General features: G+C 35.0%; 2 long non-coding RNA genes across 2 annotated transcripts; one reads left to right on the top strand and one right to left on the bottom strand.

The window, feature by feature from the left end:
- The first annotated feature begins 35,566 nt into the window (after window positions 1–35,566).
- LOC136843221 (uncharacterized) lies at window positions 35,567–57,652 on the top strand. Its single transcript, XR_010854490.1, has 4 exons — window positions 35,567–35,689; window positions 42,745–42,939; window positions 50,224–50,308; window positions 50,926–57,652. It is a non-coding gene; the product is annotated as an uncharacterized lncRNA (long non-coding RNA).
- Window positions 57,653–65,919: 8,267 nt separating this feature from the next.
- On the bottom strand, window positions 65,920–78,473 carry LOC136843220 (uncharacterized). Its single transcript, XR_010854489.1, has 5 exons — window positions 77,857–78,473; window positions 75,377–75,451; window positions 71,940–72,185; window positions 71,080–71,167; window positions 65,920–70,162 (listed from the first exon to the last, which is right to left on the bottom strand). It is a non-coding gene; the product is annotated as an uncharacterized lncRNA (long non-coding RNA).
- Between the last annotated feature and the right edge of the window lie 65,706 nt (window positions 78,474–144,179).

The following is a 144,179-nucleotide window of genomic DNA, read 5'->3' as shown; positions in this document are numbered from 1 at the left end:
CGATCGACAGTCTACAAGGGCCACGTGTTAGGCTCCTTCGTATCAAACTCTTTGAAGGGCTGTAGCCTTCTCAGATTTCATTATTTGCTAACTGTAGTTATAGTTTTTATGGCACATTGCATGTGCCTTGATTGCTGAACTGCCAGCTTGCCCATATCAATTACTAGTTGCAAATCTGTAGATAAATTAATTTAATCTAACCGACTGGTTTGAAAGGCAACCTTCCCATTTTCTTTGAATAAATGCAATTTCAAACTAAGTCATACTATTAATTACATTTATTGCTTATGTTCTGAGATCTTGGTGTTGGCCCCTAAGGCAAAATTACTTTCAGAATTCAATTTAACTCTTCCAACCGGACTCAGAACATAACAATATATATGCGTGTGTGTGTGTATTTATGTACCGTATACATATATGCGTAGGTGTTTGTGCGTGTGTCTTATTCGGCCTCTACCAAGGCCTAAATATTTTCCAAGCGTAAGTAATTTCAAGCGCAAACACTTCCTCTTTTCGAAAGTACTTTTTTTATCTGCTACGCTTTTAAAGCTGTTATTGAAGTTTTCCTTTGTGTTTCTTTTCTTCTCCTTTCAATACACTTTGTGGGACAGTGAGAAGACACTCCCTCCCTTCCTTTTACAAAGATTAACTTGAAATGAAAAGTTGACTGTGATTGGCTCAACAGCTATCCGATTCCGCATCTCCCTCAAGGGTATCGCAAATAATCCTCCAACACACTCCTGGGTAATGGAACCTTCCAGCGAGAGAAAGCTCTGTCTCTCTCTCTCTCGTTTCTCTCTTCTTTTTCCAGGACAATAGAAACGAGGCCCTGGAATGTAATCAGCATTCTCGTGTTGATGATTTGTTCTGTTTGTTTGTTTTCATTGTGTGCAACAGAAACTAGAAATTTTCTATTGTAGCATTTCGAACAGAAAATAAGGGCTGATTTGAAATGATGAAATAAAGAAAATGAAGATAATTAAATTAACTGCGCTCGTGAATGTTTTCAGTATGTTTATTGTAGTAAACTCCTATTGTTTTCATAAAGAAAGCGTTCAGTTATTATAAAAACAGAAGATTTTATAAATCAGTAATGTTTCATGGCTGATAATATTCCGCGCTATTTCCTCGGTGAAGGAAACTGCATGACGCTGTCCTTTGTAATTATATATTAAGTAATGGCAATAAGATTACACATTAAATGTTTTTCTGCTGTTGTATTCAATCTTCGATTTTAAGTGCGATAACCATTTAAAATAAAATAAAAACGCTCAGCTGTTGAGTATTTTAGCTATCATTCGAACTCTGTAGGACTGCTTTATTTGGCATTGTGTGCATACTTCATTCAGTTACATAGAAAGTAAAACACGAGTTAAATCTAATGATCATCCACAAACTCACGGGAAACACAGGAAATACTACTTGAAGTTCTGCCTATAATTTAATGAAAGCATTTTAAGTGATCTCTCGATGAGACAAATTTCGTAAATCACGCACAAACTCCAATAATGCCATACACTGTATTTATAAGAAAATATAAAAAAAAAAGCTATAAAACTTGATGCAACAGCAATTCCAGGTTTTGTATAAAAAAAAAAAAATCTGGGTTGGTGAGAATAGGCTGTTCTCTCTTTTCTGTTTCGTTCTCTTTTGGCAAACCATTTTTGCAGGGAAGAGGTGAAGGCACGCAAAATACACCACGAGGGTCCGGTTAAATCTGCCTGTGCATGAAGATACCGGCCTACAGGTACATCTGGGTTTATTCTCGATCACCTGTAATCCAAACGAATCAAATCAAGACACGGCTGCCATCCTACAAACAATCATATTTACCTGTTGGGGAATTTGCAGTCGGAATCCAGACAGAAAGATATAGTTTGAGGTGAGAGAAAAAGCAATACATCGTACATCTGTCATCATTTTATTATCGGAGAAATTAGAGGCAAAGAAATGAAATCTGAATAAACAGATTTCCACTTATAATAAAAGAGCATTATAATTCCATAGATGTATAGCAACTTTTAGGGCCTTGTGGGAAAAACTGTACTATTAGGAAATATATGAGTAGTGATTCACTGACTAATGATAGACATATATATATATATATATATATATATATATATATATATATATATATATATATATATATATATATATATATATATATACTGTATATATATATATATATATATATATATATATATATATATATATATATATATATATATATATACATATATATATATATATATATATATATATATATATATATATATATATATATATATATATATATATATATATATATATATATACTGTATATACATAGCCTTGAGCGTACAACACTAAAATTTATAACTCACTAGCGTAAGTAATTTCAAGTGCAATCAGGATAATATAAGCTATAGCTTAGATTAAAAAACATTAGGACAATACTCGTATGCCGAATAATGATTGAAGTGCAGAATATGACAATGATATTTAGGAATATCACTGAGGAGCTTTGAACTAAATTCAGTGAAGATGAAACTGGACGATGTGAGTCTTTGATTCTTAGTTTTGACATGCAATGTCTTCCAGCAGTACTGCACATTACTACGGGGGAAGATGGCATTTGCACTGTGAGTACATTTTTGTCTTTTTTCTTGGGATTTATTAAATTCTTTTTGAATAGCATTGACTACGAACTGAATACAAAATGGAGGAGGCCACTTGCTTCGCATAGTAAAGATGATGTATATTTTAGGTGGTAAAAGATAGACTTATGATCAGAAAAAAAAGTGGCCGTAATTCATTATGCTTACCAGTAATCCGGATGAAAGAAGAATTAACAACTAGTAATATTGTTGACAGTATTAAGAAAAGCAGGGGATGCATAAAGACGATATATGTATGGCTTTTATATGTATACATGTATATATATATATAATATATATATATATATATATATATATATATATATATATATATATATATATATATATATATATATATATGTGTGTGTGTGTGTGTGTGTGTGTGTGTGTGTGCTTGTGTGTGTGTGAGTGTTTCAAGTAAAACAAGCTATTCTAGAACGGTAACAGCTTAATACGATTATAGCTGAGGATAATTAACACTCATAGTGCAGCAGATTGCTGTAAAAAATCGTTCAGATAGTGAAACAAGCATGAAATTTGGCACAAACATTCCTAAGACTACGCTCTCTTAGAAAAGGGCGCTGGCCACCTGAAAATCCAAGATGGCGGCTATTTTTTCAAAATGGCCGCCATCTATGTTGAGATTCACTGGTTTGGGAGCATCTATTGGATGGAATATGCCAGTTTTTTTAAACCTCGACTTTTAGGTTATAAAAATGTTCCATACCACACATTTTATTGAAAACCCTTACTAAATGAATTGTAACCAAGATGGCGTACAAAAATGGTTGCCATAAAAGTTTTTTTTCTATCCACAGCGCTAGCAGACATAGAGACCAACTGTTTTATTTAATGGTATATTCATGTGATCAGACAGTTTAACTAATATGCTATTTTCAACTGAAATAGTAATGGTATGGTCACATACAACATTGTGTCTAAGACTGTAACCATAAAAGAAAAGAAGAGAAATACGGACTAAACGCAACCAATCTATGTATAGGTCTCTCAACCTACACCTTTGAAAAATTCGAGGATAAGAAGGTAGGCATAGCATGACACGTTGGATGCTCAAGCTAGATTATCTACTGAAGAGAGGGCAATATTTATCTAGACTTCACATTTGCAAGTGCACAGAGCTGTGCAGGGAAGACCCAGCTTGTAGCACTTGCACCTTTCCCGACAGCCTGCTTTGCATCCACATTTGGTAAGCTGTTGGCAACTCTTGGCTAAGGGCGAGTTGGTTGTCCAGAGGACTTGCCATGCTTCACCAGACTTTGCCATCCCCACTCAGCAGGGTTCTCTGGCTGTGGCTGACACTGGGTGGCCTGCCCCACACACAACCAGCCTGGTACGCAGCACGCTTGGTGTGTTGGAGGAGAGCTCCCTGGTTGGTGGAATGGCCTCATATGCCCTTTGTTTTCTGGCAAACATATCAAGTCTAGCCTCATCCACAGTGCCAGCAGTGCTGGATCTTTCATACATAAGTATGACAAACCTCTCCAGGACCTTTCAGGTCACTCTCTTCCACTCTGAGAGGGTAGTGACTCAGTTTGAGAACACAGTGGAGGCCTCTGGAAAGATGTTCCATGTCTGCCAGGCGGTCTTCTTGCCCTTGCTCCGGAAGGCTGACACTGTATCACAGCCTGTGAACGCATGGAAGAAGAGCATGCCATTCACCTTCTCCTGGCCCAGAGAGTTGCACAGGTCATGCACAGCAATCCAGCGCAGGCTCTGGCCTTGGCCAAATGCCACCCATAGCTTCTCTAGCCCTAGATTGTGGAGAGTGGGAGAAAGCACTGACTGCAACGACAAGAACATCTGTGTCATTTGCTTTAACCGTGATGGTCTTGGCTCCATGTTCTGTGGCATATTTGGCATGGAGAAAGATGCGGTGTCAGCTTCCTCATGAGAGCACTTTTCAGTCCCTGAAGACTAGCCTCATGAGTGCTGAGGACAGCAGACCCTTTCGTTAATGACAACATTTGTGGCAGACATCTGGGCAACTTTGTCTGCCAGGAACTGGAACAACTCTGTCTTGTTGGCATCATGTCTTAGGAAATTGCGCCAGTTGGATGGAATTGTGTTCTTGTCTGTCACCTTGCGCCTTCCTCCTTGACCACGTTGGAGCCTGGTCTCAGCTTTGAGGCTGGATGTATTGTATACATCAAATACAAGATGTGATGATGTGTACTTGCTGCTATAGGATTGTATCACAGGCAGAAGTCGCAAAGTGCATAGCCCTCAAAGGTCTTTCCTTTCTTTGGTGGCAAGGCATGGACCAAAGCTGATCCATCTACAATGAGGACATCAGTCTTTGGTTCTTTGTCTTCTAGTGTAACATGACTCTCCAGGACCGAGGTCAGCTGAGACTTCTGACATGTGTACAGCCTACCACCCTCACTAAGGGAAGCTGGGAATGTTTGATTCTCGTGCTGGAAGAATTCCTGCAGATCACATTCACGGCTCTGACAGGATATAAATAGCTTTGAGAAAAGCTGGCAATCCTCCTTCAGAAGTTTCTGCTTTGACTGTTCTACAGGAGCAGCTTCTTGCCTGAAGAAGTCAGTTCTGTTCTTCTTTATCGGCTCATAGAAGGAGACTGCATTGTTTGCCAAAGAGTCTGAAAACTTCTGAAATTTAGTGCGGCCTCTGTCAAGGTGTGTCTGTAGAAGTTCTGCTGAGCTGGGGTGGGCAATGTCTTTGTTGTCAATGGAATACAGATCCTGGCTCTCTTCCTGAAAAGGACTTCCCAAGTGTTGCAAAGCCAATGACAGCTTGCTGACTCTCTCCAAGAATGTCTTCTGCGCATGAGGTGTTTGTTCATGGTGTGTTGTCTGCTCATTAGACTCCTTACTTTGAACCTCTGTTTCGTATGCAGACACCAGCGGATGATCTCTGGGCCAGCCACCATCCATCTTCTGAGTGCTGATGGATCTTCAGTCAGCCCAATGGCTCCGCCATCAGCCTTTATAAAGGCATTGGTCTGCTCATGAGCTTGGTCAAGAGCCATTGCTGAGAACTGGCGACTGGTCTTGTGCACAACAAAGTTGCCAGCCTTGAACTCCTTGTGCAACTCTGGGTGTGAACTCTCTAGGTAAGCATGTCCCTGAGGTGAATAGGCAGCCAACGAGCATAGTTTGTATTATTGTTGGAAAGAAGTAGGGTATCAGCTCATGCAATGCCTGGCAGTAGAGGACAAAATTGGCCTCACGGAAGGACCTGATCAGTAGGAATATCACAAGTTCCATAGACAACACCATGTGCCAGAAGTGGAACTGTGGACTCTGCTGTCTTCGAAGGTCACACCACTCCTCAAACTCTAATGCCTGCTCATTGTTGTTTGCTTTCTCAGCACAGTAGTCAGTGTATGCTGTCCTCAGGAGTTTGTACAAACTAGAGGCTGTAACCTGGTGCATCTGCCGTGTCCTGGTTACACTTGCAGCTGACAGGAAGGATTCTGCAGTTCCAGATGAAGCAACTCCTGCCTCCACCAGAGCTCCTGTCCAACCACTGCCATGAAGAAGAGTACCAAGAGATGTCATTGCTGCCATCTCAATGTGCAGACCACCAAACATTACCAGATACTTGTCTTCGCCATACTGATCAGGCCACTGCCACTGCACCTGCTTTGCTACGGCATAGATTGGCTGATCAGCTGTGATTATGGGGTATCTGGCCAGGGTTCAGAAAATCAGTGACATCCTGCACTTTCTGCATCACGTGTTTGATCGTAGCAACAGAATGAGCCTGATCACGCAGGAGAGGAAGCAATGAAGTTATGATTACTTCAAATTCTGGGCTTCTCTTCATTGAAGCGTGATGAGCTGACCACGTCAGATTCACTGCATCATCTATTTCCTGGGTGACTATGACCTTGTCTAGCCACTGATACTCCAGTGCAAGCTGTGGCCCCAAGATATCTGTGGGTGGCTTTGGTATTGCAGTGTTTGGTGGCACAGGGTTCTTTGTCAAGTGCTCACCTGTTTTTGTCCTTCTGACAAAGACAACACAAACTCCAGTTTGTTTTTCTACTGCTCAATATTGGATTGGCATCACATTCTGCCATGATTTCACTTTTGATTAAGGCCGAGGGGTTATCCTTTTACCACCTTAAACAAAGCACACATTCCTGTATGGGATTCAACTAGGTTCAGTCTCCCTACACCTAGCCCGATCATTCATCCAGTGCCATTTAAGTCCCGTGTGATCTGTACACCATCCGGGTAAGTACATGAACCATCATGTACAGCCCCCATACCTTGGCTCGGCTCTCCCGGGCTGGCACATCCTGTCTATTCAGGTGCGGCTATCTAACTATAGCTGGTCTGGGGCTGTTAGAAAGCATTTGGGACACTAAACTAAACTATACTACAACTACTAGTCTAAGACTACAGGATTAGTAAAGCTGGATTAGCTGGCACTGAACCCCATGCTGAGTTACACAGCAGTGATGTCACCAGTGTGCCCTGGTTGTGTGCAGACATACACTCTTTTACATTTATTAATTTTCCTTCAAAATTGATGAGTTATTCGAAAGAGATGGCCTCATTAGGATCTAAAACCACAGAAACCAAGATCCATGCTTAAAACGATAATTGTTGAACGGGCATTATTTCTCATTATAATTATTGTTTCTACCTTTTCTTGGCAGCCATATAGCCCCCATATTTAAAGGTAAACTGTACTGGGAAGCTACAGAAACATAATATTCACAAGAAATAGTATGGAAGAGCTTTACCATATTGCTAGAAGCAAATACATGCCATTCTAGTGAAAAATTAGTCAAAATCTGTCGATACTGGCTGCCATCTTGGAATTTGGCCGCCATATTAAATTTTTGCGTGGCCAGCGTTGTTTTCTGATAGAGGAACTTTAAAGAGCACTTGTGCAAAATTTCATGCTTGGTTCACTATCTGAACGATTCATGAAATATGCAATTATCTGCTGCACTATCAGCAGATGTCTTAGCGAGGCTCTCAAAACAACGATGTCTGAAAACATTGTTTCTCGGAATCCTCATCAAAGGATCGAGTAGGCGGGCAGCGTCTCGTCAGCTCTTCCTGGAATCTGTCTTTCTGAGGAAGATGTCTGAGAACCAGGGACGCCAGACGCAAAACCTCTCTCAAAACCAACGTTTGATTGATTTCCCTCATTTCAGTGGAGTTTGAAATTTTCTTATGGTGGAAAGGACTATAAAATTTAGGACAGATGCCAAGCGCTGGGACCTGTGAGGTCATTCAGCGCTGAAATGGAAATTGAGAGTAAAATAGTTATAAATATGTAACAGGAGGAAAACCTCGCATTTACATATGAAACAATTGTTAGGAGAGTGTTGGCGGTAAGATTGAAGAAAGAGTTTATTTGCATAAGCCGTGTTACACCCTTATATATACTGTATATATATATATATATATATATATATATATATATATTATATATATATATATATATATATATATATATATATATATTATAGATATATATTTATTTAGAGAGAGAGAGAGAGAGAGAGGCAACCACATACTTTTTCGGACTTCATATTTTAAGGCTAAGTCAGAAACCCAATTTCGCTCAGAATCCTCTGGTTTTACACGTCAGTATTTTCTTTTTTATTTCACTGTCCCTCGAAACATCAGTCCTCTGCATCTCGTATTTTCTCCATATTGGATCTCCCAATCTGACCCTCAAATTCCGCCCTCCCCTGCCTTACATTCTCCCCTCCTTCCCCTATGACGAATTGCAAGTGCAGCGCAGTCAATTAACCAAGTTTTTATTTCGAGTACGTGGGCTGTTCATGGTTATATGTGTTTTATATGTGATAAAATAGATACTTGATATAAAGTTAAATATTCATGGTTTTCTGTTGTTACCAAACTTGAGTGTACGTACTGTATCCTGACGACAAGTAATACGTTTAATGTTTCACTTCGTTATTATTATTATTATTATTATTATTATTATTATTATTATTATTATTATTATTATTATTATTACCTAGGTTAATATTTCATTTTCTATCACGTTTTATTATTACTGATGACTATTACCTGATGGATTCTTCGAGAATGTCTGCGCAGAATAAGAACTTACAAGAATTCAAATGCCAATTTCATTATTTAGTCATAACAAGAATTCAAATGCCAATTTCATTATTTAGTCATAACGAGCAAGTAGTAATATTTATTGATACTTTGTTTATCGGAAACGTCATTATTACACAAAGATATATTTTATGTCTTTCATCGACAGACAGAAAACTGGCATACAGTAGTGTGCCTGTATATATTCTGTTTTATGAACTTAGAACAACCTTTCCTTAAAATGAGCATTTAAAGTGCTGGAGAATTTAAGCAAAATTTGGTGTTATTCTCAGGTTCTTTACTCCTACGGGGCTAACAGCTTTCCCTGATGAAGCTTAGAGAAACCAAAGTTCTCTTAAACAGAACAGGCAATATTAAATTCTTTACTGTTGTCTAAAGGTTCAATGCCCTGTAATATCCTAGCCATTGAAATTTTGGAAAAAAAATAATGACTTCTTTTTTATTTGTTTACCAGTAAGATGTCTTCGATGAATTATGAAAAAAATGAAAAGAAAATGTAAATTTAATTTTTTCTCGATTTATTTGGAATTCACATCCCACAGAATTGGGATTAAGAAAAATCAACTATTTCCTTTCTTTTCACATAACAAAAATGATACGTCTTTCAAGAACATCCTCAGAATACTTTGGTTATGGTTCATTTGAGCAGATTCCTAACTGCCTAGAAAATCAAGACTTTGACATATGAGATGTCCTTGAAAAGAATTTATGATCAGAATGTGTGTGTATTTATATACGTAATATATCTGAGTGCAATTTACAGAAGAATACCGAATGTGCTTTCCTTATATCCATTTCTGAAACATTTAAAAGTATTAGCCCAAAACGAATGACTCGGAAACAGAACTGCATCCGGCAATATCATAAATTATTTGAGATGGTAGAGGAGGAAAGTCTTTCATAGTGCTAAAAACATTTGCCATTATTGAAGAGATCTACTTTTAGGAGGCTGAAGACTTTTTTTTTTTTTTTTTTTTTTACAAAAATATGCGTTGGAGTAAAGTGACAGCATAATATAGTTGGTACGATAAAAATAATGATGAGGGTTGGAGGGACTCACGACAGCAGAATAGGTCAATGAAAAGGAGAGAAAGAGCCCGCCCTGAGTAATTAAAAGGGATGAGGACGGAATGGAAAAATTAATCACTTTGTGAGACAGAAAAGAGTGGGCTCATGAGAAAATGAAATGCGTAAAGTCAAAGAAAGCTTTCATTTCCCGTTTTTAAAATCTGCAGAGATGAAAGTAAATAGAAAACTGAACCCGATGTAAGTTCCTTAGACTCTTTAGTGAAACATTTTAAAAACGTTTTTGTTTGTTTCACTCTGCAATGCTGCAGCTTCCGGAGAGCAAAGGAAAAGTTATGTTTGAATGTTTTTATGATTATTCATCATACGTTCTGATGTTTGAATTTTACTGAAGTTTTCCTTCAAGATTGTTTCCACTTCATAGTAAAAATGTATTGCTGAAAGTACTTATAATCGCATGACTAATTTCCACCATTCTATGTTTTGGTGAACTATAGAGCCAGCCGTACTTCTTATTTCTTGGACTAAAACTTCTAAAGATATTTACAGAACTATTGGTGCAAGTATGTGTGTGTGTGTGTGTGTGTATATATATATATATATATATATATATATATATATATATATATATATATATATATATATATATACATATTATATATATATGTATATGTATGTATTAGAATATAATATCAAATATTACTCAATTATACTAAACCAAAAGGTCTGTTTGCTTTGTGTTGATACCTGTGAGAGGCTTTGAATATGCATATTTAAAAGCGTATTCAGTTAGGACAGAGCAGTATTATTCGTTCATATTATTGCAATGGACGTTCAGTATACACTTTCTCTTGTCAAAAATTAGTAAAAAGTGGTAAAACTTAATTACGCAATTAAAGTTTTAACAAAAAATGCCTGATATGAAATAGTTATTTTGCAAGACATTATTTGTAAATGAGCTCATCACCATTGGTGGATACTATTTTTCTTTTTCGTATTTATTTACATAAGTTCAGAAAATAAAAAAAAATGCATTGCTGTGCCTGTTGCGATGAAACCACCCCACTTCAGTTTTTTTTTCGTATTTATTTACATAAGTTCAGAAAATATAAACTGCATTGCTTTGCCTTTTACGATGTAGGTAACCTACTTCAGTTCTTGCTTCTTTATGACGGGAGGTTTGGTGCATTATTTATCAGGCAGTTTCTTGTCCGTCGACCTTCAGAGGTGTGGCAAAACTTGCTATTTACCAATTAAACTTGTTTTTCTCTTGGTTTGCATCCATCTATGGGGGTAGGAAAGGCTAACGTGAAAGTGGAAACCAGTGAAAAGGAATATATCTTTTTTGTAGTCAATGGTTATGGCTAACGCGGGAGCGTTATACCTTGAATCACTGGTTATAAACCTCCCATCCAATATCCTCGACTCCCTCTCCACCCGTTGTATGTATCAATAAAGGGATCCCCTCCTCAAGATCTGCATCTTGCCTCATCTCTCTCTCTCTCTCTCTCTCTCTCTCTCTCTCTCTCTCTCTCTCCATTTATATATTTTTTACCACCGTGATTGACTCATATTCTGATTTTTAAGTATTTCTTACTTTTACAGATATCTTCCACAAAATTAGTCACTTTAGACACCTATACAAAACGCTCACGAACAACTAGTCTGTTCCCTACACACATATTCACCCCTATCTCACATGCAGTCTCCTACTGCCTAGATATTGCACTTTCCTTTCTAACGTCTGTTTCACGCCATTTGTACAGTTCTTTCTATAGTCTAAACTTACCATGTGCTGGAAACTGACTAACATGCGATTTCATTTTATACAGGTATATATCTTTAAAGACATACAGTCCCCTAAACCATGTACATAATGACACGAAGGGAGCCATAGAGTCCATTATGTCACGCTTCACATTAAGAAAATTCCCCGTATTTTGGGGGGGGGGCGGTTAATGTCGCCAGTGCACCTCACACGGTGCTGTAGGCATTCTTAAAGGTTCTTTGCCGTGGCCCTTCGGCCCCTAGCTTCAATCCATTTCATTCCATTTACTGTACCTCCGTTAATATTCTCTTCCTTCCATCTTACTGCCCACTCTCTCCTAGCAATTGTTTCTTAGTACAACTGCGAGGTTTTCCTCCTGTTATATATTTATAACCTTTTTACTCTCAATTTCCATTTCAGCGCTGAATGACCTCACAGGTCCCAGCGCTTAGCATTTGTCCTAAATTTCATAGTCCTTTCCACCATAGGAAAATTTCAAACTCCACTGAAATGAGGGAAATCAATCAAACGTTGGGTTTGAGAGAGGTTTTGCTTCTGGCGTCCCTGATTCTCGAGACATCTTCCTCAGAAAGACAGATTCCGGGAAGAGCTGAAGAGACGCTGCCCGCCTACGCGATCCTTTGATGAGGATTCCGAGAAACAATGTTTTCAGACATCGTTGTTTTGAGAGCCTAGCTAAGACATCTGCTGAGTGTTAATTATCCTCAGCTATAATCGTATTGAGCTATTGCCGTTCCAGAATAGCTTGTTTTACTTGAAACACACACACACACACACACGCACACACAGACGTATATATATATATATATATATATATATATATATATATATATATATATATATGTTAGGGTCTTGGCTGATATATTATCAATTTACGTAATTTTTACGGCCCTGCAAACCAAGATTATAACCTATGAAGCCAAAAGTTAACCTCAAAGACAGTCGTTAATTAGCCAAAGGTCGCCAGTTAAGGGTAATTAATAACAAGAATATTTGAGATGAATTTGATTCGACGGTTCTTCCAAACATTGATGTGAGTCGAGATTTAAATTTTGATTTCTAGGTATTTTCCATACAATATAATAATTTGTGTTGTAAATTATATACCTATGGTTGAAGGAAGAAAACAAAGAAAAAATTACATTCAGAAGGGACAAGAATCGGACTTATGAAATGCTGTCAACTGGAGTCATTGTCTTCCCAATTCACTAATTAAGAGTCAGGGTAAAAGTTGGGAAAACGTTCGTGGCACACGCTGGTATGTTCAGTGAGGAGTTCTGCCCGAGCTTGCCAGATGAGGTAATTCCTTGACAAAGGCATCGGAATGCATAGAATTGCCCTCAGGGGTTCCAACCCTCTCTGAGGCTTTTATGCCCTATCATATTTTGTTTATAAACTTTCCAGCCTATGCAGCGCCATTTGTCTACTGCCGGTGATTGTTATTTTTGAATTTGAAAGACTCTGTCGAGGTTCGATTCCTACACCTAAATACATGTGAGTCAGATAATTTATTTCTGTCTTTCATTAATTAACACTAGACTCGAGTTTGTGTGGTTGATTCATAAAATGGGAATTATTTATACTAAATCTTTTATTATATATATATACATATATATATATATATATATATATATATATATATATATATATATATATATATATTTTTATATTGTTATTCTGTATTCCCTGCCTTTCTTAATGCTTCCATCATTTTTTTTCTTGTAGTCGGATCACTGGTTAAACAACGAGCTAAGGCTTTGGCGTTATAGCCAGTATATTTTTACCGATCATATGTATTAAGTGAGCCCAGTGGCCTTCATGCTGAATTCAGTTCATTGTCATTGCTGTTAAGAAAAAGATATCTAGATTAAATCCCAAGAGCAAGGACGGAAATGTATTCAGGCAACAAATGCTGTCTGCCCTTGCAGTAATGCCCAAATATTTTGGAAGATATTGCATAAATAACCTAAATCAGAGGTTCAGTTGATCCACTTTCATCTTTATTATTTTATATAATTGAGTTAAAGACTCAGGGTGATATTGCTTAATATTACTGTCATATTACGAACTTTATTCACTATTCGGCCTGCTGTAATGTCACCATATATTTTGATCCAAGCAGTTATTATTCTTCTTTACTATACTTGGAACTACGTACATTAAAGATTTATAAATTTCAGTGTCCAACACTCCAGGCCATATTTATGCGTATCATTAGCCAGCGATTCCATATTCATATTGTTTCCAGAAAGATGAGTTTTTTCTTAAAAAGTTCCGAAAATTTTAATATTTCCGTGGAATTATAATTCAATTTTATTTTGAGGGAAATCTGTTTATTTTCTCATTTATTCAGTGTTCATTTCTTTGCCTCTAATTTCCCTGATAATAAAATGATGACAGATGTACGATGTATTGCTTTTTCTCTCACCTGACACAGTATCTTTCCACCTGGATTCCGACTGCAAATTCCCCAACAAGTCAAGATGACTGTTTGCAGGATGGCAGTCGTGTCTTTATTTGATTTGTTTGGATTACAGGTGATCAAGAAGAAACCCAGATGTACCGGTAGGCCGGTATCTTCATGCAAAGGCAGATTTAACCGGACCCTCGTGGTGTATTTTGCGTGCGTTCACCTCTTCCCTGCAAAAATGGTTTGCCAAAAGAGAACGAAATAGAAAAGAGACAACAGCCTATTCTCCCCATCCCTGATTTTTTTTTTTTTTTTTTACAAAGAGTAGGACTCTTGCTGCATCAACTTTTACAGTTTATCAGTTTATCATTAGTTTCTTATAAATGCAGTATAAGCCATTATTGGATTTTGTTTGCGATTTGCGAAATTTATCTCGTCGAGAGACGTCTAAACATGATTCTCTTGAATCATTGGTACATCTTCAAATCGTAATTCCTGTCTTGCCTGTAGGTCATTGGTAACCAATCAAACTTACCTCAGTGTAAAGTTTTCTCCATAAATGAGTAAACCAAGTTTATCTTAAAAGATATATACGGCACTGAAAGAATATTGTTCTTACTTAGTAAAGATAAAAGTTGTTTGCGAAAGTCTTATTACAAAGGGCACAACGTTATGCAGCTTTCTTTGCCTAGAGAATAATGCGAAATAATATTAGGCAGGAAACATTAATTTATAAAATCTTTGTTTTTCAATATCTGTTGAGCACTTATTTAGGAAAACAATGAGAGTCTACTACATTACACCCACTGACATTATTCGTGGTATATTAAACAGACACACGCACTTAATTACCTCAGTTTTCTTTATTTCATCATTTCAAATCACTCTTTTTTTTCTGTTCGAAATGCTGCAATAGAAAATTTCTAATTTCTGTTGCACACAGTGAAAACAAACAAACAGAGCAAAGCATCAGCACGAGAATGCTGTTTACATTCCAGGGCCTCGCCTTTATTGTCCTGTAAAAAGAAAAAAGGAACGAGAGAAAAACTGAGCTTTCTCTTACTGGAAGGTTCCATTACCCAGGAGTGTGTTGGAGGATTATTTGCGATACCCTTGAGGGAGATGCGGAGTCGGACAGCTGTTGAGTCAATCACGGTCAACTTTTCATCTCAAGTTAATCTTTGTAAAAGGAAGGTTGGGGGGTTGGGTGTCTTCTCATTGTCCCACAAAGCGTATTGAAAGAAAAAGAATGGAAACATAAAGGAAAACTTCAATAACAGCTTTAAAAGCGTAGCAGAGAAAAAAGTACTCTCGAAAAGAAGAAATGTTTGCACAAAACTACGCTTAGAAAATCTTTGGACCTTAGTAGAAGCCGAATAAGACACAAGCACAAACACCTACGCATATATACATACATATATATACACACATAAATATACATAATACTTACACGATATATATATATATATATATATATATATATATATATATATATATATATATATATATATATATATATATATATATATATATATATATATATATAGGATAAAGACTTTTCCTTTACTACGAGTGGGTCCATAGAGAAATCAACAATACGGTCAGTGCTTCACATTAATTTTGCTGCTGAATACTAGATGATCCCCACATGCAGTAAAATATTCACTGTACCAATTACTTCGTACCCCTAAATAATAATCTCAACAGCAGCATGTCAAACCCCTTACTCACGCATTGTGTCATTCATCACTGTCTTATCCATAATCTCGTTCTACCCGGACGCCATGGTCCTTATTTTTCAACACTTCTTTCCCGCCATCTGTCCAGCCTTTTATAGACCATATCTTCTCTTCAGTGCTCTTTATGGCGCTTGCATTGAGCAAACAGTTCATCTCTGTAGAACCAACTTCTTTTCTTTCATTCGTACTCAAAGATTCACACGTCAGTTTTATAAAGGGGAAGTGGCTCAACAATCACTTCCCTCATTCCTACTTTGTCTTCCATAAACACTTCATTCTCTACCTGGTCTTTTGCACTAATTCATGCGTTATATGTTTTGTGATTCACCTACCATCGTCTATCACATTTACTCACAAAACCTTGTGTGGATCGACCTCTACCGTTCTTCTCCCATCTGTACTAACATTCAGTAATCCTTCTTGAAGGTTTTATTTTCCACTTAGTCATATTCTTGCTTATGTTTGCTCTCGACATTTCTCTTCTAATCACTTCTAAACTGTTATTATTAATTTCAGCGGTTTCTCTTCACCATCCCTTACCAGTACTGCAATATCTGCAAACATCAGCCCTTCCACAATTCCATTCATGGTATATCCCAAAACTGTGCACTCATAGTGTACTCAAGATTATGCAGGATCCTTAAATAAGGGGTTGAAACTGCGGAAAAAACCATAATGGTCACTGCTCAACTCATACTTTAACTGATGGGTTGCAGATTAACCCTCTGCAACATTAAACATATCATACAACTACACAGATGTCATACCATTAACCTCCTACTTGTATAGTCTCATTCTCCTTTAATTTGCTTCCTCTCTCACTTCTTGGATAATAAGGCCACCTCAACTCCCTATCCAGAACCTCCAAGGTCTCTCTCTACTCTATCTCCTAAACACTTCCAGATGATACATTGTTTTCACTAAAGTGTCATCTTGCATTGTTTCCACATGACTGAACAATCTCCAAACACTCTTGTCCATCCATTGATATATGTTAACTTCGTTTCCTATTTCTGTGTATCTAATACAGTACATACCTATACAAATTTTCATCTTAAAAGCTTCAGTCTTCATTCACATTCAGTATTAGCATTTCACTTCTATGAACGAAAATAGATGCAGCAACCCCTTCATATATTCCAACCTTGATTTCCATAATCACTTTAAGCCTCTCTCCAATCTTTCTCACACGCCCTCAATATCTAATGCAAATCAACCGCTTCCATTTATTCGCCATTCATATTAACATTCTTTCTTGATTCCCAATTACACTTTACGCTCAACTTTCTCTTCTTACGAACTTTCCCCCTCCCACTATTTTCCGTATTTTCATTTTCCAATCCCAAACCAATGGTCTCACCATTTTCTTTTTTCCTAAGATACTGGTGAGAATTCTTTGACAACCTGATAATCAAGTTTCTTTACAAATATTTTAATTTTTACAAAGCATTCTACATTCTCGTTTACTTCACGAATGACATGTCTACCAATAATGACGTCTCTCGTATTACCAATTAATTTAACTTTAAAATCACCAAGAACGACACCCGCCAGCCCCCCACCCCCTCTCTTTTATTCTTTAAACCCAGCTAGGCAGACTTAGATCCTCCAAAAATACCCCTTTTCACTTACATTCTCTTCCTTTCCTGGATCATGTGCATTCAATATCACAGCTTTTTATCTTGTAAGTCTAATTCTACTCTCAAAGGGACACATTTATGGTTTTTCATCTGTCTTCATAGTTTCCTATGGGTATTCATAGTTTATGAATACCCAATGTAAATATTGGAAATAAAGTATTATTATTATTATTATTATCCTTCACACTATCAATACTAAGACTTGAAGGGCTGAACTTCTTTCAGCTATTCCAAGCGTAATATTTCTTTGTCTTTCCCACTCCATGGCATATTTTCTTTTCACTTTTGTCTCGCAACATAAAAAAAAAAAAAAACACCCACCTTTCTCTCCTAACAGATAAAATGTTTTACAGTTCTTCTCTTGTGTACCGCCAACACGAATATTCAGAACCCAATACTTGATAAATTAGGATTTTTCTCTTGTTTGTGGATATTTGAAGAGTGTGGAGCAGAAACCTTCACACCAAGTAGAGCAAGGAGAATAATATTAATTTTTATTTTAGCATCCAACAGCAGTGAAAACAATGACTCCGTTAGCCCCCGAAGAGGCTCTCCTGCCGTGAAGGGGACATTCTTATCATCAAGTGGGCCATACCTCTTTGCTAGGCGCTTCTCTGCCTTGGGACATACGAGTATTAGATAATCATTCCAAATAATTGGCACCTAATAAGTCTGGGGTATCCATGTTGTTCAGCTTAATACCACCCTCTAAGCATTCATATATATATATATATATATATATATATATATATATATATATATATATATATATATATATATATATATATATATATATATATATATATTATATATATATATATATTATATATATATATATATATATATATATATATATATATATATATATATATATTATATACATATGTATTTATATACTCACATAAAATCATATGCACATACATTAATTAGTCTTTATTGATAATTCAATTAGGGAAGAGGATTAATATCCATGAAAACATTAGTGTAAAATAAATGGGAACGCTGGCCCCTTATTCGGTAACCGCTGATTAATATTCGCTATTATTACGTACAATTGGGAATATTAGGGATATATTGTAATCGCGGAACATACCAAATCATTTCATATTGAATTTACGGAATTATTCTTTATCATTATTGGATATCGAATTAAACCGGCTTTGGCTGAATGGAAAATTGCCATTTTAACATTTTACTCTCGCTTACGAGCAAAGAATTACACACACACACACACACACACACATGTATATATTATATATATATATATATATATATATATATATATATATATATATATATATATATATTTATATATATATATATATATATATATATATATATATATATATATATATATATATATATATATATATATGTGTGTGTGTGTGTGTGTGTGTGTGTGTGTGTGTGTGTGTGTGTGTTACAGGCAGATAGTGAAACCAGGCATTTCACGAACTGCTTGAAATTTCAGGATTTTAGGAAGATAGCGAAATGCACTTAGGGACATTAAACAGGAATCAATAACCAGAAAATTTGGAACGGTAATTTTTTTTTTTTTTTTTTTTTTTTTTGTAGCAAACGGCAGTTCATTCAAAATGGTAGCTTTTTTTTTTTTTTAGCAATATACCTGCGTGCGTGTTTATGTTTGCATTGTAATGATATTTCCGGAACCAATGTCTGAAATTAAGTGCCGGTGGCTGAAAGCACTTGAATCATTAACATTTGAGGACGCGCAAATCTGTCATTTATCATCAAGTAACGCATTTCCTTAATTCTGTCGTTTAAATGATTGCAATCTTTTAAAGAATCAAAATCGTCAGCAGCAAAATTCAACAACAATAAGTAATAGTAATAAGAGGGAAGTAAATGTTGTTGCCTCATCAGCTGCATCCATTTTGCGTAGTCTTATCTGTCTTTGTTAAATTGCTTTTCCTCCGTTACCCCGTTACTTTAGTAGCGCATAACATATTTGTCAGTCTTTCATTAATGAAGAGGTATTCGTTTAATAGTGGGAATTCTTTCAGCAAAAAGAACGTAATATATCCATGTCGCAATAATAATCCCTGTGTTTACGAGAAAGTCATAAGCAGGTACCCAAATAACATAACTCTTAATTACGACCATCTTTATCTATTGAATTTCATTAAGGGGTGCTCTATGAGCAAGAGGCCTTGCTGGCATAAAGTCAGTTTAATCTCCAACAACAAGCAACATAACGGTGCCAGATCAGTTTTACTCTGTTGTTTTTCCTCCGTGATCGTGCCCAGTAGAGCCTTCGCGACATGCGGCTTAGAAACTCAGGAAACTATTTACCCAAGGAACTCCTAAAGGAAAAATTGAAAGAAAAATCCCAGACGCCTTACTTCGATACCTGCTCGAGACTTCCTTGTAAACATCGGAGTTACCTTGCAACTTGTATGTATTTATATTCTTTTTATTATGAGAACTCCCACCAACAAGTGTTTACATCTCCATTTCAGAAGGAACGACAAATCAAGAGTGTTAGTGGTGGAATCCAGTAACGGGAGAGAACAATCGTTAGAAAAACTGAAATGACTTTAAAAAAACCCGAATACTGGTGATGCCAGTCAAATTCCATTTAGCTTGTCTGAAAGAGGGTCCTCTACCTACTTATAATTTGCTTCAACTACACACCTGAAAAAATTACATTGAAGGTTTAAAGTTTCACCAAATTTATCATTTGCTTTTCAAGTTCTACTGTTCATTCCAGTAGTTGAGGTCTGCTGATGGCACATTCATTCACTTAAATGGTCGCGTTTTTCTGGAGTATCTACCCTAACACCATTACAAATGAAACGTGGACTCATAGTATTTGAGGAAAGACGTGATGCCAGTCAATTCATACTACTATTTGATCTTTGAATTGTCATAAAAACGAACGTGAAGCCTCAAAATTAAGGAACCTTCACAAGTCTTAAAAACAGGCTGAATATTGGCGTCCTTCAACTTGAATTAAACTTTTTACGAAATACTCTGATATCTTCGTGGAATAGAGATTTCTGAGTGAAGTTCTGCTTTATAATGTTTCAAGAATTGTGAATAAACAATGAGAGAAAATCCGATTCCTATTTTATCTTTGATATATATATATATAGTTACAGCATTTTCTTATAAATAATTCTCTGTCTTTTAGAAGGTAAGGAAAGCAATATATATATATATATATATATATATAATATATATATATATATATATATATATATATATATATATATATATATATATATATTTTATATATATATATATATATATATTTTCATACACACACACACACATAAGGAAAAAAAACACAGGGTTTAAGATATATATATATATATATATATATATATGGAGACGATATCGACAAGAGAGAGAGAGAGAGAGAGAGAGAGAGAGAGAGAGAGAGAGATAGAGGTTTCTCGGATATACCAACTTGGGCGTCATAATAGTAAAAACTTTCTGTTAAGTCTCTGAATAATAACAAACGACCCCATTCCTAAAATGCCGGAAACAAGTGCGGGGGCCAAGAGACGTGAAGCCTCCTCGTGCTTCAGCAGCGTTGAGCGAAAGTTTGACAGACAAACAATAAATGTGCGGAGTTTCTTGAATGAAAAATGGACCGCGGAAAATGATGAACGATCAATCAGGGCCTGGGAATAGATGTGACTGGGGTACTCTCACCTGGGAAGGGAAGATGGATGCTTTGCTGAATTAAAGTATGTCGAAACTTAGAACTACGTCTTGAGAGAGAGAGGGAAGAATGCTTCGTACAAACACAGCCTAAAAAAAAAACTTCAAGCGATGGACGCTGAACATAAGAAAAATTCATTAAAATTTATTAACACTAAAGATAAATTTCTCTGTCTCCCTCTGCAGAGCCAATGTCGTCGTATGTTACGAACAAAAGCTATGCATAAAAACGAGCAAAAAATATACACAATAACCCACATTGAGGACCAAGAGATCGATGAGGCCAGAATGATGCAGACATTAGGAAATGGACAGGAATTCCTCTTAAGTACAGTCGATATAAAAACTCGAGCCAATCTCAAAACGGCGGTAGCGATGTCCCAGATAAAAAGTAAAGCTCTTAATGGGAAGTATGGTGTAATGGCCTTAAAGTGGCGTTACTGGCAGATATCTGGCATTCTCGTCTCAGTAATTGTAAGGTAGGATAACAGTAGAGGTTACACTGAGAAGAGAGAATATACAATAAAAAGAATTCTGGCTTAAATAAATATTTGTATTGAGAATGTTTGCTCTGATTATCATTACTTTATACCTAGTAGTTCTGTTAACACTGCTACTACTGCGGATAATAATGATAACAGTGGGTATATGAAAACTTATCAGAGTCAAATAAGAAGAGCAGGATGTGAATACTTTGTAGAAATAATATTTCATTTTCAGGTTATTTGATTTTATAGTTTGATGCTTTCGAAGACTATATTTGTTTATCAGACTGTCTTAAAATGCTTTTGCCTTGGATTATCTTCATGCCATATAAGCCTTGATTTTTCACGTGTAGAATAATTGTACATGTTTATAATGTAATATCTGTTATCTACTATTCAGGTTTTTACATTTACTGCTTTCTTTACTGAATTCACATACAGTGTTTATGCTTTCTAATTTATATATTCAGAACTTCTCTTTGTGTTCAAATTTACTACTGTAATCATTCTAATCTTTCTTTCCTATCCCAGTAATTCTTACGCTTTATTTTCTACGTAATATATTGTTCCTTGTGCAACATAATTCTTTTGTAATCAGAAGTAAACTATTCACCGAGAAAATGTAAGACCTTAAACCTGAATATTAATCTCCAAGATAGGACACTTTCAACTTTCCCAAATATTCGGTCTCCTAGGTCGATGGACTGGTGAATGAGGACATTGGGAAGTTAGACATGAATGACGATCCTATAACTGTGAATCGATGTCCCATTAATTTGCTCTCCAAATGTTTGCCGTCATTTCACCCCACTCCGCTAATAACCTCATCATATGAGTACGTTGTCGTATTTAAACGTAAACTGTTCTTGCGTTAGATAACTTACTGAAATATATCAGCCTAATAGCATGGAATAATTTTCGTTTTTCATTAGTTCATGTATTTTCAAATTGATATATCATTTCGATTATTTATATTTTTCACGTGTAGTTAAGGATTTTGTGTTACCTAAGCTCATTTATATCCCAAAATTTTCATTAGAGCACAAGAATCTTTAGCATTTGTTCACGTATAACCATATTCAAGTTTTCAAAGGGATTATTGAGTGAAATCAACTGCTTGTGTGTAAACAGCGGAGTTATTACCATTCTACACTGCTGTTTGCACAGCCTCCCTATCTGGCTGGGAATCTGTTCCCCTTTTATGCGACTGTTATCAGTGGAATACAGCAGCGTTAATAACCGTCGCTTTTCATAACACTATATTCATTGTAATCCAGTTTATTATTTTTTAATTTCCTGCAATACACAGAAACTTCAAATTCCATTACGAGTAAAGTATATGATTTTCACCTTCATCTCTTTGAGAATTTTCACTAGCTTCTGCAGCCTTCTGATTATGTCTAAGTTCAAAACCATACAAACATGTTAATGGGTAATATCTGTCAACGGGTTGTAAGAGACTATATATTTCATTTCTAAAAGAATAATAATGCAACATCACCAGTTTGTTAGAACTATAGTTACGTCTTTTCTAAAGTTGTTAACCTTGACGAGTTTTTTTTTAAAATCTGAAGTTGATCATTAATTATAGAAAATCGTATAACCTGAAAGGACAGAAAAATAGTAGGACCAATGGATTTCTATTTCTTTTATGATCAATTTCAAACACTAACTGTAAAAGAAAGTCAAAAGAAGTTTACCGACTATATGATTAAATATGTATGCTAACTCTATCAATTTTTATAGGGCCGCGTTTTTCATTTTTCCTCATGTATGATTTATTACTGTTTTAGAAAAGGAAATGTGCAATGATCAAATGGAATTACCCTAATTTTATCAACTATTTTCCCCTAATTTGAAGACATTACAACTTAGCTTTGATAGCTGGGCAAATCACTGTATGAGAAGGAACACAGTAGGTCAACGCATCCTTACCTAGTTTGTGACAAGGCATTTTTATTTTGCACAGGAGATAAACCCAAGGAAAAATTATTAAGGGAAACTTTTATCATTATCTAAGCACCACAAGTTTAGTTAAATTTCAGATGACAAACTGTACGCCATTAGTGAAGGACTCCTAATAACTATGCAGTAGATTAAATATCGTGCTATACAAGATTAAATATCGTGCCATACAAGATTAAATATCGTGCCATACAAGATTAAATATCGTGCCATACAAGATTAAATATCGTGCCATACAAGATTAAACATCGTGCCATACAAGATTAAATATCGTGCCATACAGTCATTTGCTTATGCTCATAAGATCACCGGGGCAACTGACATCCGACATCACAAGTCACCCCTGAACAGAGTAAAGCTCTTTCATCGTCTTATGTGCTAAGGTTCAAGTGAAATTCCGGGAAGCACCAAAGTCGATAGGACGTCTTGGAGAAGACCTTCTACCAAGACGATGTAGGTGCTCCCAAGTCGTTCTTATTTGGACTTCCCAAGATTAATTCAGATGCAAATTGTATGCGCTGATTCATTAGTAGATCTCCTCTCGAGAAGAATGCTCATGGAAAAGGTAAAAAAATGTGATCCTAATCCAAATGGTAGAAAAATACAATATGGCAGTACTGTAGATTATTTTACTTAAGGTAGGCTAATGCGAATGCTGTAAAATTACATTGCAGTGTCGGGATTTTTTTTTTTTTTTTTTTGTTAAAACTAAGAGAAAACAAGAAATTGTCTTGCATTTTTCGAGCAAATCGTTCTTTCCTATCTATTTGACAGTATGCAGGATATTGTTTGGAAAATTTACTCATACTCTTTAAGATGTAGGAATCTAAGAGATATTTTTGTTAATGAGGGAATGAGGGCTGCATTTCATATCCTGTTAAAATGTATTTACATAAATATTTGCAGTTTTTGTGGGAGAAAATTTGAGAATAGGCTCATATTAGTATTTTTAGTTCAATGTAAGTCATTAAGTAAAGGTCAGTATTGTACGAAAGCTCATTATAAACATAGAAAAAAAAATAACACGTCAACTGTAGAAAACTAATTACTTCTCTCAGAAAAAAGAAAATAAAACACATTCTGACAAATGAGCCTTCTAGAGTGCGTTTCAGAGCTATCGCTTGTCTCATCTCGTCCAATTGCTCGTTTCGCTCGCTTTCGAAGCACAGGTCTTATTGGACCCAGATTAGGCGCGAGAATGATACACCTCTTCCTCTCTCCTTTGCAGTCCTGCTCCAGCTAACACTTTAAATCACAATTTTCTTCCGTTTTGATTGTTCATGTATTTCCGGCATCGCAGGATACCCTGTGTGTTGCAGTCTCATTTCCTCACGAATAAGAAGCTGTGTATTTACATTAACTGATTTGAAAGAAGCGCTGTGGTTTTAATTCTCATGCGCATACATAAATTTTGCTTCAATTCTGAAATGGTATAAAAACATTGAAGTTTGAATACATTCACGATTTTAATTTTTTAATTGTATAACGTACCGGGAATATTCGGCAACTTGCGTATCTATTTCATCTATATAAATTTCTTTTCAGTATAGGTATAATTTCCACTCAATCTCCATGCATGTGAAGTATTCCATTTAATAAACGATGAAAACTGAAATAAAAGCGTTACGAAACTCGCATGGAAAAATCCAAATAGAATTACATTTGAATGAATACAAATGGTCTCGTCAAAACATACAAGGGGCAACAGATTACTGAGGGGCATATTCTTAATTTAAGTGGGGTAATAATTTCATGAACTGTTCTAGTAAGAGAATGAAGTTCCCAGACTGTAACAGAAAGAAGTGGCACTGAACTGTCATGGCGAAACCCAAGTTCCTGTTTGGCCTTCGTCCTTGGCCCTTACCTTACTTTGCACGTCGAGATTGGTAGTAGGTTATACATATCAGATACAAAGTCTCTGTCTTGTGAAGTTCAAAAGTTATTTTCAGGTTAAATTCTTGGTCTTTGAAGTTTACTATGAGAATTATCCAGCCTAACCTTGATCAAGCACTGTATCGTTATCAGTCTTAACTTTTAACCACCACCGAGCACTGTGGTAATATATATATATAATATATATATATATATATATATATATATATATATATAATATATATATATATATATATATATATATATATATATATATATATATATATATATATATATATATATATATATTATGTATAAGGACATCGGGGAAGGGAAGACGTTTTTCAGGTGACCAAATCAGTCGTGAAAGTTTGAGCAGAAGTTCTTAGAAGATAGATGTAATTATTTGAAATCCTTATTCATTGCTAAAAGTGATATCAATACAACTGACATAGATAGCAGGTTTGGAATTAGCGGAAATAAAAACTCTTTTACAGCAATCCTTTACAGCTTAGCAAGAAAGACTCCCGAGGGAGAAGAATGTTTCTGCCATTAAAATGGCGGAATAGCATACCTTTGCGTGACGTTAAAGGCACTTCTATTGTGCTGAAAAACAAAATTTTTTTAAGACTCTCTGACACATGTTCGTGAGTTCAGCATCTTATCTATACCACGATTGTCTTCAGGCATCAAATACTCTGGTTAAAAGATCCTTTCTCATCCAGGAAGCTCCCCAGACTGAGGGAAGTCAAAACGCCACATTCAGGGCCCAATTTGACCTTAGCGAAATTCTGACTTATCATCCCGCTGACAAATCAGTGATCATCAGTTTTAGGCGTCATTCATAAGCCTAATTACGAGTTATCTTTTTCATTGTTCCCACGTATAGTCGCAGGCAACAGCCACATGTATGTTGATCCCAGTTATGAGACGTCAGTTTTTAATACACCTTTAATTAATTTTTACAAAAATTAGATTTTATGTTATTCATTAAGTCTCTATGCCGATCGGTGGTCACAAATTTCATTATTATTTATATCTTCTACAGGTTCCTTCTTTTGTATGAAAAAGGAATCAAGTTAAATTTCACTGTGAATAGGGTTCAGATTATATGATCGTATTTCCGGTTTTCATTTCTTCCCTCAGGATGAATCACTTTCATTTCTATTATCAATTAAAAACTAACAGATATACTCGTACAGTCTATTTCGTTTCCTATCATCAGTGGTTGTATCTTCCCTTCTGGGTTCCGATTGCAAATGCCACAAAAGATAAAGCTGCCGACGTTGCAGGATCGCAGTCGTGTCTTGATTTGATCTGCCTGGACTATAAGTGATCAGGAATAAATCCAGATGAATCGTTGGGCCCGTATCTGCATGCACAGACGGTTTTAGGCAACCGTAAGGGGGAATTTTGCTTTCAGTTTTTCCCCAGTGAAAATGGTGGGCTAGAGAGGAAAGACAAAGCGAATGACGAATTATTTATGAAATTTATTCTGAGTTCAGAGAACAGACAGCAGAATGTGGATTTGCTGTTTCATCCTAATTTATATGTCATTATTTCTCTTCTAAGAGTGAGATTTTCAGTGCTGCTCTTGTTTACGGTTTTCTCTTCTTTTGGAGGTCTCTTGGAATGACCATGGCTTCTTGTGGAATAGTGTTTACACTATTTATAAAATTTCATGTAATAAAAAAAATATCCCTGGGATGGCTATAAACCAAGTCACGGTTGTTAAGGAGACTCATCTCAATACCCTGACAATCAGTAAAGCTAGCTGACCATTCCTTCTGAAACAGTTCTATCCAAAGTTCGACCGTGGATTCACTTTGGATACCTTATGGTTTAATATTTTGATATTTTAAACCTACTTGTAATAGACAGAAAATATACATCATTACAACTTTTTTTTTTAGAAACAAATCAGACTATGTGAATTGTATGTGTTAATTCTGAATTAACACTTAATTTCTCAATGCCGCTTAATTGAAACGCACGCGACTAACGAAGAATAATAGTAGGAATAAAGTATTTTCCATCAGTAAAATCTTTGTTCTTTAGAGTGATTATTTGATAGAAAATACAAGCCTGCTACGTAAAAAATATGATACTATATTTCTGGGCACATAATTGGTGTACATGATTATGAAATTGTCATTGGAGACTCGATGGCTCGGTTGGTAGAAGCAGCAACCTCAGACTTCATAGAAGTCTGTGGCGAGGGTTCAATCCCCGCAGCCGACCAGTCAGAGAAGGCGGACACTTTGCTATTCGTGTAGACACCCCGGGATTACGTATGTGTTTGCTGAAAGCAAATGGGTGTTACAGACTATTACACACATAAACAAAGCCACTCCAACATCTTCTAAAAACACAACAGACACGTCTCGAACTGTCGATACCCGCCCAGTTCTCCTCGCTGCTGGGAGAAAGGGAGAAGGGGATTTGGTAACATGTACACATTCGCTGGCGGGTTCTATGCGATGTCAGGCAGGGCAGCCGATCTAGGCTACGGTCTACCCCACCGCCAAATCAAAGTCCTTCAAAAGAAGGCATCCTGCTTACCCCATATAAAAATGGGAAAAAAAGCACGTTAACAACGAAGAAGAAGATTATGAAATTGTAATTAATTCATCATTATGACCAAGCTCTTACCTATAGCATCCAGAATATTCTAAAATCTGGAGCGATTAAGAGGGAAATTTCTCCCCAGTGAATTAAATAAAAAAAACCCTAGGTCTTGTTCCTGTAAAAGAAGAAGAAGGAAAAGCAGATTCCATTACTGACAGTGAGGCGATATCTCTTTCCCTTCTTTAAACTCTCCACCCTTGAATTTTCGAACACTTCTCCATTTTGTTCGTTAAAAGTTATCATTACCAACGCATTTATTTAAAATACTGAGTCGAATTAATAGAAGTACATTTCACATTAATTAACAAACGTACAGAAGCATGAATATTCATGCAATTCAATTCATTTAAATTCTGTAGTGATACGCGTTAAAACACATATATTTGAAATACTTGTTGTGCACAATAGTAATATATGGAAAATTATGCGTGTCTAGTTTGCTACTGGGTATTTTCATTATTTCCATTTTTAATGTCAAATACATTGTCACTGAATTCTCGTGCATGTAAATTATACCAGTAAATGAACATCAATTTTCGTAAGAATAAAAAAGCTTTATGTAATTTGTATAGAAAAGGTCACATAAATTCCTTTCTTGTGAGCCATATAAACAGTTTTATGGGTTGCGCTCTCTCTCTCTCTCTCTCTCTCTCTCTCTCTCTCTCTCTCTCTCTCTCTCTCTCTCTCCTTATAAACAGGTTTATGGGTTGCTCTCTCTCTCTCTCTCTCTCTCTCTCTCTCTCTCTCTCTCTCTCTCTCTCTCTAAATGACTGATAGATGTCCATCATATAAGCCAAATTTTTCAATAAAAAACATGAATAAAAGCTAGTGGAAGTCCATAGCAAATAAACAAGATTTTACAATTCAGTTTCTGGCTGCTATATATTTTGCTTATCTTTATCAAGATATTCGTATATTGATGCGTGACTTTATATCTATCAGTTAGTTTCTTTATCTCAGAAAACCTGGACATGTCTTTCGTAAATCTTATATATTAATGTTGTGGAAGTAAAATTAACATTTTATACTTTCCATTAATAGACAATGAACGTCATTTGTAATTATGACAGTTTCAGTTGAATTAAGTTTCGTAATGAAACCAGAATAGTTCTAGAGATGACCTCTTAAAGTGCTTGCTGTGATAGAAATTGCCTTGCCATATTACAGGAGGAACTGCATAAACCCACGCAATGCTTTTACAAGGTGTGAGTTGTTTACGACTATATTCTCTCTCTCCTTTATGTGTTGATTTCTTGTGGCTCTCTCTCTCTCTCTCTCTCTCTCTCTCTCTCTCTCTCTCTCTCTCTCTCTCTCTCTCTCTCTCTCCATCAACGCCGCTGAATAGTACATGGATTTGCAGATAAACATTTAAAGTACCTCTAATGAGTGCGTTTGTGTGGCGTCGACCCTGACTCCAGCTTTGCAAAGCGCCTGCCATTCCAAGAATTTGAGAGATAAAAAGGAGTATTGAGAAAAACACATACTTATATTTAAATTAGTAAGAATTACCTGAATGTGAGTTGTTTTTTCCTTCTAATTCTGCCAAATAAACACTTGGGAAAGGAAACGAAGTAAAAAAGAAGGAAAACAGATTCAGAAAACTGGACATTAAAGGCATGAAACTATGATACTGAAATATATATATATATATATATATATATATATATATATATATATATATATATATATATATATATATATATATATATATATATATATGTATATATATATATGTATGTATATATATACTGTATATGTGTGTGTACAAACATTAAGCTACTTATGTTGTATGAAATCCAATTCACTCTACTTCGGGAATATCACGGAAGGGAATATGATTGACAAAATGATTCGGTACCTGAGGGACTCGAACGACTGACAGTAAGTTCAGCGACTTCCAGTCGACGTCGCTGACCTCTTTGCTCTCATGTTACCGACGCCGACTGGAAGTCGTTGATATGTACTGTCGGGCGTTCGAGTCCCCAAGGTATCGAATTATTTATCATTTACAATTCCCCTCAGTGATATTCCCGAAGTAGAGCGAGTTGGATATTAAACATTTGTAACTTGATGTTTGTGTAAAAAAATATCAGTGATGCGATATATATATATATATATATATATATATATATATATATATATATATATATATATATATATATATATATATATATATATATATACCAGTTTACGAATGTGATTGTGAGTACGTTACCTTTTACCCATTTTCCCTGCCTGCCATAAAATTAAAACGCAGCATTTTTCTCTTGAAATTAATGCATCAAGTTAATACACGCCTGGCCTGATATTCATACACAGAAAATAGCATTCTTTTTAAAGCTAGACCCAATGATGCTTCTTTCCAAGGGATTATTAGAATAAATTTGATTGTATGATTGTATTCACCAACACGTGCGAAAATTCCACTGTTCACCTAAGGATATCTTACACATTTTATTCTCTTTTCCTGTGTTTCTCCAGTAGGACCAACAAAAAATTTATCACAAGACTTTCATGGAATTTGAAGATATACACAACTTTTATTATTGCCTTATTGTTCTGAAATGCTACATTAACTCCAAAATTTTAATTGAGGTTATATCTTGTCCTATTTCCGAAATTATCCAATATGCCTTTGTTTACCCATGCAGTTATTTATTACCTTCTTGTTAGTCGAATGTAGTAGGTCATGGCCAGGGCTAAAAAGGGCGTGTGTGTATGTGTGTATGTTTGTAATTATATTTATATCTATCTAGAGAGGTGGGAAGTTCTGGAACGGGAACGGTGACTTTGGAGCGAATACTGACGGAGGAAAAGCACTGGCCCGTATTGAAGAAAGACTGCGGCAGGCAGACACACATACTGTTCCTTGTCAGTCATTGTCGACCATTAGTGTTTAGCGTAAAATGCGCCGCTGTTGACAGCAGCTGACAGTGTTATCAACTGCATGTCAGTTGGTATGGACAGTATCACTACTATTATATTAATTTTTATATTATTATTTCTTTATTTTTTATTTTATAATTTTTATCACTGTCATGCAATAAGAATATTCACCAGCCTTTGAATTGATATGATGATAATTGCCACAACAAAAACTACTTAAACCTATATTAAAAGTGACAAGTAACAAGTGTATTGTAATATTAGTAAAAATTCTTAGCCCCAAAACATCCATCTGCATCTTTTTAATGAAAATTACACTGCCTCCATACACGCTCAATCACCACCTTTGTATTTTATCATTTCTGTTTTTTTTTTTTTTTTTTTTTTTTTAATATACATACAGAGATTGGGACTGCAATCCCTATGCCCCAGCCAGTTGGTTATTTTCTCATCACAGAGAGGAGCAAAGACGATAGTATTTTCTTGTAATGGAATCCCACAGGAGAGAAAAGCTCGAATGCCTCTGCCTTCGGAAGTAGAGGCCCATTTGTCATTTCGGGTGTATTTCCTCCATCATGGGATCAGCAGTCATTCTGGAGGTACTTCTCTGCCTTAGGGTACATAATATTTATATTCCAAATCTTTGGAGGTTCTCCCCTGGGGAGCAATGTTCTGGGTGTACCACTTATTATTGCGCCCTTGTCTCTTCGAGGTGATGGTTCTGGAAGATGTTAGCCTTTCAGTACCTAGCCAGTCTTTTCGAGTGAGATTGTTAGCCTTATACCCACCCCTACCCCCACAAATGTTCTGATGCATCACAATAGTCTTCGAGATGGTACATAACAACCAGACCTATTTTGCTGATTGTATGTATATACATAAGTATGTAAGCATACATTTATGCACAGTTCATGACATTGTGTTATCTAATAATAGTAATAACTTATCTTACTCAAATTTGTATATTATAAAAAGTTGAGTGTTTATGTTTTCTTTTTCAATAATTCTTCCGCTTTGAATTTGTTACCAAAACCTTCGTAGCAGAAATCCTTAGATTACTCACTGCCCAATAGAGTACAGTATTACTGGCAATGCAGATACTATTTAGAAATATAATTTACATAATTATTGTTTTATATAAAAAAATGTAGAGCTTTGCTTCATTTCCGAAAAGAAAAAAGACGGTAGTTTCTTGTGAAATCGACCAGCTGACATCACAAAGTAGACGAAGTTTTTGTAGGGTAACATGCCTAAAACAAAGCTATGACAATTACATGAATCCGAGGAAACTTACAAACGTATATGTTTTCATTGAAATATCGTCACTTCATTACATTTTAGCTTTATTCTATCATTGCTTGAACGACTTTTACTATAAAATTATCTGATATAAAATGTGTCAAGTTATGTAGTTTCGGAAAGTTGCGATAATTTTATTTTGAATAATAATTTTCTGACTAATTTCTGTAATATCCACCAACTATCACTGATAGCTAATGAGTCGTTTGTTTCCTTGATAATAGCAGAGGGAAATTTCTTATAGCACTCATAGGACCTCGTGTAATTGCAAGACATGTCCAGTTATTATGCATATCATTATTTTCCGTAAAGCTTTTAAATGATCTAACTATGATTCTACCAGATTCTTGTAGATTCAGCGAAACACCTTTTTAGAAATGCTGATTTCGATTCATTCCAAAATTACTAAATTTTCTATGTGAGAGGAATTCATTGTTATCGTAATTATGTTTAAGTTCTGTTTCTCATTATAGATAATGTCTACATAGTGTTATACAAAACAACTTAACAAAAACGCCCAAAATGTTAAGTATTTGAGGAAAATATGATGTTGTTTTGATAACTGATATCTATAAATACTATTTTTTCTTTATTATGATGCCTCTCAATTGACTGTTTAACGACTTATTAATCTTAGGTTGTGTTTTACTTTTAGCCTCACATCATCTTTTGAAGTGCGTCTGACCACATGTGTTACCAGACGTCCATAGTAAAATATCTTTTAAGATTTTTAATTTTAATTAAAACACGCCTTTACTTGTACTAGATATTCCTAAATAATATTTTTTAATGAAATTTCTCATTTGTTTCGTTTACTGAATTAATTAAAACATTTCTAAATGCAAAATTTTAAAGCATAGACAGTAGTTATATTGCTTAAAAAGCCCAACTTACTACAGTTGCTATGGAATGCCTTTATTTGGATTTGATTTGGCAGTTTTTGCGAGAGCACTGAACCAATCTTCAAGATGAGATAAAATAAGACTATACTTCTAGAATATATCTTATATTACTTTTGTAAAAAATTTTTTATATCGTACGTAAAATTAAAGATGCAAACAAAGTTTCCAGTTAGTATTTTCAGTTATCTTTATTTTATGGTTACTTTAGCTGTCAATAGATGCCCTTGACGTCGTTCCAAATCGGAGACCTTCCCGTCCAACATGATTTTTTTTTTTAATTCGGTAATATCTAATTATGCTGTTGCTAGATAGTTGCGTATTATTGATTCTGATACAAATATAAGGTTGTTTGATTTTTTTTAAGATCTTTGTTAGGGTGTTAAGATACATCTGCCGTCTCCCGATGTTGCCAAAAATAAGGACATTTCCCTAAACGTAGGGACTTTATTTACTTCAGTTTTAAGATCGTAGGGACAAAGGAACGCCAAGGCAAAGTCCTAGAAAAAGTAGGGATTTTTTCTTGACACTCGCTGAGAATGGTATATTTTAACTAAGGAAATTGCAGATATAAATTCATCTAAGCAAACATTAAGTCCTTCCTTAACTTATTCACACAGTGAGTGCTTTCCTTCCCTTCCTTTCTCTAAAGTGATTCGATTCACAGCGTTCGGAATTTATATTTTTCTCTTATTGGTGAAGGATTTTCAAACTTTTTTGACACTATGCACTCAACAGCTAGGGAATACGATGTCATAGCATATTTGCAACTGAAAGCGTCATGCAAAGTTTGCATTGCAAACAGTTATTTTTTTTGCATAATCATATAGAGCGAAGTAATCGTCTTTTTTCCCCTCATGCAAATAATAATTACACTTCATTAGCATAAATCAGTGGTGGGGCTATACCATTTTTTCAGGGTAAAAAGTTTTCTCTTAACTGAACCAGGAAGTCGTTGCCTCTTTCACTGAAAGAGGTAATGGATGTAATAATGTAAACGGCCAGCATGTCTATGTTTTTTTAGTGTAAGAACGTTTATCGATAGTTTTTTAATTGAAATAATAATGATTGTTGCAAAGACTCTCTCTCTCTCTCTCTCTCTCTCTCTCTCTCTCTCTCTCTCTCTCTCTCTCTCTCTCTCTCTCTCTCTCTCTCTATATATATATATATATATATATATATATATATATATATATATATATATATATATATATATAATATATAAAGTGAAACACTTTGACCCTATGTCATTTAATGACCTTGACAAAGGACTTAAAAGGTTTGGTAAACGAGTTAAGAAGCAACTTTCACTTTTTTAAAGATATTATCTTTAATGTTTCTGAATGATTAAAATACAACGTGCAACATAATTTATGGAAACGAGTATATCAGCAATAAACGATCTTGCATTTTCAAGATTGATATTAAATCTTTGTAATGTACATCATTGAGGGAAATTTCTACAAATTATATAAATATATATGAGTATTTGCTTGATTATGATGTTGAGGTTTAGACCTTAAGGCCATTTAATCTAGCGAGGGTTCTGACTTTATGGTAACTTTTCAGTTACTGAGTTTGCTTACTAGGGCTGTTTGGTTGGACAATTTAGATTAGGTCATTCCACTCTTCTCAGCATTTTCTGAAACGAATGTTAGACAATGGAAAGGGCTGGACCAAGTATACTGCAAACCAGTTTATTTTTAGAAACCGCCTTTTTAGCGAAGCTAGTTCTAATTCTATCGCATTTCATCCGAGAATCTGAGAGGATTTTCTCTTTAATGGCAGATCAAGGGCAAAAAGAGGAAAACGATGGGGCCACAGTTATTAGATTCCTTATTAATCATTCATTCTAACATAAAATCCAAGGAAAAAACCGCCTCGATTTCCCTAAAGATATTGAGAAAGGTACTTGTTGTTACATAATCAACAAATTTATTTCACAAGCACAAGTACTTAATTTTCCTTTCATTCTTTCGATCTGGGAGTTGATTCGTGCACTGTATGCTGTAATCTTTGTATCTATCCGCATATGCTATAAAGTGATGATGTTGAATAAAAATATTTGATGTGCTCACCTGTCATTCCGATTCTTCATCTTCCATTACTGGGTAAATGGCAGAGTGACTGAATGACAGTTCTGAACATAAAATATTCATAGCGCTAGTAATAAACTATTCTGAGCTTTCTTTTTTAATAGCTACTGGAGTAATTGAACAGTTTGCTATACTTCCACTTTATACTGCGTTCATTATTTTGTAATTAATGTATCCTGTCTATGAAGCTTACTAAGTTCATTATTTGCCTGTCTATCTTGAGATTACACTTCATTAAAGAATACATTAGGCTATGCGTATATGTTGCCTAAAAAAAAGAAACTACATTCTTGATCCTGGTTGTTGAAGCATCCCTATAACTCGTGTAGGGACCTTAACTCGGGAGTAGGGACTTTTCAGAATTTCTCTAGGGATATTCGGTTCATCAAAGTTGGCAACACTGCTTTGTCCGCCGGTGCCTGGTTGCGTGAAGTCACGTGACGTGATTTGATAATTCGCGTCCTCAGGTGTCATTACTGGTGATGTTTTGACGTTTATTGTCAGTTCTCCCTATTTACACTGAAGGTGAGTCGCACCCAAGTGCATTAGGAGTTCATTAATACGTAGATTAAATCAGTATATAAACGTAACCCGTAAAAAATATGTTTTGAGCCCAGTAAAGTGTAAGAGATGGTCTGGTTAACCAACCAGAGGGCAGGCTATTTGCTCCCAAGGCTACCATATAAGCCCTTTAAGTTGCCTTTAAAGCGAAACTTCTCCAAATTGAAAGTGCCATGTTGAAAAAACTGCCCATTAAAATTTTAGATTATCCTTGGGTAGCTTAGAGTCAGGCTTGTAGTAGCCTAGAGTTGTAGGCATAAGGCTAGCCTTTTCATTCGGAGGTAAGGCTACCCAAATGATTCTAAGTAGTTGAATCTGGATGCAAGATTGGTGATAAGTCTTAAAGTAAAATTTTACTTTAAACCATTAACACAATTTGGAGTCAAAAATATTTTTCTTCGTTTTCATGTGTGCTATGAATGTTTCTGACGCTCATTTCTTACAATGTAGTGGTTAACTTTAATACCAGCACCACTCCCACGACCGCCTTGTTCAGTACCAACCCCGTTGGAATGAACGGTGAAACATAAAAGACTAAAGGATATTGGTAACAGTAAATTGGAGATAGGTTGACCATGAGTTTCTTATTAATCATGTTTAGGTTACTTTACACCACAAGCATAAAAAGGCCAATATCAAATAGTGGTCTAAAGTAAAATATTACCATGTGTGGTACAGGAGACTGGAAATTCCTGTGAAAGTGTCAAAGCAGAAGGTATTTTTTCACTAAAACTGCATCATGATAGGGTACCCTATTGTTGACTTGCATTCTCTTGTGTCCTTATTTTGCTTCATGCAAAAATCATACTAAAATCAATTGCAAATATACTGTTACTGTGAAATTTACCAACGAGAGTTGTTGCCCACTTGGAATTTTTTTTTTCTTTTTTTTTTTTTAAGTTCATGCAACTGGGGTGCCAGGTTGGATTAATTTTTTTTGCTTTTGTTCCAGTATGTTGTAGGTAAGGATAGCAAGCATATTTAAAACTTTTGATATTATCATTTGTAAATTTGGGCACATGGACAGTGCTGAAACTTAATTGGTGGTAGTTAGTTCCTTATGAGTTTCAGCCATAAGGCTTAAAGTGGATTTTGTATTAGCCATTGCTTGAAAGGTCAGCATCATGGCTCCCTTGGTTCAGACATGTCACTCTTGCAATATTTTCGCCGATTTGGATTTTTGTTTTTAGTGTGTTTTGGGAGGTTTCTGACACTCATTTCAGTAATAGAGTGCAGTATTAGTTGAAAGATACTGGAACCCTGTATATCTTATAATTATGGGGGACCACAGTGGAAACCGGTGTTTTTGGGTTAGGGAAACTACTCGTGTGTTAAATACGAAGGTGCTTTTTAACACATTGATACTTTTGCAAATTCTGATTATTAGCCTATTGAACATTTTTAAAGTGATGTTGGTATTAATACAGAAAAGCACTACAAGGTGCCATGTTTGGTACCAGCCCCTCAGGAATGAACGTTAAAAACTTGAATGAAAGACAGTAAATTTCCCACAATGTCTTACCTGTTTTCTATGTTGTTCAACTAAAAAATTTTTCGCTAAGTGATATCTCTCCATGTGGAGCTCTTTTATAGAATTACCATGACATGTAATAGGTAGGTAAGGGCAAAGGACATGGTGACCTAGATTATGTTAGTAGGTATGTCCAGGTTATGGTAGGTTTGATGTAATTGCAACCATATTCATTGTAATTTACAGTATCATAGGTTAGGTTAGATGGGGTGTCTGGGTTAATTACTATAAATTTCGGGGTAAAAGTTGACTTTTCAAGCGCGAAAAATTTTCCCAAAACTGCGAGTGGAATTGACTTATATGGCATGGTTAAAATGTGACCACTCATAACAATAACTATACAGTACACCACTTCCAGTACCTCTGGCAGGCTGCCACAAATATATCTTGCAAAAATGTGTTTGTTGAACATATTCAGCAAATTGACACAGATTATTATTAAATGATAAAATAGTAATATAAATTCAGTATTCTATTAACATTACAGAATACACCATTTCCAATAGTTGATGCACTGACTAAACTGACCGGAGCTCGTTTAATTCAGGTGGCCAGTCAGAAACTACTCAAGTAAATAAGTAAAGCATGAAGACTAATGGTTTAGTTAGTTGTCATGTTGGTCTGTTCAGTGTAATGGCAGTTAATTAAGAGGAGTATTTTTTAATGTAGATGTTTGAAAGTACGAAAGTGTTTTCATTTTGGGATATGAAAAAAATTTTGTAGTGAAATCATTGTCTGCATTTAGCAGACAAACTTCCTTCAAAATCCAGTGCTTGCCGCTGGGTGTTTGTATTTATCACTGCTGCAAATGCTAGATGACTGCTATTGCTTTTTACAGTAACATACAATACATAATAGTGCTGTTAAGGAAGTATGCATAATTTTTCTAGTATAAAATATTAACATACTACGGTACACCTCATTGTTGATTTTGACTTAAATGTGTTCATCAGGAGACCTAACATATTTTGTTTGTTGTACCATATAAACAGTGTGCGTTATAGAATGTTTGCTATACAATGTATATTGCAAGATGATAGTGGTGTGACCATAATATGTATTTTTGGCACAGGTTATTGTGCAGCATAGCCTACCATATGTTTGGGGGTTGACCCTTACATTAGGTGTAGGACTAGCTCAGAATTTCGAGATAAAATTAGGAGGCTGATTTGTATGCTGCAATTTATGGTCCATTCTTGTATTCCACAGATTTTGTTTCCCCCACCCTAAAACAGTTGCTTTTTTCTGTGGTCCTCTGACAATTACTGTATATGATCTTAAGGGGAGCTAGTATTTCGAAAACTACCAATTTGTTATAAAATGAACATCAGAAATGTTCAAAGTACAAATGAAAACTTAAATCATATTTTCAGCTCCAGAATGTAATTACAGTTTCAAGTAAAATTTTACCTTTTTTTTGTGACTTTTGAACGGTTTGGTAGCAAATTAGTAGTGACAAAAATACAGGACCCCCTTATATCCTACAGTTATGGTGGATCACAGTGGAAAACCAGGTTTTCGAGTTGGAAAAACTAATAACAGTAAATTACGATGATGTATTTTGACCTAACCTAGGTTGGAATGGTGTTTGAAATGAATGGTCAGTAATTCTCAGATCCTTGTTGACTTCTTTCAAATCCAGATGGAAAAACAGTCCAGGGAGCTCATTATAGAAGAATTTTATATTCTAGACAAGGGAGAATTTTGGTCATCAGTTTCAAACTTGTTCTGAATTATTTTGAAAATAATAGGTGAACAGATGCTCCTTTTTGAACTATGATAAGATAACACTATTTGTGTAAGTTATGTAGAAACTCAAAAAATGTCAACAGGACCATGTTCACATGGTTGAAGCCTGTGACTAATATTAATGTTTGGATGTCACGACTAGCCGATTCAGTGAAGTTCATCGGAAGAGGTAAATTTATATATGCTTCTGAATAAAGTGGATTGGTAACAAGATATTCTAGAAGGATGTTTAGTGTAAGTGTACTGGTAATAGGTTATTTTAAAGGGATAGTTGTTATATCTTGGAAGATGTACAAATATAAAAAAAAAAAAGTAACTATCTAGTTATCAAGATTTTATTTCTCAAAGTTTGGCATTTCTGTCCATAGTTTCTCTAATATGAGTATTTGGCTACAGACTCCTTGCATTGTATAAGAGGCATTACAACCTAGGATATATTGATTCCACTCGGTTAACTTAAACCTTAACTCAGCTTTTCAAAGTAGCGGTTTGTTCTGAGGTTGTAGTGCCGTTTGCTCCTTTATCAGTATTCATTTTGTATTTTAATCCTTTTAAGATTTTGCAGCAAGTTTTCCACATTTTTACTACTTTGTCACGAAGGCTTCATAAATGGAATACATTTGCTGATTGGGACATCTTTACTGAATTTGATGTCAGGATTACATTATTGCAGTACTGAATTACATTTGAGGCCCAAGGCATTTTTATTTAAGACTGGTCTGCTACTGATGTGCAGGGCATTTTACATGAATTAATAGTTAGGACTGCTTTATTATTGGACATCCGTTATATCCACGGCATTTTTAGTGAATGAACAGTTGAGAATGTTGTTAGTGGATTGTTTTTTTATATTTATGGAATTTTTTTTTTTTTTTTTACTGAATTCATTATCAAGACTAACTGTATTATTACTGGACTGTCTGTTGTGGTTGGTGGTTTAGAAGTGTCTTCGTGGCCTAGAGGCCTATTGTGGATGGAACTTTTAAGCCTGGTCAACCAGAGTAAATTAAGAGTCAGGACTTCATGATTACTGGCTACTTTTGATGTTCAGGACATATTTACTGAATTAGGTAGGTCTGTTATATAATTACTGAACTGCCATTGATGTTCCAATTAATTGTCTCATTGTTAAAGTTAGGGGTCAGGTTAGGCGTTGGGAAAAATAGCCGAAAAGATTGTGCGCTCATGATATTTAGCTTATTGCTCATTTCTTTCACGTTTATTCTAACATTATATTTATTGGTGAATTTTTGGTGTGAAGTAATAATTACTGATATTAATGATAGATTTTTCACCTTCATGCTGATATGGTTAGATAAGGAATTTAATCAACCTGAGGGTGTATGACTTGGATTAAGCACTTAGTGATCACATGTTCAAGATCAGTTTTTAGTACTGTTGGCAAAAAGCAATAACAGTATATGAGAGTTAAGAGTGAAAAGGTTTTCAATTAATGTAGTGTCCAAATCTTCAAAATATTTGGAAAAAATAATGTATAACACTTTATATCAGACTGAGAGCTGAATTTGAAGTGGAACATCTCCCAGTTCCCCCTTTACTTGTCTGAAATTGAAGGTAAGATTCCTTAGGAATTAAAAGCTTTGATATATGAAAGGTTTGCTTTTTCAAAAAAAGTAATGTAATAATTCCAAAGCATTTCTTTAACAGTATACTTTTCTAGTTCTAGACTTGAAAACTATTAATGTCTATAGAATCAGTTTTGATGTTAATTAGAAACAGATTTCTTTGAGTCTTTAAAAGAGTAAAATTGTTAAGATATACAGTAATGAGATTCAGTTTAGGAGCTCCAGTTTAAACTGTTGGAGGTCACAGACCCATATTACAATAGGATCCATGACATACCCTTAAAATGATGGTACAGTACTTGAAATCTCTCATCCCCAAACCCTAGAGTCTTAGGTTGTTGTAGTGGGTTGTGTATATCAGAGAGGAACTACCTCTGTCTTAAACTTGCATCATGGGAATTTATGCATTTGTTCCATTAAAGCCAAGGCAGTCTCACACTTTCCACTCCATTTTCCCCTTACTGTCGTATGATTAACATATATGATTATGGTATGATTATGGTACCCCAATATGGAGGGTGATATTGGAATTCACACTTCCAGAGCTGATGAACCTGATTCATTACTGCAGCAAGTTTTGAACGGGTTGTGATTCCCTCTGAAGTTTGGGAGAAGAATAACATCAACAGCATCAGAGAAAAAGCTATTAATGACTTAGGTTGTTTGTGTGGTATACTTTACAAATTATGAACATATAAACAGTACAGCCTTTTGAATTTGTTGTAAATTACTGGCTGTGCAGTAAAAATACTGTAGTTCATAGTTCTCATATAATATCATTTTATATCTTGAAATTTATCTGAAATATTCCTGATAATGCATATGTAAGTCCTTTTCATGGTTGTTGAAGTTTGGTAGCTGTTCTACAGCAGGTCTGTATTAAATTACTGTAACTTGATTTTGGTTCTTAGTTCTTGAAACATTTAGAACTATCTTTGAGCCACATGAATACCCATAGGCAAGGGAATACTAAGTCTGCAATTTGAATGGGTTAAGAGTTAGTGTCAAGTTTATGGATGGGTGAGAATAATTGAATAATAGTAATTTTAATGATAATGAGCAGGTAAGGGAGACTCATATGTTCTATCTTAATTTCCTTAGGGCTGTATTTATTATTGAATTGATATAATTGATTTGGGTTATCTAGGTACAGGTTTTTAACTGGCTATTAAATGGGCAATATAATTAATGAGGGTTGAAGTCACAAAGTCTTGCATTCGATTAAATTTCAAAGGCTTGTCCAGTGAAGAAAAACTTACTGTTTTATATATATATATATATATATATATATATATATATATATATATATATATTATATATATATACAGGCAGTCCCCGGTTTACGACGGTTCCGACTTACATTCGTTCGAGGTTACGACGCTTTTCAAATATATTCATCAGAAATTATTATGACGCATGTTCGGGGTTACGACGCGTCATCGCCGATCCGACGGAAGAAATATGGCCCCAAAACGGCAGAATAATCATAATTTGAAAGTTTTTATGATGTAAAACTCAATAATAATGCAGTTTACATCGTTTTCAATGCACCCAGAGCATTAAAAGTAAGGTTTTCTTATGATTTTTGACGATTTTCGACGATTTTCCGGCTTACGACGATTTTCGGGTTCTGATAAAGAACGGAATAATAAAAAGGGGGACGCCTGTATATATATATATATATATATATATATATATATATATATATATATATATATATATATATATATATATATATATATATATATATATATATATATATATATATATATATATATATATATATATATACATACATACATACTGTATATATTTTTTTAATTTAGGTTTCCATGCAATTGTAGCTTGCACTGGTGTGAGAACTGCCTTACTAAAGCTCCCAGATGTGTGGGGCAGGCTTGGCAAAATTTGGGACAATATCAGTTACTGATAGTAAATGAAAATTGTAGCAGGACAGGCATTTATTGAACACCAAGTAAATTTTTTGATAAATATGGAAGTGCAGACATTTTTATGGGTTTTATGTTTTATTATTTTATCAGTCAGTAGTTAAAATTTGCATGGAATATTTTAGAATGGACTTGATGACTTTGAATAGTAATACAGTAATGTTAATACAGGTACTATTATCATTCTACTATTTTTCTTTGCAGAAATTTCTCTTTCTCGCCCAGAATATAAGTGAAAGACTTTCTGCCTGTATAAATCAACTTAGCACAGAAGAAATACCTGTTGGTAGAGAGACAGAAGTACAGAATTATGCAGTTCAATTTACCAGGCACAACTATACTGCAATTGATGGCGTTAGATGGGACTGGAAGTGAATGTTAATGAGAGACTGAAGAAAGGTATTTGTATTTACAGTTTATGGACATATCGCTACCTTTATGTCTTAGAGCAGTCTTTACAGGAAAATCAGTGCTAATAATCAGTTGTCAGGAAAATGATCAAGGAGAAATCTTTTAGTTTTGTATAACTTTGATGAAAAAATAGATTATTCGAAAATCTTGAAGTTTTCTCTAATTTTAGTTTTGTTCATGAAACTTACCTGTCAGATATATATATAGCTGTATTCTCCGAAGGTCCGACAGAATTTCAAATTTCGCGGTACACGCAGTGGCCGGTCAGGTGGTTAGTACCCATTCCCGCTGCTGGAGGCGGTATCAGGAACCATTCCCATTTTCCATTCAGATTTTCTCTGTCGCCGGTGTTGTCAACAACTGTTGTCTGCACCTCCGTCATAGGATTTGAAATTTTTTCTTGAGTATCTCATTGTCTGTTGGTATTTTGACTTTGGATCGGTAGATCGGCATACGCTCTTTTTGACTTTTCTTTGGTTTTGCTTTAGATTATCATTATGTCTGGGTCTAGCTCTGCTAGTTACCGTGCGTGTGTGATGTCTGAATGTAAGGTGAGGTTGCCGAAAGCTGCGGTTGACCCTCACACTGTATGTTCTAACTGTAGGAAGCATATATGCATGTTGAATGATAGGTGTCATGAATGTGCTTCTTTGTCTGAAAATGAATGGAGAGCGTATGATAAATATGTGAGGAAGTTGGAGCGTGATCGACTGAGGAGGTCTTCCTCCAGGAGTGCTTCTCTTTGCGGAAGTGTTGATGTCGGCCCTAACTCCCCTGTACCTTTAGATCCTAACCCTGTGGTTTGTCTCCTGCCCTGAGATCGTGCCAGTGGAGACTAATATGCTTTCGCTATGATGGAATCGATTCGTGCATTAGAATCTAAGGTGTCAGCTCTCCAAGATAAGTGTTGTGAAGTGACTAGTGCCCCCAGTGCAGTGGAGGGGGCGTCAGACCGGCCCCATCATGCCTCTAGGCCTGGACCTCTGCTGGACTCCCAGGACTCAGGGAGAGAGCATGTCGAAAGCCGAAGGAGGGTGACGGGGAACCCCCACCGGTCTGGCGTCCCTTCGGCAGGTCCTGAAGACGTTTCCCAGGCTGCCCAGGCGCGAACTCGTGTTCGGGTCCTGAAGGACTGCTTCTCGTCTTCTGACACGTCCTCCCCACGCAGGGGTTGGAACCGTCAGATAGACTCTCGCCCTCTTAAGAGAAGCTTTAGGGAGGAGGACGCTTCACGGCCTCTCTCTCCTACTCTGTGCTCCTCGCCAGAGTTTGTGGATGCGTTCCCCCCGCAAAAGAAGTACCGGACGTCATCCGAAGAAGACGTTTTTGAGCGCCCTAGAGCTCTCCCTCCGCAAGAGAAGAGGATTAGGACGCCCCCTCGTCCTTCTGCCTCTAGGTTCCGTAATTCTCCAGAGAGAGAGGCGTCACCAACGAGGACCCTTATTGCCTCCATGCAGCAGCAACTCTCCTCTTTCATTGCAGAGAGAGAGTCCAGGTCCCGTCCTCGTCGGAAGGATGTTAGACTTCCAGTGAAGAGATCTAGGCGGTCTCCTTCTCCTGCTCCTCGTTCGTCACCTTCGTCTGCTTCGCCTGCTCGTCGTGGAAGGAACCCTAGACTCTCGTCCCCAGAGGGTGTTGGGGAGGATCGTCGTGACGTCACCCCAGGACGTCCTCCCCTCCCTTCTCGTTCTAGACGTCATGTTCACCTTTTTGTTGATGACGCTCGTCAGGCTCCTGACGTTTGTCATGCTGCCAGACGTGACGCTCTAAGGGACGATCCAGACGTTCGTCATGCTGCCAGACGTGACGCTCGGCTGGACGCTCAAGAAGCTCGTCATGCTGCCAGACGTGACGCCCCGATGGACGTTTTTGACTCCCTTCAAGACGCTCCACCTGCCGTTGCTGTCGGCTCTCGTGTGGTTCCTGGTTCTCCAGCTGCTTTGCACGCCAGTTCCTCTTCCAAGCAGAGGTCCCTGCGGCGTGTTTCCTCTCCAACTTCTCTCTGCTCTTCCCCGCCCGATGTTGGAGATAGACTCAGGGTCTCGGAGTCTGAAGATGAGATTAAGGATCAGTCCTCGTCGTCGGACTACCAGATTCTCGTCAAGCTGTTGAAGGAATTGTTTCCTGACAAGTTTCTGCCGGCAGTACCTCTCTCCCCTCCTTCTCAACTGACTTGACTAAGTCTAGAAAGCTCCTGGTTTTCTGAAGATGACTAAATCGCTCTCCACTAAGCGGGCCTTCAAGAAAGTCCATTTGTGGATGGACTCCCGCAAAGCTCAAGGAAAGTCTTCTTTCGCCCTTCCCCCTTCAAGACTCTCGGGAAAAGCGGCGATGTGGTATGAGACCGGAGAAGACTTAGGGCTTACGCGTCTTCCTTCCTCATCTAAGGGAGACTTCGCCTCTCGTTGATTCGAGTAGGAGGTCTCATCTGTTAGCCAAGATTCCCTGGACTCTTACGGAGATGGACCATCTTTTGAAGGGCCTTTTCAAGATGATAGAAGTTTTCAACTTCCTTGACTGGTGTCTTGGAGCTTTGGACCTTAAGTCTCGGAGTCAGGACTCGATCTCCTTGTCGGACCTTTTGAGCATCTTGTCTTGTATGGACAAGGCGGTCCGAGATGGTTCTGACGAGTTGGCCTCGCACTTTGCGACTGGAGTGCTCAAGAAGAGGTCTCTATTCTGCGGTTTCGCCATGAAGTCCGTCTCCTTGGCACAGAAAGGAGAACTGTTGTTTGCTCCCCTTTCCAGTCATCTTTTCCGGCTTCGATGGTAAAGGACATCGCTGCAAGCTTACAAGAGAAGACCACACAGGACCTGTTGGCTCAGTCATCGAAGCGCCCTAAACTGGTTCCGTGACCTCGACGACGTCAAACCGTCAACATTCACCCAAGATGAAGAAGCCCTTTCGTGCCGGATCATCCTCAAAGCCTTCTTCTCGAGGAAAGAACCTCTCGAGAGGTAAAGCCCTTGCTAGAGGTAGGGGCAAGAAGTGATGTGATTCTCCTCCAGATACCGGTGGGTGCCAGGCTTCTTGCGTTTTCCAAGCCTGGAAAGTGAGAGGGCAGACAGTTGGTCCCTTTCGGTTTTAGAGAAAGGATACAAGATCCCTTTCCTTTCTCCCCCTCCCTTAAGCCTTTCGCCCTTGGACCTCTCCGTCAAATGATCCAGAAAAACAAGAGATCCTGTACAACCTGCTGCGGCAAATGCTCGTCAAGAGAGCAGTAGAACAGGTCTTAGACCTGAATTCCCGGGCTTCTACAACAGGCTGTTCCTGGTCCCGAAACAGTCGGGAAGTTGGAGACCTGTGCTGGATGTCAGCAGCCTGAACCGCTTGTCGCGAAAGAAACTTTCAAGATGGAGACGGGCGCAGTCTGTTCTAGGAGCCTTAAGACCAGGGATTGGATGGTATCCCTCGACCTTCAGGACGCGTACTTCCACGTACCGATACATCCTCAGTCAAGGAAGTTCCTGAGGTTCGTCTTGAGGGGAAAGGTGTATCAATTCAGAGCTCTTTGCTTTGGCCTGTCCACAGCTCCCATGATTTTCACCGTCATCATGCGGAATGTAGCAAGGTGGCTGCATCTGGCAGGCGTGCGTGTGTCGCTCTACTTGGACGACTGGCTGATTCGAGCGTCATCGAGGGAGAGGTGTCTGGAGGATCTTCAAGCAACTTTAAACCTGACGAAGGAACTCGGCCTGCTGGTCAACTTCGAAAAGTCACACCTGACCCCAACTCAGTCCATCGTGTATCTGGGGATTCAGATGGACTCAGTGGCTTTTCGGGCTTTTCCGTCCCCGGAACGTCAACAGCTGTGCTACGGAAAAGTCCTGGCCTTCCTAGGGAAAGAAACGTGTTCGGTGAGGGAGTGGATGAGTCTGCTGGGGACCATTTCCTCACTGGAAAAGTTTGTTTTCCTAGGGAGACTACATCTCAGGCCTCTTCAGTTCTTCCTGCAAGACAACTGGGAAGACAAGGAAAATCTCGAGTTGTCTCTCAAACTTTCCCTCGAAGTGAAGGAGCATCTCAGGTGGTGGTTGGATCCTCGAAGCTTTCAGAGGGCGTGTCTCTCAGCCTTCGAACCCCGACCTAGTGTTGTTCTCCCGACGCGTCAATGTCGGGGTGGGGAGCAACACTGGGCAAGAGAGAAGTGTCAGGCATCTGAGAGAGGGAACAGGTGACCTGGCATATCAATATGAAAGAATTAGGGTGATTTTTCTAGCCCTTCGATTCTTGAAGATCAAGTGTCCGGTCGCACAGTCCAGGTAAACGCGGACAATACCACTGCTCTAGCTTACCTGAAAAAGCAGGGAGGCACTCATTCTCGTTCCCTGTTCGTTCTTGCGAAAGAGATCCTGTTGTGGGCGAGTTCCAGAACGTTCACGATCCTGACGAGGTTTGTAGCAGGCGTTCAGAACGTGAGCGGACCTGCTAAGTCGTCGTCATCAACTGCTCCCGACAGAGTGGACTCTGAACCAGGAGGTGTGCCAAAAACTGTGGGGTTTATGGGGTCGTCCCTTAGTAGACCTGTTTGCAACATCAAAGAACAACAGGCTTCCGCTCTACTGCTCTCCTGTCCTGGATCCAGGAGCAGTGTCAATAGACGCCCTTCTTTGGGACTGGTCTCGTCTGGACCTTTTTACGCTTTCCCTCCCTTCAAGATCCTGGGAGAAGTGGTCAGGAAGTTAGCGTCGTCGCAAGATACGAGGATGACTCTGATCGCCCGTATTGGCCTTACAAGGAGTGGTTCCCGGAGGTAATGTCGCTTCTGGTAGACTTTCCAAGGGTGTTGCCTCTTCGTCCAGATCTACTCAGACAGCCCCACTTCGAACGATACCATCAAAACCTCTCCGCTCTCGGTCTGACTGCGTTCAGACTATCGAAATGCTGGCGAGAGCGAGAGGTTTTTCGAAGCAGGTGGCAAGAGCGATCGCGAGAGCCAGGAGAACATCCTCGATCGCAGTTTACCAGTCGAAGTGGGCCGTATTTCGGCAGTGGTGTACTCGCAGAGGGATTTCCTCTTCCTCGACCACTGTGAGCCAGATTGCAGACTTCCTTCTTTTCCTTAGGGAAGTTCCGAAGCTGGCAGTCTCTACTATTAAGGGGTATAAGAGTATGTTGTCGGCAGTCTTTCGGCACAGAGGATTAGATATCGCCAACAATACGGACCTACATGACCTCATTAGGTCGTTCGAGACGACTAAGGTGCCTCAGTTTTTGGTTCCATCTTGGAATTTGGACGTAGTTCTTAAGTTCCTGATGCAAAGCCCTTTTGAACCCCTTCATGCTGCTTCTTTGAGGGACTTAACAAAGAAGACTTTATTTTTAGTTGCTCTCGCTACTGCAAAGAGAATCAGTGAGATTCATGCGATATCTAAGTCAATTGGTTTTAAAGGAGACGATGCGGTGTGTTCTCTCCAACCGTCATTTCTTGCCAAGAATGAGAACCCGTCTCACCCCTGGCCCAAGTCCTTTGAATTGAAAGGTTTGGCGGGTATTCTGGGTCAGGAACCAGAAAGACTGCTATGCCCTGTTCGGGCTCTAAAGTTCTACTTGGACAAGACAAAAGAGTCGAGAGGTCTTGCGGATAGGTTATGGTGCTCGGTGAGAAGACCTGACGTCCCCATGTCAAAGAATGCGCTGGCTTTCTTCTTGAGGTCCACCATTCAAGAAGCGCATAAGAGTTGTCAGAGTGACTTGAACTTTTGAAAGTTAAAGCACATGAGGTTCGGGCTGTTGCAACGTCAGTAGCCTTTCAAAAGAACATGGCTCTGAACGATATTATGAATGCCACCTTTTGGAGAAGTCATTCTGTGTTCGCCTCTCATTACCTAAAGGACGTAAGAACAGTGTATGAGTCTTGCTGTTCATTGGGACCTTACGTTTTGGCTGGTACGATCTTGGGAGAAGGAGGCAGTACCCATCCTATCCTTTAATGTATGGTTAGGAATAGTTTTTAAAATTTTTTTGGTTGTGTTTTTATGGTTGTGGGTAGACTGTGGGGGCAGTCTTCCCTTTTCTTAGTTTTTAACTAGTCACGATGTTTGGTAGGTCAGGTGGTTATTTTTGTCTCTCTGCTTCCTTCTTGAGGGCTACGATCTGGGCACATAGTGGTCACGTCCCGTTGACAGATCGTCTGGAACTCTCCAACCTTATAGGTCTCTACCTCGTTGGAAACTCCAGTAAAGCAGACGCAGACTTGGGTGACAGTAATCACGAAGTCAGCTATGCTAAAAGGTAAGGAACCAAGATGTGTAATCATCTACATTGTTTTGTTTCTCAATCCTATGCTGTCTCTGCCCACCGCCAATGGTGCGATTCAGCTATATATATATCTGACAGGTAAGTTTCATGAACAAAATGATATTTTAATGATAAAATAAGGTTTGTTCATACTTACCTGGCAGATATATATTCATGTAGTGCCCACCCTCCTCCCCTCAGGAGACAACGGCACTATGAAAATCTGAATGGAAAATGGGAATGGTTCTGATACCGCCTCCCAGCGGCGGGAATGGGTACTAACCACCTGACCGGCCACTGCGTGTGCCGCGAAATTTGAAATTCTGTCGGACCTTCGGAGAATACAGCTATATATATATCTGCCAGGTAAGTATGAACAAACCTTATTTTATCATTAAAATATCATGTTGAAATTCTTAACATGACTGTCTCCAGATTCAAGTAATTCTTGTAGCTTCATAAAATTTTCGAAAATCTTGAAGTTTTCTCTAATTTTAGTGTTGAAATTCTTAACATGACTGTCTTCAGATTCAAGTAATTCTTGTAGCTTCATAAAATTTTCTCTTTAGAGAAGTTGGCTTCCTAGGGTTTTAAACTAACCCCAAGGTTGCTTGTCCCATACTGTTTCTACCCAGGTTTAGATCATTTACAGTCAACTTACAAGTTATCCACTGCTTAGGTTAACTAGGGCACTATGCATTTTTAATTTAACATATACAGTATACAACAATGTTTCTCTTGTGGGATCGAATGTTGGTCTCTAGCTGGTGAGGCGAGGTAGTTAACTTCTGAGGTAAAGATGATGATAATTCCTTTGCCTCGTAGGTCAGATGTTTATAATGTTACAATAACAGTTACTTTTACTGGGACTCAGTGGAATTTCATAATGATATCCGTGATAAAACACCACACCACAGATATCTAAAAAGGCAAAGACCCCATCTTTGCCCATTAAGCTTTGTTTTAGCACATTGTAAGTAAAAAGACCTCAGTTTTCCATGATTTAATGAACCTGTCTCTTGCCCTTTCAGGAGATCTACAGCTTACAAGTTCTTGAAGGAAATGATGTTCGATTTTGTAGTAATCAATCTAAAGTTGTATAGCCTTCTAACAAAGGTAGGTGTTTAACTAACAAGCAAGGTGTCTAAGGAAATGTATTATTTGTGATGGATGGAAATAGTTTTTTCAGATTGAGCCAAAACTGTTAGAGATTTTAGTTTTACAGAAATTTAAAAATGCAGTTTTATGGTTTGGAAAATTATATGAGATAGAAAGAAAATAGTAAAAGTAAGGTTTGTGGACTGTCAGTGCCAGTAGCTCTTTTACTTTAAAATAAAAGTTGATTGAATAAAATTTCCAAAAGAAAATGAGCAAGGGAAGTAAATCATTTAAGTATCCATAATTTTTATATAAGAAATGTGTTGTGTAAGAATAGTTTAGTTTCTCTTCTATTTCCCCAATATTCTTGGGTTAGTTTTAGTGTATTATATGATAGAGTTTGACTTTTCATGAGTATCTTGAGAAAGTAATTGACATTTACTATAGTTGACTAATTATTTCAATAACATTTTCCTGATAAACATTCAGAACCAGTCTAAAAATGATCCTCCCCCATCTGTTCCCTTCTTTGTAAAAGGGCCCTAGGTTTAGGATGGTTACAACTAATCTTTTATCTTGATGCCTTGTAAAGCTGTGTATGACTTTGTATCATTACTTATTCCTCATCTCCACAGGAAAGTGTCTATGCAAACAGCTAGCAAGGATAAGACAAGTTGGATAGACACCAGACTCACCCTCTAATTTGTGCTACTAAAGAAGAACATAGGAGTTCATTTTTATTTTAATGTATACATTGTGCCAGAATGTAGTGGTTATTGACAAATGCAAACTGTTATGATATAGACCAGATAGTTATGTACAGTTGATGATATATAAGGTATGTAAGTAATGTTTATATCATTATTTACATGCTGACATTGCAGGACAGAATATAATTCAGAAGTTTATTAATTTTTATCTCATACTTGATAACATGGAGAAGTTTCCATAATTGTCAAGTGATTAAAATTGCTGTCATAAAATTGTACGAACTGTGCAATGAAAATGTGCCTCTTGCTAAACAGTAAACATAAATTATCATGGGTTCTCTGGATATTTGTATTGTTTACAGTAGTGTTGATAAATCATTTAATGAGAAAAATTGAATTCAAAATTACATTTTAAGGGTAATTTAGCACCATTGAAAGTGGCAGGTCAGTTAAGTAAGTATTCATTGTTTTGATTTTGCTGTTAATTGTGTCTTTAAGTAAATGAATCAAAATGTGACCTTAGATTTAAAGCTTGGCTTTAAAGGAAGTTAGGTATTGTTAACAATGGTGTTAGGCTTTTAGGTTCCTTTTAAGGAGAGTTTGACAGGGATATTTTTGGTAGTATATCAGTGAATAAGCAAACCCAGCTATGACAAGTGTTTGTCTGGATGCAACATTGATAGGTTAACTTTTTTTTTTTTTTTCTAATTCAAATCAGAAAAACTAGTCAATATTTTTCACTAGAACACTAAATGTTTTTTCAAGTTTTATCACAGAAGGGAAGTAGATTTCATAATGGACTTTTTGGCTATTAGGATAATAGCTATTTAATTAACTGCTATTAGTATTAAGCATGTTCACACATCTCTGATCTTGTAAGGTTCCCATGAGGTGATTGATTTTCCATGAAAGATGTAAATTGCAATGAGGTTAAGTTAAAGAAGTTGACAACAAAGTTGGGAAGAGATAGAGGCAATTGATTTAAAGTTAAAAGATGTTTCATAGCCAGGTATACTTATCTTAATGACTCGTTATGAGGCTATACAAGTAGTTATGTAAAGTGTGAGTCATTTTAGGTCACAATTGTCATTATGAATAGTTATCTATGTAAGATTTCAGTAGAGGAGTTCTGTTGTGATGAAACATCCAAGTCAGCTCAGCCAGCCAGAGTTTGTAGTTATATTTTGTCAAAGACATTTGCTTACGGCTTCAAAACTTAAATGCTTTTAGAAATTCCCTTCACTAACTTAAATTAGTAGATGTGAATTTTAAAACTTCAAAGGCTATAGTGTCCTAAAATGTGGAGTTTTCTTTGTTGTTGGTTAAGGTATAAATCCTTTTATTTTGAGTTAACATCATACATTGAATTTCAATAATTTGATTAAATTTCCTTACCCTGAAATTTGATAAAAAAAAAAAAGTATTTGTAAAATTTGAATTATAGGAAACTATTGTAGTACCAAAGTGTACATTGATTTTGTTGTACAGTCTTGCTCAAATCTGAGACGACATGATTCTTTTTGTATCATACAGAATCTCAGACTTATATGGTACATCAAAAGCGAGTAGCGTTAAACTACTGTTTTTTAATTTATTTTTTCATGTCATACATGTCGACAAGATTGCGAATTCACAGCTAGCACTATTTACCCTATGGTTATATAAATATGATCCCATTTATGCACTGGTAAAAATTCGTAACCTGTGTGATTTGAACTGATTTTGTTTATTTATATTGCTTAGCTCAAAGCACAATGTGATAAGGTTAGCAGTGCCTTCAGTGACAGCGCGCTTAACATGCTTGTCGGGCTGGTCTACATACTGCCCCAGCAGCTTTAAAGCAGCAGACCTAATAAGCTCAACAGTCATAACATTTTCAAAATAGGAATATGAATTACAACAAGTTTTCTTTTTTAGGCTATGTTCAAGCTGCCTGTATGTTGCAAAATGATTTATAGGCCTAAAAAAAAATCATCTGAGCCTTCAGACGTAATTTCTGTTACTAAAGAATTTATTTATGGAGGTTACCAGTTCTTTGAGGAATGAAAGATGATGATGATTATAATTATATGAAGAAGATGGCTATTAGTCAAAATATATATTAGTATTAATGTCAAGGCCTATGGAACACTTGTTTTGCAACTGGCTTAAAATATTTTCTTAAAAATCTTTCTGCTCACTGTGGGGTAAAATTTATTCATTCATAGGGTAACTTGAAGTGCAAGAATATATAGATAACTTCATATGCTTTCTGGCCAGAAATTGTTAATATAGAGATGTGAATGCCAAGTGCAATGTATTTATAATAAGTAATCTAAAACACTTAGGCCCAGGAACAAAATCTTGACAGTAACAAAAGAATAATTACATAGATGAATATTTACTAGTAAGCCATAATTTTTGAAGTGGTTAAGAAATATAATTTAAATCATTTTATGGTTATGAAAATGTTGCGCTGCCAATCTAATGGTTGAGTCACACACATTCCGCTCACCCGTTGATATAGGTGGATGCATTCTACATATGTATTTACTTATTTAAATTTTTTCAGCAGTGAGGCATAAAAATAATCAGATTTTATGGTTGCAGTGGAAGCAATATTAATGTTATGACAATTTTTTTTATTTAGCATTTGAACTGAGATTTGATGATGACTTATTTGTCAAATGCATCGGCGATTATTGAACGAAAGTTTTGAAAATGTTTTGTAAGTGTTTTTCCAAAATTTGGCTACACATGATATTTTCTTCTAGTTTTGAAATAAATGACAGATTTTACTCTCATGAAACATATTGTGGCCTTATTATATGCAGTAATCGTGTTTTCGCATTGAAATAGTAGATAAATATAGGGCATGTGAATTTTGAACGAAATTGTATGCAATCATGTCGTATCACTTAAGAGCATGGCTGTACAAGGACTTTTGTATTTGAGTTCACAGTTCTCATCAAGTCTCTTAACTTGATTTAGCTAGTAAAGGTAATAAGGGTCCATTTTAGTAGGCTCGCAGCACAAAGTAAAAATAATAATGGGTTAATCTCTAAGGACACCAAAAGAAAGTAATACAATTGTAATAAGTAATCACTCCTTGGATTATATCAGTATTGTATAGCATTACAAACCAGGTATGGGAATTTTTAATTTGGGGACTAACTATACATTTTGTACCTTTTGGGCATAGTCTGCAGTAGTTTGAAGTAGCAATAATTCTTTGGTAGTATGCTTAGCCACAGAAACAAGGGTTGAGAGATTTTTATAAATCTGTGTATAGTTTAGAAATTGTTTCTGCTTCTCCCCTCACACTTTAATTCAGTACACATCTTATTTGTGAACTTCTAGACACAGATTGCCCTGTCTAAGGCATTTTTTGTCTTTTGTACAAGCTTTAGTGTATAAAGTCTTGCACATCTACTACACAGCTAGGAAACTGCACTGTAGCAGTAACTCTGCTTATCTTCCAGTCTAGGGAAGCAGTGGTGATCAGTTACACTCTTGGCAGCAGAAATCTACGGGCATTATGCTATAATGAAATCCATATTCTCTCTCTCTCTCTCTCTCTCTCTCTCTCTCTCTCTCTCTCTCTCTCTCTCTCTCTCTCTCTCTCTCTCTCTCTCTCTCTCTCCTCTGATGTATCCCTGTACTTCCCTCTTTCCTACAGTTATTCTCTCTCAACGGCTAAAGTTGTAATCTATAATGTATGCTGCATGACGGGCCTTGCAGACCTCTGTGTACGACATTATTTGCCTCTTAGTTAAGATATGCCACTATCATTTTAGATCACGTACAAGACCAAGTCAAAAACCTTTTGGCATTTTCAGTATCCTGTCTCCCTGCATTTTGCTTTCCTGGAATCCATGACTTTCATCCCTTTACTTACCATTATTTGGTTGCTTGTCTGCCAACTCTCTTATTGACATAGTTATCAGTATTCACCAACTTTCCAGTTATTAGTATTCACCAACTTTCCAGTTATTAAAGACTTCGCGTCTAAACCCTCAATGCCTTGTCTCATCTGCTGTTGAGACAATACTGTACCACTTCCATAACTCAAGTTTCTTGTGCTGTTCCCACTCAGTCTTGTTTATTGTACACACAGTGTCAGTTCTCTCTTTCATTACGTATTCATTGACCTTGTTTTAATTTGCTTTTCACTTGAACCTGTTCATCTTATCTCTTGAGTGCAGTCAATAATTTGATTTGACTTTGCTATTTCTGCTTAATTCCCTCTTCCAAACAGCCTTGCTACAACTTCGTTCCTCTTTTTGTATGTTTCCTTCTGACTTTGTCCTTGTGGTAAAACCATCTGCACAAAGGTTGTTTCTGTAATCTTTTACTTTTGCTTTCTGCAATCTTTGATGTACACCAGTTGGTGTCAACATACAGTGACTGTATTGTTTGACTAGCGTGTGCTAAGTTTTCAGGCATCTGCACGCATCCCCTCATGAACTTGACTGATTTTTTGTTTGTATTTTCATAGCATTTACTCTGGGGTACCTTCTACTTTTCATAAAACAAGGCAGATTTTTTTAATCTCTCTCTCTGTCTGTTGTCTTATGATCTATTATGGAACTTCATCCAGTGCTCCATTAACTTAATGCCTCAGGTGTTTCCACATACCCAGCACTCATATCCGCTTATATACTGTAGCTAGGTGAGTTCCTGAATGGCTGCATTGAGCACTAATTCTCATGGTGTGCATGGCAGTCACCCCATCTAATTTCCTCTCCTCTCTGTTGTAATGCGAGGTTATTTTTCCAATCAGTTAGTGTAGCAGGTCCAACATCTCAACCTCTTTACTATGCTGTATTGTCAGGTCATATTTCTTTCCTACTGCAAGTTGGAGTCCAAATCTGTATGTATGACAGTGGTCCTACTATGGCTACATACTCTCTAGCTCCTCAGTCAAGTTTCTCTCTCTCTCTCTCTCTCTCTCTCTCTCTCTCTCTCTCTCTCTCTCTCTCTCTCTCTCTCTCTCTCTCTCTCTCTCTCTCTCTCTCTCTCTCTCTCTATCCTGCAAGGTATAATATCCACCAGAATTCTTAATCAAGTATGCTGTTCCAAATCTTGTGTGAAACCTTTGATGTCCAGACTTTGCAAATGGAATTTTAACAAAATGGCTTACATCTGTTCAATGTTGTTCTAATTTCCATTATTTCTGTCTGAATCTGCTCCTTAGCCATTCTGTTTTACAGACTAGTGTTCCTAATCATTATCTGCTGGTATTTGGCTTTTGACCATTGCTCGTCCTTATATTGCTTTCTTAATATCTTGATATGTGTTTGTCTTTCACACTTAACACTATTTTTTATGTCTTTAACGAGATAGCGTTTGCATGGTACCATGTCCTTTCTTGTAAGATGCAGTGTCTGCTGCGCATTTACATTCGAGTTTCCTCTCTTCAGTAAGATATTTGCAGTCATGAAATATGTTTCTTTCCTGTCTCCTTTTTTTCCTCCACATCTCTTATGATTAGTCTGCACTTCATTCTGAGTCTTCTCAAAAATAGCTTTATCCTCGTCATTGTGCGTTTTCCCCATTCCATCATCGGTCTTTCACATCCTCCCTACTGTATTTATGACCAATTAACAGGTACCCTCAAATTTCTATTGCCATTTACCTATGGTGTTCACGACTCTTGTTTACATAATGTTGCTTGATCAAAAAATTTGACCCAATTCTCGATGGCTTAATACTTATATATACCTCTGTCTTCTTTGAACTAGACAGTTAAAGCACTTGTTAAATGTAGTGTCGAAAATTATGCTGTGCCAGTCACGGGTGGAGTGTTCTGCTAGTGTTTAGGTTAAATATTCATCTTCTATATTTTGTCTTGGGAAATGGTACCCTTTCCCATTGTGTTAGTATCGTATTAAATTCATGCAGAAATTGACAAACGGTAAAAGACTGATTGTGAAAGCTTATAGTTAAAGATGACCTTACACATATGAGTAGGTCTCTTTGGTGCCTGATGATTTTGCTTTTGGGTAAACAGCCAAAAAGTCTCAACAGACCACAAAAATTTTGCTTTGTTGAGATTTTTTGGCTATCTGCCCAAAAGCAAAATCATCAGGCATCAAAGAGACCTATTCATTGAGTATTGACACCTTTAACTAGCTTTCAGAATCACTCTTTTACCATTTGTGAAATAATGGGCTTTCACGTATGTAAGCATTAATTTCCTTGTGTTGAAGTATCATTGGTATGTTCCTTTGCAAAGTGGCATATAAAACTTGAATACTACACAGCGTAAGGGTCGTTTGTGCTTTGAAAATGGTTCAGTAAGACCACATAATGTGGTAGCTGGTAACCAAGGAACTAGTGTAAATAACGAAGAAAAAGTGTTACTAGAATATATGTAGTAGGCAAGCCTATCTGATGACGTGAAATATGTAGTGTAGTGAGTGTGTACAATTTCTCATTGTATTGATGTCAAATGACGAAAGACAGCATAATGAAAGAAAAGTAAAGTCCAATGTATAGCCATAGTAATGGCCTAGTGTAAAACTTGACGTCATAATGTTCATAATGAAATCACGGTTATGATAAGTATTCTTGTATCAAAAATATGTAAAGTAGAGGTAGGGTTTAAAAATAACAAATATTGTATAAAAAATATGTTCAATAAGGTAGGAAATAAAAACCGTCAATTAAGTGGACGCTCTTTTATTTGAATTCCAAAAATACAATTTCAAATTATGTGGTGGCTCCTGTTTAATATAAAAAAAAATTTCCCCCTTGGAGCCAGCAATACAGTACCCCGATGTGGGAGTGTCCTCAGCAGGAGGTATTTATAACCAGTCAGTCATCTACCCCGAGCCATCTCAAAGGGCTGTTTTCTAAGCTGACGATTGATTACCGAAATGGGATAATCCTTAATAGTCTTCCCTTGTGCTATCCCAGATGTATTCCCGTTTTCTCTGTCTGCTGAAGAATGTCACCCTTGCAAATGGAAAGGTTTTATAGAGAATCCAAAGTGTGTGTAGGGTAAGGCTACCATTTAGACAAGCCTCTGATCTCACTCTCATAACTGTGATTCGTACCGAAGGCAAAAGCATAACTTCCTGTGAAACATGTCGTAGAAAAACTCTTAGGGCTTCACAACCAGGAATTCGTTCTAATGGAAGTCGAATGGCCAAAGAAATCTCTAGCTTAGTTATCTTGTGAACAACACGCGAGAAAATCCACGGGATTTTGACGTTCGTTTTCAGTTTTCGTTGGGATTTCGAAACCGGGGAATCTATTCCACGTCTTCTTACAGAAAACGGGTCCTTTATTACATCTCATAGAAAACTGAGAAACCTGATGCATAAAGACACTGCCTGTGATAAACATCTTGGCGAGGTTAGCCATTTTGATACTGATAAATCTACTGACAAATATCTCAACTTGAATAGAATTTATTCGCTGATATGGATTTTAATTTATCCTTGTCTTCAGAGATATTTATGTGGAAAACTGACTAGTCCCTCAACACGTATTTGACTAATAACTAGTATATTTTAGGCGCTAAACATAACCTATTGCTGACATCAAATTCTTTGATTCTTCTTTAGAAAACTATCACCTCATTGAAATTTTGCATTTGATATGATTAATCTTAGCTTAAATCGATTTTCTTTATTTCATTCCTTCAACTGCCTCCTCATGATCGACTTTTGCTCGTGTTTACCAATACATTGCATTTAATTATAACTACTGTAAAACACCAGTTACCAATTTACTTGACCATTAATACTTGCTGACATGAATTTAATGAAACAATGTTTTAGGCATTTACTTACTGACTTTGCGTTAGTTTCATTTTTACCGAAATTAATGCATTTTGCCAATGTTAGCTGGGCTTTGCTGGGAATACAAAAAATTAAGTTGAATTAAGAGCTTTATAAAGTTTTCATGCACACTAATTCTCATGTAGCACTTTTTGATGATGTGCATGGTTAAAAAAAACTTAATATTTTGAGATTTTTCTTTGCAAACTAATTTTAAATCACATGTTAAATTATGAAAAGTTACGTGCTTAATTTAATACATAATTAGTTAACAGCAGTTTACATGACTTTACCTTCAGTTCTGAACAAGAAAATAAAATTTCATATAGGAAATTTACAAGGAAGCCAGAGACAAATTTCGGTCAATTGTACTTTATTTAAAGCAACAAGTTATCCTCCTGTCTGTGTTACAACAAAAGCAATTATTTACACCAAGACACATACCGTACCTCCAAAAGCAGACAAGTGACCCAAACGCCTAGTAAATAGTCTTATGACCAGTCATCTTTCAATGTAAGTGATTGAGTCAGGTAAATGGTCAGAGACGTGCAAAGCTACTATCCTCCTGCCCCAGTCTTCCTCCCCCAGCAGGGCAGCAGGTCGGACTAACGTCAACCTTCACCGTGCACGTGGACCACCAGGCCTTTATAGGTTCCGCGCAATAATACCTTACAAATTCACCCCATTACCAGGTAATTAGGAAGAAATATCCAACACCTAATGGTGACATTTCTTTGGATGTTTGAAGTTCGGATGTTATCTCAAATTTTTCAGCTTCCAGTGTTTTTCAAGACTATAAAATAACATTTGGTATTTCTTATCAATACAGGGTTATAAAAACTACTTTACGTTAAATAACAGAGACGCATCTATGAAAACTATTTTAAAGTGCTCACTCTGGCAAGGTTATAAGTCTAAGAAGATTGTCTATTTAATTGCCTATTTAACATATCTCACTACAACAGGGCTACAGATGAAAGCTACAGGTTCATATACTCACTAGAGCAAGGGTACAAAAACACTAAAGACTGTTCCTTCATGTTGACCATTAGGGCAGAACTACCATTGCTATGCTCATGACCAAAAGCACTGGCCAGGAAAAACTTCATCGAAAGTTTACAACCACAATAACCTGCTTCCTACCAACTTTTTATGAACTGACCCTAACTCTCCCAAACTGACAAACATTCAGGCATGATGCTTTCATAAACTGCAAAAATTTCTAGGAGCAAAGCTTTCACAACTCTCACTTTTATGTACAAAACTCTCCCAAACTGACACTCTTTTCAAGTACAAAACTCTCCTAAGGCTATAAATATTTAGGAAAAAAAAAACCTCTACCAAACTTAAACATTTTTTAGGTATAAAATTTCACAAAAGGATATATATTTTGGGTGCACAACTCTCCCAAAATTTTCGTGTATAAAACTCCCAAACTAACAAAATTCGGGTATAAAACTCTCCCAAAATGAAACACTTTTAGGGTAAGGAAACAAACTTTTCATGAACAAAACAATCCCAAATTTTTTTTAGGTATACAGCTCTCCCAAACTGAGACACTTTTCAGGGGCAAAATTCTTCTAACCTGACATACTCTACGAGCGAAAAAATATCCCAGTCTGACTAACTTTTTTGGAACAAAACTCTCCTAAACTAACACACTTCTCAAGCAAAACCCACCAAACTGGCAGTTTTTACGTACAAAACTTTCCTAAACTGACAGTTTTTGAAAACAAAATTCTCCCAAACTGAAAAAACTTTTCAGGTCTAAAAGCCATCCAAACTAGCAATCTTTTAAGGTAGAGAATTACCTAAAACTGACAATGTTGGGTGAAAAACTTTCCCAAATTCAGACTGGGTACAAAACTCTCAACTGACACGAGTTGGGTAAAACTCTCTAACCGACAATTTTTGGGTGGAAACCTCTCCCAACTGCCACTTATTTGTACAAAATCCCCTAAACTGACGCACTAACATTTTCCAGATATAAAATGTTCCCACTCTGACGAGCTTTTTTTTTTCAGAAGAAACTCTCAAAACCAGCATACTTATAGTACAAAGCTCGCTCTGACTGACACACTTTTCATGTATAAAACCCTCCTACACTGACAATTTCTCTGGTATTAACCTCTCCCAAACTCACAAACTTTTTTAGTACAAAACTTTCTGAAACTGACGCGCTTATTATGAACAAGTCTCCTAAATTAACACTTTTCAGTTATGAAATTCCCCCGACCTCACGCCCTTTTTTTTTTTTTTTTTTTTTTTATTAGAAACTCTCTCATACCAGAACACTTCACTTATTTAGGTACAAAACACTCTCAAACTGACAAACTTTTCAAGTACAAAATTATCCGAAACTGACACTCTGTTTGAACTTACAATTCTTTCAAACTTGCACAATTTATAGGTAAAAGTTTTTGTAAACTAGCACACTTTTATGTATAAAAATACTCCTCCAAACTGACACTGTCTGGGCAAAATACTCTCCCGAAGTTAACAAACTTTTATAGACCAACAAATTAACAGTCTTTCTATAAAAACACACATACCCAAACCGTACACATTTCCTGGGAAATGAAATAAAAAAAAAAATAAAAATGTAATTGAAAAACTATTCTGAAAACTGTTATAAAATCACTAACTTAACTAAAACCTGTGCCGAGACACTTTAAAGACAACAGAACCCTGAAAAAATAAATACATTTCTTGAGAATGAAAACACTTCAGAACCAATTAACTTTCTGCACAAAATTATTAGAAACTTGAAGACTTTCACACCAAAAATTTTATGAACCAACAGAATTTTTGTGCTAACAATATCTTCTAGCATAAAAACTCACTATTTGCGACCTATTTCATTCCAATATTGCATGAATAACACAGAGGCTTATAGGGAGTAGCTAAAATTTCTGACAAACTAACAGACATTCTAGGCAAAAAATGCGCAAATTAACACATTTTTTATGCAAAAACACGCAAACTAACAAACTTTCTAGGCAAAAAATACTCAAAATAACAAACTTTCTAGGTAAAAAACACAAGCTAACAGAACTATATGAAAAAAACTCAGAACTAACAGATATTTTAGCAACAAAGATCACAGATTCTCAGATTTCCTGGGAAAAAACACACATTCAGACGTCTCAAATGCAAAAGTTTCAAAGCTAACAGACATCCTGCTGGTAAAATTTTAATAAACCAACTAACCTGAGGGTAAAAGTTAACCATACAAACGTTGTAAATGAATATGTATCACTAACAAACCTTTTCCTTGTGGACAATATTCCAAACTAGCAGAATTTCTAAACCCAAAACTTCCTGAGTGCAAAAATGCAAAAACAATCTTTCTGAAAGGAAAGTATCATGAAAAAAACCGACTTCCCGAGGGTCTATGTATCACATATTAACTACCATGTTTTTCCAAAATTAAAATGATCACAAAGTTTTTGAATCAAAAGTGCCCTAAATGTAAACTACCTTAATGCAAGATACCATAAGAAACTTCCTGAAATCTCAAGTATCAAGACAAACAGATGTCATAAAATGAGAGTCACAGACTAACAAACTTCCTAATTCTAAAACTGTCGTCAACTGACAGAATATATGCATCTAAATTTAGCAAGAACAAACACTTCTAGGTCCCTTTGTAATCACAAAGATATGCTGTCTAAATCCCAGATCATTCAAAGCCCAAGTTATATATTCTGCACTGAGAACTTAATATTTTGGATTCAAATTATATCAATGACGATGAATCCTGAATTCTATGATTGTGCACTAACATGACAACCCAATATCATGAACAGAGCCAGGAGCTCAAATTACTGTGAAGATCGACACACAAACCTATATCTCAAACTCAAAACTACAAGCTGACACAATGTCGAACTCTACTCTCTTTATGAATTAATACCTGATCCCCTTATTTCACTGTCATCAAACATTTCCTGAATACCAAACTCCACTGTCACCTAATAACACCTGGATACTAAAGAATCACCAACACTTTTTAAATACTAAATACCACTATCACAAACTAGTTCTCACTGAATTCCCTACCTGTCATCATGAACCTACATTTTTTCTGACTCCAAGACCAGATCAGCATGAATGAATGTTCTGGAAATCCCATGTAAGAAAGCAATGCTTACTGAATAAAAAGTTCTATTACGATCTCTCTTATAATCGCAAACTAGATGCTATCCAAATTTCCTGCACACCAAAATTTACTATCAAGAATGTTATTATCAACAATATCAGTGTCAAACTCTGATCTTTACTTTCACTCATTACAGGATTCTACCATCCTAAACTGACACTTCAAATTCTTAAGCATCATAAACAAGGACTTGGTCTAAACCAAAACCACTATCAAGGAAAAGACGTCTCTAACACCAGACGAGATGTCTTCAGTAGGCTACCTGAATGCCATTAATGAGTGAATATTGTAACTTCGACCTTTCTCTACCTTCAGAAGATTAAAACTTGGAAAATATCTGCATAAATCCATCGACATCTTCAAAGAATAACTGTACAATAATGTAAAAGCTAAGAAAATCCACAACGGACACCTTGGCCCCTGCCTTAAATCAAGTTACGCAAGATCATGTATATTACCTGTTAACTAAGTCGACATTACAATGAATTCCAAAGTTACTACGTTGCAGAATCTCAAAATCATCTGAAAAGCTAGAAAATCAAATCTTGTATCGTACGTGCCAGGCAAAGAAATTCCTCGAAATATTACCACCATTACATAAACACATTATATCACATCAGGGACATGTATTTGTAAGTTCAATTAACTATTCTAACACTTTCTTTGGCAATAATCCTTAGAGAAAATCCGCAAACACCTGAAATCGAATGATAATCATAAGCTGAAGTAAACGCCTCCAAAATTAGCATCTAATATTTGAGTAACTTCTGTAAGGAAAGGGCAACTAACTTATTCATAGCTTCCACTTCATCTACATTTGACAAGCTTATCAAGGGAAGTATTTCATATTACTCGAGCCTCTAATCTGTAAGGGTAGTTCCCTATTAAAAACAGGGGAAAAAACCATTGTTTTAAAATTAATCTAAATTCAGTAAAGTCTGGAAATTTAATTGAATTACAAAATTCACAGCATGCCATTTCTTATGGTGTTCATTGAAAGAGCAATAACCTTTCTAACACACTAAGCTTTCAATATTACTCTTTACGTTGGTAACTCGTCAAATCAGTTTGTTTCTGTCCATTCTAGGCTATACACATCCATCAAAAAACCTCCAGGATTTCTGTTCACAAACCCATTTTTCCCTAATTACTGATGATGTTATCAATTTGTAAGGTTTCTCACACATCCTCCTAAATTGATCATTGTGGTATTTATCCCTTCTTTATGTCAAGTACAAGAATGAATCATAATCTAAGACTAGGAGGTGTTTAAGCCCCAAGCTGGTACCCCCTTTTGAAAGGTCAGCATGTGTCCGAAATATATAATTAAAAGTCTTATTGTTGTATGCTCGACTAGAAGGATAACTCGACACTCTTTATGTTGTGATACACCTAACTTATACCAGTAAGACCTCTCGTGAAATATAAATCATATTTAAGACTTAATAATTTTGTGAAACAGTTTCACGTAAACTGCCATTAAAAAACCAGCATGTGTTACAATTAATCAAATCCAGAGTTAGTAAAAATGTTAAATTCTGCCTAAGAAAATAAGCTTTCTAATCTTAGGAAATGTTCAGCAACTTGGAATTTACATGAACTTGGCAAAAGAAATACTTATTTAAAGAACGGAATCTGATAATTAATGTGACAATTAAAAACAAAGATTTCCACGAAAGGACAGTCTTTCTTGAAAATAAAAGAATTTGAGGTCATTCATAAAACATTACTTTTAGACCTAACTATACAAAGCATTTTCAGTCATTTACCCACTGCGAAAATAATCTACAGTAGTCTTAGATATAAAGACCCCTGACGAGAGATCAAATAACCCAGTCTACAAATAATTATCCACAAAGCTTTTTAAGGTAAGAATTCTGTGAACTACAAAACCACTTATACAAGGTTAACAGGTTGCGAAATATATGCATCATAACCAACAGTCTTTTGCTCATGTTTCTCAGTTTCTACCAGATTAAAAACAAGACAAATTCTGTAACAAGACGTGGAAGAAAATCCAGCTTGAAATTTCCAAGAAACCCAAAACAAAATGTCGAAACGCACAAAAACAGTAGATTTTCTGACGGGTTATACACAGAAATAATGAACTAGGATTTCTTTTTAGCCATTAAACATCATTTGATACAGCATTCTGGTAGTAAAAACCTACAGATTCACCACATGAAATGATAAAATACTACGAGATTTTCTACGGTATGTTTCGAAGGACGCCATACTTTTGCCTTCAGTTCAAATCACAGTCATAAGAGTGACATCAGAGGCTTGTCTCAGTGGTAACCTTAACCTACACCCACTCTGGGTTCCATATAAACAGTCTTTTCCTTTTGAAAGGGTCTGACATTCTTTAGCAGACTGAGAAAACAGGAATACATCTGGGGTAGCACATGGGAAGACTATAGGGGATTTCCACACTCGGCAATCAGTTGTCATCTTGGAAAACAGCCCTTTGAGGTGGCTCGAAGCTGATAACTGACTGGTTACATTACCTCCTGCTGAGGACACTCCCCCATCGGGGCACAGCACTGCTGACCCCAAGGAGTCCTTTATTTAAGTCTTTCCATTTACAATACAGTTTTATATTTACACAAATTTATATGTATATAGATATATATTATATATAAGTCTATATATATATATATATATATATATATATATATATATATATATATATATATATATACATATATATATATATATATATATATATATATATATATACATATATACATATATATATACATACATACATATATATATATATATATATATATATATATATATATATATATATATATATATATATATACATACATACATATATATATATATATATATATATATATATATATATATATATATATATATATATATATATATACATATATACATACATACATATATATATATATATATATATATATATATATATATATATATATATATATATATAATTTACAAAAATGACGTTTAAAGACTTCTGTACCTCAACTTACATTCCTTAATTATGAACAATAGATTATATATTTTAATTAAACTGTCCAGCTTTAAAGTTAATGTTTGAAATCACTGCTCAGAAATTAAGACACGATGAAACTTGCAACCTAAATTATGGTTATGGCACAAAATTTATGACACATAGAATTCACTTAAGAATTTGAGGATGAACACAAATAAGTTTACACCCAAAGATTTACTACAATTTCATATCTTGACAACCTAAGATAAAAATATCATGGCCAGCAAAACAAATACGAATGTCAGGAGTGAAAATGTTGAAAGTGAAAATATCAAGAGTAGAGTAATTAGTGCTTATGTACAGTAGGAATGAAGCATCAAAACACCTCAATAGTATCATGCGTGCGCAAGGGGCATCAGCAAACCAAGTAGAGCGTACAACACTCCGTCAGCAAAGTGTGTCAAGGGTGTACCGATGAAATTATACGTGTATACGAAGTATAGGATGGCTTTAGAAGCGTATGAAGCATGGAATGCTGATTCAGAGCAGCATGTAAAATTTCAGCAAAACAAAGCACGTGGAGGGCTACTCAAACAATGCAATATGCAATGCTTCAAATTGTGTTATGAAGGAAGCTCCAAATTGTGTTCATTATGACGCTTCAAAGTATATTAATGATGAAGGAAGCTTGAAACCGAGTTTATGATGAAGGAAGCTTAAAAGTGTCTCAGTTATAAAGGGATGCTTCAGCACTAAAGGAAGTTTTACCAGAGAGAGAGAGAGAGAGAGAGAGAGAGAGAGAGAGAGAGAGAGAGAGAGAGAGAGAGAGAGAGAGAGAGAGAGAGAGCATGTGGACTTCATTAAAGCCTGATGGCTGCACGTGTACTACTGCCGCAAGTGTAATTAATCAAGAGTGCAACTTCCAATTGGAAGATTAGCTTGAATGCTTCTACAATGGAAAAATATGCAAATCTGCAGCTTGCAAGTTGTGTACTGAATCTGCAATTGTTTATATGCTAATGCTTTTACAGGAGATAAGAAATGCTTGAATTTCTAATGAGTGTTCAAAAGTTTACAAGTAGGGATGTTTAGTGAGAATGGAAGGGTGAGAGGGAAAAGCAGAAACAATATCTAAACTGTTCATACTGATTTGTAAACGATCTCTCAACCTTTGTTTTTTATGGCTAAACAACACCAAAAATTGTTACTGCTATTTCAGATTACTGCAGCTTTCCCCAGTGTGGACAATTTGGATGGCTCTATGTCTCTGAAGTGAAAAAACTCCCAACCATACAAAATCATTACAATTTACTGGACTAATTTTTGGTGCCATTAGAATTGATCCCTATTTTATTCTTCTTTTATTGTGCCTCTCCTGGCTAAATTAAGTTTGGTGACTTAATGAAAACTGAACGTTAAGTTGAAATACAGAAGTCCTTTTACAAAAAAATCAATATACTGTACAATTTAATATTACAATAATTTCCTTTTTTAACAGAAAAACATGGTATGGAAATTTTACTATACAACTGAATTCAACGGAGATTGTATAATGTTAACTCAAAAGCATGATTTATACTTTACCCTACAAAAAATCTCCATATGTCAAGCCACTAAAGCAGTGAAGGTTCTAAAATTTACGAAACCTGTAAATTCGAGTTAATGACCATTTACATTTTATAAAACTAAAATCATCTAGAAAATGTCCTGAACATAACTACAAACACTGACTGAAATAACTTTGTTCCTAAGTCAAGATAGAACTCTTCCATTAAAATCTTACTTTAGATACCGCCTATTCGAAATGACACTTGTGACCTGAAGTGACATATAGTTTATATAACTCCTTGTATAGCCTCATACTGAATTATTCCTAGGGTAAGTATATCCATAACAGAAAGCTCTGACTATCAAATATCTTCCATTTACTCTACATAAATTCTTTTTATCTCATACTACTTTGATGCTCAATTTTTTAAAATCTTACATAAATTAAAATTTATGTTTCATGAAAATCAACCCTTTTGTGGGAACTTTACAAGGTACGAGATATATGTGACTTGCGTAAAAATAAAAGTTAATTAAATAGCCAAGAAGTACACTAGGAAATCAGTGAAATCTAGTGACATATACTGGCTAGTTTTCAAGATAATATGAATCTTGAGAAAAGTCTACTTATCAGTGTAGCATTCAGACAAACACTTTTAAAACCGAGTTTGATCATTTATTCATATACTAAAAAATATCCTTGTAAAACTCGCCTTAAAAGAGTTCACAGACCTGAGATACCGTTGCTAACGATAGCTAAGTTCCTTCAAAGTTTACCTATTGGTTCAATTACCTAAAGCACCAATATCAGCAAAACCAAATTAGCATAGAAGTCATGTATTCAAGAAGTGAATAATTCATTTACCTATAATACCATTGTCAATAGTACCAAACTCCCACTCCACTCAAGTAACAATTTGAATTTGAGTTTATTTATGACTTCAGTTACCTCAAGTACCGCTTACTTAACAAAACGTTTATTTACAATAATACTGTCAACCATACAAACCTACTCTTGAAGCTACACATTCGATTTGGAACCTTCAAATGCCAACAGTGTCTTGAAATATGTAGATATACCATGATAATAAAGTCTCTGCCAAGATACACAGCAGTCTCTCGTTTAATAAGTTGATAATTATGACAAGCTCTTCATCTATTATCAGATTTGAGATAAAAATCAATAAACTAAATTCTGAAATATTTCCTGTCCTTCAGGCTGTGAAATTTTTTCCTGTAAAATCAAGGCTTGTATATAACCTAAGTTTTCAAAGAAGTGCCAATGCTTATTGTAAAAAGACAATGATGCAAGACCCAGCGGCAATTAAGAATTTAGATATAATTCAGTTAACTGAAACGAGCTAGGGAACAACAGTGCGAGGAGTATACAAGAAGCTTCACTCCAAGTCCCAACTGTGATGGAAGCTAGTTTAAATATATAAAAGACTTACTGAGCAAAACTATCAAGAGTCATTTTCCTGTTCTCTGAAGGTCAATTTTAACTAAAATGAATACCACAAAGAAATTTCATAAAATCAATCAAACATACCTTTTTTCTTACTAATGAACTACTGTTAATCATATATGAACTTCAGGAGAATCAGTTCTAGGTGAATAGATATTGAAAATTAATAACTTCAGAAGTGATATTAACTAAGTTAAGGAAAAAACAACTCATAAACATACTACACTAGTCAAAATGTACCATAACTCCCTATTAACTGATAACATACGGATAAAAAATTGTCATGAATACCATGTAATCTGAAATCCTGTCCTGCCTGATAACTGACAAATTAAGTTAGCAACCAAGCATCCTGAAACTCAGTGAGTTACCTTATGGATACAATTAATATGACTAAGAAACCTGGGGGATACCTTGTATCCTGAAATTTACCGAATTATCCGACAGCTAAATTAAATCCATATAAACGCCATTTAGACTAACGTCTCATCAACCACATTGAACTGCCTGACATACAGTATTAAAATTGCAGAGGATCTCGGGTAAAAAGCTACGTATCCAGAAACATAGTTACAACTCGACAGTCGATATCAAAATATGAAACTTAAAAACTATGAATCATGATACTGTACACACTCAGCTACCCTATTAATTGAGATCCATGTACAAATTTTGAGTCTAGAAACATACTGAGGAAACAAACTGAAATTAAATGGTTATGAATTTCTGAAAAACTATGTAACCTGAATAATACTGAGCTACTGGATCTAAGAATCCTGGATCATATTAGCTACCAGGTAGCTGATATCAAGCTAGCAGCAAGCTTAGTCAATAAGTAATATATCCTAAACCACAGTGAACTGCCTTTACAAAGATGACTCCTACAGTTCCAACTTGGGAATTACAAGAGGCAAAGCTAAATTCAGCTGAACTTTCTGTCAGCAAGCTCTGTAATGACCCTGGTAAATGAATACTCGCATAATACTGTAAACTTAACACTATGCAGATTTTGTCAAAGGTGCTATGATTACAGTCTATCTACCAAAATATCCCTTTCCAACATTCATGTTAAGGACCTTTTTTACTCCATCCCTGGCACATTGCAAAAATCTGATAAACAAAAATGAAGCCCTCTTTAGGCGCTAACAATCTTCTTTCATTGTAGATTATGGAATTCCACAGCAAGGTTGTGTCTCTTCAACTTGTCCCATTTATTTGCAAGCTCAGGTGTGCACGCTTCACTGAGGAGATGAGGCAGAAGTTAATGACATCATGTCAAAATGAGTTTTTGGATTACATGGTATTAAGATAAAAGGGAATTACTTATAACCATGTCCCAAGTATCCTATACTTAGGCTCCTTCCATTAACATTGCTACAAAAGGGGCAGAGTGATTTTAGACTAGTACTGAACGTCTGTTGTAATTTGCCAAGGATATGTTATTGAAATATTCAGTCACAGCTGCAGGAAATATTAAATACAAAAATTGGATTTAAATACAAATTTTGTTAAAAAGGTGATATAAGCTTCTCAGTGTAGCTACGTTACAAATTACACTAAGCAATTCTACATCTTGATTAAATATTCTTGTTAACCTTACAACCTTTCCTTAGATATAACCTTTATATGACGATTTCAATGCTTTTACACTGTGTTAACATTTTTAACACTAAAAATAACCCCTCTCTCTTTATTCTAAATCCTCCAATTACTCCCATAATTGGCTTTACTGGTAAAGGCCATTTACTGATCTCACGAAGTCATTTTCTCATGGCAGTCATCAAAAGCCACACGACAGAGAAAACTGAACTAGTCTCACAGAACTTGAATATTTCATAATACCTAGATTTTATAAAAAAGTAAAAATACTAAAATAACCTACGTCCCCTGCTCATTTGCTTATTGTAATGTTATCATTTTATCAAGTGAACCTTCATCTAAAATTATTCTGATAGCTACTGGCACTGGCAGCCCACAAGCTTCAATTGTATTATTTCTTCTATCCTAGACCCTAGTCCAAAACTTGATATTATTTGTTAAAATTCATGTAAAACTAAAAAAACTCTAACAGTTTTAGCGCCATAGAACAACTATTTCTATCCAGCCCTAATAATGCATTTACCAGGACACTACAACTTTATGTTCATTCCACACCTACCTTTGCTGGGGGGCTACGCAACTTTGTAGGATTATTTACTTCGAAATCCATCAAAACTTCCTCCATGAACTTGCAGGCTGTAGATCACCTGAAAGGACGAGAAACAGGTTAATTGAATATTAAACAATGGCTTTTTTTTTTGCTGATAATGTATCAAAATAAGGACATAAGTAATCAGGTTTGAGGCATTAACGGGCAGAGAAGGGGTGTTTGCACTTATAGAAATCTGCAGTGCATTACTAAGGAAATCTTTGTGAAATTCCATTCAGTCTTAGTATATAAGTAACTATTAATTAATATTAAATATTTTGTCTGTATACAGAAAAATTATCATCATTATCTTTATCCCAAGGGTTAGCTACCTCGCCTCACCAGCTAGAGCCTAAAGTTCGATCCTACATGAGAAAAGAATCTGTGGATGTTAAGTGAAAAATCTATCGTGTCACCTGTTAACCTAAGCAGTGACTTGTAATTTACGACAAGTTGACTGTGGGTTGTCTAAACTTGGGTAGAAACAGTATGGGACCAGCAGCCTTCTCCCATCATGAAATTCTGAGAAGACAGTGGCTTTGTTTAACATCCTTTGAAGCGAACCATTCTAAGAGGAAAAGGAGTCAAGTTACAAGTGCTACTTAGGCCCGGATATAACCGTGGTGGGACTCTCAGCGCTTACAAGCCAGTAAAAAACTGTTGTTGATAACTGTTACGATTACTTTACACAAAAAATCACCAATAAATATAGTTCTTTAAAATAAACCAAAACGTAATGAGTTTAACTAAATATCATAAGCACAGAATCTTTTCAACTTTATCTCCTAACACCTAACCTAACACCATACTTGAACGATGAGACAATTTACCTTAAACATCCAAGGTAGCCAATAATCATGTACAGCAGTCCTGACTCCTAAGTTAGTAAAAATGTATCGAGCATCAAAGGCAGTCTGTCTCCATTTGTTGGGCAGGGTCCATAGCTCCAAGTCAGGCTTAAGCCCCTTCAGCACCTTACCACACTTATGGGTCGCTTTAGAGTAAGGACCAAAGATGGCATGAAACCTCCAATCACCAAAGGCAGTCCAGTAATAATATAGTTCTGAAAATGCATTCTGTAAAATGAAAAAAAAATCCATGAATATAAAAATAATTAATTTTAATAATATTCTTAACTGCTCACTCAGTAAAAATGCCATGGACATAAAAAAAACTCCTGTTCAGTAATAATTTAGTCCTTGACTTTAATTTCATTAAAAAAAAGCCTTGCTTATCAGAGGTATTCCAGTAATAGCACAGTCCCACTCGTAAATAAGAATGCTTTGCGATTAAAATGTAATCCAGTACTGCAATAATTTAGCCGTGAATCTAATTCCGTAAATATGCCCTGAATATCAAAGGCATTCCATATCTGATGTCTTCAAGACCTGATGCGGGAAAATGCAGCAAAACATACAGTAACACTGTAAAATGAACTAAAATTCAAAATGAGTAATGATAAAGAGCAAGAGGACCTACAGTCCCAAAACAAAGCTCCGCTTTGAAAAGCTTTAAGGTTACGGTTTATGATAACTGGGTGGAATCAATAAATCCTTAGACTCTTAGATTCGCAGAAGTAAATCTTGCAACATATAACAATTAACCCAGTAGCCTGACTATTTGCCGAAAGACAGCTGATCGAAATACAAAAGGGTCGAATGACCATTAGATGGAAAGGACAATTAGTCGAAAAGGCTAATTTTTTTCAACTGGCTCGTTAACTCTATACGCTACCATGATACGGCAATAATGAGTATTTTCGTAGTTCAGCATGCTTTAGTTTAAAAAACTTAAAAATTTAGAGTTTTAAATTCAAAACCATATCCCTTCAGTAAAATGGGGCTCAAGATAGAAATAGGTGCAAGAAAACTCCTCTACGATGGGTTTGCAAACTTGGTTGATAAAACGTGCGGGAGCAAGGTTTATTGATGTGAAAAACGCAGAGTGTAATGCGAGAATGAAGACGACTGATGATGTGATTGATCGTCAGCTTTCTCGACACTCATCCACCCAACGATTCGCGTAATACGGCAATTGATCAAATAAAACAACGGGCTTTTGAAACTGAAGAAGTTATTGGTTGGTTGCATAATAGACAATGCTGTAAGTGCTTTACCTCTAAGCGTTGCAGTAGCACTGCCAAAAAAGTCTTTTCTTTTACGCACAGTAAACGGGACGAGGGCCAAACAAGAAAATGGGGATTTTAATTTCTCGACACGGAGAAAATGTTAAACTTTACGAAGATGACAAAGTGTGAATTTATGGCACTGATAGAAATTTAGATCTCTTAGCTCAGAAAAGCGCTTGGTTTTTCATGCACTGTTAGGCGATAATAAAACATTACCGTTGATACACTGCTTGACAAACCGGAAGGATGAGGAGACGTATGATATATTATTCAGCTTTAAAAGACAAGCTAAAATTCACTGTTTCCTCTATTCATGTCGATTTGGAACTGGGAGCTATAAAGAGTATTAAGAAAAAATTTTCTTTCCATTTGTTTTTATCATAAGCATATTTAATAGTTTTTCGACGACTTGTCGTTAAACCACTTGTCAGTTCGCCAGTTGTCTTTCGACAAACGGCCTGCATACCCTCCAGTGTGTCTCATTACCTAACCTTTAACACTAATCATCCTTCCAGAATACCCAGTTACCAGTCCACATTTCTTTTGACAGAATTTATAAATTCATCTCCCTCCTATGGCCTTGACTGAATCTGTGAGCTTTCAAGTCCAAACCATTTTAGTCACGGATGTCGATCATATGTATGTGGTACAGTTGACATTTTTTGAGTCTCTACATAGCTTACAAAATGGTGTCACTTAAAAAAAAAAAAAAAAAAAAAGAGCCATCTGTTCACCTATTTTTTTTTCAAAATACTTCAGAATTTCACTTTAGAAACTGATACCCAAAATTATCCCTTGTCTAGAAAACAAATTATCTGTATGTTGGGCTATTTGGACTGCACATTTGGTATTACCATATGAATATTTTTTTTCCATTCCAAGTTGAACATTAGTTAAGATAGTCAACAAAGATCCAAGACTAAGTACTGACCATTAATTTTAAACACAATTCAGTTAGGTCAGGTTAAAGTACATTCCAGCATTTCACCGATTTTGTGCTTTTCCCACCCCAAAGCCCGGTATTCCACTGTGGTCCCCCACAATTGCAGGTTAAAAGAGGTTCATAATTTGCTAATTAATGATTTCCTACCAAACCACTCAAAACATACTAAAAAAAAGGTAAATTTTAACTTTAAACAATAATTGAATTCCGGAGTTGAAAATATGATTTTCATATGTTTTATTTTCTGCTTTGAATATTTTTGACAATCTTTTTTTACTAAATTAGTAGTTTTACAGACAGGTTAATGCTCCCTCATATTCTGCAATTGTGAGGGAACCACAAAGGTAAAGTGGGGTTTTCGGGTGGGGGAAAACACACAACGAGTGAAATACGAGATGTCTTTAACCTGGATCCCGCCCTCTTAACTTAATCTATGGCACTATATTAAAATTAATTAATATGGCTGCAACCTAATCCAATCATACCTTACCAAACCTAACCTAGGAACCTAGGCCTTGACCTGGCTGGCGGGCCTTCAGCACCTGATCTCCCTTACTAAAATAACCAAGGTCATGATCCTCAGTTACCTAGTACATAACATCACTTTAAAAATATCAGTAAGTTAATTTAATTTTAACATGAAGTAGTATCATGGAGATGCTAGGGAACATCCCTGAATTTAACTCGTGTATTTCCCCCAATCCAAAAACCCAGATTCCCACTGTGGTACCCCTAATCATAGGACACTGAGGGGTTTCAGTACCTTTAAACTACTCATTTGTTATCGAAATGAACGTCAGATATCTTCAAAACACGCTAAGACTAATAAAATCTGCCGAAATAATCCAAGGAACAAGAGTATAAAATCTGCACCAAAGGAAAAATGACAAGAACTGAAGTCAATTTTTTCAAGTAATGTCTGAATTCCAAAATCCCACTTAGGGTTAGCTGGTGAAACTCAGGACAAAATAAGACAGTGACTAATCAGTTTTCAGCATCGTCCACATATCTACTTTTACAAATAAACATATCAAAAAACGTTCAAAATATGCTGGAGATCCTTACCTACAATGCTCTGGGACTGAAAATATCAAGTTTTTCAAGTAAACATGAAAGACGTTTCTTTCATTCTGAGTGCTATGACAACGCAGAGCTGACATTTAATATGAAGTACTGTACGACATATGAAAACTCACAATGTCTCTGCGTTGTTGTGTTCATGATGAGTTGAGTTTGCCAGTCTTGCATAGCACCTTTGGTGGGGTGGGACCCTAGAAAGAAAAGCGGAAATTGTAAACATTAAGCAGTGGCGTTGGTCTGAGGTGGGATTATGGTAAAAGACTTCATGTTTGTATATGTAGGAAAACTACACATTACAGGAACAAGTATGGTACATCACGCTTTTAACCAAAACATAATTGGTAAGCTTTTAACATTTGAGCAAGGTGCTTTAAAGAATACATTCGATCAGCTGATAATCTGTCCATCTATGATATAGTAAACTCAAACTACATGCATACACTCCTAACTTTCAATTACCACATCCTCCCATTACAGGATCTTTTGAAAATATAGATGAACTTTTGTTATTTCATCTGTAATTACAAATGCACTGACAGCAAATGTTGATTAAGTTAATTTGGAAAGAATTATGGCATACCTGATATCATATAAACTTGGATATTTTCCTCAGCAAATCATGTACAAATTTAACAATTTTAGATAGTAAAACAGCAATACATTGCAAAAACGCCCTATTTCATTCATTTGACAAATATAGAAACTAGGTAAGTGTGATCAGCTAAAACTGCAAAACATTCTTACAACTGAAAATCAACTCAAATTTAATGACTTTAGTAATACTAAGATATTGTTATGTTTCCTTATAAATATGGACAAGAAAATTAAACCAAAACTTCCGCGTCTAGTGGTTCACTATGAAAACAGTTTTGTATGTGTACATTAACTTCAGATTTCGGTAACATCACCGTACAATAAAACGTTAAAAGACTTTTAAACTGTAAAATACAGCAGCTCAAAAACATTATTTTCAGTAAAACGTGAAAGGCAAGATCAGTGCTTAATTAGCCATCTAATGGAAACCTATTAAAATGCATCCAACTTGATTCAGTTTCAATTACGTTCACCTAAACTGAGCTGAACATGTTGTGTTCATAAAAAAATTATTTCAACAATAAGCTTGGAATTCCGATTGCATGTTGTTATCTATTATTTACCGTGAATTTCATCGCTGATATGGTTTAATTCCACAATACAATGACCCGGCATTAGTAAGTCGAGTACTGCTATATAATGGAGTTTTGCCTAGTGTGCAGCTGGATATCACAGTTTATGAAATATCATGTTATAAATTTTACCATATCCAAACAGCTCAGGGTCAGGTATTCTAAATATATACATATTAAAACAACTCAGGTTCCATTTAGCCTAACTGGTTATGGTTTACAAAAACTTACGTTATGCAACATACCTTTCCTTCTTCACCAATACCACAACCAGACTCTGATAGTCCAACTGTCTCCTGCTAAACTCACAGTAATGAAAGTATTTACCGAATTTCCTATCAAAGTCTTATACATTTCTTAAGGTACACGTTTTATTTGAAAAGGCCTTGTACAATCTACCTAGCATCGGAAGGGTAGCCTAATCTTAGAATCCAATGGATTTATGCCTATGCCTCTACCCGTGAACCTTAACCTATGGTGAAAGCCAGCCAAGGGTACCTTAGGCTAACCTACAATTTCAGTGAACCGTTGCTTTGATATGCCTTATATATGTACGACACCTTCAACATCATTGCAGTTTTGTTTTTTGCCATGAAAATGACTACAATCCCTAGCAGTTGGGGCAAGGCATCCAATTAGAAGCCTTTCAAGTCTAGACTGTACTTTTCTGTATTTTCAGCACCTTATTTGCAGGTTAGATTTATATACCATTTTAAACTAAAATCCTGGCATTAGTAAGTCGAGTACTGCTAAATGATCACGTTATCCTTGTTGTACAGTTGAATGTCACAGTTTATGAAATGTCATGTCAAACTACCATAACCCACAGCTTGGGATCAAGATCAAGTATTCTAAATATGGTACTACTAAAATTGCTAGGGTTCCATTTAACCTAACTGGTTATGGTGTGCAAAAACTTATGGTATGCAACACACCTTTCCTGCATCACCATACCACAATCAGACTCTGATAGTCCGTCTGTCTCCTGCTAAATTCACAATAAAAATATTTACCAAGTTCCCTAACAAAGTCTTATACATTTCTTAAGGTACACTTTTATTTGAAAATTCCTTGTAAAATCTACCTAGCATCGGAAGGGTAGCCTAACCTTAGCACCCAATGGATTTATCCCTATGGCTTTACCTGTGAACCTTAGCCGATGGTAAAGGCCAGCCTAGACCACCTTAGGCTAACCTAGAATTTCAATGGACCATTCATTACTCTGAAATGCCTTGTATGAGTAAGACACTTGAACATCATGCAGTTTGGTGTTTTGCTATGGAAACAACTTAACCCTTTGGGTTGGGATAAGGCATAGGGTTAGAAGCCTTTAAAGTCTAGACTGCAATTTTCTTTATTTGCAGGTTAGGTTTATATACTGCTTTAAACTAAGATTGTATGATTTACTTATGCACCAGGACGAGACTTACATTTGGTGTAATGAAGATGAACTAATGGACTCTCAGTTATACAATAAAATAACATGGCTGACGACGGAAGAGGAACACAGTGAAGTCACGTGACTGGGGTTCCAATGACGTCGTGACAACTTTGAACTCCTTGGCAGATCCTTTCTCGTCAGTTTTTGTTAATTCTAAAGATAGTTTTGAAAGATCTGATGGTATTAGACTTTCACAAATACCATAGTTGTTATTTTTCGTCACTTCACGGTTACAGCTTTAATTACATACCCCTATATGGTTCCGTGGAAACAGACTTTAACTGAAAACCCTTTTGTTGTAAGTCGATGCTTACCAACTCAATATAGCGAAAAAAGACCTTGAATAAACTGTGCGGTGATTTAAAACTGAATCAGAAAAGCAGATGAACAAGTATCCCGCAAAAACTAAGTGAAATTTTGCTTAACACAAAGAAATCTTCTTCGACTTCTGTTGTCTATGATGGAGAAGCGAAAAATTTCTGATGAGGGGGAAACGTGACAAAAAAAAAAAAAAAAAAACATGCGGGAATCGTCATATGAAGAAAATAATAAAATTATGTTTATAAAATAATTAATTTCAACCACACCATTTTACAAATTCATATTCAGAGAATTTTGTTATTTAGTTTTAGGCCAGTTTCTCTTTGGACGTCTATTGACAGTTAAAGCAACTATAAAATAAGAAAAATTAACGAAAATAGTTATTGATAACTATGTGTTCACAGCGAAGATTTAGGTCGCGATTTTGCGTAAGGCGTGAGAGATTTCATCGTAGTGATATAAGATCTGTAGTATTAGATATTTCTTATTCACCTTGAATCCAAAGGTCGTTAATATTTATCACAAATACTGATGAAATAAATCAAAATAAATACATTCACTAGAAACTATGATACGTCTGGCTTTTCAAATAAATATCTACTGTGTTACTGTTAAAATATTTGGATATAAAATATTTTTCGTTTATACCAAACATAAGGTATATTACAAATTTTCTGATATATATTATTATCTTTAGTAAGAGGTACTGGTATCGGCACATTTTACGTAAAAATGAGAAGCGTTAAAGGTGTTTTGCCATGAACGTTTGGTAAGAGAAGCAGTCAGACGAACTGTAAAATTTACGCAAAGTTAACAGTACAACACGATATCATATTAATAAAAATCTGCTTGAGAGCAGACGAGGGAAAGGCATTAAATGATATCAGAATAATTACCCATATAAATTAATCTCCGAAAAGGTTAGATTTGATTGCAAAATGCGATCTTTTGGGAGCTGCTTTTGTTCAGTTGTTTTGTAAAACAAGATGCAGACAGAATTCACAAGGGGGAAACGGAGCCAAAATATTTACACAGAAACTTTAAATCAATGGGAAAATGGAAATAGTAACATGTCGAAATACTTACTAAATTAATTTACCAGCACAAATGAGTTAAATACAGCTAAGTTAAAAGCTTTATGTATGATAACGATAAACACAGCAAGTGGCAACTTTGAAAACACGTAACATATTGCCTATGAATGTAAGAGTGCTGTGTGAAGTTTCGCTCTGTTCGGTATACAACACTAATTAGGCAATTAAGTGTAGCTGGTGAATGTTGCAGAATTAGTCATATGAAATGGTGGCCACCCACGTTTGGAAACTGCGTCACTTTCACGGTTTCAATATGAAGTAATTTACGGCTCAAATCATTCCAGTTAAGATATATTAAAGCTCGAATATACTAAAGTCGGGCAATATTACACTGAAAAATTTATATGTATATCTTTTAATAGTTTTGTTTTGTTGTCATATTTTTACGTTAGTCCTGTTTTCGCGCAAAAAAAACTATTGTCTATGTATCTTTTAAAAACAACCAAGAATTAAAATTTTATCTATCACTAACGGTAATACCAATGGTATCGATATATTTGTGAAAAATGAATAATCTCGAATGATTTCTGCGAAGACTGATTTTGTAACACAAACAAAGCTGAAAGGAAATTGCGAAAATCAACGTTGGGTCTGGTTAGTGTCTTAGGAGACCAATAAATATATCATACAACATGTGTGGGGGTAGGGGTGAGGGTTTGGCTAGGATCCTTACCCAAAAATACAAAAAACTGGTGAGTTTTCTGCTAAAGTATTTGTTTACTTATTTTCATATGAGAAATAGGAAACTAAAATATGTGTAGATAAACCAATACCTACGATCGCAACTGCATACTGCTTATGCCGTGCATCACCTGTTATGCAATACGAGAGAGAGAGAGAGAGAGAGAGAGAGAGAGAGAGAGAGAGAGAGAGAGAGAGAGAGAGAGAGAGAGAGAGAGAGAGAGAGAGGAAATGCAATATCATGTCAAGAACCAGAAAGCAAAGGGGATAGAGAGAGACAGCAGAAATAAGATAAAGAACAGTTTATTTTCGTCGAAAAGACAAGGAAATAGATGAACGGAAATATTGACAGGCATACAGGACACGCAAGTGCAAACAGAGAGAGAGAGAGAGAGAGAGAGAGAGAGAGAGAGAGAGAGAGAGAGAGCATCTTTTCACTCCGCCCAATCCTTCGGGAATCAGCCAAGGAAAACTTCCGTACAGAGCGGTCTGCACATATCCTTCAATGCCATACTAAAGCCACTGCACTTATTCAAAAAGACAATAACATAAATATTGTAAGTTAGTTGTTATAAAGGTTGTAGTAAACACATGCCATAAAATCTAAACAAAAACCCTAAAATTAGGCCAAATTAGTTAACCATAATTAGTTAACCATCACAAACATGATGACTATTCCTTTCTAAGTTACAGATTTTACTGGCAACAACGAGACACGCAATGTAAATGTCTATACGTTATGACGAGAAGAGTTTGTTAATAAAGACGAATAGGAATGGAAACTAAAGCGTCCCCAAACATCCACGCATTAAATGGGAGATTCATACTTTACCTGGGTGTCAGATTTAACCTGTGCTTGGCTTCCCGAAGAATTTTTTACATTAAGGATGAAAAAAAAATTAAACGTGCTTTTACTAAAATGCACTAAAAATTAGAAACAAAATTTTGAGACACACCAGGATTTTCTTACAATTAATCATGTTTACAAAAATAAAAGTGTGGGCCCCACACATGGAAGGAAATGCTACAGTACAAGAAAAGAGATAGATTTTTAAATTTTTTTGTAGCATTTCTTCCATGTTTGGGGCTCACGCTTTTGTTTTTGCAGACATGATTAATTTTAAGAAAATCCTGGTGTGTCTCAAAATATAATTTTTTTTATTTTTAGTGCATTTTAATAAAAGCATGTTTAAACATTTGTTTTATTAATTTTTTATTTTACACTTTTTAGTTTTGACAGAAATTGTAACTGATTTATGATTGTAGTTAACGAAACTGATATCCGTTTAAGGGGCAGGGTGGGGAGGGGGAAGGAGGAAGGGGAGGGGGAAGTAGGAAGGGAGAGAAGACGGAAGAGGAGTAGGAAGGTGAAGGAAAGGGAAATGGGAGGAGGAGGGGAAGGAAGAGGGAAGAGGGAAGAGGATGGAAGGGAAGGGGAGGGGAGGAGTTAGGGGAAGGGGAGGAAAATGAGAAGGGGATGGAGGGAAAGAGGATGGAGAGGGGTGGAGGAGGAAGGGTAGGGGAGGGGGAAATGGAAGGGGGAAGGGAGGGGAGGGGAGGGGGGGGAGGGGAGGGGAGGGGATGGGATGGGATGGGATGGGAGGGGAAGGGGGAGGGGAGGGGAAGGGGGAGGGGTGGGGGAAGTGGAGGGGGATGGAAGAGAGAAGGGGAGGGAATAGGGAAGGGGAGACGGAGGACAGCTACAGTATATTAACACTTGATCGTGTGCTCCGGAAGGGGGGAAGGGGAGGTGGGAAGTGAGAGGAGGAGGAGGGGGAAGATATGGGAGGTGAGGGTGAAGGGGAGGGGAGGAGGAAGGGGAGGGAGAGAAAGGGGAGGGAAGGTTGAAGTGGAGGGGATGGAAGAGGGAAGGGGAAGGGGAGGGAAGAGGAAGGGGGAGGACACAGCTAAAATAACACTTGATCTTGTGCTCCGGAGGGGGAGGGGGAAGCAGGAGGGGAAGGGAGGACACAGCCAAATGAACACTTGATCGTGTGCTTCGGGAGGGGGAGGGGAGGGGGATGGGTTGGGGAAGGGGAAGGGGAGGGATGTGGGAATTGGAGTGGGAGGGAAGACGGAAGATGAAGGGGAGGGGGAGGTTACAGCTAAATTAACACTTGACCGTGTGCTTGGGAAGGGGAGGGAGGACATAGCTAAATTAACACTTTATCGTGTGCTGGGAGGGGAAGGGGAGGGGGTGGAAGAGGGTAGGAGGAGGGGTTATACAGAAGATAGATTCTACCGAGTCAAGTTGTGAAAAATCAGAAGAGTTTCATACAAATCCTGAGATACTGGGAGAGGTCACTGTAGGGTCACTAGAGGTCACTGATGACCTACTGATCATGTAAGGTTGTACTGTCACTGGGACTGAGTAACCATGCAAAATTTCAAGTCCATCGGACGAAGGGAACAGGTCGAAAATTGAGTTACAAGATTTGAGGACAGACAGACAGACGCAGAAGTCAAGTTGAATAAAAACATGTAAAAATAATACACTGATCTGTCAATAAAAATGGACAAAAAGCCACTGCTTGTAATAACCTAAAGACAAATACTGGCCCATGCAGTGTGGACTGGATGAACTGAAATCCATTAATAAACCTTTCTAAGATCATGAATGCTATCAAGAGATTGCTTCTTTTCTTTCTTTCTTTTTTTTTTTGCTCTAAAACTGGAAAGAACAAATACTTTTTTCTTGGTTTTTGTTAATCTCGTGCTCAGCATCCTTATTAAAAATGGGAAATGATCTTGTTCTTATTCGTTCTAGTTAATTAGACGTCTTCCTCGATGCCATTAGAGGATTTTTAGCAGAGAAACACCGTCAGGTCACGTGATTTGGTTCCAGTGATGTCATGACAGTTTTGAACACTATTGCAGATAATTTCTCGTTATTTTTTTCGCAAATTTTAAGATATGGTTTTCAAAGTCCTGATGATGTCAGACTCTTTCACAAATACAACTGTTAGAATTTTTCGTCATTTTAAGGTTACAGGTTTTACTGGATGTATGATTCAATGGAAAGATATCTTAACAGAAAACCCTTTCGTTGTAAAAGAAAAAATAATACAAAAAAAACTTGCTTATCAACACACTGTAACAAAAAATGTTAAATAAACTATGCAATGACTATGGACTGAGTCTGAAAAAATAAGACATATACATATGTCGAAATAACTTTTGTTGTCTTTCATGGGCAAGCACACGAATTTCTAAAGGGGGGGGGGAGGGTTTGCAGAACGTGACTAAAAAATGAAAATTAGAACAAGCCGAAATCGTCATTTGAAGAAAAAAAAAAAATATATCTATAAAATAATTACAATAAAAATTTTTGTCTCCTGTAGGCTACATTGACAATAATTGTGATATGAAATTTCTGCTTCAGCCAAATCATATTGCAAATTTATATTCAGAGTATGAATGTATCAGTTATTCAAACCATATTCCAGTTTCACAGTATTTTCTTATCTGATTTTAGGTCTGTTTCCCTTTGAGAATTTCCGGAACAAGACTGCTAAGTAACTATGAAATAAGAAAAAATAAACAATAAGGGTAACTGATAACTTTATATGTTTATAGCGAAGATTTTGCTTTCGATTTTACGTAAGTTGTGAGAAATTTTATCATTTTGATATAAGATATGTGTTACAAATAACTCCTTAAGTTTCTTTGAATTTAGTAATTCATTTTTGTTGCATATTTTGCTAACATAAATCAAAATGAAAACATTAACTTGCAACTATGTACAACTCTGGCTTATCAAATAAATATCTATTGCGTTAAGTTTAAAATCCATGATGGATATAAAATATATTTTATTTATGCCCTATATAATATGTATTCAAAATTAACATTTTAAGTAAAAAGTACAAATAACGGCGCAATTCAGTTAAAAACAGAGAAATGGTCAAGGTTTTTTCCTCTGAATATTTGGTAACAGAAGCAGTTAGATAAAGTGTCAAAGAGTCCACAATTTAAAAGTAAAACACGGCGCCCTATAAGAAAATCGTCGAAGAAAAGACAAAGGAGAGGCATTAAATTAATCTAGCATAATCATTCATAATCGTTAAGCGTTAGAAACTCAGATTTTACTTGAAAATGAGATATTTTAAAGAGCATTTGTCAAGTTGTCTTGTAAAACAGGATACAGACATCATTCCAAATGGGAAACGGACCCAAAACGTAAACATAGAAACATTAAATCATACAAATAATGAAGGCAATTTAAGTACAACTGAGTCAGAACTAACTAATTTAAAAGCATTAAGTAAATATAAATAAAGGTGGTAACTGGCAACTGTTTGAAAATACGTAACATATTGTCTATGATTTTAAGAGTGATGTGAGGAATTCCTCTCTGTTCAATATACAATATTAAGCAGGTAATAAATAATAGTTTACTAGCTTGGCTAGCTGTTGGCTGTTATATTGTAGAATTAGCCACATAATTATATATAAAATGATGACCGGTTACTTTTGGAAACTACGTCATTTGAAGTCTCTCGATATTGGATAATTTACACTTAAAATCAATCAGGCTAACTAAAGCAGCAATATACTGGAATGACTTTATTACCCTTAAAAAATTATATTTGTAGCCTTTTGCTATGAGTTTATTTTAGGCCTGTTTCCCTTCAAAAAAATTCGTCTGCTCCGTCTTGTCCGCTGGTCATTTCCACGAAAGGATTATTGTCTATATTTCTAAAACCAAGACCAAAATTACAGTTTTATCATTAAATAATAACCAAGTAAAATATATCTTTATGTTAATAATGGTATTGCCAACGAACCTGTTATATTTATGAAAAAATGGACAAAATGAATAAATTCTAAGGAGTTCTGCGAAGACTGTTTTGGCAACAAAAACGAAGCAGATTAATCACTGAAAATGAAGACACGAACCATTTACGCAGCAACTGTGTGCCTGGTTAGTATCTTAGAACACTATTAAAGATATGTCAGAGCATGTGTGGGAGTTGGTGTGGGTGTGGGAGTAGGGTAGGGGCCTTAGTCCAAAAGACTCCAATAGAAAAAGATTATCAAATTTCCTTTCGCCCTCTGATTTGATTCTGCTACAGATGTTAATGTCCCTAACTTAAAATTAATCATTGCTTTTCATGGAACACAAAATCGTTGTAGATTCTTTACTGTAGCATACATGGAATATATAAGCAAGTCTAGAATCAATGGTGCGAAAAAACAACCTTAGAAATACCAATAGCTGCTAATTCAATCTTATACTTAGTTATGTTACTGATACACATCCTTTTGAAATTGAGGCAAAGCAGCTAAACTTTTTCATTTGATATGGATTTGCCTTTCGTTGCCTGAAATGGTGCAGGTTTCACGTACACAGAACCTTATTTTTTCTAATATTGTTTTCCATTAATACTCGTATAAGACAACGAAAACATGTATGAGAGCCTTTAATTTTTCTTTTATTTTAAAGCAAGATACAATACTTAATCTATGCTAAGCCTTATCAAACTAAGAATAAAAAGACATTTTATATAACATGAATCATCTGTCTATATGCATATATTCATGCAAACACAGACACAGACACAGGCACCAATATATATACACATACATACACACACACACACACACACACACACACACACACACACACACACACATATATATATATATATATATATATATATATATATATATATATATATATATATATATATATATATATATATATATATATGTATGTGTGTGAGAGAGTAATTTCAATAGTCACAAGGCCCTCTTAATTTCTGGAATTCTTCCGCTTTTTTGGATACGCTTGTCACTACAAAGCCTTAAGATGCAAGTGCAAGAAACGTGAAGAAATTATGATGTCCGGTAGCTGGAAACGAACCCGCGTTACCATAATCACGACAAGCGTATCCAAAATTTACGGGCTGCTCTATGAGCAAGAGCCCGTGCTGGCATAAGGCCAGCTTAATACAAAAACAACAGTATCCAAAAAGCGCGAAGAATTCAAGAAGTTAAGAGGGCATTTGGCTATTACAGTTACACACATATATACTGTATATATATATATATATATATATATATATATATATATATATATATATATATATATATATATATATATATATATATATATATATGTGTATGTATATATATGTATATATATACATACATATATACATATATATGTATAAATATACATACATACATACATACATATATATATATATATATAATATATATATATATATATATATATATATATATATATATATATATATATATATATATATATATATATATATATATATATATATATATATATATATATATATACCCAACATTTCTCCCTATATCTGTTTTTCTCTTCCTAAACTATGAGGCGCTACTCTTTTTCATTTGATGGTTTTCCTTTCCGGGATCCCCTTATGTGACCCTCTGGCGGAGTCCAGCTGTAATAACACGGGAGCGAAGTCAATTAAGCAACTTTTCGGTTGCATTTGTTTTGACTGCGGTGGGTATCCATAGCTATGACTATGAATGTAATTCTTTTCGTACTTCGAGGTTAATTAAATAATTGTTGATGTTTCATAGTGCGCATGAATATTTTTGTTATCATTCGCCCTGTTATCTACACCGAAATATCGATGTTATTTTTAATAACATCAATAGCTTGAAGTTGATAAGAGAAAGGGTCAACATCATACCCTACATACTCAAAAGGGGCCATTGGTGAGGGTAGAGAAGTCTAAACCCGGTGTTTATCACCAGCTGACTCTCATTACTACATGCATAAAAATAGATTTATGGATACTCTTCACGTCTGACTCCTTATAGATTATTCTCATTAAGTAATGACTCGTTAGAGACTGCGTTTGCACAGGAAAAAAAATAAAGGAATTAAACTTCCCACTTACTCGTTCACTTTTAGAAAGAATGAGGCCTTGTACTGGACATTTTTTTTTTAAATGAATTCGAAAGTTCTCCAAACTTTAAAGTATGTGTAGTATTCGAAGCATGTTTGTTTAGAAACAAGATGACTTTGCAAAGCCAGTAGCTGACCTATGGCGATGTTTTCTTATTTCTGTTTCGTTGCTCTGCCTGGAGTTACTAAAGAAGAGCCTGAGAAGTAGTTTTTTGCCTTTCCTTACTCCATTTTACGAACTTCGCTTTTCGCCAACTTTTTAAAACGCTGAATATTCTCAAATTATCAAGGATTGGAGTAAGTATGAAGGTGTTTGATGTCCGTTTTTTGCGGGGTTTTAGTGGGCATACGAGCACTAGCAGCTAAAAGCAAAAGAAATATAAAGAAGGAGAAAGTCACATAGGCAAATAAAGTAGAGAGAGCCGACGGGAAAATGAAATACGTAAGCTTTAGGGGAAAAAAGCTTTCATTTCCTACGCATAAAAGCGTCAGAGATAAAAGCAAGGGAAACAGTTAAACCAAGCAAGGGAAACAGTTAAACCCAGAGCAATTTTCTTGCATTCTTTGCTTTCACCATAGCTTTTTGAAATTGCTTTTTCAGAGAAGTATGCATTCGGAGGATCTTTATCCATTTTTATACATCTCTCTGCATACAACGTTCTTATTGTTATGATCATAATCATCTTACTTTATTAATTAAAATGTTTGCTTACTACATATGTCACTTGTCAATTGAAATACCTCTACGAGGGCGACAGTATTATTTTCATTTATGCTTTAAAACTTAGAGGCCACCAAGTAATACATTATAAAAGAGTAAAAAATTTTTATGGTACTTCATAATCATGTCGACTAAAAATCTGGATCCGGTCAGGCAATTGTTTATTATAAAATATTCATTCATTAAATGCGCAAGGATATTTAGAGGAACAGAGCTTTGCAAATGTGTGTGTGTGTGTGTGTGTGTGTGTGTATGTATAATATATATATATATATATATATATATATATATATATATATATATATATATATATATATATATATATATATATATATATACATATATATATATATATATATATATATATATATATATATATATATATATATATATATATATATATATATATATATATATATATATATATATATATATATATATATACATATATACTGGAACACTTTCAAGCATGGTGAAACGCCCTGATTTGATGACGAACCTTACGATTTTCATAGTTTTTGAATGGGAATATCACTATACAGTAGCGACTGGTATGACTACAAATACACTGTCGATTGTTACGATGTCTCGGCGCCCAGTTTATTTAAACAAAAAAAGAAAAAAAAAGAAAAGTTCTCTGAAAGTGATACTCGTATGGGAGTGCGTGTTTGGTTTGGTTCCAAGGTAGGCCTTAGAGGAGGGTGTGTTAAGTTTCTATATCTATTTATTACTTGTGTTTGTGGAGAATTAAGACAACTACGAGAAATGGCAGGAGATGTAGCTGCAACTTTGTTGATTAAAAAATTTGGTTTTGAATGGAGAGAAGAGTGGTTGATATGTGCTGATGAATACGTGATAGTGTAGAAACACCCAAAAACACTGGTAAGGAGTCTGAAAGTGTTCTAGAGTTAAATAATCAGAGTGAATGATATACGGAGTACGGTAATGATGGCTTATTACAGCCAGATGAAAAAAAGAAATGAATGTTAACATCGATGGTGGAGAATGAGTCCAGATGACTGATCAATAAATGTGTTTGAGAGTTAGGTTTATGTCATGCATAAAGATAAGCTGACAGCAAGGATGGAGTAATTAAGGTATCCGATCTTTGCAAAACGTGGAAGGAGTGTCTATATAAGAATCTACTTTTGTAAAGTTTGAAAGGATTATCGAGCTATAGTTCGGTTCCTTGATGTGAATGAGGTAAAGAGCAGACACTAGTGAGATAAACTGTCTTGAATAAAAATGTTTAGGGGTTGAGAAATGAAGATATTCAAACACTTACAAACATAAGTGTAGTGGATCATGGTGTGTCCAGATGGTTTCGTCACGTTGAGAGAGAAAAACACAAAGATTGCTTTAACGTGTTGCTAATTCTGATCAGAAAACTGTTTCATACCATAAACCTGATCTATTCACACTCTTTCATGTCTTAAATCCAACTGCTCTTCCCTTTCAATTCCTTCCTCGTTTGCCTTACTCTGTTCAAATCATACTCCTTTCCTGGAATATTAAGTACGGTAATTCCTCTTTCGGTATTGCAGTGTTCAAAAACCCTTGAACTGAATACAAAGGTACAATATTCTTCTTACCAACAGCTTTGGAGTCTATATCTCAACAAGTCATATCATTCAAATCCTGATCATCCACTTACAATTTCTCTATAACACAGCAGCCTCTCAAAAGCGTTCCTAGCATTTAGTGAACACTTCCCACTCAATATCCCACTAATTGCTCTCTTTATATTCTAGGAAGTCGTTTCCCACAACAACTCTCTTGCCATAACATCTAATTCAGGTTAAACTCTGCTCTGTCTTCTGTCGGCACAAGCGCACACACACAAACACACACACACACACAATATATATATATATATATATATATATATATATATATATATATATATATATATATATATATATATATACATACTGTATATACAGTATATATATATACATATATATATATATATATATATATATATATATATATGTATACATATACAGTATATATATATATATATATATATATATATATATATATATATATATATATATATATATATATATATATATATATATATATATATATATATATATATATATATATATATATATATATATATATATATATATATATATATATATATATATAATATGCAGCTGATAAAAGGTGATCAGGGATCTAAAGCTAGACACACAAACATTCCGGAAAGGCTACAATTTCATCTAAAACTCCGGATTCACGGCAACAGGGAAATTAAAAGCTGTCTATTTTAGCAACTAATGATAACAAATACCTAGAATCAGAAGAGTTCATACTTTGAATCTAATCTGCATAAGGTGTTTAATGTAACCCTTAATTTTGTTTTATGCTACATACTGCCCCGAATGCAAAGTGGGAATTGGGATAATGGGTGTGGTAGTGAAACAACAACTGCTGCAGGTAAAATTCTAGATAAGCACAATCATGAAATCATGAAGAAAGCTGCCCTGGGTACCTTCACTATAACAACTTTAGTTTACCATCAACATCCTTTAAAACGACTAAGTAGATTTTGGGCTGAAATTACAGCAGGGAGTTTGGGGTTTTCAAAATTAAACAGATTCCCATGAGACTACAAACCCCGACTTTGTTTATGAATCTCGCGGTAACTGATGAAGTTTTGAACTGAGCTTACCTCAAAATACGACGATGATTCTTACTGGTGAAGTAAGAAGGATGTAAAACCTTGGCAGCTTCAGTTGACAATCATCCTTTAGCTCATTGAATGCATTTGCTAAGCAATCCGAGTCATACAAAACAATAAACAGCAAAATAACCTGCGGAAAGAGATGAATAGATTTAGAAGTTTTGTATCACTTGTAGCAATGAACATCATGATACTATTATTATTATTATTATTTCTCGCTGAATGTCGACTAGTTTCGCCCTCCTCGTTAGGGCATCATTCAGGACAGGATCCTGTCCTGAATGATGCCCTAACGAGGAGGGCGAAACTAGTCGACATTCAACGAGAACTACCTCCTACATATTATTATTATTATTATTATTATTATTATTATTATTATTATTATTATTATTATTATTATTATTATTATTATTATTATTATTATTCAGAATATGAACCCTATTTATATGAAACAAGCCCACAACCACTGACTTGAAATTCAAGATTCCAAAGAATCTGGTGTTCATTTGAAAAAAATAAGAGACGGTAACAGGAAATACACAAAGAAGAGATCAGTTATTAGGAAATAAAAAAAAAATATTTAACAAATAAATAAATAAAAAGACCAAAATGTAAGTAAAATGCAAGGAGAATTGTTTCAGGGTAACGATGCATTACTTGTACAAACCTTTCTTGTAAGAATTTGAGCAAAGTGTCAGCAGAAATCTCTTCATAGTATCAGAAATAGAAGAATTAGGTAGTAGCCAAGATGCATTACCCCTACCTCCCACATCCCCCCCTTCAAACACACACATGATAATGGCATACATTACAGGAGCATTTTTTAATGATTCAGTTTTTATACCTATCAGTGATTCACCTAAATAAGTAAACACTTGAAGAGCTGCTGAATCAAAACGAAATGTGGAAGTAAAGAACGTAATTCCCAATGCTGACATAGACAAAATGTAATCACAAGGAGTTTAAATAGTACTGCATAAATGCCTTTGTTAATGTTATTTAGCAGAGGAGAAATTGCTGTAATAAATAAAGATTCGCTCATGCTAAAGGTGCAAATGTAGGTTTCTAGGACTTTTATGGGAACTAATCTATTAAACTATTGTAATAGCATTTACGAAACCAGGAACCCTTAAGCGTCGCTTATTAACAATCTTCTAATAATTATATGAATTCATATAAATAAAATGAATTAAGATAATTGTCATAGGACGATATATTACTTTTAATTAAATCTCCCTTAAGAATACAGAATCTGTGAATGAAAGTATGTAATTAACGAGTAGTAAAGTAATTAGGAGTAGCAAACTAAGTGGCTGACTACTAAGTGAAATATATTAGAGTTAGAAAAGTAGTGCTTCCAATTAACTGGATAAACTCACACTTTAGTGTAATGAAAATGACCATGCATAAGGCTCTCGTTTCTCCCGCTACTGCCTGAATAATTAACATAATTATCGCTACTACATCCCTTGTACCAGTTAATAGTTACAGAGAATTATTTGTTTCTCTTTATTGTTTTTCTTAGTTTAATTAGCCAGCGAAAATGATGATTAGGACGCAGTGAATTTCACCCTTTTGCGTGGCTAACAACTCACGCTTGAAATGACAAAGGGGAGCTCATTTGGATAAACTGTAAACAGAGAATGTTGGCTTAGCTGTGCTTACCTTTAAATTTTATACGACATAGATAATGCTTAATAACTATTTTTTTTAATCTAAATAGATTATTCTGTTAAATTCTCTTCCTCATGAGGCCTATCGCCTTGTTTGTTGATATTTTATTTTTCTTTTTTGTCCGAAAAATAAATCAATGTAACCATGAAAAAATGGATATTGAGATTTGATCATACAATGTATTTCTTGGGTGTTTTAATTGCGTAGAATTTAATGTTTTAAAACTAAAAATATGCAATTTGTTTAAGTTTAACATCGCATGAACTTTATTAGATGGCCTTGTAGTCTTTGTCTTAGAACCTCAAGTCAAAACAAATTTTAAGGCACCAACAGAATCATATAAATTAACTGCGCAAAGATTTTACTCTGCTCTTCCCTGATCCTCATCTTTCTTCCCATCAATGGAAAATTCTACGAACTGCTCATGAGACACTACTTTCTATTAATCACCATTATTCAAAACGTTTTTCTCTCTGACATCGAACTGGATTATTCATTTTGCAAAGACGTCAAGGTACCTCGTATCATTCGCTTTGCTAGATGAAGCGAATGATTAAGCATTTCACATTAATAATAACAAAAAGATATGCAATAGATTATCTTTCCTTCTCTCTATGACGCTCATTTGTGACGTCTTAATAATGCGATAATGAGGTTACCAAATCCCTGTCGCTTCTCTGCGTTGGACAAGAAATTGTCAGGTTTCAACATCTGGTAATATAATCCTCTCTGATAAATGATTCTGTCAAATTAAGTGTTGAAACGTGAACTTTTGTCACTCATTACCTTCTGCAATGATTCCCGCTTGGGACATCTTAATCACACCACAATGGATTTAAAAAGCTTTTAATCTACTGGGCGATTTATTTTAATGTCTGCTCTTGAAATTGTCTAAGAATAATGGGTCTCTCACCCGCTGACACTTTCAGAATTGAGGTTATGAAATTCATCAATGTTTTCTTTAAATATAATACTGGAAATGTGTTACTGTAGAGTCATTCAGCATTACAAAGGATGGCTCACTGAGATTAGAATAAAAAAAAATTGAAAAACAAAAGGAAGAATTCATCTCTTATTTAGCAATAATTCCATAAAATGTGGATTACCATTGTCTTACAAAGGTTGGGGTTTAATATCCATTACGGTGTAGGATTATATCATCTGTTATCCAGAAATGAAATAGTTCACCTATCTCTTAGTCATTATCACCATTGCTGGTAACTGAAACATTTAATTACCTTTCCTGTGAAGTGTCAAACAACAATCATTGTATTTGGATCTATGCTTTGCAGTGACAAGTGTATCCAAAAAAGTGTGCATAAATCGATAAGTTAAGAGGGTATTATGGTTATTAGTTCTCCCTCTCTCTCTCTCTCTCTCTCTCTCTCTCTCTCTCTCTACACACACACACGCATATATATATATTTATATATATACATACATATATACTGTATATATGTGCAAGTTAAGTATATCTTAGTTTAACCAGACCACTGAGCTGATTAACAGCTCTCCTAGGGCTGGCCCGAAGGATTAGACTTATTTTACGTGGCTAAGAACCAATTGGTTACCTAGCAACGGGACCTACAGCTTATTGTGGAATCCGAACCACATTGTAGCGAGAAATGAATTTCTATCACCAGAAATAAATTCCTCTTATTCTACACTGGCCGGTCGGAGATTCGAACTCGCGGCCAGCAGGGTGCTAGCTGAGAACGGAACCCACTCGCCCACCGAAGAACTATATACATACAGTATATATATATATACATATATATATATATATATATATATATATATATATATATATATATATATATAGAGAGAGAGAGAGAGAGAGAGAGAGAGAGAGAGAGAGAGAGAGAGAGAAAGAGTATATACATACATATATATATACATATATATATATATATATATATATATATATATATATATATATATATATATATATATATATATATATATATATATATATGTGTTTCTGTGTGTACGTGTGTGTGTTTTTGTGTATTACACGTGTCTATCTGGCTGCGTACCAAAATTGCCAAGTTTAGCTTTATGCTAATGGCCTTCAAGTAACTTCCAGAAACTTTCACACCTCAGGTCATTAAAATTCCATGACACCGAGAAAGGGTTTTCAGACTCCTCTATCACCTGAAGCACCTCAGATGGTTCATGTTTAATGTGAAGCGATCTGACAAGACGTTTGGGCCTTTGAGGGTTGATGAATAGGAGGTCAAAGCGACCGTTGAAGGGTCCTGTTGGCGTTAATACTCTCCTGGGCTTACCAACTCACTGATGTGACTTTGTTCAACATTTATAGCATTCTTATTCTTCACCATAATTACAAGTTATAGTTACAGTTATAGTTATAGTAACAAAGGTAACTATGACCTGTAATTAAGCTGAAGGATATGAAAGCTTAATTACGAGTTATAATCGCCTTTGTTACCAAATTTATAGTTATAATTATAGTAACAGAGGTAACTATAACTTGTAACGAACCTTTCATAATCTTCAGCTTTATTACTAAGTCGTTCTTCTGTAATACCCTTTTGAAGTACATTCAAAATTCAAATGTTATAATTTTGTGTTCATATTTATCTGACTATTTCTAGATTCCACCATAATTTATTTCTTATATATGGTTTCCTTGTATACTGATGAGGAATTCCATTTAATTTCCGTACAGAGCAGGTTAATATTATTTTCTTCCTCTTTCAGAGTTCATTTATATATATATATATATATATATATATATATATATATATAAATATAAATACATTTATGAAGCTGTACGGTGTACTTCGCTCTCTCTCAACCTGTCTGGATTCCAGTCCCAAATACTTCACCAACTAGAGACACGTGTGGTTGCAGGCTCGCATTCGTGTCTTGATTTGATTTGCCTGGATTGTAAGAGATCAAAAATAAACTCAGCCTCCACGGTTGGCACGTATCTGCATGCAAACACGATTTTAAACATACGGACATGGCGTATTTTGCGCGCCATCAGTTCTTTCATGCAGGATTTGCACGTGGGAAGGAAAAAATGGAAAGTGACAAATCACCCTTCACTCACACGATTTTTCTTTCTGAAGAGTTCAGAGAGGAGAAGCCGGACTTGTTTCTTTCATCGTATTTTTTGCTTTATCTCAGTACACTTTAGTACACTCCTAGAACTTGGAAGTTAATTACTCCGAATTTAGCGAGCCGCAAGAATTCTCCGGAAATGATAGTAGACTGTTAAGACTTGCTACTAAATAAAACTTTAATTTTGGCCAAACTTTATGTTATAGGTTATCTTTTTTGCTGAAGGTAGATCAGAGGTTGTTAATTTGAATTCTCAAAGCTATCGGTGATTGAAAGCAAAAGGCCGTTGGTTAAGCAATCTGATGATTATATTTAAACAATACCATGCAAAGTACCAAAGAATTTAGATATTAATCCCTTAATATAACATTTCTGTTGCATTATTAGAATTTTCCGTTTTATACTATGCTAGGGTAAGAAGACACGTGCCTAATGTAACATTATATTGGGTATGAAACATTATCCATTTATATATAAGGTCTTTCGCCTCACTGCTTAACGAGTGATAATTTGAGACAAGTAGAAAAACGCAAGTCTGTTTCATTGCAAATAGCGAGGTCATTCGTTATGAATTATTACAAGTTGCGTGAAGTTTCGATAATGATCATTATTCCATCATGATCGCCCATAGAAAAGGGGAAAATTTCTCTTCTGTAATGCAGAAAGTGAGATTGTATGTACAAACGAGGCAAATCCCCAAACCTGAAAAAGCGATTTCAATATTAGGTCTCGATTCTCTATGAGAAGAAGAAGAAGGAGAGATAGAAAGACAGAAAGAAAAAAAGACGAGAAGGAAGAAGAAAGAGAAATACGGAGGAGGAGGAGGAGGAGGAGGAGGAGGAGGAGGAGGAGGAGGAGGAGGAGGAGGAGGAAAACGAAGGAGAAAAAAGGTTCCATTGCCCAGGAAAGTGTTATAGGAATGTTTGCGATACCCTTGAGACAGATGCGGAATCGGATAGCTGTCGAAGCAATCACGGTCAACTTTTCATTTCAAGGCAATCTCTGCAAAAGCGAGTATACCCCCAGAAAAGTGTATTGTGTGTTTGAGAGAGAGAGAGAGAGAGAGAGAGAGAGAGAGAGAGAGAGAGAGAACTTCACTGACAGCTTTGAGAGAGCCCAGCAATGAATTTCACTCGACTAATAATCGATTATTTCTTTTCCGCGGAGAGCGCTCTCAGAAACCAGAGATGATTCCATAAAACTGCCTCTACTGTAGAGGGTCCATTTTCGTGATGAAAATTGTATCACCAGCGAGAGACTCAAAATACACTGCAATGGAGGGAGATGATTGAGGTTGCTTATTGAAAAGTCCTTTGTGGATCTGTTGTCCTGAGAATCAGTCATAAACGCAGCAGTTAGCCGACTGTGGCAAGTTATATGACCACTTAACTTCTCAACCTCTTCAAACATTTTGGATACGCTTATCAGTGCAAAGCCTTAAATCACAAATAAATTTCAATATATTTGAAACTAGCGATTACACTGGAACACATAACCAATCATTATGACAAAATTATAATTTTGTACACATTGGTACTGGTTTTTTACCAATATATTTGCTAAATAGGTAACAGACGTCAAGGGGTGATAGAGTTAGTTCACGGGTTACTGCAAGAGATCCTGTCAAGCGGCAATATGAAAACTCCACGGGAGTAGCTTCTTTCACCGTCAAAAAAGGTTCAGAGCTGAGGTTAATAATAAAAGACTCTCGCCAGGAAGCCAATTAACAGCCCAGTCTCCGATTCCTAAAGAGAAAGGATAGAAGCAGAAAGAATCCAATTCTTTGTTAGGATCATTTTGAAAATGCCATTATTAATAGCCCACAAGAAGTGACATGAAAAATACAGACGTTAATTTGCTAAATAAATAATTGAAGGACACAACGGATGTCACGTTCTGGGTAATATAAATAGTTCTATTTGAAACTAATATAAAATTTGGTTGAAGTGATGTCCTTCAACTTTTGGAATTAGAGAGAACGCGATAATACCCGATGAAGACAGTATTAATGGGACTTCTTCACTCTTGAATCTTCAAACTAACCATTTTAGAAAAAAGCAAGGCATTCCAGTTTCGTAATTACTTTTATCAATAAACTATTATTTCAGAAGTGGAGCTGTTCAAGTCTCTTGATATGTAAAAGACAATGAATGAAGACAATTTGAAAGAGATGTCTGTTACAGAAAGTACTGGTCAACTTGATAGTTTCACAAGATGTTGTTATTCATTTCAGAAAGACAAGAACTGCATTAGAATTTCGCCAATGGCTACGTTTAACTCTATTTTATATATCAAAAAAGGCCTCAGAGGATCAAAATCCTTAATTTTTCACTAGAATTTCCTTTCCTTATTAAAACCAGAGAGAGATGATGGGGACGAGGATGACAGAACTTGTAAGGTAGATTATTGTAAGGAAAAATATACCTTATTTTCCAGTTCGCTTTTTCAAGGTAAGTCTGGCTTTTCTTAACGGCTCAAGTACAAGCTACGTGTCAAAAACAGGAAAGACATTCCGTTATTCCTCAGAAATAATAAAGAAGCAGATGCCATTCTACCAGAAGCAAGTGTGAGAACCAAGAGACGTGAAGTCTCTTCGCGCTTCAGTAGCAGGGAGAGCGAGAGCTGGACAGACGTACAATAAATGTTCGGAGTTTCTTGAATGAAAAATGGGACGCTGAAAATGATGTACGATCAATCAGGGCCTGGAAATAGATGGGACCCAGGTACTCTCACCTGGGAAGGGAAGATGGATGCTTTGCTAAATTAAGGGATGGTAAGACTTACAGGCAAGTCCTAAGAGAGAGAGAGAGAGAGAGAGAGAGAGAGAGAGAGAGAGAGAGAGAGAGAGAGAATACTTCATACATACAGAGAATACTGTACCAACTACAAGATATGGGGGTAACATTAAAAAAAAACTTCCACTCATGGACAATGGAGTAAAAAAAAATCACCAGCTCTGAAGATTAATTTCCTTGCGGTATTCTCTCTCTCTCTCTCTCTCTCTCTCTCTCTCTCTCTCTCTCTCTCTCTCCTCTGTGGAGCCAAGTATCGTATGTCTCTATGAAAAAAAGATGCACAAAAAATCAACAAAAAGGACCATGGGATCGAAATGTGTAAAATGATGCAAACATTAGGAGATGTATAGAACATTCCTCTCAAGTATAATCTGGATAAAAACACGAACCAATCCCACAACGGTGGTAACAATGTCCCCTGGAAAAAAAAAAAGGAAAAAACGCAAAGCTCTCCATGAGAAGGATCATCATGTAATGGTTTTAAAGTGGCAGGACTCGGAGAAATTCTGGCATTCTCGTCTCAGTAATTGCGTATTAGGAAAACTGAATAGCTTGCACTGAAAATAGAGGCTGTCGCAAATCTAACATTGAGTATCGAACATTCAGCATTTAATAAGGATTTTCGTTCAACGCCGCCATCATCGTGGTAAAGTTATTCCTAAAATCCAAAGATTATCTGATCCAAATAACTATGGGGTTACATCTAATGTAACGACATTGTCTCTACCAATCTCACGAAATGCACTTCATTGTTATTACAAGACAAATTACCCTAAGGCGGAGTTGGTAATACATAATATCTGATTCTCTACATTTTACAGGAAACTATAAAACCGGAGGCTGTTTGTTCGTTTCAACGACGATCGCCCCAGCACCTGGATGAAAAGAATAGCGGAATTTGATTGATACTCGACGATTCTTGAAGTATTTCGCGAAACTGTAAAAATCAAATTTGAACCCCTAAGGCAATCGAGGCATTCTCTTCCATGTTTCATAGATAACTGGATGAATGATCAAGCATCATTACTACTGCTGACAATGGTAATGATACAGAAAGCAAAGTGTGCATCAAGTGGGTTTCGAGATCGTGATCAACTTGTATTTTCAACTAGACAAATTAGCTTTTGTCAACTGTAGCCGAGCTAGCTGTCGTAAAAGACTAGGTGTATTTTTAATTTGAGGTTTGTATTACTCTAAAAGAATCTCACTGGATATTTAGCTTCTTAGAACGAAATAAGTAATTATGAAGAAATTCTTGAATGATAATAAAAAAGTTTAAGATTAATAAAAAAAAAAAAGTGAAATATCAAATAATGCGCCCGTCCAGTTTTGGTAACTAGGCACTGAATACTATTTCTTACTTGTCAGAAGGGCAATGATCCACCTGACCACGTGCGTATATCTGTCGAATTCAGATACATTTATTCTAGCTGGAACGATTAAACACTTGGCTATGATGGCAAAGGGCGATCTATTCCAGCCCCGGTAAGGGGGTATAGACGTATGAGCGGAGCTATAAACTTCGCTGTCAGGTAGATAACGTTACCTTAATCTGATATTACATACACAGACACACATATACCGCATACATATACATATATATATGTATACATATATATTCATATATATTCATATATATATATATATATATATATATATATATATATATATATATATATATATGTGTACATGTATATATATATATATATATATATATATATATATATATATATATATATATATATATATATATATATATATATATATATATATATATATATATATATATATATATATATATATATATATATATATATATATATATATATATGTACATATATATATATATATATATATATATATATATATATATATATATATATATATATATATATAATGTATGCGTGTGTGTGTGTGTGTGTGTGTGTGTAGTGTGCGCGAGTGTGTGTATGTGTCTGTGTCAGCTTGTGTAGTTTCTATGGTTAATTGTTCAAATGTGAAAAACAAGGTAAAGAGCGAGAAATTACAGTAAACTGCCGACTGAAAGTTTACTGAAATGAATGTCATCTGGTAACTGCAAAAGATCGTTGTAGCAGATTAAAAGATTACTGATGATAGTATCCTGTAAGCCGATGTTCCTGGGGGACTTAAACTTATGGGAGATAACTGGCACGAAATCATCTGATAATTAGTTAAAATCAATTATCATTTGGCAAATGGACAGAGCCACGATATAGTCATCCAGCCGACAGAGACTTCTGGATGCTTTTGGCTTCCAGTCAAGATATAAATATTCTTAAGGCTCCTTAAGTCGGTTATTTCTATAAAAAAAGTAACTGAGAACACCGTCTCCATTTCCTGCATTATTTGATGGTATGTTTTATAGGCGATATAAAAAGATAGATCACGTCAATTAACACCCAGTGCCACTGAATAAACGCACAGACCCAAACAGAGACATTTGAATAAGTGAATTCGTTTTACAAAATAATGAGCGATTGTAGGATTCAATTACCAACTATGAAATGAATAAATTATATGTCATAAGCAGGTGTGGACTTGACAAATTAAGGCTTGTAAACAGTCAGCACGAATACCTGATTATAAAGTCACGATTCCTCGGTGCTAACGGACAAAAGTCAAATGCGACTGACATCATTAATAATGCTTAATTTGAAATTGTGTTCACTTGCAAATAATCGATAACCATAGACCGTTTTAATCGATTAAAAAAACGTCACGTACAAAAATTTTAAGATATATGGAAGCAATTGATTATTATTAAATCATTATGATTTCGTATTAATTATTGTTTAGATTGTTGTGCGACCAGCCCACGAAGTGCTGAGGATTTAAAAAACCTAATACAGATTTCATAAGCTCTTTATATTTTTCCTTCTTGCAAACAGTCTCTGAATTGCTCTTTACATTTGCGAAATCATTAATAGTCTTAATCTTGACGTACAACGCTCTCTTACAAACCTTCCTCAAATATTAGCACACGTACGAGTCGAGTCCACGCAAACGAAACATAAGGTTACAAAATATGAGACAAATCCTTCCCTAATTGCAGCTTTAAGAATCTTAAAATAGAACAACTGTCACTAAAAAAGAAACCGTGAAAAATATACTTTCTTGAATTCCCCACAAGATAAAAAAAGAAAAAAAACATCAAATGAAAATGCATTTAAAGTTTAAATTTATGCACAGCAAAGGAAATACTGAGAGAAATGAAGTAATTGCTCCAGACTTTCTTGACGCGTTATTTCTTGACCTGAAAATGTTATTGTACCTGTAATTAACTAAACAGAATTGCCGAAGAGACTGCAAAGTTCATTACTTTCTTAATTAAGCCAATTAAAAGCTTTTTTTTTTTGGCGGCAAACTCAGTTATAGTGTTTGAGTGGTCCCAAAATTAATCCCTTAACGCTAAGAAAAGAAACACTTCAGAATCTAATCCAAAATACGCCTTGCATTTGAGCCGATTCCATGATTTCAAATTGCAAAAATAGTGGTTTTTAAAGAACAAGGAACGTTTTCAGTTAAAAAAGTTTTCTCGTTACAATGTTAGTTTTCTTGAAGAAGAGGAGTATGTCTGCTGCTAAAAAAAAAAGGAACATCTGCCCTTGATAGCTTGGAACTTCTGAATAAGAAAGTTGAAAATTCTTCTACCATAAAGTGCTTTTGTTAAGAAAGAGGAAATCTTCATTTTATATCATCAATAAAAGGTGAACTTTTTACGCAAAAAATCGCGAACACTGCTGCCACCAAGTGGATGTTTTACCAAAAAAGAAGCACTACTTTTGATGCCTAGGGAACTTTTGCTGCCAAAACAAGGATTTCTGCTGCCAGAAGCAAGAATTTCTGATGACGGAACCGGAATCGTTTGTTGATATAAAGGGAACTTCCACTGCCAGACACGAGAACTTTGGTCGCTACAAATGGGGAATCTCTGATGACAAACATGGATATTTCTCCAATTGAATAAGGGACCTCTTAAGCCACAAAGGGGGGGCCTCTCCTGAAGAGAGGGGGAAATTATTCTGTTAAAAAAAGTAACTTCTGCTGCTAAAACTCTTCTACTAAAACCTGGAAATGAAAACAGGAACTTTTGTTGACCCTTTCGAGGAACTTTTTTACTGCTGAACCGGTAAATTATTCTACCCAGATATGAATTGGCATCTTTCACTCTCGTAAAGATACAGGTTTAACTTGATTCCCTTTAGCGAAATGGATATTGTTTCAATAAACATTTCTATGAAGATAGCAATTTCCTAAGACATGATATTTAATACCTTTCTCTTTGAGCTCACGTGAATAATATTCTTCCTTGTTTTTTGTGTGTATATAACTTATTGCTTTAATTTGTTTCAGTTAATATCATGGACACAATTTTTTTATTTTCAGTATTTAATATAATTTATTTAGAAGAAAATTTTGGTGCAGATAGTTTTCTAGAAACGATAAAAAAGGATTAGTCAGTAAACTCTTAAGCTTAATAAGTCCATGGGGAAATGAGAGACGCGAGAATGAATTAAAACTCTGTTAAGTCAAGAAGTCACAAAAGGATAGCCAGGTAAATCGATAAGTGACCTAGGAAGAGTATAACTAAAGTATATTTTATTTTCCGATGTCGCATGCATATATGATTTCTACTTGTTTTTTTATTATGTCATAACTAAAAAAAATCATTAACAACGATATTCTAAAGCATAAAATTGCATTGTTATTTTGTTACTATGGTGTTATAATTGTTATTAGTTTATACTAATAACATAGCAATGGCTGCTATATACTACTGCAATCCAATTATTTAGGTATATATCCTAACTTCTTTTGCTTATCGTGGCTAGTAATTAGTAATTGTCCTTAGACTAAGTTACTAACACCTTATGGTAATCATAATGGCATCCAGTCAACAAGTCCTGGAAAATCCCCTATGTTTCGGTCGCAGTCTAATGGTACGAAATAATCTGTTATATGAAAAATGTACTAGGTCTGTTATCTCTATGTTAATTTCCACAGTATTCGACAGTAATGCAGTAATGCAAAAATAAGAAAAGTCTTGTTATCGTATAATCAAAAACCCCAAGCGGCAGATTCACTTTGCTGTTGAGTCTTGCATATGAAATTTCAGAAAATATACAAGAACGTCAGGTACTCAAAGTTGACTGCTTTAAAAATGTACCCGGAGGTAAAAGTTACCATTTTCACAGCCCTCTTCATATGCAATAGCACAGGAAACTCAATCATGAGTTTTTCCTCAAGAATGACTGGGTATTTTGTAAAAAATATATGTGCGGGACATTTTCTGGAATGGTATTTTCAGCATGAAAGTCCTTAAAATAATCTCCTTTGTACGATAAGCCTTACACAAACAATAAAATGTCAATAACTTGGTCAAAAAGTACTAAAAAATGATATAAATATTGAGAGAAAGGTCATCATTAAATATATTAATTGTAAAATACAAAGGTTACATATCCTTCTCTAATGGATAACGCTTAGACTTTCCCTAATTACCAGTCTTTGCTAACAGTACTAAATAAAACAGTCTGGAATAAACCTCCAACTGGGCGAGGAAGATGAGGAGTCACGTGGCAAAAACGTAAACGTTTCAGTGGTTAATGAGGGGAATTTCAAGATGGCGATAAATGTTCGGTACAACAAAGGCATACACAGGAAGAAATCCATATATCATCCGATCTGGTCGAGTACATCAACAAAGGTACTTTCTTTTGTAGTTTTTTTCCATACTGTAAGTAGCTTTGACAAGTAACTCTAAGGTCAAAGAAAAAAACTTTTTATTTTTATTTATTACAGCAGATGTTTAAAGGATGAGTTTGTAATTTCATCGGAAAGAAGAAAGATACTCTAGGAGCTGCAATTCTTGTAAATCTCTCTCTCTCTCTCTCTCTCTCTCTCTCTCTCTCTCTCTCTCTCTCTCTCTCTCTCTCTCATACTTAACTATAATTATGGAAATGCGAGAGAGAAACCACAACTTTTCACATTTGCCTTAAACAAATTATTGACGCTTCAGGTCAAAATTAATTCCTCCTACTTATTATGCTTGTTTACTACAATGGTCATAACGAGAGTTAAATGAGTTGTTAACGCGTACTTTTCCTCAAATATATGGCAAGTAATTTAGCTGCTAAGAACGTGTGAAAGTTTCCAGAAGCTTCCATTTCATAACCTCGAAACTCCTCTCATTCTCTCTGAAAGTTATAATTTTGAGATTATATAACCCCATCTATTTGATTCATCTTGTTCATTACCTCAAATTACAGGTTATGTATTTAGCATTTTCAGTGTATAAGGTGCTCATTCAGTGGATTTAGAAATGACTGGAATGATCATATGTATATACGGGAGGAAAGGGAACAGGTTGACCTTTTTTATATCTTCATTTTTCCTTTTCCGTTCACAGAGACGCCTTCCAAAGCATTTCTAGGATTTTGGTTTAATGAATACGAAAATCCCATTTATGATGTAACCAGGTATTATCGTCTTTCTTGACCAAAGGAAAAAACTCAGCAAGCATCCCTCCCTCAATATCCACAAAATTCCAACAGAAACACAACATAATTGCCAATACTGAAGTACGGTTATTCAGTCAAGAATATGCAAACTAAAATGCAATATGAGAGACATTAACGCTTTTGGAAACATACATTCGAGGCCGTGCTTGAGCACGTTCGTAAATGGTTTTCCTCTCGATAATTTTTACTTGTTTTTACAACCGATAACCGTTTTAACATACCGATTTTTCCCATGCAGCACTGGTTGATTTTGAGATTTAAAAATTGCAATGATTTTATGCAGATTCCAATTATTTTTCCAAGTGCCTTTCACAATACTTATAGTTAGGATATGGAACAGATTATGCCCAACCTGGCTTTATCTTAAACCATAATTTTGATAATATGTTTGTCAAAATTATTTACGCACGGAAATATGAACTCCGTGTGAGAAAAACTGAACTGTAAGGTTACATGTAAAGGTTAAGAGTGAAATGTAATAAAAAAATTCATTTGATCGACCACCCGAAGTTCTCAGGGCAGAGTCGAATGAATAAAACAGATTACGCTGAAATATTTAATGGCCCATCAAGCATCAACGATTTCTAGTTACAAGAGTCGCTGCTGAAAGAAATGGGTATACACGAATCTTCTGGGTCGTTACAAACACCCGTTTTTAGAGAAAATAAAATCTATTTGCGCGTCCATAGTTTTGCTTTATCGTTACAGTTGTTTACATCTTTGAAGGAAACAAATTTTGTTTATTTTTAAGTGCAACTATGGGTTACATAGAATTTGCAGTGAAAGAAAACCAATCTGATCACCCGCCATATGTTTTCAAGAAATCGTTGTAGGAATTTTATGGTATAATTCTCAAAACGTCCTTCTATCAGACCCATGTATTTGTCAGATGAATTCAAAGAAGCTGGTATTTCTCGCTCAGAAATTAAGGCTGAATTTTCAACCACTGATCCTAATGGGATGTTCTCCGTATGTGATACTGTGGCACTCTTAATAAATTATTTCGACGTTCAGACATCTCGAACAAACCAATATTTTTTAAAAATCAAAACAAGACTTCTGAAGAAGACTGTGATGTAATAAAAAGAAGTGAAACTCCGTAATGAACAAAAAGCACTTTTATATCTGACAGAAGAAATGTCATCTTCTGGGGAGTCATATTTTGTGGAATTACTCTAATCCCCCGTGAACTTCTTGAATGCCTTGTGAAAATATCTTTCCACGCAATGGTTAAATTTTTGAGATTAGTTCTCAATCCGGAGGCAGACAAAGGTACTGCACGGTTTTCGTGTTCCCTTCATTCCTCGGTAATCCAATTTCACCAGTCTCTTTGGAGGAGCAGTTCTTACCCCACCGCTGCTGCCACCAAAATAGATGTTGGAAGAATTTTCAGCATGTGAAATTCAGAAAGGCAAAATGGAAAAAGAAAGAATTAATATTATTTTTAGGAAAGCATTCAAAGAATGAATACTTTAACAAGAAAAATGTAAGGGAAATGAAAGCAGTCGAGTTTTTGGAGATCTGAATGGATGTGAAAAAGTGGATATCTTCAAAATAAGAAATTTTATTTCATAGATGGGGAAAAGCCAGTCGATTAAAGACTACGCCACAACTCATTCTTTATCAATTAATCCTTTCGTACTTCAGTGATGAAATGTAATTAAAAGGGTTTGTGGGTCACAAGTAAGTTTAAAACATAAATTAAAAAATTGACATAAAAAATATTGATCACCAGCTTGCTATTATCACAAAAAGCTGGCATAAATACACTCAACTCAAAAGCTGATTTATCATATAGGTTTAATTAAAAAAAATTGTTTCTGAAGATGAACATCGAGACGATATTGCAGATGAATGTCAAGACAGAATTGTAGTTCAAGAGACTATGTCTGAGAAGGCCCGGACAATCAATAAGAACTGGATTAACATCTGGAATAGATATATAAATTTCCTGGTAAATGGGTGCTGGGAAATGAGTTAACAAGGATTTCGCCTACGCCCTCCAATACAAGAGAGGATAAATGAAAGGAAAGGCACTTGTAGTAATATTTCACAGGGGATGTGAAGAGCACAAGATACAAATAGCATCTGTTCAAATCTAGAAGCACCAGAAGGGATACGAGAAACTATCTGGGATAGAAAAAAAATATAATTTTTTTTCAAACACGCTTTTACTAAAATGCACTAAAAAGTAAAAAATTATTTTTTGAGACATCAGGATTTTCTTACAATTAATCATGTCGACAAAAATAAAAGCGTGGGCGCCAAACATGGAAGGAAATGCTGCAAGAAAAGAAATATATTTTTTTATTCTATGTAGCATGTCCTACGTTTGGCGCCCACGCTTTTATTTTTTTAGACATGATTAATTGTAAGAAAATCCTGGTGTCTCAAAAAATTATTTTTTACTTTTTAGTGAATTTTAATAAAAGCGGGTTTAAAAATGTTTTTTATATTTTTTTATTTTATACTTTTCAGTTTTTACAGAACTTGTAACCGATTTTTTATTGTAACTAAAAAAAATTGAACGTGATATCCTGTCGAGCCAAAGAAAGTTTGAAAAATCCGTAGAGTTATTAACTTATTCTACTGAGCCAAAGAAGGTACGGAAAATCCGAAGATTTTCATACAAATCCTGAGATACTGGGAGAGGCCACTGTAGGGTCACTAGAGGTAACCATGCAAAATTTCAAGTCCATCGGATGAAAGGAACAGGTCGAAAATTGAGTTGCAACATTTGACCCAAACAGGTGGTCAGACGCGGAAGTCAAGATAAATAAAGGCATGTAATAAAAACAGGAATAGAACATATTAGTTTAGCCCATAGAATTCTGAACGAAATAACCATGAGTTACTAGAAAAAAAAAAAAACCTGTTCAAAGGAAGGTTGGCGAAATAGTTTTTCTGAGGGTACGAATAAAAGGTATGGGTGGATGATTTGATTGACATACCAAAGGCTCAATAAGACCTGAATGTACCGATAAGTGAATTCAAGGTTTTTGAAATAGAATCGGTAATAAATATGTTTGGGAGAAGGAAAGACTCAGGATATGATGGAATCAATACAGAAATGATTTTAGCTGAAAACGAAATAAAAAAAAACCTATATTATTTTGAATGTTTTTCTGAATGTGGAATGAGAAACCCAAGGGCGATGATTGCGACCTGGAAGTTATAACAAAAAAGTTGACTTCATTGAATGAAGAAACTATGGTGACATTGCACGTATGCATATTGTGGTGAAACTATGATAAAGATATTCGGTGATCTCTTTTTTTAGGGTACAGAGAAATAAACTGATAAAGTACTTAGAGATTACCAAGCTGACTTTCGAAAAAGTAAGAAATGTACAAATATTTGTGCAACGAAGTACGGAATCTGGCAGCGACCACAGACCAATATTGCAGAATGTCTTGTGTTATTATGGTTTTCCATCGAGATATATGAAGCCAACTAGAAGTATACATGAAAGAAGCAGTCCCACAGTTAATTTTAGGGAGTGTTGCAATGTGAGCTTCTGAAAACGGTGGGTTATGCTGGGAAATTTACCACCTTTACTGTTTACCACTCTTATGGATTCTATAATTATTAACATGTAAAATGAGCAGAAGTTTCTTTGGCGCAATCGAGTTTCTGTACAGCATACAGCTGTATGAAACTCTACGCCACGGCCCATGAAACTCTCAGCAGCGCCCCAGGAAACTTTCAGCCGCGGCCTGGTGGTGGCCAGTATTGTGGGCACCTATAGCACTGCCAGATGCGCGATCATGGCTAACTTTAACCTTAAATAAAATAAAAACTATTGAGCTAGAGGGCTGCAATTTCGTATGTTTGATGACTGGAGGGTGGATGATAAACATACCAGTTTGCAGCCCTCTAGCCTTTCTAGTTTTTAAGATGAGGGTGGACAGAAAAAGTGCGGACGGGCAGACAAATAGCCATCTCAATCATTTTCTTTTACAGACAACTAAAATGGTTATGGAGGTGGAAGAGAAAACTGACAGACGCAGAATTCGCAGATCACGCTGTTTTAATCAGCAAAAGGTCACAAGGGTTATTAAGGCTTAATACAATGTATTAGAATTATCTAGAGAGTTGGTGGTTATGTTAAGTCTTAGGGATGCAGAAATAATGAGGACAGAGTATGAACAAAGAGGTGAAACAACACTAGATGGAGAACGGGTTACTGAGGTTGAGAATTTTAGGTTCCTTTAAGCTGGACTGAAAAGCCAAATCAGACACTTGCGTAAGGAAATAGTCTTGTGCGATTTGCATTCTTTTATAACGACAAACAGCATGGGATGGTAATGAAACTATTATACAAGGCGACTTCGATTAGAAAGCGAGGTTTAAAAAAGAAAATATGAGTCAGATGGAAGCATGTATAGTGACATATGATACCACAACCTCCATATGTAAATGCAAACGAGAATATGATGAAGGGAAGATGACAGGGCTAGAACGTGTTTTTTGCACTTCCTAGGGAGAATAATACGTGATAGTGAGGTAGTTTCTTCTTGAGTGAGAACTATGGGGCTGGAGATGAAGAGAGATTTCTGGAAAGAAAGCTCATCACGTCTAATGGTGCTCAAGTTGATTATATGGATGATGATGATGATGATGATGATGGAAGTTTTTACGTGTGCGTTTATGTACGTACAGTATAACTACTGTTCACATTTGTTTCTAAATCTGTCTCTCATTTTGGTTTAAGTTTTTCATATACAGTATATATATATAAATATATATAAATATATATATATATATATATATATATATATATATATATATATATATATATATATATATATATATAATATATATATATATATATATATATATATATATATATATATATATATATATATATATATATATATATATATATATATATATATATATATATATATATATATATATATATATATATATGATAATCCAACTGATACGTGGTTCATCTGTCACAATTTACCACAAGCAAAATGATACACTAAGTGTAAATCCTCTGAAAATGGCTTAGACATAAATTCCAAACCGGTCAGGATATGTTTTTCCTGTGGTAAAGTGATATATATATATATATATATATATATATATATATATATATATATATATATATATATATATATATATATATATATATATATATATATATATATATGTGTGTGTTTGTGTAAAACGGAATATATATAATCTCTCTGCTAAGAATTCTAATATGAAATTTTATGGGAATGGATAAAACATTTTTTATATTAAGCTTCGGTTTTAAAAGAAAAAACTTGCTTCTCCGGATGTCCGGCTTGATAGTAGAAAACTTGACAAAAAGTGAAATTGTAGGATAATATTAAGCAGGAGAGAACTGTAATTGTTTTGCGAATAGACATTACTCAAATTTCATTACTGTAACTTTTCATGTATGTAATAAACGTCGATATAGTAAATTGTAAGCAAACTTCAAAAAGACAATTATGAACTAACACTGACCCGTAGCCCCTCAAATTGAAGAATTAAAGAATCCTGTTTTATTAATTAAAGGTTAATTTTTTTGTATTTATTTGACGTATAAAGGTAAAACAGGGAAAGCATTTATGCGAAACAAGGGCGCTCATCTTGAAAATTAGCAATTGGGAAGGCAAATACAAATGAAAGACCTCATAAATAACATTATCCACCTACTTCACTTTACTTCAAATTGCAAAACCGACCTCTCCAATCCTATTCAACCCCATTACTATGTCTGTACTGCCTAGGCCAACAGATAAAGCTTTCCATTTCCCATTTACAAAAATTCTGAGAATGCAATTCCCTACACTTTACTCTTTATGATGCTGATGCTAACTCTATCTCATAGCTATCCTGCGAGGCATTGTGCTCCCTACTTTATCGCTACGCAGTTTACGTTATCTTACATCGTACATCCCATCTGCTGAACGCAGGTCAACACAGCTGCTTAATGTGTTCTACTATAACCAAGATTTGGAGAGAGAACGATCCCCATATTTCATCTCGCTTTATGGCACCGTCACCAGCAGAGCTTCCGTGGTTTTGGCTGAAGGAGAAGAGAATGGGTCATAGTTATTCACCTCGACGTTACGCACCCTTTACGAACTGCAATTCGCATCTGACGAGGAGTTCAGTGCTAACTGTTCTTCATGGTCTTTTGCGACATCATAATTCCCCTCATAATGTTATCTGCTTTTGCTAGTCGTTGTTTTTCTTCACTTTATTTTCTGAAATCTTATTATTTTTTGTCTTATATCAGTGAGTATGATGTGTGTGTACGTACTCGACTAAGTAATTTTATTAATCATATAAGTAATTTTATTAATCATGTAAGTACTTTTATTAATCATATGTCGCATTTTTACTGAAGAGGAAATGGTGAAAATTAAATTTTGTAAGAATATGAAAACTGGTTTGTTTATGTTCCTCCATTTTGATATGAAATAGATTTGTGGCTTCGAATTACATCAAATTCAATCTACCTGGATTCATATTTCTTAGGAAAGCCAATTTTTAAAGTATAACTGGGCTGTTTTTAAAAGGCCTGTTAAATGATTTCAAATAACAACACAAAAAAATCAGGTAACTATGCCATTATTAAAGGCCATGCGTACGTGTCTTTAACAACCAGAAACAATTAACGATTGAGATTCCATTATTTCCTATTGAGATCAGAGAGTTATAGGAGATTTTAAGATATATTTTCTCCTAGATTAATAGGAAATCTTCATATCGCGTATAGTTAAGAGTTATTTACACATTATGCAATATATCTGAAAAATAAACCAAGAAGTTTTTTATTGAGAACATTGAATGATACGCACACCCTGCACAGAAGGAAGATTCTCATCAGTTCTAATGTTTTCATAACTGCGGATATTATGTTTGTCACACACATAAAAAACACACACACACACACACATATATATATATATTATATAAAACACACAAACATTATATATATGTGTGTATATATATGTATACATATATATGCATACATATATATAAATATATATATATATATATATATATATATATATATATATATATATATATATATATATATATATGTAAATATTTATGTATATGTGCGTGTGTGTGTGACAAAATTAATGTCTGCAGTTAGGAAAAGTTTTGCTTTTAAACTGATAAGAATCTTCGTTCTGTGCAGAATGTGTGCATCATTTGATGTTGTCAAAAAAAAAATTCTTGTTTTTTTTTTTAAATATACGGCATAATATGAAGATAACTCTTAACTACCTGTTCATATGCAATTTTAATATTACCTTCCACCAAATTATGTCTTTTCCAAACATTCTTCTCCAGTTCTTCGCTTACAGCTATTTTGCTCCGTAGAAGTTTTTTTTGCAAGCTTGTTTAATTTGAATACATCAATAGAGGGATCCACAGTGATACTCTTGTTTAGCAAGACGAAGTGTATTTGTAGAAATATTTATAAAGCTTAAAGGTTTCGTCCATCCTTCTGTGGAAGGGTGGTTATCAAACTACCATTTTGGATAACGACCTTCAAGATATCATTCAAGAAGACCCAATACCTTGTTCGCTTATTTTAACCTCGTTTATCCGTTTCAGTTTGTTTATGTTTATTTCTATTTCTTTACCATTGTTGTGTGTCTCTTTTAGTTTAGAGATCAAGTCCACAGAAGCATGGACGAAAGCTTTCTTTGTAAATATTTCTACAAATACATTTCGTCTTGCCAAACAAGAGTACCACTGTGGATCCTTCTATTGATAAGTGAGAAGCAGGATATATATATGTTTTTATATATATATATATATATATATATATATATATATATATATATATATATATATATATATATATATATATATATATATATATATATATATATATATGTGTGTGTGTGTGTGTGTGTGTGTGTGCATCAAACAAGCTTGCAAATAATACTTCTAAAGAGCAGAACGCCTGTATGTGAAGAAGGGGAGAAGAATGTTCCTATTTCTAAAATTTCAAACCACCCCATAGTGAATACTGTCGGTATAGATCCGTCGTGGCTGATTGTTTTCTCATCTTAATTAGAAGAATCCAAATAAATAAAGAGTTATGAACGAATGCCCTTGGCGTTAAGCAACAATAACCTTAGTACTAATGCTACTGCTTATTAACATTGATACTCAGGCGACGGCTATAAGTGAATGAAATGTTAAAGTTAAACTTTCAGTAACCCAGTTGCCATGCACATCTCTTACAATTAAGCTTCTACCCTATGGTTAAGTCTCCTTCTTTCAAACAATTAAAAGAATAACACCTTAAAATCAAAAATGCATTTTAAAAAAAGTAAAAGAACGGAATCCACCACGTCAAATACCGTAAGTACCTACCATCCATTTAAGACTAAACCTGATTACAAAACTTTATTTTCCTTAGTACCATTATCACTCACATCACCACTTTTATTTGCATCGTCAATCTTATCTTCATAATCATCCCGTCACCCTGCACCATCATTATCACTGTCATTGCCACAAATACCATCTAGAACATGACGCTTTGTTGTCCCTCTTCCACTCGCTATTTTCTACATTGTTCCAAGAAAGCAGCGAAGGAACTAACTCTGAGTCCTCAGTCCATATTAGCTTCATAAACACTTCTTAGGATAAGCTTTCCCGCGCCGTCATCTGCGAAGCGAAGTGTGGCCTCTTATCAGACATAACGACAATGGTCGGTCTCTGTTTTGCAATCTCTTGCTGTCCGTTTATTATTATTATCCTTTCTTGATGTTGGCGCTCTGGGGAATTCTTGTTTTGGCATCACTCCACGTTTCTTTATGCACTTTCAAGAGATGGGGTTCACAAATAAGTAAACATAAACCGGTTATATTTTCAATCTCTAGTCTTCCTAATTTCCCACCTAGTAACTGAAGTTTTTTTTTAGAATAAACTTATATTCATGGTATGCGTGAGATCAAACGTAATGCTAAAGCTTTCTTTTAGATTTTATCTCGTCACAATACAGAAACTTGCGTGTATGCAAAAAAGTTAAGTATATCTTAGTTTAACCAGGCCACTGAGCTGATTAACAGTTCTCCTAGGGTTGGCCCGAAGGATTAGACTTATTTTACGTGGCTAAGAACCAATTGGTTACCTAGTAACGGGACCTACAGCTTATTGTGGAATCCGAACCACATTATAGCGAGAAATGAATTTCTATCACCAGAAATAAATTCCTCTTATTCTTCATTGGCCGGTCGGAGATTATGCAAACGTCAATGATTTTAGCATAACTTACATACAATTTTGCTCCTCTGAGTTGAATGATTTCCGTTACAATTAATGCGCATGTAAAAGGAAAAAACTATTACCTAAAAATGATTTTTTTTATAAAAGAAATGAATCACAAAATAAAACTACTGGACGTAAGCACATGTGCGTAGAAAAGATGCTTGAAATTAAAGAAATTTAGCCAATTTCTGCACAAATAGAGATTAAGAGGTTTATTTATGCAAGCAATTGTTTACAAATTTCGTTCCTGTTCAGTACTACATTTTGCCAGGCGTATCAATGATATTATATTAATATGGAAATGTAAAAAAAAAAATAAAATAAAATAAAATAAAAGGAAGTAAAGACAATATCACCATTTTTGTTTAGAGCATTTTTGAACAGAATCCGCGGAATCTATTCGAATACAAATATTTATTCTATATCCAATATCCACAGCTGCCTTCGTACTTTTATCATGTGCCTGCGGATAGCTGAAGCTTTTGGGTGATACGTTTAAATAACGGGGTAAATCAAATCAATCGGAACTTCGGAATTCACGGGTTTTTTTCCGAGAAATTTCCCTTTTTTTTTTATTAATTTCTTTTTTCATTTTGCAGTTCACCCTAAATTCCGTATGCAATCACAGCCGTATCAAAATGATGAAAGATTTTCTTTCCAGTGAAATTATGAATTTTGGAAAATTAGAGATATTTGTACAAACCACTCTTTAATTACGAGTTGGAGTTTGTCTATTGTGCTTGCATTCCACTGGGCGAGGATGCGTATATTAACGATAAAGGTGAGATTTAAAAGTCTTTTATGCAATTGTACCCCTTTAAAAAAAACTTTTGTCCTTCCACGACAAACAGAATCCTTGCTTAACTGGACTCCCAGGCGTTTACTTAATTAACCTTTTTATTAATGATGACAACACTCTGGTTATTTTTTTTCAGTACTAAGTAGACGGTTGACTTAAGCAGTGATCGTGATGACCATATTTGCATGTGAATGGTCCTAATATACATAAAGGAAAGTCTGCTCTTTGATCCCTAAAAGAGGCATTTCTAATGTTTTCAGTATTTATAACATTATTCCAGTCATTTTTAAAGAAATGAACTGTCCATTGAGATCTCTACGGTAAAAACTGATATTCACATAACGCTAGTGTGAGTATCAGTTTCAGTTACCACTGAATAAATAACTAAACACAATTACCGATAAACAGAAATAAATACCAATTTATCTGATAAATCTTAAACATGTATCGTACTATTATTCTCAATAATAATACTGTCGCTGCCAATAATATAATTACTATTTTTCCCTACTACCGCCTCAGCAACTGTGTGGATAATTCCAGTTATCATTTTTATCACTTTTTTATCATTTTTTAATGACTTTATATTCCATGTATGTGGCCTCGTTATCAAAATAAGAGGTATTATTATTATTATTAAAAGGATGGCTGTATTAACTCATTTATCTTATATAGTTTTCATCCTCCTTCACGATGGATCTGACGTTGCCTCTTTCTCCAATGAACCTCATGTGTATAGTGCCCTTTGTATATTCCATGCTCCTCCTGGAATGTGGTCGACTCAAACCGGGATATAGAAGTGAACTCAAAATAAAGATTATTATTTCATCATAAATATTATTCAAGAATAATATTATTGATTAGAAACATACATCTGGTATCTATTAGCCTGGTTATGCGCAACAACCCAGCCCCCTCAGCAGGATTACGTGGTTATTATTCCGAGGATGCCTCGGTTTACATTGACCACCATGCGTTTCTCCAAAGGATTTTACGCCCAAGAGGGGCTAAATCATGCCAGGACCGTTGACATAATCAGTTTGACCAAATTACCGACCACCGCCGCCTACGTTTAAGTTAATTACGCAAGAAAAAGAAACGTTAGAATCAAAATTCGGCATTGAAATTCTCTCTTCATCCTTAACGCAAGACGAAAACAGAACTTGGATGGGAAGGCTCGCCTGAGGGTACATGCCCCGGGCAGCCAATCATAATTCAGCACCGATCATGACCTCCCTATAAAGTTTGCACATCGTTTCTTCAGACCTCCTGCAACCACGTCCAGAGGATGACCAATTATGCATGATGATTTCTGATTGAATATTGTAATAAAGACTTCCAATATTCCGCACTGTCAGCACTTTCCAACATGAATATTATGCTAACATCATGAGCCTGAAAACGAATCATAAGGAGGATCTATATAAGTATTTATTCATTTATTCACTCCCTTCATATTATTATTACTTTAAATTAATGTTTGTTAATTAAAGAAACGTTAGAATAAATTAGGTTGAAGAGACTCTGTCAATTAGTTTGCATTTGAAAATGTTTCAGAGTAATTATGCATGATGGAAATTTAGCACATGCTCCATGCTACGTGCATCTCTCTAGTATTTATTCATTTATTCAGTTACTTTCATAATGTGTCGGGAAACAAAAAGCTTACATTGTTTAACATGGAGATTTCGCGAGCGATTTTTGGAGCAGTTTAACCGAGACGATCGAAGGAAGACGGGAGGCAAGATTTATTAACTTTCAAAGTTGCTAACTTATCAAACCAAAATGATATAAGAGAGTCTGTGATAACAGTGATAATGCAATGACCAGTGATTGCCAGCAGTCGAAGAAATGATTACGAAAATTCGGTTCTTGTGCAGAGAGAGTGAATGTGAATAGACATTCGAGGGTGAATTAAGTTTTACTAATAATAAAAAAAATCCCAAATTAATTTAAGTCGGCCTCTGAAAATACTTTCTAATATTTTTGACATAAATACTCAAATGAGTAAACACGCAGTATAAAATGTGGATGGATGAAGTAATTTATATAAGAACTGTAGAATTCAGGGACTATAATTATTGTTACAATATTTAAATTGCTAAATGACAGATTTGAGGGTTTACAAATTTTTAAATCATTAAGAATACACAATCATATAATGCACAAATCTGTCTTCGCAAAAAAAAAAAACATAATAACCTTATAGAGATAACTTAAGAACCCAGTTCACCGAATTGCAACAAAAGCTTAGGATGTTACTAAACTTTATTACAAAGGAGAAAGTAAACACCACACACGGTGTTCTGCACATTGTTAACGGAAACTTGATAAGCAAGAGACCAATGAATTGTAATTTATTTTGACAAGCTATTGTCGACGCCAAAACTTCTGTTATCTCGTATCAATTTCCTGAGAAACAAAATCTACACTGCCTTGATGGTACTAATGAATCATATACTCAAGTCCTAATATGAACATGGGTGACACTCGCTATCTAATTCGCAAACGCAGTGCATAAATCGGACGCTGACTGACACGCCTTCAAGTACGTGATCTCTCCTTTAATTCACAAACACAGAAGCAACGATCTACAGCACTTCTACTGACACTGGCATACTTGTGTTTCAACCTCACATTGATTTTTATGTTCTTGACCGGGGCAGTTCAGCTTTTCCTTTATTCTGGAGTCTGGCAGGTCGTTTTCTCTTGGTTCGACCTTACATAACCTCCAAAGAGAGGTTAGTTTTCCTCATCTTTGACTTTCCAATATAATAGCCAGTGTGTGGAAATATAAACTTTCTACGTGCACGATTGATCATTTCTCACGTGTGGTCTGATACTGATGTTAGATATCAGTCCATTCCCCATTATTGACCAAAGTAACTAATGGTACCCCTCATTTTCCTTGCCATCTCGCAATGATTACTTAATCAGAATAATAATAGTTTTATCAACAGAATAACTTCAACTAGGTACTGTTATTGGCAGGTTAATAGTTTTTCCATAAGCATATCATTACTGTCGAGATCTAATAGGTATATGTGCATTGTACAAGAGTGAAACGAAACAGGCGGCAGTTATAATCTGTATTTAACCCGAGGGCTCTGTAGCTGTTAATACGCAAGAATATATGCTCTTTTATCCAATACAATTCTTCGAGCAACATTATTCTGTCCCATAGCAAACCTAGTTGGAGCTTGTTGATAGTTTTCCTGTTGTTCTGTTTTTGCAATTTCAATGAGTGATATTTTCAGGCGTTTCTTCTAGAAAAATTCTACTAATTGCCAGCTATATTAAATCGAGCAGAGTGAAGCCGTAACAGACACCTAAAAAATAAAAATAAAACGCACAAAAAAGAAGATTCCAATACCAAGGAAAAAACTAAAGATGCGGGATAGACCTGTTAAGTTTCAAAATCCTATGATGCCTCAATGGAATATCAAATAAAGTCAAAACCTCTTTAAATATTCAGTGCCAAGATATGACTCGAACCTCGTACTTTCTCTTTAAGGCGGTTAATTATTTCTGGAAGCAACAGTTGGAAATTTACCGGTCTTCAGTACCGAGATAAAGTAAAGAGAAAGCGCCAACGTCTCTCTCTCTCTCTCTCTCTCTCTCTCTCTCTCTCTCTCTCTCTCTCTCTCTCTCTCTCTCTCTCTGGATGCGTAAAGGCCTTGCGACGATGGAAATATATTTTCTTACCAGGAAAAAAAACCTTTTACAAGTTATTTAAACACATTGGGGAGTTGATGCCATTTTCATTGCACGGAAACATTTATGAGATATTGAATTAAATCTCCTACCAAGTATCAACACAATCAACCAATGATGATTTAATTCTTTAACGAAAAACTGACAGAAGCACAGGGGCGCAGGTTAGGTGGCGACGAGCTTCTTTAATTTCCACTGTTCCTTGTGTGATTTCCGAAAACATTAGGCTCAATATTCTTTCACAAATTTAGTATATTGTTGCGACAAGGAGGCTAATGGTCATGTGCATTTGTCGTCTATCAATGACAAGTCTGTAACTGTAAGGAAATTGGGAAATTTACAGATTTATGTTACATAGCATCAAGTTTGAAACAATAACTGTGATCTTCGTTTTTTTTAGCAAAGAATTTTCGTTGTAACCAAGACCCTTTTTAATCTGCGTAAATTCCCTTCTCTCTCTCTCTCTCTCTCTCTCTCTCTCTCTCTCTCTCTCTCTCTCTCTCTCTCTCTCTCTAATAGTGACACCAGTGTAATTAGAAAATCAGCATCCTATTCAAACCGAGATTAAATCACCCGTGGCAAGTAACCACTACAAATTTCTTACTAAATGCCATGTATATTTCACGTTGAATCACTTCACTAGCCTCATAAGTGCATTAAAACGATCGCATTTATCACTCTGGCGCACCAAGTCGTGCAGATTTAATGGAGGCGTAAGACACCGGTTATATGATCCAGAACAGGGCCAGCTCTTACTAATAGGCTGAGCAAAATAGCACCAGCAATATTATTGCAAGTAATAGCTGCGCATTACGGAGGATTTGTAGGCATTTCATTACTCTCAGTTTACTTATGTGCGGTTCGAAGTAATTGTTATCGTTTAGCTTTGACCTGATTGTAAATATTTTAAAGGAATAATACTTCTTTGAAGTAGGAGGATTGTTAGTACATTACTTTTATGTATACAATACCACTTATAGTTCATAGTTCATACATGCAGTCATTTATAATTTTTACTCAAGGAACAGATTTCTATAAAGTTCGCCGTTTAGTAAAAGAAACTAGCTCATATATTTAGATTTATGATGAACAGAACATACTACCTACAAAAGACAGAGGTGATGAATAGAAAACAGAAGTCACAATTGGAAGTGGACAATTAAATTCCTCTGAGTTAAATATAGGAATATGATCTAAACACCATTAGAAATAGAATGTGTACAATGTAAAACATGCAGACGTTGCCACCAAAATTGATATGTAAACCATTTCACAGTGCCATGATGATGATAATGTTCATTAAAAATCCACACTTATATCAATAAACTGCATTATTGTTAAAAGTTTAAAACTTTCAAAAAAAAATTTCGAACACCCGAACTGTGTTAACGTAACCACTGAGAGGGGTTCGAAAATCTTTGTTTAAAGTTTAAAACTTTCAATCAAACAGATGACCTACTTGCCATGTAAATTAGACAAATGTATAAAGAAAGATATGATACGCAAATTTGTATATCCAAGGAAGGGAGCATCCCTCACTCTTAGATAAGCCTTACGTATATTTGTTTGTCTAAACATTTGTTTGTTCACGCCCAAGAAGGAGCCATACCCCAAATTCTCAGGGTTCTTACGTAGCAGTTTCTTAGTTTCAGTTTACCCTCAGCATTTATAAAAATGGGAGATAATCAGAACCACCATATGTCTGAGAATGGGGCCATTCCTACATAGTGCCCATCGATTTTTGTCGCAGAATCATTCATAGGCTAAATATACTAGATAGCCAGTTCCTCGCAGCCGACAGTTCCTAGCATAGGTCAGTGACTTCTGATGTTGTTTATTGGTTTTTAAACAAAGTGTCTGTCGTTACCCACTGGTTTTTAAACAAAGGGTCTGTCGTTGCCCATTGGTTTTTAAACAAAGGGTCTGTCATTGCCCATTGGTTTTTAAACAAAGCGACTGTTGTTGCTCATTGGTTTTTAAACAAAGGGTCTGTCATTGTCCACTGGTTTTTAAATAAAGGGTCTGGCATTGCTCATTGGTTTTTAAACAAAGGGTCTGTCATTGCCCATTGATTTTTAAATAAAGCGTCTGTTGTTGCCCACTGGTTTATAACCAAAGGGTCTGTCGCTGCCCATTGGTTTTTCAAGCAAAGGGTCTGTCGTTGCCCATTGGATTTTAAACAAACCGTCTGTCGTTGCCCATTAGTTTTTAAACAAAGTGTCTGTTGTTGACCTTTGGTTTTGAAACAAAGGGTCTGTCGTTGCCCACTGGTTTTAAATAAAGTGTCTGATGTTGCCCATTGGATTTTAAACAAATTGTCTGTCGTTGCTCATTAGTTTTTAAACAAAGGTTCTGTCATTGCCCATTAGTTTTTAAACAAAGCGTCTGTCATTGTCCATTGGTTTTTAAACAAAGCGTTTGTCATTCCCCATTGGTTTTTTTAAAAAAGGTCTGTTGTTGCCATTGGCTTTTAAACAAAGGGCCTGTCATTGCCCATTGGTTTTTAAACAAATGATCTGTCGTTGCCATTGGTTTTTAAACAAAGAGTCTATCGTTGCCCACTGGTTTATAAACAAAGGGTCTGTCGTTGCCCATTGGTTTTTAAACAAAGGGTCTGTCGTTGTCCATTGGTTTTTAAACAAAGTGTCTGTCATTGCCTATTGGTTTTTAAAAAAAGGGTCTGTCATTGCCCAATGGCTTTTAAACAAAGGGTCTATCGTTGCCCATTGGTGTTTAAACAAATGGTCTGTTTTTGCCCATTGGTTTTTAAACAAAGAGTCTGTCTTTGCCCACTGGTTTATAAACAAAGGGGCTGTCGTTGCCCATTGGTTTTTAAACAAAGGGTCTGTCGTTGCCCATTGGGTTTTAAACAAAGCATCTGTCAATGCCCATTAGTTTTGGAACAAAGTGTCTGTCACTGACCATTGGTTTTGAAACAAAGCGTCTGTCATTGCCTATTGGTTTTAAACAAATCGTCCGTCGTTGCCAATTAGATTTTAAACAAATCGACTGTTGCTGGCCGTTGTTTATAAACAAACGGTCTGCCGTTGCTCATTGGTTTTTAAACAAAGGGTCTGGCATTGCCCATTGGTTTTTAAACAAAGTGTCTGTCATTGCTCATTGGTTTTTAAAAAAGGGGGTGTCGTTGTCCACTGGTTTTTAAACAAAGGGTCTATCGCTGCCCATTGGTTTTTAAAGAAATGGTCTGTTGGTGCCCATTGGTTTTTAAACAAAGAGTCTGTCGTTGCCCACTGGTTTATAAACAAAGGGGCTGTCGCTGCCCATTTTTTAAAATAAAACGTCCGTTGTTGACCATTGGTTTTGAAACAAAGGGTCGGTCGTTGTCCATTGGTTTTTAAACAAAGAGTCTGTCGTTGCCTATTACTTTTTAAACAGTGTCTGTCATTGACCATTGGTTTTGAAGCAGAGCGCCTGTTGTTGCCCATTGGTTTTAAACAAAGCGTCTGTCGTTGCCCATTGGTTTTTAAACAAAGCATCTGTTGTTGCTCATTGGTTTTTAAACAAAGCATCTGTTGTTGCTCATTGGTTTTTAACCAAAGCGTCTGTCATTGCCTATTGGTTTTTAAAAAAAGGGCCTGTCATTGCCCAATGGCTTTTAAACAAAGGGTCTATCGTTGCCCATTGGTTTTTAAACAAATGGTCTGTTGTTGCCCATTGGTTTTTAAACAAAGAGTCTGTCGTTGCCCACTGGTTTATAAACAAAGGGGCTGTCGTTGCCCATTGGTTTTTAAACAAAGGGTCTGTCATTGCCCATTGGCTTTTGAACAAAGCATCTGTCATTGCCCATTAGTTTTGGAACAAAGTGTCTGTCACTGACCACTGGTTTTGAAACAAAGCATCTGTCGTTGCCTATTGGTTTTAAACAAATCGTCCGTCGTTGCCCATTGGATTTTAAACAAATCGACTGTTGCTGGCCGTTGTTTATAAACAAACGGTCTGCCGTTGCTCATTGGTTTTTAAACAAAGGGTCTGGCATTGCCCATTGGTTTTTAAACAAAGCGTTTGTCATTGCTCAATGGTTTTTAAAAAAGGGGGTGTCGTTGCCCATTGGTTTTTAAACAAAAGGTCTGTCGTTGCCCATTGGTTTTTAAACAAAGGGTCTCTAATTGCCCATTGGTTTTTGAACAAAACATCTTTCGTTGCCCATTGGTTTTTAAATACAGCGTCTGTCGTTGCCTATTGGTTTTTAAACAAATAGTCTGTCGTTGCCCATTGGTTTTTAAACAAAGCGTCTTCCGCTGTCCACTGGTTTTTAAACAAAGCGTCTGTCGTTGCCCAATGGTTTTTAAAGAAAGCGTCCAGAGTTGAGGCTGAAGGGAATGTGCGGTAAACGCCTTACCCCTATGATTTCTTTTGCTCTTGCTGAACAAGGCCATAATTTTCGACTGTCAATCCAGGGTAACAGGTGCTCGTACCCTGAGCTCGGGACCCTAATCCAGGTACTACCAGAAGGATCAGCTGGACCTGAAGCTCCTTAAGGGATATGAACACAACTTCTCGAAAGTAGGCTATATACTTGTATACATTCCTTAGTTATCTATTGAATTCAAGTAAATAAAGGAATAATATTATCTGAAATAAAATTCATAAACGACGTATATACATCTGAAATGTATATTTAGAATAGGCAAAAACAGAAAACTAAGAGTCAGTACACACAAATATATTGTCTTGAGTCCAGCGGATGGAAAATCGTTAACATAGTCAAAATTAAATAAAAAAAAAAACTTTAACTGGGTAGTATGCTTTCATCCTGAATATTGATGTTTGTGCATGAGACATAACTCTAACATTTTCGAGTGATCCTTGTAATAACATGGTTAAATTGTGATAAATGCTACAGAATAATTAATTCAGGCATCAAATACGTTTGTGAATTGGTTCATTTCGTGATATGAAATTTTAATACTGCTTCGTGCTCTTTTGTTTCTGCTATTTATTACTTCCATTCCCAACTAACACCTGGAATATTATAAAGGTTACAGACTTAGAATCTTATTTGTCAGCTCCAGTGAAAATACTTTCTACCGTTACTGATTACAGTATACATGCATACATACATACGTATATATACATAATATATATATATGTGTATATATATATATATATATATATATATATATATATATATATATATATATATATATATATATATATATATGTACATATATATATTGCCATTATACTATCAAATTTGCTCTTGTTCACATATATGTCAGTCTATTCTTTACTGACAAAGATATTAAGAGCTTTAATTATATTATTTGGATTCCTTGTGGAGACCTTGATCTTTCTGGCTAATCCGGTTATGCATTAAGAAATTGACACTTCATACAAGTTTTGCAGATCACTAGTTTTACTGCACAATTTGACTTTAGTGTTTGCTTTCGATAATTTTAATAATGCTAAAGGAATAAAAACCCTTAACCTTTGGCATATGTTTCAGTTCCTACTTACCTAAGTGATTCTGAAAGATTTCGATGGCAATGAGTTCTTTGTTACTTTTAGCATATGAGAAAAAATCGTGATACTCAGTCATCCTGGTTGAACGCTGATCAGGAAAATGCATAATCATACACATATTTAAAACAGGCGTATTTGGGCTTGCATGTCAAACCATTATACAATTCAGGATAATTGATATCGCCACATATAATCACACAGTAAGCACGGGAATTTTCTATGAAAGCATTGTTAACAGGGACTTAATTCTGTCAGCTGAATAATATAGTTTTTTTGGATGTATTAACCGTAGATTGGTGCATCACAGAAAAGTAATTTTGCCCCCAAGATAAAACTGCGTAAATTTATTACTCCAATGGGAAGGCATTTAGAAATGTCAGCAATTAATTTACATACTTAGTAATCTTACTGATGTATTTATATTCCAGAAACCACGCACCATCATTTGTACCATAATACTGTACTGTATTTTACAACCATCTCTCTTTGTAAATTGCAACAACGGCATTTACGTAATAAAAATAAACGTATCACGTGAAGAACAAAAAATTCAGTTAGATGCAATTCATTGCTATTTATCTTACAGTGATAGACTGAGTTAATCTCAATAATAATATAGTAATTCCTGTTTGCGATAAATAATCATATGATATCTGCTGTTTGTTCGCTCTGTTTTAAGAAATACTTATATTTGATTTTGGATCCTTAAAATCTTGATGAAGTAAACGGATTTCTAATAAAACTGGAAAATGATAAAATCTGTTTCAAGTTAATGGTAATCTGAATAAAACCCCCAAAATGTATACAAGCAAATGTGATTATAGTCTTCTATACATGTATGTCAGTAATTTCATCTAAATGCACAGGGTGATGTCAATTAAAACGTGAGCAAGAGTTCTTTTTTATTGCTCTTATTTAAAATCCAGTTACATAAACAACATCAGCTTTTCACAACATTTTGCCTTCTTTCAGTTCTTTCTTGAGAGAGCTAAAACTTACTGTATATCTCGTAAATTTAAAATATGAAGTTTTAATAAACATAATTACATTTTTTGAGTTTATGACTTACGCAGAAAACATTCAGGCTGAACGTTTACATTGCACATCGTATGCAGCAAGCTTGAATAATTACCCCTTGAAATTTTATATAGTTCGTCGCTTAGAGTATCGTATGACTTGCATACAAAGATGAAAGAAAAAATTGCTCTGCAATTGCAATTACATTTCGTAATAATTGAGTAAGAAACCATAGGGAAGAGCAAACTGCAGATTAGTCCCAGTTCACCCTCTCTCTCTCTCTCTCTCTCTCTCTCTCTCTCTCTCTCTCTCTCGGCATATTGACTAAATTGTTGGCCGAATGATCTAAAAAAGAAGTCATGGAAAGCAGAAATGCATTCTTGAAAAATAGTTAAAGATGGAACTGATTTTGTGAAACGTTTGTTCTTTTAACTGGAAGAGTTAACTATCCGTAATCAGGATGATCTAATGTATTTGAAGATTACCCACGGGAAAGTTAAACAATTTACACACAATGCAAAGCTATAATCTCCCCCCTCTCACGATCCCACCCTTATAAAAATGACTAAAATGAGCACCAATGGAACACTGGCATCAGTTTGTAATTATGCATTTATAGTCAGTAGTTCCGCTCGATAAATGAGAAGTCGTACCTGGTTTAGCTGTTTTATCTGCTGCTATTGATGCAAATGATTAACAATAATTTGAATAACCAGGTACCATCCATTACGTTTACATTAGAATTAGAAAAAGACAATTGCCTCCCTCTCTTAGATGTTTTAATACATTGAGAGCCATTTCAATGCAAATTCAGTATTTATAGGAAACCAACCACAACTTAACTTATGTCCATTTTTATTCAGGCCATCACCTTAATATCAAAATATCAATTTTTTCTTCTATGTTTTTACGAGCTTTGCACGTTGTCAGTCCCCAGTAATTGGATCAAGAAATTGAATACATAAGAAAAATAGGGACAGACTTATGTTATCCTTCACATATACTAGATATTTGTTATGATAAATCCCATAAAAAGTTTTATAGTGAAGGTAACATGGAGAAAGAAACCCATAAGAACATTCTTAGTTTGCCTTATTTTAGTCAGTTTGAAAACATAAAATCATTGTTAAAATCGTTTAATGTCAACCTCGTTTTTTCCTATAACACACCAAAAGGAATGTTAATAAAAAACAGCCCTAACGAAAACAACAATAATATAGAAATTCCACGTTTGGACTGCCCTTCTTTTTATATTGGACAATCTAGCAAGGATTTAGATGTACTGTATGCATTAAGCAACATAACTATTCTGTCAAAACAGGACAAACATCTGATGCTATATTCATTCATTTGAGTGAAAACTCTCACAGGATGAACTGGACTGAAAGTTCAGTGATTGTCAGATCAAAAGGTTTCCCTTCAAGAAATCTTTTGGAATCTGCTATTATACAGCTTACTTCCAGCTGTAACTTTAACCTTAGCCCTGACATGTATTATTTGGACCCTGTATTATAAAATTATTCAAGAACGACCTAAAAGATAAAATCACTGCCTTATTTACAAAATAGTTACCTTATAAACAATTTCTAGGTATTCGTATGTTTAATATAATTTTTTTATTTGTAAAAAGGTTTATCTTGCAAAAATTTTTATTGTTTACAAAAAAAGAGAGAATTATTGAGTTGTACTCTTACGACATTTTTGGTGGTCAGTCACCTCCTTGTATAATATTTTAATTGTCCTGTCCCTGCTTCTGAATGGTTGTAAAACCTCTTAAATATTTAACCTTGTTTTGGCAGTTCTACTAATTCTTCAATTGTGTTGGATTCCAGGTACATATTTCTTCCTTTTTAATCCCCATCTGTCATTTATATGAGCTTTCTTTGTAAACTTATTTCTATATTTCTTCAGTCTACTAAGTAAAGGACGATATGTAGAAAGGCCTTGCAGCACTCCATTGTTTCTCTTTCCTTTGTGGATTTTATCTTTATATATACTCGTATATATATATATATATATATATATATATATATATATATATATATATATATATATATATATATATATATGTGTGTGTGTGTGTGTGTGTGTGTGTGTGTGTATGTATATATATATATATATATATAAATATATATATATATATATTATTCAGAAGGTGAAACCTATTCATATGGAACAAGCCCATAGGGACCACTGACTTGAAATTCAAGCTCCCAAAGAATATGGTGTTCATTAGAAAAAAGTAAGAGGAGGTAAAGGAAAACACATAAAGAAGAGATCCCACTTATTAAAAAGAAAAAATAAATTAATAAATTAATAAACAGATAAAAATCTATTAAAATGCAAGGAGAATAGTATTAGGGTAGTAATGTATCGCATGTTCGCTTGAACTTCTGAAGTTCCAATTACTAGACATCCTCTGGGAGGCCATCCACAGTCCAACAGTATGAGGAATAAAGGACCTCTGGAACTGAGAAGTTCGTCAGCAAGGCACATTTACTGCATATTGGTGACGCTGCTTAGCGAATCTGGTTGCACTCGGCAGGTAAAAGGAACCAATTGCGAATGTGAAAGATCTCTGTTGAAATACAACTTATGAAAAAGTGACAAATAAGAGACCATCTGTCGATGGTTCAAATCAAAACTGCTATTTTTAGGAAACAGAAACTACCACCTCATACCACTCTATCAAAAAGAGATAAGTCTCTGGCAGAAGCAGACATCCGCACAGGAGAACAGTATTCTAGTAAAGGAAGCACAAACGACCTAAAACAAGCTGCACTGATTTTATCACTGTAATAAATATATGAGGCCTTACGAACAATACCCAACTTTCGTGCAGCATTTGCTGAAACTTTCATTAAATGCTTCTCAAAAGTTAGATATTAGTCAAAAGTTACATCTAGAATAGTAATACACACACACAAAATATATATATATATATATATATACCCTACTCGTCACTTTTTATAAGATACGTATGTAAATGTAATAACCCAATTGCTCTTTTAACCTCCTGAATTCTTCACACTTTTCGGATACGCTTGTCACAACAAAACCTAGATCCAAATGAAAGAAATATGAAGTAATTCTAATGTCCGATAGCAGGAATCGGACCCGCATCCTGAGTAATCAGAATGGGGCCATGCTGCCGACCTGACTACGAGGGCATCGTGACTATTACAATATATATATATATATATATATATAGAAATATAGATATTTTGTAGGTTCGTGAAATATAGATATTTTGGGCACTAGCTAACGAAGTAAGGCAATAGAGTGTAAGATTTTTCGCCTTTGCTCAAAGACATTTTCAATTATGTTTTTGAATTTTCATTATAGCAAATAGTGGACTGTCAAAAGTACTAAGAGCTACATTAATGAAAACTCAAAAGTACAGGAAACAAAGAAAGATCAACAGAAGGACGTGGACAAAAAAAGCAAAAAAAAAAAAAAAAAAGACCAGAGAGGAAGATTGGGAAAGAGACGGAAAATAAATGTAGGGTACTGGAACACGGAGGAATAAATCATGAAGGTCCATTAACTGGGTCAAGGGAAGTCAGGCCAAGAGACTCAATTTACCTGAGGTAATTACAGGCGAGTTCGAATTGCGAATGTACCGTTTGTCCGATGTGTCATGACGTCACCGAAAAGTTAAATGTAATCAGAGGTCATTTTCTTTTTCGGAAAGAAGAAAAAATATGTGGAGTAGAGTTTTTGTTATTTTGGAAGCATATTGAAGAGAGAAGACTTTTAATCTAAAATACGATCTGGCACGTAAGTGAAAAGGTTCGGAGGACATAACAATGAGATAAGTAGAAACATAAGGAGAAAGGTAGATAGACAAGGACAAAGAGACAAACAGATAATCAAGTCAGTGAAAATGTTCAAGGACATGGGAGGTACAAAAGTATAAACAAGTCTCGAAGTGTATAACTGCATATATATATATATATATATATATATATATATATATATATATATATATATATATATATATATATATATATACTATATATATATATGTATATATATATATATATATATATATATATATATATGTATATATATATATATATATATATATATATATATATATATATATATATATATATATATATATATATATATATATATATATATATATATATGCTAGCTGACAACTCGGCGCTGCCCGGGAAAACACTGAATGACAACCGATAAACTCTCTCTCTCTCTCTCTCTCTCTCTCTCTCTCTCTCTCTCTCTCTCTCTCTCTCTCTCTCTCTCCTTTTCCCCTCTTTTTCCTCCCCTAACACCCCTCTACTCTCTCTCTCTCTCTCTCTCTCTCTCTCTCTCTCTCTCTCTCTCTCTCTCTCTCACTTCCTCTCCCTCTCTTTCTCTCTCACTCTCTCTCCCTCTCACTCTTTCTTTCTCTCACTTTCTCCCTCTCTCTCTCTCTGTCTTTCTCTCTCCAACCCTCCCTGACTCTTTCCCTCTTTCTTCTCCATAAAACCCCCTCTACTCTTTCTCTCGCTTCCTCTCTCTCTCTCTCGCTTCCTCTCTCTCTCTCTCTCTCACTTCCTTACCATCTTTCTTTCTCTCATTCTCTCCCTCCTCTCTCTCTCTCTCTCTCTTTGTCTCTCCAGTCCTCCCTGTCTCTTTCCCTCTTTCTTTTCCCTAACACCCCGTCTACTCTCTCACTTCCTCTCCCTCTCATTCTCTCTCTGTCACCACCTTCCCAACCCCCACCCCCTTTGGTGTCACTGATGTCCTACCCCAACAGTATTCTTTTCCAGATAGTAAGTCAAATGTGTACCGAAATTACGTATGATAAATTCGTCAAGTTACTAAGTCCGCGGGCATAACCAGCCCGTTTTAGGGAAGCCCTTTCACCCCCACCCCCTTTGGGGCCCTTTGGTGCTAGTGATGTCTTACCCCCAAGGTGTTCTTTTCGAGACAGTGATTTATACCAAATTTGGTTGAAATTGCTCAATGCATTTCAGAGTATATGTGGAACATACACGTACACACACATACATACATACATCCATTTTTATATATACAGACAGATATATACTGTATATATATATATATATATATATATATATATATATATATATATATATATATATATATATATATATATATATATATACATACACATACACATATATAAATAAACTTCTCCTGTAGAAATCTGACCAACGAACGAAACATTTCCATACTTAAGTTGCCACTACAGAAAAAAAGACACTCCTACGGTATAAAAAACAATCGATAAAACGAAACTTTGTAATCGTCAATTTATTCTAAGGTGGAGGTAAGATCTGCAATTCCCCGACCTGGGTGAATGAATTCGTCGCCTAATCTGGATGTCAAGGTTTGGAAATTTAGGAGTGGAAGGAAAACAGGAAATGAAAGAGGCAGTGGAACGACTAAAAGATCCATCCTCATATAATGATTCCAAATGTAGGTACGGCGCCCGCATGTAATAATTTGTCGCCTAGAATAAAAAAAAATAAAAAATAAAATAAAATAAAAAATTGAATCGCATCTTAGTTGACCGTCAAAAATTCCACCTTTAAAAAAATCTTATCAACGAATTAAAAAGAAAATAAAATTTTGGTTACTAAATATCTATTTAACCATTTGTTCACGTTATCATACCAATAACAACTTTTGAAATATAAGTGTTAATCCCGTACAACAAGTATAAGGTTGATTTACAAACGAATGCTTTCCATGTATCTGCATAAACGCTACTTGTAACTTTCTTTGATATCCTCAAGCGGTATGTTCTTGAACTACACACATATACAGTCATTAAATCTAAATGATTTTAAAGTGAAAAATAATGTTCTAAATCATTGTAATAAACACAATGTGCACTATCAGTGCCGGTAATTTAACACCTTGCAAACTAGCCTCCCTTCTGTCTTGCAATTGCACCTCAAATAATCTCCATCTTTTATTTAACTTATCCTTTTGCCATCTCACTGATCACTGTTTTTTTATTTATATGTAAATGTGTTTATAATACGCGTATTAAAAGAAAGGAAATATATAAAAAAAAAATATTCAAGAACAGGCAAGGATAAACGAGGGATTTTAAGAATTTTCTTAGAAAAACTGTCTTTATCGAATTTAATTTTATGTTCAAACGTACTTCATTTGTTCTGGAAAAATATATAGTAGAGGTTTTCATTCGATGTACAGTATATTGTCATGCTCGTAAGAAGTATATATACATATAAATACTAATCATTTAAGTATAACTGGTAAAAGATTGATATTAATTCGAACATCTCACATGGAGTAAATTTTGAAAAACGGGGAAAAACATTTCGAATGAACATCAATCTTTCACCAGTTATACTTAAATGATTAGTACTGCTTATGCATATGTACTTATGATCATGACAATATACTGTATATCGAATAAAAACCTCTACTATATATTTTTCAAAACAAATGGAGTATATATGAACATAAAATCAAATTCGTTAAAGACAGTTTTTCTAAGGAAAATCTTCTTAAAATCCCTCGATTATCTTTGCATATTCTTAAATATTTTATGTGGTTTTCTTTTACTTGTCGTCTCATCACTATTTTTAGGCCAACTGTTAGTTTATTTGGTCTCCTTATAGAGTGTCTATTAGTCTGTCTTACGACGCTATTCTCTGACTTAAGTCCCCTTTGCCCCATTTCTGTAAGGCCAGCAATGTGCTCTTGCAAGCGGAAATAATCTGACAGACGCCGTTATTATTACTCAGTTGCAACGGGAGCATAGCTCACTCCCACGCGTCAGTTGGTCCTTTGCCTTCTCAGTCAGAAGCAATTGTGCGTTTGCCTCTTGCACCAGATCGCTGTTTGCCTTACGAAATTTGCCTTTCATTGTAAATAGCAGCTGGCAAAAGCTAACCGAAATTGTTACGTTACGTCTCTCGATAAGGTATGCCAATTTCAAGTCTTTTGCTTTTGGTGTGTGAAAACACTTTTTATCAGTTAATTATATTTCTTCAAGTACGTGGATAAAATATATTCCATACATATGCGCGCTTACATTCCCTCTGAAACGTATCAAGCTGGATTAACATTTAGTCCCTTCATAAATCTCATGAAAACATTTATACTACTGTATTGTTTCAGAATTAGTTAGATTATCATTGAAAGTGCTTCAAAACCATGTTCTTAAAATATTATTAATTAGAAGAAACTGGTGATTTGATTCTAACTGACTGATTGATTGGTTATGTCTATTAAAACTGGCGTCACAACATCTAGGTTACTGACGCCGTAATAAATTTAAATAGAAAACTGAAAATAAATAAATAAGTTTAAAAAGATTTGCATATAAAAATATCTAAAAACATATATGTATATAATCATATTTGTTCGAATATATTATCAATACTTACATATAATTTATATGTATAATCTAAATTTTGTTGAGGAGGCCCGCCGCCTACATAAAGATATATAACTGTTCTATATTACAATGTTCAGCGAGAATTGTGGCTAGAATAAAATGTCCTTTTCTGTCACGTCCCCAGGACAGGAACCTATGTCTCAAATTCCCAAGGCTGGGACATTCGACCACCAAATGTCTCATAGTCAAGGGGACAGTACAGTAATCGCAAAATGGAGGATTTTCACAGGACATTAAGAACTCATGAGTGAGTGTTGTATGTCCAATCCTCAATCTGCACAACATCGTTTCTTGTCTCCTTGGCATATAGGGATATGACAAAGGAGACACTAACGACGTGATACTGCGCATTTTTTGAATCGTTAAAATATTTTCCCATATGGATTGCGAACACTTTTTAATTTTCTGACCTACTACAGGATATAAATCCCAATCTGGCAGCAGGCATCTTTTGGGTTCTGGGGAGGTGACTGCTGACTGCAAGTTGGTCAACTTCCTCGTTCCCAACCACCCCAGCATAGGAAGGCACCCAGAAAAAATCCACTTCGTTACTGCTTCTTTTCACTAAAAGCACCCATTCCAGTATCTCTAAACTCAGTGGGTTTAAAGCGTTAAAAGATTCTAATGACTGAAAAATTCTAATTGAAATCAAATTATAATGAAATGGGTTAACTCTCCATCAAATATTCTTGTAAAGAAATGGAATTCAAGGAACAAAGACTTGTCATTAAAACAACTGTTTTGCAATACGGCCTAACCAGATGTTGCAACAGGGAAAATACTAAATAAATTTTTGGCCACCGGTCCACGTATATTTCATCATGTTACTCTCCTTTTCCCTGAAAACATTACAAATTTTACATATTACCTTTTACGAGGAGTGTGGCAAAAAATTGTAAAATATTCAATCGTAAAATATCATCCAATAGTATACTGTTATGTGATCATATGATATAATTTGAAGAAACCACTATTAATATGAATTTTCAAAATAAATATTCTACTTAATCCATCCATATTATATTTTTTCAATGTATTTTGTTGGAATCATGGCCTGATTTTTACATGGATTGCTATGAACTATCTTTACCGTCTTTCATTTTGTATTGTATAGGCAGGTCCTTTTATGAGAGGCAAGGCCATTACCGATTACTGCAACTACCGTCACAGAGTAAGCTTCATTATGTTCTTGAAGGTAATGGAAAGTAGTGTTCATTGCTAACGAGGCCTTTGCAGCCGCAAGTAGGGACGCACGTTTGATTACTAAGTTCAGGGTAATTGTAACTTTCTCCTCAGCTGCAGACGCAGGAGTAATTTTCCTTGCAAGGGGGGATCAATCAAAACATCCCTCGCTTAACAGTTAAGTGTGGGACTGTCAGCATTTAGCTCAGCAGGCAGGGTTAATGTCGCTTCAGAGACTGGTTGCTGCCATTTTCTGAAGAAGTTGGGAGGAAAGAATGAGCAATAACAAAGTGAAAATAATAAAATTGAAGACGAGTTTTTTTTCTGGCGTTTACCACATTTTTCGAGTAAAACACTTTACAGGAAGGCCTTCTTTTCCCAGAAGTAGCCCACCAACCATGCCTTGCACCACTATTTTATTGCAATCTGCCGACTGTCCCTTAGAGTGACATGTACCAAAATTATCAGTTTTGTTTCCAAGTCAATATTTTGGGAAGAGGATGCAAAGATCATAAGTTAAGAAAGTGTCCGTACTTGAATTTGCAATTGCAATAAAAAAATATTTTAGGAGCTCCTCATGTAAAGAAAAGCTCTTTTAACCTAAGGATGATAGTGCAGTGAAATGCAACTTAGGCCAAGATATTGCATTCTTATCCATGATTTAATCAAATTGTGTTTAGAGCGAATGCTCCCAAATCTGTTTGATTCTTTCTTATTTATATCTATGAAGTATGACTCTTAGTTGATGGTATTCAAAATCAAAATATAACTAGGTAGTGTAATGATATTATATACTTCACTTACCGTAAAATCTCATAAAACATACTGAATTACGACAAAGCGACTAAGATTATTAGGAGAGCTCGTACTAATAAAAGTAAGGAAAATAACTAAAAAAGCAATTTCCAGCGAAGAAACTCACTTTTTTTCATTCGCTATGACTTCTTAATTATGAGAAGAGCTTGAAGAAATTAACGGATGGTATGACACGGAAACCTTCCCCCATTGCTACCTGTCTCATCCCTCCTACTTACATGAACTTTTTACTTCTTCCCTCCCCTTGTAACATTCTTAGCTGCGTGTTACTGCCACTGCGATCAATGGGCTGAATAAGGTTGGTAAGAGGAGTAGAAAATTATGTAGCAAAATCAGAGCACAACAAAAGAGCGTCAGATGCATGGCATAAAAATGGGGTAAGAAAGGCTAGGGATATTGCGTAAAACTATGCTCTTTCTGTACTCAGGCAGACAAGCAGGCATGCACAAGCATAAACGACAAGCACGCATTCACATACATACACACACACATATATATATATATACACATATACACACACACACACACACACACACACACATATATATATATATATATATATATATATATATATATATATATATATATATATATATATATATATGCATAAACCACAAGTAAAAAATCAGAGACGGGTTGTACATCTAACCGGTTTCGACCTTATTTCAAGCTTGGAAAAAAAAGTCGAAACCGGTCAGGACCTATTTTTCACCTGTGGTAATTTGTGATAAAAGAATCACGTATTAAAGTAGTTATAATCATATATATATATATATATATAATATATATATATATATATATATATATATATATATATATATATACATATATACATACATACATATATATTCATATTTTAATATATGTGTATATGTGTATATATGGATATATATACATATACATATATATATATATATATATATATATATATATATATATATATATATATATATATATATATATATATATATATATATGTATATATATATATGTGTGTATATATATATTTATATACATATATATATATATATATATATATATATATATATATATATATATATATATGTATACTGTATATATATTATATATATTAGGACAAAATAAACTTTGCGAATCTCGAACATGAATTAAGCGATTAATGAAATTATTCTCATAATAAACATATAAATTAAAAACAAATATAATAAAGCCAGAAATATATTGTGGCTATTCCAGGTCTCACCCTGTCCATTTGTAATACATTGTAATCCGGCAATTTGTTTAATGATTATTACGTGATATGAAACTGATAACAATGTAGTAATTCTTATGTTATTAATATGATTTGAAAGCAACTATTTTAACGCTGAAAATAAAAGTTTTCATCGAAAACTAAGTTCTCTCAACTGCAGCCGAAATAAACCCGAAGTGACTACTGGTTTATTTGCTCAATTTAATATCAAGAGTTGAGGGATTATTCACCCGCCTTCAGAGGTTAAATAAAAAAAAAAAAAAATGGAACCTGTGTTTTCCCTCGACAAAGTGAAAAATGTCCTTTCCTTTTCGTTTTCGTTTCTTTTTTTTCTTTTTTTTTTTTACATTCAAGGATCTTAAATTGGAGAACGTCACATATGTGGAAACAAATCAGGTAATAATGAGTTTCTTTAGAGAAATGAGCTAACAAGGAGCTAATTTTGAGAAATTAGCTAACAAAGATTTAATTTAGAGAAATTAGCTAGTGGAGGTTTACTTTAGAGAAATTAGCTGTTGAAGAGTTAATTTAAAAAAAAAATTAGGTGATAAAGAGGCACGTTACAGAAATTACCTAACAAGGAGTTAATTTAGATAAATTGTGTAATAAGAGTTATATACTTTGTTTGTATACATTTACGATAAATGTGGCTAGGTGATAAATTTTTATGCACACTAACATCAAACATATTGTTTTTTCACATACATACACAAACACATGCACACACACAAACACACGAGCACAGTTAAAACAACAAAATTATAACGTGGAATAACGAATACAGTCAGTTGTTTATTTCAGAACATAATGAATGTAAAATGCTATTAATAAGGAAATGCAAAAGTAGTTTTGTAATGTAAAGAATTGCAAAAAGAAACATTATTGTTATACATATTATAAAGAAAAATCGTGTTGAACTGATCTACAAGAAACTAGGAATTTACAAATTGGCCGAACTGCTAATAAATTATATATTTAAGCGATTAACTGTAAATTATTATCAGCTAGATTTGTTTTATGCAATGTTGCCTCAGAAGTGACTAGGTACTTACATATGATTTTTTGTATCGGTACACACCCACAAACAAACACACATATATATACATATATATATATATATATATATATATATATATATATATATATATATATATATTATTTCTAAGGTAGAGCGAATTGTATATTAAACTACATTTGTAGCTTAATGCTTGTATATAAATCACGGTGATGTGATAAAATCACACATTTATATATATATATATATATATATATATATATATACATATATATATATATATATATATATATATATATATATAATATATATATATATATATATATATATATATATAAAATATATATATATAAAAATAATATATATATATATATATATATATATATATATATATATATATATATATATATATATATATATATATATATATATATATATATATATATATATATGATATATATATATATAGATATATATTATATAGTAATATGTTACCATGCAAAGAGATATTACAGAATTAGAAGCATCAACAAAGCAAAATGAAGTTTCTTTTATTTGAGTAAACGTACGAGTTATTATTTTCGCACCGTGTTATTTTGTTCATTATGACTTTCGTAACAAGTATATCCAAACTGTTGCATCTTTTCGCTCCTACTTATTTCAAGATCCGTCACTAATGGAAACGACGCTTCAAACCCTTTAATAACTCCCACCTCAGTTTTAAATTACGATGGACCTGTAATTGGTCTATATGTATTCATGTGTGACCAGCTGCTAATCCGAGCACTTTATTGAGTTACTGGCAGTTGATTGCTACGGATTCCTCATTCGTTTTCTGGAGGAGATCTTAATGAAGACGACGCGATTGGAATCTGCTCAACTTTAATAGATTCCAATATGCAATCACAAGGGCTCCATCGTCAGCAATTTCCTGTAATCCGATGAGTCTTCATGTGAGACTTTTGAGATGTGGACACTGGGTTTCACTTTCTTATTCAATCTGAATGTTTTCCTTTCTGGGTAATACTACCAACTCCCCCCTTATACAACTGCTTCTCTTTTTTTTGTCTCTATCACTATACTTTTCATTTTTCTCAACCTGCTGCTCACTAATGATTCTATCATTTTAACTAGTTGTTGTTCGTTTCTCATATATTCTTCCATTTCAGTGTAATTAACCCTAGCCCACTTTGCATGCGTCTTTAATTATATGTTTTTCTCACTTACTCTTACGATGATTTGTCTTAGTTACATTTATAGTCACCTATCCGCCCTTTCTAAGGAAAAGTTCTATCAATATTAGAATTTATTTGAAGCTGGCAATGATCATATGTCCTTCAAGTCAATTCTCCTATCGTTAATATAAATTAACTTGCTCTTCCGTCTACTATAAATATTCTTATAAACTCTCTTCACCGCTTACTGACTCCCAGGATTACTTTTAATTAGTTTTCATTGAAAATTTGTATTTCCAATAATCAGACCTTTCTGGATGCATTTCCAGAGCTCTCCTCATTTGCCTTTGGTTCATTAATGTCACAGCTTCCAACCATATCATATCTTACTCTGTCACCTACAGTTTCATTTAAATCAGCTAGGGCAACTACCCTCTCTCATTCTCCAAATCGAGCTAAGTACACATTTTAACTCATACAGTAATTTTTTCCCCTATTCTCTCCTGTTTTGGTTTCAGTAACGTATAATCACCATCTGATCATATTTCTGACACACTCAATCGTATCTATATAATCCTGGAACTAAAACACACTTATTCTTTCAACCACTCGCAAAATCCTCCTAATGTTATTAGCACTACCACTCATATATATATATATATATATATATATATATATATATATATATATATATATATAAATATATATATATATATATATATATATATATATATAATATATATATAAATATATAAATATATATATATATATATATATATATATAATCAGTATATATAAATATATATATAATCAAAGCTACTCGGAAATAATATATTTTCATAGATGTTACCGAAGGGAATTTTTAGTTGATAATGGCCGCGTGGGTTAAGCGTCCACTGTAGTCCAGAGTTTTTGTCCTTCGCTGGTTCGAGCCCACGGGACGACGAAACTTCTTATCAACTAAAAATTCCCTTCGGTAACATCTATGAAAATATATTATTTCCGAGGTAGAGCAAATTGGAAATTAAAGGACGTTTGTAGCTTACTGATTGTATATGAATCACGGTGATGTGATAAAAGTCATATATATATATATATATATATATATATATATATATATATATATATATATATATATATATATATATATACATATACACACACATATATATATACATACATATATATATAATACAAAAAAAAAGCACTCGAAGAACTATTAACTCTCATGTATTCAGTACTCAATCCTTTGCAGCCTTGATATTAAGAGATTTCAGTTTTATTATATTTGGTACAATATCTAGTTATTCCGTTTTTGCTGTTTTCCGCCCATCTAAAATGACAAATAATATACACTTTAGCCTAACAATTTTCTTCCATTGATTAAATACTGTTATTATTGTTTTTACATGTCCTATCCCTTTAAATGGAAGAGTATGAAAATTTTTCAAATTCTTCAGTGCATTTGTACATTTCCTCCATTTTCAACCATCGTTTTCCCACATACTAATAATATAATTAATTTAAATAGCTTTTTATTTGCAATACATTAATCCTTAATGCCATTTGCAGCGTTCCACAATCCATCTAATTTGAATTGTCCTGGCTCCTTGGCTAACATTCAAATTACTCATCTTACAGTACACACACTTTCAGATCCTTCACCTATTTCTCCAATTTTTATTGCCAATACAAAAATAATAATGCATAATCTCCACACTTCAGCTGCTATACACTCTATGCATGGCCATTTTTATCCTTCAACAGTCCTGCACTTGAAGTTCTTGGCTCTCCCTGATTTATATCATCACTACGTCCATTAAAATTTTAAACTGACATTTTTCTGCAACGCACATTTATCGTATACCAATTACTACGTTTTAAACATGACGTTTTATCAATACTTCTAAGAAATTATCATCTATACTATAAATCCATAAAACCCTATACGTAGCATCCACCCATTCCATCTCTCTAGGTTCATACAAGACTCTATCCTTCCCTCTCAAACTTCCTAACGAAATATTCCACGATAACGTCTGGATTACCCACTCCATTATCTTAAATTCCATTTTTTTTAGTTCACTTAACTGTATAATACTGCAGCCTCTCACTTACAATACCACGAAATCACAGATATTTTATATTTCCCTGTTTCCATTCTCACATCTCAACTGACATTTCTTGCTGCATTCTCAAATTTGCATTAATTCCTTCCACTCTGACATAATTCGGGTCTCTTTCTATCATAGAAAATATTAACTTTAGCGACAAACGGATTTGTTCTGTGCAGACAGCGTTCCTCCATCTTTGTCTTTCACTCTCTGATCCATTTGCTTCTTAGCATTTTTGTGTTTTGAGTTTTCTTTCGACGTAACGTCTTTCTCTCCCGAATTTCTTGCTCAGACTTACGCAAAATGGCTTATAAACCTAGAAAGTTGTCCTTTTTACTGTCTGCCGTTAAATTATATAGAATGTGATATTCTAGTCTGACAAATCTCAGCGTATGTTCTCGAATGGTATAGATTCAACAGTATATACGAAATATTTTTCAAATGACAAAACAAATCTTGATTTTGCTTATAGCAGTGATGGATTCAAGAAGATACTGTATCTTGGAAAGACCCTCATACATTGAAAATCTTATTTTCAGTATTGACTCACGTTCAGGAAATGCAGCGGTAAACTAAAATTTTTCGCTTCATTTGGTTTTCTATCTTTATTTTAACAATTAGGCATCCATTCGAAACGGCATCAAAATTATTTACGGATAATCATAAAGACATATGTTTGAAAATAAGAATATCTATTAGCTTCACTGATAAATACTAAGACCTGTAGTATCGTCTGCAATGGAATTCACTTCTAAGCTTCTTTTCCTTCTGTCTCTCTCTTTTCTTTTTGGGCTAACATTGGTCGCTCATTCAAAGCTTGCTCCCGAAATACCAGATTTTAACTGCTTGTGTTTCTCCATCCACTTCTGCAGATCTCAGTGTCTGAATTTCCGGCGTTATCGAACACTGCAACCGTCCAGTATGGTTTTGCTCTCTTCCCACAACCTCTGCTATTTAATTAATCATGGAATATGTTGCTGGTATTTCATTCCAACAGCTTCTAATCCCCGCCCTTTCTGCCGCATTGTAGTGCTTCAACTTGTCTGCCCAAAGTATTGCTCGGTTGTTGGAAACATCTGTCTGCACACTGGCATTCTATGCGAGTATGAGCCACTGGGCGTTCAACAACTGTAAATATGAGGTCGTCTTTATCTATCTATCTATCTATATATCTGTCTATCTATCTATCTATCTATCTATCTATCTATCTATCTATCTATCTATCTATCTATCTATCTATCTATCTATCTGTCTGTCTATCTATCTATGTTATGCAGGTATAATAAGTTTTAATGGTATAATAAGTTTTAATGGTGGATAAGGAATGAAGTTTATTCGAATGCCAGGTACAAAAGTTTAAGAGTATTTATATTGAATTCTACTACTGCACTAACGTTTCTTAATTAGTTCCTGTTCTTACTGGCCTATCTGGCTATCTATATGTCTACCTATCTATCTTTGTTACGAAGCCATAATAACTTCGAAAAGTGGATAAAGAACGAAAGATTATTAAAATGCCAGATACAAAAGTTTCAAAGTATTTATACTGAATTCTGCTGCTGCATTAACGTTATTTGATTAGTTCGCAGTCTTACTGATCTATCTACCTACCTACCTATCTATCTAGCTTGTGTAAGTACAATAACCACAAAGCTACACTCTTTGAAGAAAAGTGGTTATTTCTCTCTCTCTCTCTCTCTCTCTCTCTCTCTCTCTCTCTCTCTCTCTCTCTCTCTCTCTTTTTGAGTACTGTGTTTTTCATGACTGGAAGCCCCAATGTCTACTACCAAACATTGTTCTCAATTTTTAGTAGAAAATAAAACAAAGTGATGCTGAAAAGGCGATTTTTGCATAGTGAAGATCACTAGAAGGCGATTAAATCCGAAAAAATACATTAAAAATATAATATTAAAATATCATAATAAGCAAAGATGGAGTATTGCTGCAAGAAACAAGAAGGCTTTTACAAGTCTGACAACTAAGTAGCCTTATATTTCTGTCTTTTGTCATTATTAAACTCCTGTTTTTAATTTTTATGGCAATGATGCAGTTAATTGATTGATTGATTTAAGGTTCTCTAGTATCGTGTAACGCAATAAATTCACACTGATGTATACAAGCAGCCAGAGAGAGAAAGACAGAGGTAAGACTTTAAAGTTTGATGAGTCCTAAATTTTGTTATATTTTTAGAGATAACACTCGAGGACACAATAAAAGAAAATGCAAACAATAATGAAAATTGATATCATCAAATAAAGAAATGTGATATGGGACGCTTGGATTGTGGGTTTCATAAAATGAGTCTCTCCTTATATAAAAAAAAAAAAATCATAAGAAGTTAATGCTTACTCAAGAAACTTTTGAACTCTGAGTTAAAATCAAACACAAAGTTTCTCAATTCTTTTCTGGAGAAAGAAAAATATTAGACTTCACAGTATATCCCAGGGGATATAGAAAAGGTTTCTGTATATTTAAGTAGTGACGATAAAAGATTTTAAAAAATACAATACGTATGTTTTCATTCATCTACCAATTTATTTACCGCGTGTAGGCCATAGGGTTTTACGACGAGTGGTATTTTTTTTTATTTTTTTATTTTTATTGATCACAACAATATTAAATATTTTATATCTATTTTGGTCATATCTATATTTGATGTTTAGTGTATCTTATTTTCATTTGGAAGCAAATATGAACTAGACTAAGGTTATAAGGTTAGTGAACGAATTGAAATTAAAAGAACGAATGTTAATACTGAATATAAATGAATGTAACATGTGAAGACTCATGATCATGCATTCAGGAGCTGTTGTCTCTAATCATCAGATTATTTTCTTATTTACAGTGTTAAACATCCATTTTCTGCTATGATTCTCTTCCTAATTGTTCCGACTTTTCATCTTGTTCTTGATTTTACTGTTTGGCGGCTGGCCTTTCTTTTACTTGGTCTTTGCTTTCATAGCCCAGAAAATAAGAGTTTAAGAAATAAATTTCACGGTGAAGTCAATGATATTTGAAGTCAAAAAGTTGTAGTGGGAAAAACATATTTTGATTCATTTCACTGCATCTCTAGTATACGACATGAACAAGAACAAGATTTCCACATTAAAAGTCGATCCACGTGAATATCGAAAAGTCCCACTAGAGAATCAACAGCTGAATTTCGTTTTTTCAATCCTCCACCATAATGAAAAGCATATTCCCTGAAATGTGGCTTAAAAGTTTAAGTTACTGACACCCACACTTATCTTGCTAACGCAAAAATCTTCATTTGATAAATTTTGGCCTAACAGCGCCCATGAAAATGACTTTTGATTTTTCAAAATAAGTAAGCCAATTAAAAATTTATGGGTTTTGCCTAACTTGTCAAAAGTATTTTGATAACTGTTTTCGAAAACAATGACCTTTTTTTATAGCCCGTCAGCTAATACGACTAATTCACATTATTTAGTAACGATCATCACTGTCACATTTTTACTTTGTTTTTGTCGATAAAATATTTACAAAACCTTTGGCGAATTTTCCCACCGCATAGATATAATTAATCTACTCTCTTTATTTCCCATAATTCACAAAAGGTACATATGTCTCCCTCTCCCCTGTTAAAAAAAAAATGTAAATCAAGAGCCTTTGTCACAGCAATTGTGTATAAACAAAGTTACTTTGAATGAAATTGGCATTCTGTTTTATCAAAGGTACATTTACCCGTGGCATTTCGCACAATAACTTCATTACTCCTATTTCTTAGCGTTTTTTTTTTTTTATTCCATGGCTAATAATAATTTCATTAGATATTATTACGCATATTCAAACACAATAAAAACAATGAAAGAAATGCAGTGAAAAGCACGCGATAACACCCAAGTACGGTGTATAAATTATCGTACATCAATAACGTCCAAAAATATCTGATAACGACGAAAATAAATAGCTGAGCGCCCTCTCACAAAAGCGCTCGACAGGTGGGTGAGGACCCTCAGGGTACGTCGGGTGAGCGCATGTGCCTTTTAATCATGTGATTAGTATTCTGGTCATCCTTACCGACGCTTGAACCTGTTTTCTACACAGACACACACACAAACCTATATATATATATATATATATATATATATATATATATATATATATATATATATATATATATATATATATATATATATATATATATATATATATATATATATATATATATATATACACACATACATATATATATATATATATATATATATATATATATATATATATATATATATATATATATATATATATATATATATATATATATATATTACACAAACATTAAACTACAAATGTCGTTTTAATATCGAATTCACTCTACCTCGGAAATAACACCGAAAGAAATTTATTATAGATCAGTTGTTCGTCTCCTGGTAGGATCGAACTGCCGAAACAATGAGAACCAATGACGTTTGGTGACGTGGGGTGGTCACTGAGCGTCATTGGTTCTCATTGTCTCAGCAGTTCGACTCCGCCAGGTGACGAAACACTTATTAATCATTATTCCCCTTCGGTATTATTTCAGAGGTAGAGCGAACTGGAAATC

The sequence above is a fragment of the Macrobrachium rosenbergii genome, chromosome 11 (genome assembly GCF_040412425.1).
Source record: "Macrobrachium rosenbergii isolate ZJJX-2024 chromosome 11, ASM4041242v1, whole genome shotgun sequence".
Classification (NCBI taxonomy): domain Eukaryota; kingdom Metazoa; phylum Arthropoda; class Malacostraca; order Decapoda; family Palaemonidae; genus Macrobrachium; species Macrobrachium rosenbergii.
The sequence above is the reverse complement of the archived record's forward strand: the minus strand, read 5'-3'. Positions and strand labels throughout refer to the sequence as shown.